At 44.5% G+C, this 144,179-nt stretch overlaps 1 protein-coding gene across 1 annotated transcript; it reads left to right on the top strand.

Moving 5' to 3' along the window:
* The first annotated feature begins 54,330 nt into the window (after positions 1-54,330).
* On the top strand, positions 54,331-134,345 carry IGSF9B (immunoglobulin superfamily member 9B). The gene is made up of 20 exons (XM_070952319.1): positions 54,331-54,436; positions 57,805-58,002; positions 62,061-62,207; positions 70,229-70,380; positions 72,096-72,213; positions 73,391-73,532; positions 74,126-74,271; positions 79,164-79,306; positions 85,902-86,042; positions 88,433-88,549; positions 93,070-93,220; positions 95,754-95,865; positions 100,427-100,602; positions 102,570-102,796; positions 107,235-107,319; positions 109,150-109,311; positions 110,560-110,605; positions 113,560-115,191; positions 133,109-133,215; positions 134,122-134,345. The coding sequence occupies exons 1-20, from the start codon at positions 54,331-54,333 to the stop codon at positions 134,343-134,345; spliced, it is 4,332 nt and encodes a 1,443-aa protein (XP_070808420.1).
* Positions 134,346-144,179: the final 9,834 nt, after the last annotated feature.

Here is a 144,179-nt window from a genome sequence, read left to right as displayed (position 1 = left end):
AGCCGCACCTGCTTTCCATCTGATTATTTTCCTGGACCGCCTCTAATGATCATATCGGTTACCAACGGTTGGGGTGAATGGAGTGTTTTCACTTGCTCGCGCAAGGAAATCTCCCCGTTGCCAGCGTGTTTCAGCAGATGCGTTTCAGCAGATGGAAAGAAAAAGAAAAAGATGAAAGTCCTGAGGTTGAAGAGTGGAAGAGCTTCCCTCTGGGTGCTTTATCACTGGAGGTTTTCAAGAAGAGCCTGGACAGTCATGGGCCTGAAATGATATAGGGCAGTGGTGTCCATCCTTGGCAACTTTAAGACTTGTGGACTTCAACTCCCAGAATTCCCCATGCTGGCTGTGGAATTCTGGGAGTTGAAGTCCACAAGTCTTAAAGTTGCCAAGGTTGGACACCCCTGATATAGGGGTCTTCTGATATGGGCAAAGGGTTGGACAAGAAGACCTCCATCGTAACTTTGGTCACTGAATGACTGTCGTTCAAAAAAAGACTCCAAGGTCTTTCCACCCATATTATTCGATGTTTCTTATTGTCCCTTTTTCTACATAGCATCCAATCTATGGAGATTCTCAGACATCCAGGTCATAGTTGTCTCAAAGGTGCTTTTTCAAGAGGCAACTGGACTTTCTTGTTTTTCTTTGAAGATGTTTTGCTTCTCATCCAAGAAGCTTCTTCAGCTCTGAGCTGTAAACATCTAAAAAAGATGTGGAGACTCTAGAAAGAATGCAGAGAAGAGCAACAAAGATGATTAGGGGACTGGAGGCTAAAACATATAAAGAACAGTTGCAGGAACTGGGTATGTCTAGCTTAATGAAAAGAAGGACAAGGGGAGACATGACAGCAGTCTTCCAATATCTCAGGGGCTGCCACAAAGAAGAGGGAGTCAAGCTATTCTCCAAAGCACCTGAGGGCAGGACAAGAAGCAACGGATGGAAACTCATCAAGGAGAGAAGCAACTAAGAACTAAGGAGAAATTTCCTGACAGTTAGAACAATTCATCAGTGGAACAACTTGCCTCCAGAAGTTGTGAATGCTTCAACACTGGAAGTTTTTAAGAAGATGTTGGATAACCATTTGTCTGAAGTGGTGTAGCAGGGGGTTGGCTTAGAAGACCTCCGAGGTCCCTTCCAACTCTGTTATTCTAAATTCTAAATCTTCAAAGAAAAACAAGAAAGTCCAATTGTCTCTTGAAAAAAGCATCTTTGGGATAGCATCCAGTCAATCTTTTAGCTTATTGTTTCACTTTCCAACAGGAGAGATCCATATGGTTTTTGCAACCTTAGAAGAAGGTCCTAAATTGACCTTCCCCCATCATCTGCTCTTAAGAAGACACTTCTTTTAGTAGGTGGCATTCAGATCCTGTGCTACTGTGGTTAAAATTTGAAATAAGACTGTCATACAGACCCATCTTATTGTGATATATTTCATGGATAAACCAGCTGTGGCATCCAAATGTTGAGGAAAACCCAACATTGTTAGGAAGCACGGGGGATCCTGGATGATGGAAGTTCAGCAACATCTGGAGGGCCCAGATGTTATTGCAAGCCGGGGTGAAATCATGGCTTAGTACAATGTGTGAACCTACCATCATTTAGTAGACTTGATAATAAGATATTCTCGGCAATCCTAGAAAGTTAGCAGATGAGAACAAAGTGGGTGTATGGATGGGTTTGGCAAATTAATGGGAAATAAATAAATGCATAGATTCCCCCAATTATGGAGAAGTATTATCAGCCACATCTGCCCTTGCTTTCAAGTGTAGGTGTAGCTATAATTCCTCCTACGCTTTTCCTGGGCATAACTCCAAATGTTTGATTGTTGCCACCTCGGGAACAAGTGCCACATCTCCACCAACTTTCACACCGAAGCCTCTCGCAAACAGCTTCCAGCTGTCTACAGAGGTAGGTGTAGAAATTGCATTCACGTCTCCTTCTGCTGGAGCTGCATGTAAGTCTCCTTAGATCAGAAAGATGCATCTTTTTTTTATTATTTTTTAAAATTTTTATTAATTTAAGAAACCACATAATACATTTATAAATGCAAGTAAAACAATTTACAACAAACATCATCTTTATAACATCTACCTATAATATCTGAATTGTTACAATATCAATATCCTATATTCTTCAATATACAATATTTCTCTCACCTTATATAATGATATTATTTTATTGATATCTCGTGTCTCTTTCTTAAATTTCATTTGATTTAAAACTTTATTTTACTCTATTGATATCTTTTCTTTTATTCAATTTTTCTTTCTTTCTTCTTCTCTTCTTTTTTCACTTCCCTCTAACCATTTATACCATTTTTGCCAGACCAGATAATATTCAGATTCTTCTTTTCCTTGGATCTCCTTGGTAAGTTTATCCATCTCAGCGCATTCCATAATTTTGGATATTAATTTCTCTTGAGTCGGGACCTCTTCCTGTTTCCAATTTTGTGCGTATATAATTCTTGCTGCAGTCAAAATGTGTGTTATTAAATATATTATTTCTTTTTCATATTTGCTTGTAGGTATTCCTAATAAATAAGTTTCTGGCTTTAATGGCACCTTTTGAGTTATTATTTGTTCCAGTTGCATTTTTATATTGTTCCAGAATTTTTTAGCTTATTTTATGCATCTTAACAAAGCTAGGAGAGGCCAGTAGGTTGGGTCTAAGGCAGTGGCGAAATCCAATTTTTTCTTTTACTACCGGTTCTGTGGGCATGGCTTGGTTTGGTGGGTGTGGCAGGGGAAGGATACTGCAAAATCTCCATTCCCACCCCACTCCAAGGGAAGGATACTGTAAAATCCTTTCCTCCCCACTCCTGAGGGAAGGATGTTGCAAAATCCCCATTCCCACCCCACTCTGGAGCTACCCAGAGGTGGTATTTGCCGGTTCTCCGAACTGCTCAAAATTTCCGCTACCGGTTCTCCAGAACCTGTCAGAACCTGCTGGATTTCACCCCTGGTCTAAGGATCTAAGCGGGAACAGTGGATCAGGCAGCCCCCACCCCGCGACTTCTCCGGTTATCGTACTCCACGGGTGAGATTTCTGTAGCTTAGTTTTCACAAGCAACAGCTCAAGTGCTAAGCTTGTCCCTGGGATGAAGTACATCTTGCTTTCTCCTAGACTCAAAGCCATTGTAAAAACAAGCACATCCTTGCACAAAGTCAATTGGATGACATGGAGGAGGATTTAAGACTAGCAAGATCATACCTCCTTGCAGAGAGAGGGCTACTTCTTGACTACGAAGTAGTAAATCAATAATTAGATCTCTGCCCCCGCCCTCCTCACAGCTTGAAGTGGTATAGTCCACAGACAGACTTCCTACTCTTTCGCTCCGGTGTGAGAATTCAGAGCAAATCATCACTCTCTAAAATGACCGATTGCGATGGGAAGTTTGAGATGGGATTTATAAAATCTTACAAGTTCAAACATTTGGGGCATTTCAATGAAACAACCCAATAATCCAATAAATTGGGGGGGGTCTAAAGGTTGAATTCTACACCAGTCAAGCAAAACCACGCAAATTTGCATTTGAATGTTTTGCTTTATTTTGCATCATTTATTCCTTTTTTTACATTCTTCTGCAAAGGGTTCAGTGGTGGCATTCAGCCGGTTCTATTTGGTTCGGGCAAACTGGTAGCGGCGCCTGCGGGTGGCTCTGCCAACCCACCCGGATGTAATCATGTCCCATTTATCCATATTTTTGACGCTCTGTGCATGCGCGGAAGGCCCTGCACATGCGCGGAGGTGGCGCATGTGCTCACATTTGCGAACCGGTAGCAAAGGTAAGTGAATACCCCCCCTGCAAGGGTTGTGCATTTTTGTTAGGTGTATAATGGAAAAGGCTAGTGACAAAGCAAATCTATATATTCCGGTGATACCAGTCAGTGCTGAAAGGTACAGTACTGGCGCTGGCATGCAGTGGCCGAACATGACTCTTTGGATGTGGGAAGACCGCGACCTATGCTTTGATTCTAAGAGGTTGACCAGTGTTCCTATGGGCTGATATCCCTGGATAGTAACTGGGAGGAGAGAGACTGGATGATGGAATTTATTTGTTTATTTTTATCCCACCTTTATTATTTTTATAAATAATTCAAGGGGATGAACATACCTAATAAACCTTCCTCTTATTTTTCCCACAAAAACTCTGAGAGAGAGAGGGAGGGAGGGAGGGAGGGAGGGAGGGAGGGAGAGAGAGAGAGAGAGAGAGAGAGAGAGAGAGAGAGAGAGAGAGAGAGAGAGAGAGACAGAGAGAGAGAGAGAGAGAGAGAGAGAGAGAGATCGGGCCAAAGTCACCCAGCCAGTGTTCATGGCTAAGGTAGGACTAGAACTCACTGTCTCCTGGTGATTGGCCCAAAGTCACTTAGATGGCTTTCATGCTTAAGGCGGGACTAGAACTCACTGTCTCCTGGTGATTGGCCCAAACTCACCTAGCTGGCTTTCATACCTAAGGCGGGACTAGAACTCACTGTCTCCTGGTGATTGGCCCAAAGTCACTTAGATGGCTTTCATGCTTAAGGCGGGACTAGAACTCACTGTCTCCTGGTGATTGGCCCAAAGCCATCCAGCTGGCTTTCATGTCTAAGGTGGGACTAGAACTCACTGTCTCCTTGTGATTGGCCCAAAGTCATTCAGTTGCTTTCATACCTAAGGTGGGACTAGAACTCACTTTCTCCTGGTGATTGGCCCAAAGTCACCCAGCTGGCTTTCATGCCTAAGGTGGAACTAGAACTCACTGTCTCCTGGTGATTGGCCCCAAATCACTCAGATGGCTTTCATGTCTAATGTGGGACTAGAACTCACCATCTTCTGCTTTCAAGCTGGATATCTTAACCACTAGAGCAAACTGGCTCTACAGTGGTTAGATCGTTCAGGTTGTCTCCTTAGCCCACTCCAGTTGCAAAACTGTGGAAGACTTTCCATCTGATATAACTACCCAGACAGAAGAAGCCAAGCTCTGTAGGATGTGCTGGAGATGGATCTATCATATGTCTTTGACATCAGCATCCAGAAAACAGGCGATGGGCAGATGAAATATTTAATTAGAGAGTATCCATGTCCTACTAATATTTTTTTAATTTTAATTTTTTTCTGCATCAAAATTGTAACAGAGCTTCCACGGAGTATGTAAGTTTTCTGTCGAGGAATTGACTAGCTTAGAGGCTTTCAACATTTTTGTGCTCACCTATTATACCTTTTTGGGATGTGGTGGCTCGGTAGCTAAGGCGTTGAGCTTGTCGATCGAAAGGTCGGCAGTTCAGCGGTTCGAATCCCTAGTGCCGCGTTACTTGTCCCAGCTTCTGCCAACCTAGCAGTTCGAAAGCACATAAAAAATGCAAGTAGAAAAATAGGAACCACTTTTGGTGGGAAGGTAACAGCGTTCCGTGCGCCTTTGGCATTTAGTCATGCCAGCCACATGACCACGGAGATGTCTTCGGACAGCACTGGCTCTTCAGGTTTGAAATGGAGATTGAGCATCGCCTCCTAGTGTCGGGAACGACTAGCACATATGTGCGAGGGGAACCTTTACCTTTATCTTCTTATACCTTTGTCCACCATTTTCTTGTTTTTTTTTTTTTAACATTGCAATCTCTGTTCTCTGTGATACAAATGCACTGGAGTACATAATAATGAGTCTGTGTGAATGTCATTCCTAAGAGTTCCTACATAAATCTTTACAGGGCATACGCTTTGAAATCCTTGTAATCAAGATGTGGAACACCGAATTATCTGGTTGCTCATATACATATTCACATTTTAATTTGCAAAGAAACTGGGTCTTTAAAAAATTGGGGCTAAGTTATTGTTTAATTTCCCAGTTGACAGATGAGAAACATCCACTGAAAAAGATTTAGATGAATGGATGCATTCAGCTCTATTTTTAAATTGTTTGGAGAGTTTTCTGATCCCTTTTTCCCCCCACTAAAGTGTCTCTGCTTCTGAGCAGATTTTGTTAATGAATGGCCCCAACGCTGAAATCTCTCTTGCCCTACATCAGATGGACCTCAAAGAACATATATGGCTCTGCAACCCAGCAAGACAGACACTGATTTCAGAGGATAATTAGAACTGCAGAAAAAACAATGGCTACCAACCTGCCTTCCATTGAGGACCTGTATACTGCACGAGTCAAAAAGAGGGCTGAGAAAATATCTACAGACCCCTCACATCCTGGACATAAATTATTTCGACTTCTACCCTCAAAAGGACGTTATAAGGCATTGCACACCAGAACAACTAGACCAGGTGTTTGCAACCTTAAACACTCAAAGAGCCATTTGGACCCGTTTCCCACAGAAAAGAAAACACCGGGAACCACAAAACCTGGGTGGGCGTGGCCAACTCGACGTCACTCACTTCCACCAGTCACATGACACCCCTTAGCCACACCTACCCAGCCGGTCATTAGGGCAGAGAACCGGTTATTAAAAAAAACTAGGAACCACAAAACCCTTTCAACATCTCTCTCTCCCTCCATCCCCACCTCTGTATCTCTCTATTTCTCTCTCTCTCCCCCTCTCTCTGTATCTCTCTGTCTCTACTCTGGCCGCTTCTCCATCCCCCGCTGTCGTCCTTACCTTCTCAGGCCAGGAGAGGAGTGACTGGGAGGGGAGGGCGAGGGATGGGAACAGCCAGTGGTGGGATCACTCGACAGGGAGCCACAGCAGAGGGCCCAAAGAGCCACATGCGGCTCTGGAGCCGCAGGTTGCTGACACCTGAACTAGACACAAGGACATTTTTTTCCCGAACGCCATCACTCTGCTAAACAAATAATTCCCTCAACACTGTCAAACTATTTACTAAGTGTGCACTACTATTAATCTTCTCATCGTTCCCACCACCCATCTCCTTCCACTTATGACTGTATGACTGTAATTTTGTTGCTCTGGTCCCTCCTCTTTTTTTTGCCTCTTTCTGAGCTACCGGACGAGACAAGCAACATGCACACAACCGCTAAAACACAGGAACGGCGGTTAACTTGTGAAGGTACCGGCGTGAATTTGTCTCCCTGAAGTCTGGGTCAATGCAATCGATTGGGGGAGGAGTGATGAATCAATGTTAATTTGCTTGATGGGCCTACTGCCACCACAAGTCCAGAGAAATTAGAAGAGCAACGGATGTTGCAAATAGAGCCCTTCTCCAAGACTCTATCTGTGCCCTGAGCTTATTTAATGAAGTCAGGAGCCAATGGTGGCGTCATTAATTTGAGGAAATAGCCTTTTCTCGCTTTCCTGGTGTGTGAAGTCAAGATGGAATGTCACAATTGTGAGGAGAACTGGATTTATGGTTTGTTTGCAATTTATCTGCTCCTCGCATTTCTGGGAGGGTGGGTTTTTTTTTTTTTTTTTTTGGCGACAATTTTATTGTATTGATTTATTGATTACATTTATATAGCCACCTACCCACCCACCCATGATTCTGTGTGGCTTACAAAGTTGGGAAAAAAAACCCCTATGCAAATAATCTTACTAACTCATTGTGTCCTGGTGATTCGGCCAAAGTTACCCAGCCGGTTTTCATGCCTAATGTGGGTCTAGAACTCACTGTCTTCTGGTTTTTAGGCTGGTGCCTTAGGCACTACACCAAACTGGCTCATATGTTACACAAGCTGGAATTGAAGGATTCAGCTAGAATTGTTTGTACATGTTTCTTATGCACAGGACACAATGTAGAGGAAGCAAAAACCTAACAGCTGATCCACACTTTCATCTCTCTCTCTCTTTCTCTCTCTCCATCCATTCATATCTGCCTGCCTGCCTGCTGGCCTGCCTATCATCCATCCATTTCTATTTCTCTTTCTCTTTCTCTCCATCATTTATCTATTGGAAAAGATCTTTCTATCATATATCTGTTTGTTTTTCTATCATTTGCCTTTATACTGAATCAATTTCCCTTTTTAAGCCTTGTCTGTCTGTCCATCCCTCTGTCTGTCTGTCTATTACCTACTTACCTACCCATCCATCATCTCTCTCTCTCTCTCTCTCTCTCTCTCTCTCTATATATATATATATATATATATATATATATATGTATGTATGTATGTATGTATGTATGTATGTATGTATGTATATATATATATATAATCTGCCTGCCTGCCTGCCTGCCTGCCTGCCTATCTGTCTGTCTATCTATCTATCTATCTATCTATCTATCTATCTATCTATCTATCTATCTATCTATCTATCTATCTATCTGTGTCTGTCCTCCATCCATCTATCCATCCCTCCATCCACTTATCTCTCTCTCTCGCTCTCTCTCTCTCTCTCTCTCTCTTTCTCTCTCTCTCTCCCTCCCTCCCTCCCTCCCTCCCTCCCTCCCTCAGTTCAACCCACCAGGTTTTTGTGGGAAAAATAAGAGGAAGGTTTATTAGGTATGTTCATCCCCTTGAATCCATCTAATCCATTAATCTATCTTTCTATTGTTTGCCTGCCTGCCCGTCTCCTTGACATTCCACTTTTCTTCTTAGAGCTCAAGATGAGATACATCTGAATCACCCCTCACGTTATTCATACAATAACGAAACCTTTGAGATCAGGCTCAGTTGAGAAATAGTGACCTGGCCAAAGGTCATTCAGTGAATTCCATAGTTGAATGGGGATTAATAGCCATCTCTCTAGAACCAGTCCTAAAATTTTACTATTGTACCTCACTGACCTTTTATATCAAGGTTTATGATATCAGCAATTGTTCTGAAGGTCAAGCCATTTGAAACAGCTCCTGTAATATTTTAAAGCAATCGTTGGGAGCAAAGAATATCTGTCTATCCATCATCTCAGAGAAAGCCCTCACATCCATTGAAGTTTCACCTAGAGTAGGTGTGCAAAATATTGGAGCTATTTTTCTAACCTATCCTTGAAATTTCTGCTAATCCTCTTTCTGGATTCAAAACTCATCACAGTTTTATAGGTGGCATTTAGATCCTAAGAAATTGTCGTGTATGTACCCTAATGTTCAACCAAAGTGTTGGAGATGTGATTGTTTAGATGCTACATATTATCATATATGGTGGACTTGCAAGAAAGTGAAGGCTTTCTGGATAAAAATTTGGTGGGTTATGCAAAATGTTCTGAAGAAAAAACTCCAATTTTCTCCTCAATTGTTTTTATTGGGCATAGTTAAGGATTTTTCAATGGGTGAGACAAAATTGATATTATATATGGTGACAGCAGCTAGGTTATTGATTGGTCAATATTGGAAAAGGAATGTTTTGCCTACTATCGAAGAATGGACTTTGAAGGTGGCCAGTTTTGCAGAAATGGCAAAGATATCAGCATACTTAAAAGACCGGACTCAAGAGACTTATGCATGGGAGTGGAAGAAATGGATAGACTATGTGCAGAAGAAATACCAAACTAGGAAGTACCAGATAGTTTTTACTTGAATGTTGTGTAGAAATGTATAGTATATAGGGGGTAGAATAGTTCAATGTTATGTAGAAATGTATAGTATATAGGGGGGAGAATAGAAGGGTGGTAAAGTATGATATAATAATATGATTTAGTTGAATTTTGTGTAGAAATGTATAGTATATAGGGGGTAGAATAGTTTAATGTCGTGTAGAAGTGTATAGTACTCAGGGGGTAGAATAGATGTGTGTAAAGTATGATGACATAATATGATTTGGATTTGGATTTCACCTTGGGGAAGTCATGGGAGGAGGGGAGGGTTAGGGAGGGAAAGGGGGGGGAAATGGGGAAAAATTTGTATTTGTAAAACTTTTTCAATAAAAAAAAAAAACTCATCACAGTGAATGTTTCAAGCAAAATGAGAAGCTCTACATTATCTCATGGCAAATGGTTGCTGCTGTGGAGATATTTTCTTTTTCCTGGTGGAAGGAGGGAACGAAGGAAAAGAGTTGGAAGAATGTAGATAAGGCCAAGAAGAAGAGAAGTGATGCAGAAGGAAAGGATAAAGTAAACAATGGGTCCCGAGAATAACAGAGGAGGACAACAAGACAAAAAAAAAAGGGGGGGGGCACTGTTCAGATATGAGATAATGGGACAAGGTAGCCAATCATTTATTTTAAACCCTCCATTCATTTGCCCTTGCTGAAAATGGCTAGTATGCGAGAATCCATTGTCACAGTGTACATCTGTCAGCATGATGGCTGTCACAACTTTGTCAGTGAAGGAAGTCTGCAATCTGGTACTTCTCCCTCTTTTTTTTTTTTTAAAAAAAGAAATTCTTGAAGATTTTTTACATAAATAAAAGGTAAACATGAAATTATAGAGCTATGATGGCGAAGCTATGGCATGCGTGCCACAGGTGCCATGCGAAGCCCTTTCTGCGGGCACGTGAGCCATTGCCCTAGATCGGCTCCACCATATTGTTGTGGCCCGCCAGAAGCCTGCGCGGATCATGGCTGATCCCGACGACGAGGAGGCTGGTGTGGTGTCGCGCCAGCAGCTTGCGCAGCCGGTGCTCGCATTTGACAGTGAAGAGGCTGAAGAGGACGTGGTGCCAGAGGCAGAGACACAGCCAGGTCCTTCAGAACCTCCAGAGGCTCCTTCAAGTGGAGAGAGCTAGGTCGGTCGAAGAGGTTGTAGAAAAAAATGCATTTAATTTAATTTAATTTAATTTAATTTAATTTAATTATTTAATTTAATTTAATTTAATTTAATTTAATTTAATTTAATTTAATTTAATTTAATTTAATTTAATTTAATTTAATTTAATTATTTAATTTAATTTAATTTAATTTAATTTAATTTAATTTAATTTAATTTAATATTTAATTAATTCAATTTATATGCCGCCCCTCTCCGAAGACTCAGGGCGGCTCACAATACATTTTAAAAAATCATTATAAAAAACATTTAAAAATTAAAAACATTAAAAACTCATTCACACCATTCATGGCCGGATCTCGCCAGATCACAAGAGCGAGATCAACAGCCCCAGGCCTGCCGGAAAAGCCAGGTCTTCACTGCTTTTCAGAAGGCCAATAGGGTGGGGATGGTCCGGACCTCAGGCGGTAACTGGTTCCAGAGAGCTGCCAACCGGCATTGTTTAACTGATGGGACCCGGAGGAGATCAACTCTGTGGGATCTTACCGGTCGCTGGGAGCTATGTGGCAGAAGGCAGTCTCGAAGATAACTTGGCCCTGAGCCATGTAGGGCAATCATCAGCTGAGCCGCGTGATCATCAGAGGATTTTTTTTTTTTACTTTTAAAAGCATTTTTTTGGCTGAACCACCCATTGCCATCACTACCGGATTGGGCGATCCGGTCCAAACCGGGAGCATTTCACCCCTGACGTGAATTCAGACCTTTAGATTCTGCACATTTCCAGAGGCAATTGAAGCCCAACCTACGATGAAGCTTTCACGTTGGAAAGGCGAATGAAAAAAAAAAAAACAACTAGCTAGAAGGAAAATCAAATGTGCACATTCTTTGGATAGCAAAGGTGACAAACAAGGAAGTACTGGAGCATATAAAATCAGACACATCACTGGAAGGCAGAATCACAACATTGCCCCTTACTTGGTTTGGCTGTGTCATGCAAGCAGACTTGCTGGAAAAAGCAGCTACGCTCAAAACGGTCAGCGGTAAAAGAAAATGAGGCCACCAAAAAAAAAAAAAGGAAGCTAGATACCATCAAAGCCAACTGGAGCATAAACCAACTGAAAGAAGCAGAGAAACAGAACAACAGAGTTGGAAGGCGTTCTGTACCCGTCCCACACATGCACCCCCACAGACGGCCCGGAGTTAATAAGCCACACGACAAAACCTTTGAAGATAAAGCTGGCAGCAACCCAGTGGCTAGCTGCCAATTCAGACTTTACTCACACAAAACAAAGATTAGACTGCAAGCATTCCGATAAAGCAGGCAAAGTTTCCGCAATACAAGGATTAGTCCAAATGCAGTCCGACAAGGCAGGCAGAAGTCCAGTAACGCAGAGATCATGGATTATTTCTAGTTTTTGCTCGTCACAAACTGAATCGGCCACCATACCCACATTTATACCCTGTGGGGTGTGGTCCAGTGACTCAGCTAATCTCTGGCACACCTTCCCCTCTGCTGCGCATACTTCTCCCTGCGCCTCTACCGAGGGTCCAGCCAGTACTTATCTCCTTCATCGCTGTCCACCTGTAGCTGCGGGGACGTGCTTGGCTCTGGGCCTATCTCTTGGCCTTCAGTGTCCTCTGGAGGCATTGCCAGAGAGGAGGGTCCTGGAGAGGGAGGCCTTGCCAACTCCTCTCCCTCACTCTCAGAGTCTGCATCTGTCGATAGCCCAGGCTCAGGCAACAGAGCCACAACAGAAGGGACTTTGGAGGTCTTCTAATCCAACTCTGTGCTCACGCAGAAGACCCTATACTATTTTAAACAAATGGTTTTCCACTCTCTTCTTAAAAACCTCCAGTGATGGAGCACCCACAACTTCTGAAGGCAACTTCTGTTCCACTGGTTAATTGTTCTCACTGTTAGGAAGTTTCCCCTTAATTCCAGGTTGCTTCTCTTCTTGATTCGTTTCCCTCCATTGTTTCTTGTCCTGCCCTCTGATGCTTTGGAAAATAAGTCCTCTTTGTGGCAGCACCTCAAATATTGGAAGACTGCTCTCATATCAGCCCTAGCTCTCCTTTTCATTAAACTGGACATACCCAATTCCTTCAACTGTTCTTCATTTGTTTTAGCCTCCGGTCCCCTAATCATCTTTGTTGCTCTTTCTCTGCACTCTTTGTAAAGTGTGCAGTGGACCGAGTGGAGTAAGTGGCCAGTTTGAAGTTTCTGGGTGTTATCCTAAAAGAGGAGCTGAGCTGGGACGCTCACATTGCAGCACTGGTCAAAAAGGGCCCAGCAGAGATTATACTACCTGAGACTTCTCTGGAAACAACAACTGAATGGAAAACTGCTGGTGACCTTCTACCGCTGCACCATAGAGAGTATTTTAACTTACTCCACCTGTGTATGGTTTGCCAATTGCATGGTGGCAGATAGGACAGCACTCCAGAGGGTTAATATCATTGCCCAGAGGATCATTGGCTGCCCTCTCCCCTCTTTGGAAGAGCTTTACAGCTCCCGCTGTCTTAAGAAAGTTCAAAACATTCTTAAAGATCCATCTCATCCTGGGCACCATTCTTTTTTTGAACTATTACCATCTGGCAGACGGTACAGGATAATAAAAACAAGGACAAACAGGCTGAAAAACAGCTTCTATCCCAGGGTAATAATCATATTGAATTCTACGGTATAGTGCAATATCGGGTTTTCAATTTCAATTATATAGAATGTAAAGGATGTATGTTTGTGTTTTTATTTTTATAGTTATAATGTACACTGAAGACGGCATTTAATTTCGTTGTCAATAACATTCGTTGTTATTGTCATATGCAATGACAATAAACTAAACTAAACTAAACTAAACTAAACTAAACTAAACTAAACTAAACTAAACTAAACTGAACTGAACTGAACTTGAACTGAACTGAACTGAACTGAACTGAACTGAACTGAACTGAACTGAACTGAACTAAACTAAACCTGAACTGAACTGGTGATAATTTTTATATATCTCGTTTTTTCTATGGTGATCATTTTTGTATATCTCATTTTTTCCACATGTTTCACTTTTCTTCTTTATAACTGCTTTCTAATAGCAAATCCTTCATAAAAGTTATTGCATTACATTCTTAATTAAATCATCTTTCCATTGATATATAATTTTATGGTACTACTCCCCAAAAAAGTGGTGTTATTAGCTAGTTTTAGAAAATACACTTTTCCCAAAAGGTTTCCACAATTTTGGCCACTACTATACATTGAATGTTTTATTTTCCATGGTTTGCATCATTTATCCCTCTGTTTACATCAGTAAAAACATTCAAATGAGAAAGAAATGCAAAAGTAGGAAAATGAACAAACAAATAAATAAATAAACTCTCTGATTTGGGAATGAGCTCCCACAATTGCCAAGAAACCAGAAGTCTCAACTTTTTTGCACTTATTTAAAAGATACCCTGGTTTCCTGCTTTTCCTGATTGTGCAAGTTTTATTTTGGGATAAGGAAGGACACACCAAGGAAAAAAAAATAGGGGGTATGTCCAGAGGATCACAGTAGAAATGGTGGTATTTGAGAACAATTAGAGGTTCGGATCTGAAGATTTCCATGAGCTGTCCATGATCCTGTTTTTCTAGCCATGGAGTTCCAGAATAAGGCCCTTGTATTTAACAAATACAAATATTTTTTTGTATTTGTATTTGATATTTGTAAAATACAAATATCTTACAAAATTTGTATTTTACAAATACTCAAATACTTTGGTGCTGGAGAAGACTCCTGCGAGTCCCTTGGACTGCAAGGCGATCAAACTGGTCAGTCCTAGAGGAGATCAACCCTGACTGCTCTTTAGAAGGCCAGATCCTGAAGAGGAAACTCAAATACTTTGGCCACCTAATGAGAAGGAAGGACTCCCTGGAGAAGAGCCCAATGCTGGGAAAGACTGAGGGCAAAAGAAGAATGGGACAACAGAGAACGAGGTGGCTGGATGGAGTCACTGAAGCAGTAGGCATGAGCTTAAATGGACTCCAGAGGATGGTAGAGGACAGGAAGGCCTGGAGGAACATTGTCCATGGGATCAGGATGGGTTGGACAAGACTTCGCAACTAACAGCAGAGGTTCAGATCTGAAGATTTCCATGAGCTGTCCATGGTCCTGTTTCTTTAGCTATGGAGCTCCAGAATAAGGACCTTGTATTTTAAAAAGATTAGCAGGTTCAGTTGTGATACAACTGTACTGGTTAATGTGCAGAGAAAAAAAAAAGGAAGAATTATATACACTGGAAGTAATGGTATCAACTGCATTTAATTAATAATGTTCAATTAATGTTCAAATCCAATTAAGTCAAATTAGTTCATGTCCTAGTGCCAGATTCCTCCTAAGTGCAGTCATTATTAGCTGGTGATGATGATGATAACGAAAACCATGCCTGGTTCTTTTCTACAGAAATCAACTTTTTATCTCATTACGAAGCCTTCAGAAAATGAATTTCTTCCCCACAGCCCCAGTAGTCAAGGCAAGTCTATAGGAACCAGTGTTACTGTTGTGGCCCGCCAGCGGCCTGCACAGATTGTGACTGATCCTGATGACGAGGAGGCTGGTGTGGTGTCACACCAGCAGCCTGTGCAGCCGGCACTCAAGTCGGACAGCAAGGAGGCTGGAGAAGATGTGGTGCCAGAGGCGGGGATTCAGCCAGGGCCTTCAGATCCTCCAGAGCCTCCTTCAAGTGAAGAGAGTGAAGAGGAGGAGCCTCTTCTCAATGCACGAGCACGCAGAGCTGCCAAAAGGCAGGAGTGGTTCCTCAGGAGGAGGTCTCCTCGAGAGTAAGGCTTGGGGCTAATTGGCCACTCCCTTAGCCTATTTAAGTTTGCACACAGCAGGCAAACGTTGCAGGAAACAACGTTTGTTCGTCCGGTCGTTCGTTGAGCATTTGAGAGTGAATTTTCCTTGCAAACCTGATTTCTGGGCTAATTGCCAACTCTTGTAAGCCTTTATCTAATCTTTGGAATTTCTGGCAGGCTGTTGAGGACATTTTTAGTAATAGCCTGGATTTGAAAAAGACTGTGCTTGTAGTAAACGGAGTTGTTCGGAGTTTTGTGTGTGCTACATTTCTTGGGTTCCATAGCTGGGGCAGAACAGTTACATTAAGAAAAAGGATTAGTGGGGAGTTGTTAGAAACATGGTCTACAGCATCAAGTCAAGCCCCTTCCTCCCCTTAGAATGTTGTCAGGTGCACAGAATCAGCACACCACACATTAAGTTCCAGCCAAGATGATTTATTGCTCGTGCTTCTACATACAGTAGGGGCCAAAATTGTGGAAACCTTTTGGGAAAAGTGTATTTTTGAGGTTTGATGGCTAATAACACCATTTTTTCTTTTGGAGTTTCAAGATAATTCTATTCCACTGCTGGAATGGCCTGGGAATAGCCCAGACCTTCACCCAATTGAAAATCTATGGAGCCAAGTAAAAAAACTTGTTAGTCAGAAGCAACCCAGCAATAAAACCCAGTTAATAGAAGCCATCATTCCATCTTGGTTTCACATGATAACAGCTGCAGAACTCAAAGATTTGGTTCACTCCATGGGAAGACATTGTAAGGCCATCATTTATGCTAAAGGTTACCCAACTAAGTATTAACTGACGTGGTGATAATTTTTGTGCATCTCGTTTTTTTCTACGTGTTTCACTTTTCTTCTTTCTAATGTAACTGCTATTCTAATAGCAAATCCTTCCTAAAAGTTATTGCATTACATTCTTGATTAAATTATCTTTCCATTGATATATAATTTTATGGTACTACTCCAAAAAAAAGTGGTGTTATTAGCTAGTTTTAGAAAATTCACTTTTCCCAAAAGGTTTCCACAATTTTGGCCAGTACTGTAAGAATCTAATGTTGCGCACTAAATTGGCCCTAGATAAAAGTAAACAAAATTCAAGAGAGGATGGACTTAAACCACTTGTGAGTATGTAATGATTCTAAACTGATAACTCTCTTGACTCTGCCCCCCCCCAAGCTTTTCCTGTCCTTCTCTGATCCTCCTGGATGGTATTCTACCCTCCTGATTCCATTCTACTGAAGACAGCCTCAAGGAGATCGGGACAGATAGAGGTGCAATTGTGTGGACAGGTGTGATTTCAAGTGAAAGTTTGGTTGGGAAGATAAGATTGCATTACTCGAGTTGATTTTATACGGGAGGTTAATAGGAGATGACAGACAATTGCTGCTGTCTAAATCCAGGAGTTGTCGTGCAAGTGAGTCTATTAGTGGCTTGATGACTAACGCAATATGTTGGAAGATGTACGAACAGGCGGAAGAGGTGCTGATGGGATTCAACTGACCCATTCTACTGGAGGTACCAGGTTGCGCCTTGTTTTAAAGCTGTCTCCTCTTCACCTTCACAGGTGCATCATCCTGACTCTGAAGCCAGAGGTGAAATCCAGCAGGTTCTGACAGGTTCTGGAGAACCGGTAGTGGAAATTTTGAGCAGTTTGGAGAACTTGTAGTGGAAATTTTAAGTAGTTCAGACAACCGGCAAATACCACTTCTGGCTGGCCCTCGAGTATTTATTTATTTATTATTTATTTATTGGTTCGATTTATATGCCGCCCTTCTCCAGAGACTCAGGGCGGCTTACAATGCGTTAAGCAATAGCCTTCATACTTTTGTATATACCTGCTTAGTAGGGCTTTTACGGCCCCCTCTAAGTGGTGTTCTATTTTATACAAAGTCAGCTTATTGCCGCCACAAATTGGGTCCTCATTTTACCTACCTTGAAAGGATGGAAGGCTGAGTCAACCTTGAGCCTGGTGAGATTTGAACTTGCAGTAATTGCAGGCAGCTGGTGTTACTTAACTGCACTTTAGTCTGCTGCGCCACCAAGGCTCTTGTTGGAGAGTGGGGGTGGGAATGGGGATTTTGCAGTATCCTTCCCCCTGGAGTGGGGTGGGAATGGAGATTTTGCAGTAGCCTTCCCCTGCCATGCCCACCAAGCCACGTCCACCAAGCCGCATCACGCCCACCAAGCCACGCCCACAGAATCGGTAATAAAAAAAAATGGATTTCCCCACTGTCTGAAGCTCAAACATAAGTTCCACTCTCAAGAAGGCAGCTGTGGAACTTAATCAGCAATCAACCATATTGGCATATCTAGATAAGGAAGAAATGGGAAATGGCAAGAGACTAAAATAACTATTTGTTTGTTTGTTTGTTTGTCTGTTTATTTATTTTATTTGTTTGTGAAACATGTACAAGATAACAAGTATAGGTATGAACATAAACATGAACAAAGGAAATAAATACAGATAAATGGGGACAGTAGGAGAGGGACGATAGGCACACACGATAGGTGCGCTTATGCTGCCCCCTTTACGGACCTCTTAGGAATGGGGTGAGGTCCACAGTAGACAGTTTTAACCTGGTTTTAACCAGGAAGTAAATGTGTTTTTTACCCTCTGTGCATGTGCATGGGGTCTGCGCACGCATGTGACATGTAAGCGTGCACGAGTGAAGCAAGTGTGTACACGCAGTGCGTGCACTTCCGAACCGGTAAGGAAGGTATGAAGATTTCACCCCTGGATTGATTTCTTAATTTCAGTCTGTTCTCTTCTATTTCTCTGTCTGGTCCAATTTTTCTTTCTGGTTTGGAAGAAGTTCTCAACCTGTTACCTGAGACATCTAATGTTAGGAACTGACCTTGCAGTTCAGATATTTTGACTGAACATACAGCTTTGCAGGAAAGTGTTTTTATTTTTATTTTTATTTTTATTTTTACAGTGAGCTAAGGCTACTCATCCTCGGTCTGTGTTACCATGACAAATTCAGGCTGGGTCTCCCAAACACATATTACTCTTAGCCATAATGTATTTTGCTTTTAGCGTTGCATGGTCTATGAAGTTTTGTGGCTTGTAATCCATTATGGTATCTTATTTTTATTTAGTTTACCAGCCATTATTGTTTATCAATCATGTTTCATGGCTGATACAATCCCAGCCACTTCCTGTATCTTTGATAAAAGGCTGAAAAAGGCTCTTAGCTTAGCAAAATGTGTGACCTCAGTAACTGATGCTGTTTTAAGAATACCAGCCCGGTTTTTTTAAAGTGTGCAAATATTTGCATGCAAGAAATCCCACAAAATCCCTCTCAAGATTGTGATAATAGCATAGCATAGCACCTATCTATCTATCTATCTATCTATCTATCTATCTATCTATCATCTATCTATCTATCTATCTATCTATCTATCTATCTATCTATCTATCCATCCATCCATCTATCTTCTATCCATCCACCCACCCACCCACCTCCCTACCTACTTCTATCTATCTATCATCTCAGGAGTGGGATCCTACTGGTTTAACAACCGCTTCGCTGAGCACGCTTCAGCCAAACCGGTACGAACCGGTAGAATACCACCACTGTATCATCTATCTATCTATCTATCTATCTATCTATCTATCTATCTATCTATCCGCCCATCCATATTCTAGCCATCCATCTACTCTTTCTCTCTCTCTCTCTCTCTCTCTCTCTCTCCCTCCCTAACTACCTACCTATTACCTACCCACCTATCTACCATCTATCAATCTACTTTCTATCTATCATCTATCTATCTATCTATCTATCTATCTATCTATCTATCTATCTATCCATCCATCCATCTATCCATATTCTATCCATCCATCTACAATCTCTTTTTTTCTCTTTCCCTAACTACCTATCTTTACCTACCTACCTACCTACCTACCTATCATCTATCTATCTATCTATCTATCTATCTATCTATCTATCTATCTATCTATCATCTATCATCTATATCTATCATCTATCCATCTACTTTCTCCTATCTATCTATCTATCTATCTATCTATCTATCTATCTATCTATCTACCTACCTACCTACCTACCTACCTACCTATCATCTATCCATCTACTTTCTATCTATCTATCTATCTATCTATCTATCTATCTATCTATCTATTATCTATCTATCTATCTATCTATCTATCTATCATCTATCATCTATATCTATCATCTATCCATCTACTTTCTCTCATCTATCTATCTATCTATCTATCTATCTATCTATCTATTTATCTATCTATCTATCTATCTATCTATCTATCTATCTATCTATCTATCATCTATCTATCTATCTATCTATCTATCTATCTATCTATCTATCTATCTACCTACCTACCTACCTACCTACCTACCTATCATCTATCCATCTACTATCTATCTATCTATCTATCTATCTATCTATCTATCTATCTATTATCTATCTATCTATCTATCTATCTATCTATCTATCTATCTATCTATCATCTTGCCTTTATTATTTTTATAAATAATTCAAGGTAGCAAACAAGTTTTATACTCATTCCTTCTCCTCTTTTCCCCACAACACCCATGTGAGGTGAGCTGGGTTGAGAGAGACCGGCCCAAAGTCACCCAGCGGGCTTTCCACTGGTGGGTTGCTCCCGGTTCTGCCCGGTTCTATAGAACCGGTAGTAAAACTGTCAGGAAGCTCCACCCACCCGCCACATCATCATCGGTGATCTGCGCATGCGCAGAAGTGCGCGCGCACGCTCCCACTGCAAACCGGTAGTAAAGGTAAGTGGAACCCACTCCTGGGGCTTTCATGCCTAAGGCAGGACTCCTGACTTCTAGCCTTGTGCCTTGATCAGTAGACGATACTGGATATTCCATGGCATTGCCCTACTTTAGCTGAAATTATTAATTGCAGGTATTACTTTGTCGTATTGTTTTATAATGCTCCAAATCAAGGAAGCCTCTCAATTCTGTATGAATTTGCCCCAATGAAAAAGGGAAAAAGCTTGAGTGTGTGTAAATCTGTGCATTTAGAAATACGGCACAGTTGTCTGAATTTTGCAATAACTCATGGCTATCTATAAACTTTGGCTGGAAAGGAATGCCATCATCCCTTTAGAGAGGTATTAATTTCTTCTCAAGTTTCCATTGACTGGGAAACTCTAGGAGTGGAGTGTGTGTGTGTGTGAGAGAGAGAGAGAGAGAGAGAGAGAGGGAGGGAGGGAGGGAGGGAGGGAGGGAGAGAGAGAGAGAGAGAGAGAGAGAGAGAGAGAGAGAGAGAGAGAGAGAGAGAGAGAGAGAATGTGGCATCATTTGCAGGTCAGATCAGAAATGGTTAACTTGTTCCCCAGATGGTGCAGCCCTAATCCATGTAGCAAAGGATGCTGGGACTTTTACTTCACTCTTTAGAAAATCCAAAGTTCTCTGGGATGTAATATGGTGTCTTTGATCTGAAAGGGTTACCTCCCTGACTTCCTTCTAGCAAACTTTTGGTGATACAGAAACCACATTCTTTCTTCAATGTGGTCAACTTTTGTAGTAAACTAGGATGATGATGATGATGATGATGATGATGATGATGATGATGATGGAGGAGGAGAAGGAGAAGGAAAAGAAGAAGGAAGGAGAAGAAGGAGAAAGAGAAGGAAAAAGGAGAAGGAGAAGGAGAAGGAAAAGAAGAAGGAAGGAGAAGAAGGAGAAGGAGAAGGGAGAAGGAGAAGGAAGGAGAAGGAGAAGAAGAAGGGAGAAGGAGAAGAAGGAGAAGAAGAAGGGAGAAAGGAGAAGGAGGAGAAGGAGAAGAGAGAAGGAGGAGAAGGAGAAGGAGAAGGAAGGAGAAGGAGAAGGAGAAGAAGAAGAAGGAGAAGAAGGGAGAAGGAGAAGGAAGGAGGAGAAGGAAGAAGAAGGAGAAGAAGGGAGAAGGAGAAGGAGAAGGAGGAGAAGGAGGAGAAGGAAAAGGAAAAGGAAGGAGAAGGAGAAGAAGAAGGGAGAAGGAGAAGAAGAAGAAGAAGGGAGAAAGGAGAAGGAGGAGAAGGAGAAGAGAGAAGGAGGAGGAGAAGGAGAAGGAAGGAGGAGAAGGAAGAAGAAGGAGAAGAAGGAAGAAGGAGAAGGAGGAGAAGGAAAAGGAAAAGGAAGGAGAAGAAGAAGAAGAAGGGAGAAAGGAGAAGGAGAAGGAAGAAGAAGGAGAAAAGGAAGGGAGAAGGAGGAGGAGGTTTTCCCCAGGTTTCCTTCCTATCTCCTGCAATGCCTTTCTCTCTAGAACCTAACCAAGTGAACAGAAGGGGGTTATAGAAGTGGAAGAGCAGGGGAGATCTTTGAAAACACACCTGCGGTTGGGTTGGCCCAACCTCAGGGGATGGCTAACCCAACCCAACCCAGCCCATTCACCTTTTACCCAGTCTAAGCAGATTGCGTGAAACCAACCAGCTGGAGCAGGCCAAGGTAGACTACTTCACCTGGCTATCAAAGCCCTGGCTCAAGGTTGGGCTTCCTAAACCCAAGGTCGATGAGGAAGGGGGGTTTGCACCTTGTGGGAACCCAAGCCATGATCTGACTTTTCTCAAGCATCCTCTTCGGAGCACAAGAGCTGCTGTTTTTTTGGGGGGGTCTTTTGGGTACCCAAGTCTAAAGAACTTGCTGGCCATTCTTGGGCAGCCTGGCCTGGCCAGCGGTCCTTCTCCTCCTGAGAAGGTGGGGACTCCCTAAGAACCAGGGCAGAGCCAACAGTGCCCCCTCGCCCTTTCCTCAACCCCCCCCCCCTTCGTCCCTCTCTTGTCATCCCCACCAGGCGGGCCCTTATGCGCAGCCCAGCGCATCGCCGCAGCCCCTCCCGCGAAAATCCCGCCGACGTGCCTCTTCCAGCGGCTCCCCGACCGTCGGAGGGAGCCTGCCTCTGTTTCCCCTTGGGAGAAAAAAAAAAACAAAAAAAACGGGACAGCCAAGCTTGCTCCGAACCGCCTGCTTCTGCGGGACGTGGCTGGCCCGGGATAGGAGGCTGTTAATAGAGGATGGCGGGGTGTGTGGGGGGGGGAGGGGGAGGGAGAGGGGGAGGGGAAGAAAAAAAAGGGGGGGGGAGCCCGTCCCGAAAGCTGCGCTGTAGGAGCCGAAGGAGGGCCGGGGGGGGCGGTCAGGCCAAGCAGAGACACCCCCCCCATTCCCCAAAAAAGGAGATCCAAAGAATGGGAAGGCGGCAAATCAAGAGAAAAGGGCTCCCCTGCTTTGGAAAATTGGGGGGGGGGGGAGAAGAGAGAAAAGAGTAGGGGTGGGTAGGTGGGGGTGATTCCCTCCCTGCCCCTCCCCTCCCCTCCCCTCCCCTCCCTCCTTCCTCCTCCGCACCAGCTGCAGCGGGAAGCTCTGCGGAGATCTCCCGTGATGAATGCGCTGCAACGGGCCAGCCCCCTCTTCCCTCCCTCCCTCCTTTCCTCCCTCCCTCCCTCCCTCCTGGTCCCGGAGCATCCTCCCGTTGGAGAAGTGGCCATGCAGTGTAAGCGGTGGGGAGGGAGGGAGGGAGTGAAGGGGGGGGCAGAGAGAGAGAGAGAGAGAGAGAAGCGCTGCCGGCCTGGGCTCCAGCATTGCGCATGATTCTGCGGCTCTGTTGCCTTGCACGCTCCAACCCACCTTGGCACGGGAAGGGGGGGGAGGAAAGGAGGAGAGAGCCCCCCCTCTCTCTCCCCCCCCCTCTTCTCGGGCCCAACCTGTCAGAGCCGTCCGCCAATCGGGACCCGCCCCCCCGCACCGGCTACCCAATCACCAGCCGGCGGGGGCGTCACCCTAGTGAAGGTGGGGGGGGTGGGGAGGGAAAAAAAAAGAAAAAGAGAAAAAGCAAAAAAAAAAAGAGAGAAGAAGAAGAAGAAGCAGCAGCAGCAGAGAAGCTGGCATGGCCCGGGCTCGGCTGAGCGGCGGGAGAAGAAGAAGAAGAAGCAGCCTGCGAGGCTGAGCGGCGGCGGCGGCGGCGGCGCAGGTGGCTGGCTGGCTGGCTGGCTGGGCGAGGCGAGGCGAGCCAGCCTTGGAGCCGGCGGAGAGGATGGCCGGAGCGGCGGAGGCAAGGGAGCAGGCCAGGTTCGCGCCGGGCAGGCTGGCATGAGCTCGGCGGCTGCCCTCAGCCCGGGCGCAGAGAAGGGCGCTTGGCCGAGGAGGATGACGCCCCTGCTCGCCGGTCGGTAGTACTATGATTTGGTATGTGGCCGCTTTGATAGCAAGTCTGATCGGCAGCACCCGGGGACTCGCCGCCGCCGCCGCCGCCGCCGCTCAAGGTGAGTCGAAGTGCACGGCGGGGGGCTCCGGGCCGCCCGCAGCTGGTCGGAGCTGAGCCCCGCTCTCTGCCCGGGGGCTTGGGCTGGGTGGAAGAGGGGATCGGGGGGGGGGGGTTCCGATCATGGGCTCTCCCTCCCGGGATGGAAAGAGGGGGGTTCGGTCGCCTTTTCAAGCGGGAGGTTTCCCTGCTGGGAAGGAAGGAAGGAAGGAAGGAAGGAAGGAAGGAAGGAAGGAAGGAAGGAAGGAAGGAAGGAAGGACTAGAGTATGAGGAAGGAAGGAATAGAGCATAAAGAAAGAAGGAAGGAAGGAAGGAATAGAGCATAAGGAAAGAAGGAAGGAAGGACTAGAGTATGTGGAAGGAAGGAAGGAAGGACTAGAGTATGAGGAAGGAAGGAAGGAATAGAGCATAAAGAAAGAAGGAAGGAAGGACTAGAGTATGAGGAAGGAAGGAAGGAGAGAGAAAGGGAAGGGAGAGAAGGAAGGAAGGAATAGAGCATAAGGAAAGAAGGAAGGAAGGAATAGAGTATGTGGAAGGAAGGAAGGAAGGAAGGAAGGAAGGAGAGAGAAAGGGAAGGGAGAGAATGAAGGAAGGAATAGAGCATAAGGAAAGAAGGAAGGAAGGACTAGAGTATGTGGAAGGAAGGAAGGAAGGAAGGAAGGAAGGACTAGAGTATGAGGAAGGAAGGAAGGAAGGAAGGAATAGAGCATAAGGAAGGAAGGAATAGAGTATGAAGAAGGAAGGAAGGAAGGAATAGAGCATAAGGAAAGAAGGAAGGAAGGAATAGAGTATGAGGAAGGAAGGAAGGAAGGAAGGACGGACTAGAGTATGAGGGAGGAAGGAAGGAAGGAAGGAAAGAAGGAGAGAGAGAAAGGGAAGGGAGAGAAGGAAGGAATAGAGCATAAGGAAAGAAGGAAGGACTGGAATATGAGGAAGGAAGGAAGGAAGGAAGGAAGGAAGGAAGGAAGGAAGGAAGGAAGGAAGGAAGGAAGGGATACCCCCTTGCAGAAAGTTGCCGAGCGGGCGAAGGAAGCCAGCTTTTCCTCCTGCTTCCGAGATTCGGGGGGGGGGGGCGGAGAGGGGTTGATTTTAGGAAAAGATCGCCGGTCTCGGGTCAGTTTGTCAAATTAATAGAGAGAGATAGAGAGAGCGAGAGAGAGCGAGAGAGAGAGAGAGAGAGAGCGAAAAGAATGCAGAGATGGAATCCCTCTCCCCCCCCCCCGCCGCCTTTTTCCCCCTCTCCTTTTTCTAATTGCAGACTTTTCTGAATGGTTAAAAAAAGCAGCCGGCAGCCGGTGTTTCCCTTGTTTTCTCGCCTTCTTTTGGTTTGATTTTTTTCCCCCTCCCCTCCCCTCCTTTCTTTTTTAATTTCCCGGCCCACACGCTTTTTTTCAGAGACAGGATTATTAGCAGAAACTCTGGAGGAGATACCCAGGCGAAATGACGTGGGATGGTGACGATCGGGTGGAACAGCAGAAGCAAATAAAACGGGGTTATCGGGCAAGATTTCCCTCTACGTGTGGCTCGTGTGGGAGATTAATCTTACCCGACAACCCAAGGATCCCAAGGATTTCGGGTTCAGACGTGCTTCGCATGGGTGGCACGCGTGTCGTACTTGGGAAAACTTTTTTTTTTTTTTTTAAATTTGATTTATATGCCGCCCTTCTCCGGAGACTCAGGGCGGCTTACAGTGCGTTAAGCAATAGCCTTCATCCTTTTGTATATTTTATACAAAGTCAGCTTATTGCCCCCACAAACTGGGTCCTCAATTTACCTACCTTAGAAAGGATGGAAGGCTGAGTCAACCTTGAGCCTGGTGAGATTCGAACCTCTTTTCCCGGAGAAGAGTTCAGATCCGGGAAAGTAACATAATAGGCTTGCCCTTGGGGTTTTCTCTTGGGGAGGGGAAAAAAAAACCCTAGAAAAATAACGACCGTTGATCAGTGAAATCTTCCACTAGATAAGTGTTTCTCAACCTTGGTAGCTTGAAGATGGGTGGACTTCAACTCCCAGGATCCCCCAGCCAGCAGCGCTGGCTGGGGGATCCTGGGAGTTGAAGTCCACCCATCTTCAAGCTTCCAAGGTTGAGAAACACTGCCTCCTCCGAGAAGCACAGAGGTGATTTGGGATATCAAGATATTAGGAACCCTGTGCAGCTTCTTAATAACCCAAGTAGGGCAAGTGAGAAGATCAGATGGATAAGAGGCTGAATGGAAATTGGGAGACTCCAAAGGATCCTTCCTTATGGAATTCTGGCTGGATGAATTTTTTTAAGGGATGATCTGATAGGGCATCCCTTCCTTCCTGGGGCTGACGGAAAGGAGGCTGAATCCCTTTCCTTTAAAGCTCCGGGGGAGGCATAAAGATATGCAGTGCGTTTGCTCTGTTTGTAGGGGGGGCGGCGTGTCAGGGTTAAAAAAATCCTGCTGGAGTTCCCCACATCTTGGCTCTTTGGGGAAAAAAAAAAGGACATTTCTTGTATACGGGATGTAGAGGGAAAGCAAGTAGCTGCGAGAATCTCTCTTGACCTCTGGTGAAAAGGCAGATCCTGTGTGTGTGTGTGTGTGTGTGTGAAATGAATGACCTCTCCTGGCTGAAGGAGTTTTAATATATGCATCAAGAAGCTTGCAAGGAGACAGTTGTGCATTGCTGCTACCGATGCTCTCAAGCGCTGCGAGAGGATGGGTCCTTTTAAGAGATGAACTCCGGAGAGGGAGTGGCCAAGCTGGGATGGAGAGGTTCTTGAGTGGTCTAGAGGCGGTGGTGGGAGGGGAAAAGATGCCATATCTCTGGAAGATGCCATATCTGCGGGATGGAGGTTGAGATCTTCTCCAGACTGCTTTGATGTATGCAATTCTTGCTTCTCTCGTTTGTTGCCGTTTTAATTAATTAAATTAATCCTGAATCCTTGAAATATGATTTTGGGGGACTAGCTGCAATTGTTCCCCGGTGTGCGATGCAAATTTGGACTGTGGTCTTCCAGAAGGGAGTGAGATCCTTCACATAATTTTAGGAAAGCACCGTTCGGCATGTGCAAGTGGTCTCCCAGCTTCTAGTTTTGGCAAATAGGCTCTCCGAACAGATTCCTCCCCCCCCAACAGCGTTCACATGCCATCAATTTAATTTCATTTCTTCACTGTCGCTGATGTCCTGGTTGCTAAGCATTCTCTTACATTTTGCGTTTACGAGCTATGCATCTTCTTGACATGGGCTGCAACACAGGTCCGGGTAACATGTGTGCGACCAAATGACGTGACAACGTACATGGGGGAGGTCAGAGGAACTGACAGTATAATTCAGACTGCAGGGGGTGGTGAGGGAATCCAGTTTGGGAAGCTTTCTGATGGAGGAGGAGAACACAGTTGCGCAACAGAGGATGAGCTGGCTTTCTCCCCAGTGCGCTGTTGGTTCGTGCAGGGAATCCTTACTATGGGATCTAAAAATATCTAGATCTCTTTGGATATTTAAAGGCCCCAGATTGTACTGTATCGTCGTTTCTTTTTGCGTGTGCGTGTGTGATCTTCTCTCTCTTTGTGGATAGAGCTTGACTTTAAATCCTGAAGGAGGTAACCTTTGACTGCTGAATTCTACCAGATCTTGGTCCCAATTAATGAAGTGAATCCAGTACCGTGTTTCCCTGAAAATAAGACCCTGTCTTATATTTTCTTTGAACCCTGAAATAAGCACTTGGCCTTATTGCCATGCACTCAAAAGCCCGATTGGACTCATTATCAGGGGATAATGTCTTATTTTGGGGAAAATAGGGTAGTTGGAATGATGAATTGTGGTCCAGCTCCATCACTTGGGCTGCTGGTGGCCCACCTGTGTTGGGGAGAAGTCGAACGTATTTAATTATGATACAATCCCGAGGTTCTGATCCTTGAGGAACGTCAAGATTCAGGTGGACCTTTCAGAGCTGGTCACCTGCAGTGATGGCGGGGGAGGGGGGTCACTGCAGCTCTGATGAAAAGAGTTTGGCTTGGTCCCAGCCACTAATGAAGAGATGTTTGGGAAACAGGAATAGAATTCAGCATTTTTAGAGGAAACACCCCCCCCCCCCCACACACACATTTTTCTTCTCTGCTCTGAACAAAGCTGAACAACGTACCTTCAGGTTAACGATTCTCTGGGTTGTGTAGGAAAGTATGCCGAGCCAGATCTGCAAAAGGCTCCTTGCAATGCAATCGGTCTGGACAAGAAGGTCTATTTTGACCCCCTGGGATCTTCTCAGCTCCTTTTCAGCATTGCACCACAAGCGAGATCAACCTCAACCAGCTTTTCCCTCTGGTTTAAAGAATCCATACCTTGAGTCTCCCTCTCTCCTGCCCCTCAGATGAAGGGGCTGTTGTCCCAGAAACATTGGGGTTGGAGGGCTAGTGACACATTTTGTAGAGTGGGTGAATTCTTCTCGGGAAGCCCAGTGCTGCATAACCCACTGGCATGCTGGCCCATCCCATAATTGAATCTCCCCCTCCCCTTGATTGGCCAATGCTACCGAGTAGAATATTCTGTCTGCAGCTATGAATCATGTCATGCAGACCCGGGTGGCTCAACAGCCTTCAGATGCCTCAAACTACATTTCCCATCAGCATCAAGGAGTAGGGCTGCTGGAGACAGTTGGAGCCTGCTCAGTTGACCAAGCTTTGTTTAATGGGGATCCCATAGGTGGAGGCAACCTCTGTATTCCAGATGCTGAAATTGAAGGAGGCAAGATGCCATTATTTGGGGGGAGGGGGTTGCCATTATTTGGGGTGGTCCATGTTTATGATGAACTTCGGGGATCTGGGTTTGGTTGGGTCATGCATTTTAGTTCTTCTTTTCTTAAGATGGAAGAGTTTGGAAGTTGCCAAACCAGGCGACTGTGAGTTCTAGACCCATTCTCTCTTATCCTACCTCACAGAGTTGTCGTTGCAGGGGAAAATAGGAGAATAAAGAGCAATACGTACCTTCTCTGCTACTTGGGCTACTTAAAAAGTAACAAAAACAGGATAAAAATCTAATCGCTAAAGCAAACGACTCAATAAAAATCAGGATTGAGAGTAAGAAAGTGGGTTGTTTCCTAGATGTGACTTTCAACACAAAATGCGTCCATCTCAGATGAAACCCGACTTTGATTTCCATTATTTTTGTCCATGCTTGGCTATATTAGCATCTTGTGGGCCTGCAGGGTTGTTGGAAAAACAGGAGCTGAAGTAGAGCATGCAAGAATATTTGCTGGGATTTTTCTTCTGCTAGATTCTGTGCATCAAGGGCTACTTGTATTGTAGTTGAAATCGGTGGGCACCTGAACCCTTCTTGGTGTGCTTCTCAAAAAAACAACAGATTATAAACAGATTAACAAGAGTCAGAAGGGACGTTGTAGGTCATTTAGTCCAACCCCCCCACCCAAGCAGGAGACCCCAACACCATTTCTGACAGTCTCTTCTTGAAAGCTTCCAGTGATGAAGCTCCCACAACTTCTGAAGGCAACTTCTGTTTCATTGGTTGAGTGTTCTCACTGTCAGAAAATTCCTCCTTATTTCCAGGTTGAATCTCTCCTTGTTCAGTTTTCATCCATTATTCCTTCTCTGACCTTCAGGTGCCTTGGAAAACAGGTTGACCCCCTCCTCTCTGTGGCAGCCCTTCAAATACTGGAAGACTGCTCTCATGTCTCCCCTGGTCCTTCTCTTCACTAGACTAGCCAGGCCCAGCAACCGTTCATCGTATGTTTTAGCTTCCAGTCTCCTAATCATCTTGGTTGCTCTTCTCTGCACTCTTTCTAGAGTCTCAACATCTTTTTTATAGTGTGGTGACAAAAACTGAATGCAGTACTCTAGGTGTGGTCTTACTAAGGCTTTATAGAGTGGTATTAGTACTTCACTTGACCTTGATTGAATCCTGCAGGAAGTCCAACCATGGCTGATTGGAGGATGAAGCACATTCAGTGGAGGTCTGTTCCCTCAGGGCTGCAGACAGAGAGGGGGGGAGGGGGGAGAGAGAGAGACAGAGAGAGAGAGAGAGGGACAGAGAGAGAGAGACAGAGAGGGACTGAGAGAGAGAGACAGAGAGGGACAGAGAGAGAGACAGAGAGGGACAGAGAGAGAGACAGAGACAGAGACAGAGACAGACAGAGACACAGAGAGAGATACAGAGAGGGACAGAGAGAGAGACAGAGAGGGACAGAGAGAGAGAGAGACAGACAGAGACAGAGAGACAGACAGAGACAGAGAGAGAGACAGAGCGGGACAGAGAGAGAGACAGAGAGAGACAGAGAGATAGAGATAGAGAGGGACAGAGAGAGAGAAACAGAGAGGGACAGAGAGAGAGACACAGAGAGGGACAGAGAGAGAGACACAGAGAGAGAGACAGAGAGGGATAGAGAGAGAGAGACAGACAGACAGAGAGAGAGAGACAGAGAGGGACAGAGAGAGAGAGACAGAGAGGGACAGAAAGAAAGACAGACAGAGACAGAGACAGAGAGGGACAGAGAGAGAGAGACATACAGAGACAGACAGAGACAGAGAGACAGAGACAGAGACAGAGAGGGACAGAGAGAGAGAGACAGACAGAGTGAGAAAAAAAGAAAAAAAAAAGAAAGAAAAACAAACAAACAAACAAACAAACTGGTCGAGTTCAAATAATGGCCCAAGTCATACCAGGTTTTAGCAGGAAGTTGGTTTAGATGTCCTCTATGGACTTTTCCAACTCTACGATTCTGTGTGCTGTGAAAGAGGCTGAAGGTGAAGGTGGAGTAGACCTGAAAATGGCTTGGGGCCAGGTTATTTGAAGGACCACCTCTTCCCTATTACAACCTCCACCTCCAGCCCACCGGGATGGGAAGGCAGGGCATGCTATGAGATTGCCACCAATTAGGGATTATCATCTAGTGGGACCACAAAAAAAGGGCCTTCTTGGTGGTGGCCCCTTCTTTATAGAACATCGTTCCGTCTGAGACGCGATTGGCCTCAATCCTTCTGCTTTTTCCAGATGGCCCTAAAAACAGATTTAGACAGAAGTGGCAGATGTGATTATGCTGATGCTGTTGCTGCCATGAAAAGTGTAGGGTGATGGGGTGTTTTTTAATGGAGTTTTATTATCAGGTAGATTTTTTGAATTGTTGCCATTGCAATTTAGCCCAAAATGCATGTTGCTAAGTGAGGAATTGGTTAAGCGGGTTTTGCCCCGTTTTACGACTTTTCTTGCTGCCGTTGATCAGTGTGAATCGCTGCGGTTGTTAAATTAGTCGCACCGTCGTTAAGTGAACCTGGCTTCCCCCTGGACTTGGCTTGTCAGAAGGTCGCAAAAGGGGATCACGTGACCCCGGGATGCTGCACCGGCCATAAGTATGAAGCAGTTTGCCAAGCATCTGAATTTTGATCGCGTGATCCTGGGGAAGGCTGCAAAGGTTGTAACTGTGAGAAACGGCCCTAAGACCTCTTTTTTTCCAGGGCCGTGGTAACTTCGAACGGTCACTAAATGGAACGGTTGTTAAGTCGAGGTCTAGCTGTACTTGTCTCAAGGCCATGTCTCCGTAGGCCGTACCCAGGGGTGAAATCCAGCAGGTTCTGACAGGTTCTGGAGAACCGGTAGCGGAAATTTTGAGTGGTTCGGAGAACCGGCAAATGCCACCTCTGGCTGGTCCCAGAGTGGGGTGGGAATGGAGATTTTGCAGTATCCTTCCCCTGGAGTGGGTGGGAATGGAGATTTTGCAGTATCCTTCCCCTGGAGTGGGTGGGAATGGAGATTTTGCAGTATCCTTCCCCTGGAGTGGGGTGGGAATGGAGATTTTGCAGTGTCCTTCCCCTGCCACGCCCACCAAGCCACACCATGCCCACCAAGCCACACCCACAGAACCCATAGTAAAAAAAAATTGGATTTCACCACTGGCCCTACCTGACATCTTCGGAAGCATCTGCCTCGCCCTGATGCTTTGTAGCTGCTTTTTCTCCTTTCTAAAAGCAAAACACCTTCTTTTCCCATCTGTCCCTTGATCCCAAACCTGATGATGTCACAGTGCCATGTAGCTAATCAGGCTGGGATCTGGGATGATGTCAGAGGGGAAATCCCTCTCCTTCTGACTCACTCCAAAGGAAGGAAGGAAGGAATCCGAGGGGAGAAGACACATTTTTTTTTCTTCTTCGATTTCTTTGACGCGAAAGCCACGCGTCTTGTGGAGCTAGCTGGTTTTTAAGGCAGGAGGAGAAGACTTTTGCTGGGGTTTAGCTACAGAAGGGGTGCAGAAGGTGGGAAGGCTGGCACACCTGAACCTGAAGTTTGGGTATAATGTTGTGTGTGTGTGTATGTGTCCCATCTCACAATAGTTGTGTGTGTGTGGCAGAAGGAGAAAACTTCTGCTAGGTAAGGCAGGAGGAGAAAACTTCTGCTGAGGTTTAGTTACAGAAGGGGTGCAGAAGGTGGGAAGGTGAGCATACCTGAATCTGAGGTTTGGGTATAACTATCAACACAATAGTTGTGTGTTCTTGTCCCATCTCACAATAGTTGTGTGTGTGTGTGTGTGGCAGAAGGAGAAAACTTCTGCTAGGTAAAGCAGGAGGAGAAGACTTCTGCTGAGGTTTAGCTACAGAAGGGGTGTAGAAGGTGGGAAGGCAGGTATACCTGAACCTGAAGTTTGGGTATAACTATCAACAAAATAGTTGTGTGTACGTGTCCCATCTCACAATAGTTGTGTGTTTGTGGCAGAAGGAGAAAACTTCTGCTAGGTAAGGCAGGAGGAGAAGACTTCTGCTGGGATTTAGCTACAGAAGGGGTGCAGAAGGTAGGAAGGCAGGCATATGTGAACCTGAAGTTTGGGCATATACTTCTCTCTCTCTCTCTCTCTCTCTCTCTCTCTCTCTCTCTCTCTCTCTCTCTCTCTCTCTCTCTCTCTCTCTCTCTCTCTGTGTGTGTGTGTGTGTGTGTCATTTCACAATAGGGAGTGTGTGTGTGGCAGGAAGAGAAGACTTCTGCTGGGATTTAGCTACAGAAGGGGTGCAGAAGGTGGGAAGGCAGGCATATCTGAATCTAAGGTTTGGCTATAACTATCAACACAATAGTTGTGTGTATGTGTCCCATCTCACAATAGTTGTGTGTTTGTGGCAGAAGGAGAAAACTTCTGCTGGGTAAGGCAGGAGGAGAAGATTTCTGTCGGGATTTAGCTACAGAAGGGTTAGGGTTAAGGTGGGAAGGCGGGCTTACCTGAATCTGAGGTTTGGCTATAACTAACAACACAAGGTATCCGTGTGTGTGTCCCATCTCACTTTTTAACCCTGCCTTTTTGCTTGCATCGTGGCCAAGAAGCCTGGCTCTAGGCCAGCATTTCTCAACTTTGGCAGCTGGAAGATGGTGGACTGGATTGCATCCAGTTTTGGTCACCACACTATAAAAAAAGATGTTGAGACTCTAGAAAGAGTGCAGAGAAGAGCAACCAGGATGATTAGGGGACTGGAGGCGAAAACATACGAGGAACGGTTGCAGGAACTGGGCCTGGCTAGTCTAGGGAAGAGAAGGACCAGGGGAGACAGGATAACCGTCTTCCAATATTTGAGAGGCTGCCACAGAGAGGAGGGGGTCAAGCTATTTTCCAAAGCATCTGAAGGCCAGTTAAGGAACAATGGATGGAAACTGAACAAGGGGAGATTCAACCTGGAAATAAAGAGAAATTTTCTGACAGTGAGAACAATCAACTGATGGAACAAAAGTTGCCTTCAGAAGTTGTGGGAGCTCCATCACTGGAGGCTTTCAAGAAGAGACTGGACTGCCATCTGTCAGAAATGGTGTAGTGTCTCCTGCTAGGTTGGGTAGGACTAGATGATCTATAAGGTCCCTTCCAACTCTGTTAATCTGTTAGACTTCAACTTCCAGGATTCTGGGAGTTGAAGCCCACACATCTTCCAGATGCCATGGTTGAGAAACACTGCTCTAAATGCATCTGTAGTATCGTAGGCCAAAAGATGGGGCCTCCACCCCCAAATGTGGCTGTGTTTCATTTAGGAAGTGAAAACATTTGTGAAATTTGCCCTCTCCAATGTATCAACTTGCAAAATGGTATTTGTCTGTTCATCTTGGGGTGGGGGTGGGGGGAGAGGGGTTGATGTTTAGTTGACATAAAGGTAAAGGTAAAGGTTCCCCTCGCACATATGTGCTAGTCGTTCCCGACTCTAGGGGGCGGTGCTCATCTCCATTTCAAAGCCAAAGAGCCAGCACTGTCCGAAGACATCTCCGTGGTCATATGGCCGGCATGACTCAACGCCAAAGGTGCACGGAACGCTGTTCCTTCCCCACCAAAGGTGGTGCCTATTTTTCTACTTGTATTTTATACATGCTTTCAAATTGCTAGGTTGGCAGAAGCTGGGACAAGTCACGGGAGCTCACCCCGTTATGCGGCACTAGGGATTTGAACCGCTGAACTCCCGACCTTTCGATCGACAAGCTCAGCATCTTAGCCACTGAGCCACCGTGTCTGTGTTGTAGTTAACATAGGTAACCCATTCATGTGTTTTTTGAATAAGCAGTCTGGCTTTTCATATGCCTTGTCCTGGAGTGTCAGAGAAAAAAAAAAAAGACAGATTTATGGAGATGGATTTAATACTGCTGGAGTAGAATTGGAAACGAGCATCTGTTGCAGTGGCTCACATCACAGTGGCTCACGTCCGTGGACTTGACTAGACCTGTTCGAGGTTGTGTGCTTTGCGTCAGAGAGGTGCATTGCACCACAGAGCAGCCTGGGTCTTCTGGTCCAGATGTTTCTCCTGTGTTCTAGTAGCCAGTTGAGGAGCTCTGGAAGCAGCAGTCTCAAATATCTTGAGGATGTCGTCTTTAATTTTCTTTAAACTTTTAAGTTTCTGGTTTATGGGTGCTCCCTATGGAGATAGAAGAATGGAGACGGCAAGGGGTCATAAAGTGATTACAGCAGCTACAATAATAATATGCTTGCAATTTCTTTCCAGGAAGAGATGTGTGTGTGTGTGTGTGGGGGGGGAGAGATAATGATAATAATAGATGATAAATAGATGGATAGATAGATAGATGTTAGGTGGATGATAGATGATGCATGGATGATAGAGATAGATAGATAGATAGATAGATAGATAGATAGATAGATAGATAGATAGATAGACAGACAGACAGACAGACAGACAGACAGACAGACAAACAGATTAGGTAGAGATAGATGATAGATAGATAGATAGATAGATAGATAGATAGATAGATAGATAGATGATAGATAGATAGACAGATGATGGATAGTAGATGGATGATAGATGATATAGACGGATGGATGGACTGATGGACGGACACATAGATGGATGGATAGATGGATAGATAGATAGATAGACAGACAGACAGATGGATGATAGATGGATGGTAGATGGACGGTAGATGGATGATAGATGGATGATAGATGGATGATAGATGGATGATAGATGATATAGACGGATGGATGGACGGATAGACTGATGGACGGACACATGGATGGATGGATAGATAAATAGATAGATAGATAGATAGATAGATAGATAGATAGATAGATAGATAGATAGATGGTTGGATGGTTGGATAGCTGGATGGATGGATAATAAGTAGATGTTAGATGATGCATGGATAATAGATAGATAGATAGATAGATAGATAGATAGATAGATAGATAGATAGATAGATAGACAGACAGACAGACAGACAGACAGACAGATGATGGATGGTAGATGGATGGTAGATGGATGATAGATAGATGATATAGATGGATGGATTGACGGATGGACACATGGATGGATGGATAGATGGATGGTTGGCTCGATGGTTAGGGGGATAGGTAGATAATAGACAGACAGACAGACAGACAGATATGGCTTAAAAAGGGAAATTGACTCAGTATAAAGGCAGATGAGGCAATGGTTACCATATCGTTATAATGAAAATGTCTTGAGTTTGTTATTATTTTATTTATTTTATTAAATGAATTTATGTAGCTGCTCAACTCACAATCTGGGCAGCGTACAACCACAAGAAGCAAAGGCCTAGAGAAGGAGCAATGCGTTCTGTTCAGAGCATCGGTGTGGACTGAGGATATGCAGGAAAGATGCTAATCTGATGTGCTGAGAGAGATGGCACCTCGCACACTAAAATGCACCCAAGACTGTGGTGCCACTGTCGACACCCTCGCGATGCCAGATGCCACAAACGGGCCTGTTGTTCATCCCAGGAGGTGTTTATAGGTGAGGCTGACTGTGCTTAGGAAATGAGCTCAGAGAAGCAGAGCGTGCATCTCTCGACAATTTCTATAGTGACTTTGGGATGGCTTAGACCAGGGGGTGTCGAACTCAAGGCCCGGAGGCCAGATACAACGAGCAGGGTGCTTAGATGTGGCCTGCGGGGCAGCCTTGAAAACAGTGAAGGACCAGCCCGCAGTGCCTCTGCTAGCCAAAACGGAACTTGCGAGGGCTCTGTTTCACTGGCAGAGGGTTACAAGAAGCTGTTGCAGCTGCAAACAGCTTGAGAAGACCATGGATGGCCCTCCTGAGCTCTGTTTTGGCTGGAAGAGGGTTGCAGGGAGCCCATTTTCACTGGCAGAGCGCTCAGGCCACCACAGGTGCCCCCGAAATGAGTGATGTTGAGCTGGCCATGCCTACCACTGGCCATGCCCACCCCGGCCCCCTGAGGTCAAACACAACCCTGATGTGGCCCTCAGTAAAATCGAGTTTGACACCGCTGGGTTAAACAAGCTCAGTGTGCTGTAAATAGAAGGTTGATGGTGGATCACATCTTTGGAAAGGGCATTTTTTTCAACCCCTTTTTTCGGATTTCTGCCCACGTGGTTAGACCAAAAGCTAAAATGTGTAGAAATTGCCACTGAATTGTAGAAATGTACTCCAGGGTCTGTAGAAGTCAAGAGAGGATGGTCTAGACTGAACACTGAAAGAGCCATTTGGACCCGTTTCCCACAGAAAAGAAAACACCGGGAGCCACAAACCCTTCCCGTGCCTGACTGTTTCTTGAGTGGCCACAAAATTAGCGTATGTAGTTTAGTTTTTAGTTTAGTTTTATTAAATTTGTATACTGCCCTACTCCCGAAGGACTCAGGGCAGTGAACAGGCACAAAATAAAACATATAAATACAAAAGTTAAAACATAATTAAAACCCAACTAAATAATTTTTGCCTGAGACAATTTATAACTCCCAATAATTTAAAATGAATTAAAATTCCAATTTAAAAAATTTAAAAGAAGGGGAGAAAATTAGGCCAGGCTGGCCTGCTGGAATAGGAGTGTCTTCAAAGCACAGCGGAAAGTGCGCAGATCCGGGATCTTCCGTATCTCCGGGGGGAGCTCGTTCCAGATGGTAGGTGCCCCCACAGAGAAGGCTCTCCCCCTGGGGGCCGCCAGTCGACATTGTTTGGCTGACGGCACCTGGAGGAGCCCCTCTCTATGAGAGCAAACTGGCTGGTGGGAGGCTGTTTGTGGTAGTAGGCGGTCCCGTAAGTAGCCAGGTCCTAAGCCATGGAGCGCTCTAAATGTGGTAACCAAAACCTTGAAGCGCACCCAGAAGACCACCGGGACCCAGTGCAGCTCGCGCAGGAGAGGTGTCACACGGGAGCGCCATGTTGCTCCCATAACCACCCACGCGGCCGCACTCTGCGCCAGTTCGAGCCTCCGGGTGCTCCTCAAGGGGAGCCCCATGTAGAAAGCGTTACAATAGTCCAGGCGGGAGGTAACGAGGGCATGAGTGACTGTGTGTAGGGAGTCCCGATCCAGAAAGGGACGCAACTGGCGAATCAGGCGAACCTGATGAAAGATCCTCCCGGTCACAGCCGTCAAGTGCTCTTCTAAAGACAGCTGTGAGTCCAGGAGGACACCCAAGTTGCAAGCCCTCTCCGTGGGGGCCAGCGATTCGCCCTCAATAGTCAGCGATGGCGTCAACTGATTATATCGGGACGTCGGAAACCACAGCCACTCGGTCTTGGATGGGTTGAGCCTGAGCCTGTTCCTCCCCATCCAGATCCGCACGGCCTCCAGACACCGAGACATCACTTCAAGGGCATCGTTGGGGTGGTCCGGGGTGGAGATGTACAGCTGGGTTAAATGTACAGTTGAATTAAATATTCTGTTTTCTTCTGAAACTTTTCTTTTCTTGGATTTATCCACGGTTGGCCTACTGGGGTTGAAAAGCTCAATAAATCGCATGCGGGTGGGTGTCGCACATTGGCAGTTGTGATGCATATTTTGAGTGACAGGGAGCCTCAGCAGAGGGGTGAAAGAGCCACATGCAGCTTCAGAGCCGCAGGTTGCTGACCCCTGTTCTAGAGCCAGGGGTGGTATTAACCTTCGCTACCGGTTCGCAAATGTGAGCGCACATGCGCGCGTGCGCTCCACTCACACATGCCACCTCCGTGCATACATAGGGCCTTCCCTACATTCTTGCGCATATTGTCAAAAACATCAATAAATGGAATGTGATGACGTCTGGGTGGTTGGGTGGAGCCTCCTGCAGCCGCCGCTACCAGTTTGCCCGAACCGGATAGAACTGGCTGAATACCACCTCTGGTTTTAGCCAACCCTGGTATAACCCGGCATGTGTCTGGCACAAAGAATCAGGAGGACCATACACTACATTCCAGTCCCCTCCCCGCCCCCCCAAATTTAATACTTAATGCTTGCTTGTTTGGACTTTTATCGCTGAAAGCGCTGCCTTCTGCAAAAGCTCTCTTCTTGTTGAATACAGAATGGATCCTTCGGGTGACATCCGATCAATACGTGTCAGGACTCCTGATTTGCTGATTCGAAGACTCGCATGCAGCATTTCGCCCAAATGGATGCAAAAGCAGATTTCAGGGAGCCGCTTTTGCGATCCTCAGCAATTCCTGTGCTCGAGGCAGTTGGGGGTGGGTGGGAAAGAAGCAACATTTATTTTCAGTCTTCCTCGAAATCAGGCTGAGCATCTGCGGAGGAGGCACACTGTCCATGCTCCTGCACCGGAAGGCATTAGCGCTCGGAGAGATTAACCTCATTTCATTCTAGCTGTGCAAATTTATTTTCCCCCCTGAAACACTTCGCCATCATCAAAACTGATTTTATTTAGGTGGCCCAGGAAAAGTCTTCCCTGACACGACATCCCCCAGATTTAGTTCCTTAGGCAGGCCATTTATTTGTGCGATGTGCATGGTTGCCCCACTTCGGAATTGTGTCTCTAAGCATCTTCTGTTTGTTAACAACGTAAAGCAATAGTCCTAGGACAGGGGTGTCAAACACATGCCCCCGGGGGACGGATCTGGTCTGCAGGGTGCTTAGATCTGACCCACGGGGCTGTCCTGGAAAACAGCGAAGGACTGTCCCACGGTACCTCTGCCAGTGAAAACAGAGCTCAGGAGGGCTGCGTGTGGCCCTCCCGAGCTCCGTTTTCACTGGCGGAGGGTTGCAGGAGAACATCCCAGCCGAAAACGGAGTTCGGGAGCCCGTTTTCACTGCCAGAGCACTCAGGCCACCACAGGCGCCCCCAACATGATTGACATGGAGCTGGCCATGCCCCCTGGCCACACCCCATTGCCCCCCCCCCCACAAGGCCAAACACAACCCTGATGCGGCCCTCAATGAAATTTATTTATTTATTTATTGGTTCGATTTATATGCCGCCCTTTTCCAGAGACACAGGGCGGCTTACAATGCGTTAAGCAATAGCCTTCATACTTTTATATATACCTGCCCCCAAGCGGTGTTCTTTTTTATACAAAGTCAGCTTATTGCCCCCACAAACCGGGTCCTCATTTTACCTCCCTCGAAAGGATGGAAGGCTGAGTCAACCTTGAGCCTGGTGAGATTTGAACTTGCAATAATTGCAGGCAGCTGGTGTTATCTTAACAGTGCTTAGTTATTGTGAGCACTAGCAATAGGAAGGAAGGAGGGAGGGAAGGAGGGAGGGAGGGAGGGAGGGAGGAAGGAAGGAAGGAAAAAAATAGCGCTAGCACTTATATACTGCCCCATAGTGCTTTTTACTGTACTCTCTGGATGGTTTACAGAGTCACCATCTTGCCCCCAACCACCTGAGTCCTCAATTACCGACCTTGGAAGGCTGAGTCAACCTTGAGCCGGTCAGGATCGAATTCCAGACTATGGGCAGAGTTAGCCTGCAATACTGCATTCTAGCCACTGTGTCACCAGACCTCTTGGATGATGGGCCTTGTGTTTCCAACAACATCTGGGTGGGGTTTCAAAGATGGGAAACACTGCTCCAGAAAATACGTGGCCATTCCAGAGAGCCAAAGCCATTGGACTTCATCGTTTGGGCTTACCGAACAAAATGGAAGGCGCTTTCATCCTGTTTACCATTGTGCCTTTGTGAAGGGAGGATACAACCTCTTCCCGCCGGGCGTTAAACTGATCTGCAGAGGATGCTGGTGGGATCACACTTTTCCTTCTCTTAGCAGCATTTTCCATGCTGCGGCTGCCTTTTCTGTAGCTCGGATGGTATGACCTTGAGCCTTGCCCTCTGCACATTCTCCATCAGTCATTCCTTGAGGCTTTAAAAGCAAGATTGCAGCACATCAAAGAGCTGCTTCAACCATCCCCATCCTCTCCCCTCCCCTCCCCTCCCCTTCCCGGAGGCTGCTTTGCAAAGCCCAAGAAGCAAAAAGCAGAGTCAAAAAGGTCATTGCTCTTGGATTTGCAGAGATGTTGGCCTCTGTTGAGGGAGGTTACCAGAAGAAGACCTAAAAAGACACAAGCAGCTCTTACAAGTCATGAAGGCAACCTCCTCTGGGCAATTGGGAGAGGTCTGTGTTTGGTGACACAAGGTGTGAAATCTCCAATATTGAAGTTGGCTTCCTTTTGCGCATGATTGCTTCGCTAAGTGTACTTTTCTAACTGGCTGTAGGGTAGAGGCTGGCCAGCGATGTGAGATTGGACTACATTGTGGGATGTGTCACCCTCAGAATCCATCTATCATCCATCCGTCTGTCTGTCTGTCTATCTATCATCTATATCTATCTATCTATCTATCTATCTATCTATCTATCTATCTATCTATCTATCTATCTATCTATCTCTATCATCCATGCATCATCTATCATCCATCTATCATCCATCTATCTGTCTGTCTGTCTATCTATCCATCTATCCATCTATCCATCCATCCATCTATCCATCCATCTATGTGTCCGTTCATCAGTCCATCCATCCGTCTATATCATCTATCATCCATCTACCATCCATCATCTGTCTGTCTGTCTGTCTGTCTGTCTGTCTGTCTGTCTATCTATCTATCTATCTATCTATCTATCTATCTATCTATCTATCATCTATCTCTACCTAACCTGTCTGTCTGTCTGTCTATCTATCTATCTATCTATCTATCTATCTATCTATCTATCTATCTATCCATCCATCCATCCATCCATCCATCCATCCATCCATCTATCTATCTATCTATCTATCTATCTATCTATCTATCATCTATCTCTACCTAACCTGTCTGTCTATCTACCTATCTATCTATCTACCTATCTATCTATCTATGTATCCATCCATCCATCCATCCATCCATCCATCCATCCATCCATCCATCTATCTATCTATCTATCTATCTATCTATCTATCTATCTATCTCTATCATCCATGCATTATCTATCATCTACCTATCATCCATCCATCCAACCATCCAACCATCCAACCATCCATGTGTCCGTCCATCAGTCCATCCGTCCATCCATCCATCAGTCCATCCGTCCATCCATCCGTCTATATCATCAATCATCCAGCTTCTCTTTGTCTGACGTTTCCACAAGACAAACTATTTTGCAAAAGCATGGACTTCACTCTTGACCATTAGTCCTTGCTGGTAGCTACTACCTTAGCTGGCCTTTTAAGCATTGCTGAACTTTCAGCTTGTCCTGGGAACATCTTCTGACTTGCACAATGTGGCCATTTTCGGCAGCAGTAGATCAGCTTCTGCACCATGCCCACCAACTTACGAAATTTGGCAGGTCACGGTCAACTAGTCCAGGGGTCATCAACCTTTCGGACCTCACGGACCTCTAAATTCATAATTTTAAATCCTGTGGACCATTAATATGATCTGCTTAATGACTGGCTGAGTGGGCATGGCTAGGTGGTCATGTGACTGGGTGGGCATGGCCAACTTGGTGTCACTCACGTCGAGGGGCCCCTTGCCGGCCTCTACTTGCACCTCCCCTCCCAGCCACTCCTCGCCTCCCCACCAGGGCTCCTTAGGGCCCCAACAGGAAGCAGTTGTTGGAGCTAAGCAGCCACCATGAGAAAGAGTTGGCAAAACAGCTGGCTCGTTCAAATTGGATCTGACCAAGAAGGAAGCTCAGCAGAAACACCTCACTGAGGACTAGGAGCATAGGCTTTCCAAGCAGAGGGAAGACTTGCGGGAATGCAAAGCCAGGTACCGATGCCTGGAGGCTCAGTGGGTGCATGGAGCAAGATGGGGCTCCTCTTGCCGTCTTACCTGATTTCCAGCTCTGCATTTAAATATTTTTGGGAAGGGCTTATTTTTGGGGGGAGGCTTATTTTAGCACATGCTCTCCAAAGTCCGATTGTTCTTATTATCAGGGGATGTCTTATTTTCGGGGAAACAGGGTAGATGGCACCATCCAACCCTTCCCTACAGGGAATTCCACCTGGCAGTATACGGTGGCAGAAGTCCAGCATGTCTTGTTGCCTATTGGAGCAGAAGGCTCTGTGTGCCATTAGTTGGTTGTTGAGTTTGTCTTGTAGCCTTGAGTGAAATTCCAGTCAGATGCATAATTTGTTTTGCGTGCAAGACACTTCCAAGAGCCCTATTTCCGGTGGTTCCAGAGTGACGGAAAAAAATGCCTTTGGAGATGATGCTTATTCAGGTGTAGTTCTTCTACAAGAAATAGGAAGGGAAGAGCAGAAGAAAACAACTACAACAACAAAAGCTTCCCTTTTAATCTCTTTGCATTGAAAAATTATCTTGGCAGACTTTTTTGGAACACGCTTAACACTTCGAGCCTTCTGCAAATCCATTTAGGGTGCCGAGTTCAGCCAAACCGGTAAAAATAGATCTCTCTTATTCTTTTTTGGAAATCTGGGTTGAATTTAAAAATAAATCAATTAACTGTATCCTTCTAAAATCGTTTAAAATGAAACGGGAACAAAGAGAATTCTGGATTCGCTTCTCTTCTTCAATATAAATTAGTGATCTTCTTATCCAGTACTCTGAATTGAAGTCGGTTTTTTCCAAACAAAATAAGGAAATTATGGGAGGCGTAGTCGATTCCTGAATTAAGGATTATCAGTGATGCAATAGGTCATGTATTGTATTTGTTGTTGTAGGAAATTATGAATATTTATGATTCTTTTGACTAAGCAGCATGGGTACTTTTCCATCTCGTGGAAAAAAAAAAACCCCAGAATTTTGCCTATAATTACCATTTGTGGAACTGAAAACTGCTGGGCAATTTCGTTCACAGGGCAGTCGGGCTTACTTATTATTGGACTGTGGCTCATTCATTATTATCATTAACAAGAATAGCAACTATTTTTCAACGTAGGTGCTATGTACAATGAGTGCAATTTAAAGCATTCACAAATATGAAATCAAACGTTCAAAAATTAATGAGTAGTAAAACATTCATCTTGATGCTTACGTGCCCGATGTGATAAATATACTTAAAACTGTTTTTCTGAGGAATTATGAGATTGTAGTCCAACAGATTTGGAAGATAGCAAGAAGGAGAAGGTTGGGCTAATAATAGATGACAGGTGAGAATGTCTGTTGATAGATAGTTGATGTCTCTTTGCATCTGTTGAAGTTTCTGAAGATTCAAGGACATTGTCAGATACAATATACTGAAAGCACCTAACTTCCTTCTCAGTTTCGTTACTTCAATTTGTTTTTTTGGGAATATTAGTAGATACAAATGACTGTAGTGAGTACATGATTTTTGATTTGATTTTTTTTTTGACATGTCTACAGAAATCCATGTATTAAGAAATGGTCTTCGTTAGTCATAATGGAGAAGGGACAAGATATGCGACTTGCATCTCCAAATTGTCATCCTTGAGTCAGTCCTTTCTGTAGAAGAGGAGGCTCTTATGAACCTTCTTCTCTAGGAGGTTACCTCTGAATAAATTGGGTTGCAGGTAATAGTTACCTGAGAACTCAAAAGGGGCATTTTTACCCCTTCTCTCTTTTAAGATAAAAGGTAACCAGAATGGAAATCAAGTTGGGAATGGGAAAGACAGAAGAGAAAGAGAGAGTGAGAGAGAGACACAGAGAGAATGAAGTAAAGAAAGAAACAAGGAAGGAAGGAAGGAGGGAAAGAGAAAGAAAGAAAGAGAAAGAAAGAAAGAAAAAGAAAGAAGAAAAGAAGGAAGGAAGGAGGGAAAGAGAAAGAAAGAGAAAGAAAGAAAGAAAAAGAAAGAAGGAAAGAAAGAAAGAAAAGAAAAGAAAGAAGGAAGGAAGGAGGGAGGAAAAGAAAGAAAGAAAGAGAAAGTAAGAGAGAGAGAGAGAAAGAAAGAGAAGGGAGGGAAGGAGGAAGGAAGGAAGGAAGGAAGGAAGGAAGGAAGGAAGGAAGGAAGGAGGGAAAGAGAAAGAAAGAAAAAGAAAGAGAAAGAAAGAAGGAAAGAAAGAAGGAAGGAAGGAGGAAGGGAAAGAAAAGGAAAGAAAGAAAGAAAGAAAGAAAGAAAGAAAGAAAGAAAGAAAGAAAGAAAAAGTAAGAGAGAGAAAGAAAGAAAGAGAAGGGAGGAAGGGAGGGAGGAAGGAAGGAATTAAAGGCGACCTCATCCTTTTGCAGAGGGAAGGACAAAAGGTTGACCTTTAATAATGTGGTTATGATCCTTTGGATCTCCTTGGATACACCTCCTTGTGTGTGTGTATGTGTGTGTGTGTGACACACACACACACACACACATCAGTTCTCCAATCTGTTGGAAGAAATATTCCTGAAGCTAGGCTGAGTGAGTTAAGATTTGGGGGGACTGCTTGTAACTCTGGACTTTCCTCAAAAGTGCTCCTGAAACGATCCCTGTTCCGATGGGATGGAAGGAGGTGCGATTGTGTGAAAGGTACCAAATTCATCGAAGGGCATTTTGAATGAAGCTTAGAAAGCCGTGTGAAAGGAACCACACGGATGATCTATCCTTCGTCTTCCTCCTCCTGGGAGACAGGGTTTGGCGGGGTTACCATTCCAATGCCAAAGGTATCCTCTGGGTCCTGAACCTTCCATGCAAAAACAAAATGAAAGTTGCGTCTTTCTTGCATTCTTGATCACTCCCATTTGGTGGAAGTAGATCTCTTTCTAATCAGATTGGCTGATGGTGTTAACAGTTAGGATCTGTCCGTCCTCTTTTTACAGAGTGGGGGTTCTGGCGCTCCACGGAGAGGTCCCAGGGGCCTCTTTTGGTGGTTGTGGGTACAGTGCAGGGGTAGGTTCTACTTACCATTACTACCGGTTTGCAACGGGAGCTTCTGCACATGTGCAGATCATCCATTATGACGTCTGGGTGGGTGGACGGAGCCTCCCGCTGCTTTTATTACCGGTTCGCCAGAACCGGACAAAACCCGGAGCAACCACCCACTGGTACAGTGGACATTTTGGTTACCAGGAATTTAGGGCTGGCTTGAAGCCGTGCCATGTGCCCCAGAAACTCATTAATTCTGTAACGCCGGCTTGTGCCCATTTGGCATTTGAAGGAGGATGCCGTGTTCATTATCTCACATCTTCCAAATCTTGTCCGTCTGGTTAAAAATAGCACCTCTTGAACGAGTTAAGCCCACCGCTGCTTCTTGTTCGGTCCCCGTTCTTTCCTTTTAATGAAATCCTGAGTAGCTCGTGCGGTTAGCTCACATGAAGGGGAAACGACTGCCTCGCTTTGCAAATGCACTGCTAGGGGAAGCATCTTGGCATCGCTCAGAAGGATTATAATTTGCTGTTAGGAGAGTGATGTCATCTCTCTGGTGACAGATACAGCTTTCTCGTTTTAGAGGAAAACCTATGAAGAGCTGGTGATAGCAATAGCACTTAGACTTATATACCCCTTTACAGTGCTCTACAGTTCTCCCTAAGCGGTATACAGAGTCAGCCTCTTGCCCCCAACAATCTGGGTCCTCATTTTACTCACCTCCGGAAGAATGGAAGGCTGAGTCAACGTTGAGCTGGTCAGGATAGAACTCCTGGCTGTGGGCAGAGTTAGCCTGCAATACTGCATTCTAACCACTGTGAAGGGAGGGAGGGAGGAAGGGAGGAAGAAGGAAGGAAAGGAAGGAAGGAAGGAAGGAAGGAAGGAAGGAAGGAAGGAAGGAAGGAAGGAAGGAATAGCACTTAGACTTATATACCGCTTTACAGTGCTCTACAGTTCTCCCTAAGCGGTTTACAGAGTCAGCCTCTTGCCCCCAACAATCTGGGTCCTCATTTTACTCACCTTGGAAGGATGGAAGGCTAAGTCAACGTTGAGCGGGTCAGGATAGAACTCCTGGCTGTGGGCAGAGTTAGCCTGCAATACTGCATTCTAACCACTGTGAAGGGAGGGAGGGAGGAAGGGAGGAAGAAGGAAGGAAAGGAAGGAAGGAAGGAAGGAAGGAAGGAAGGAAGGAAGGAAGGAAGGAAGGAAGCAATAGCACTTAGACTTAAATACTGGTTTATAGTGTTTTACAGAGTCAGCATCTTGCCCCCAATAATTTGGGTCCTCATTTCACCCACCTCGGAAGGATGGAAGGATGAGTCAACCTTGAGCCTGGTGAGATTCGAACTGCCAAATTGCAGTTCTATTCTGATCGAAGACGTTCCTCGACCAATTCCTATTCCAAAGTACAATCACTTAAGACTACAGGTAGTCCTTGATCTATGACCTGTTCAAAGTTATGATCGACCTCCCTGGTGGTTCTTAGAGGTGCTGAGATCTGGTCCCAAAGTTCTTCTGTAGGGGATCCTGCAACAGAAGCTAGAATGCCGGCCCTTCTCAGGAACATCTTCTGGACCCGGGGTCTCCAACTTTGGCAACGTTAAGACTTGTGGACTTCAACTTCCAGAGTTGAAGTCCACAAATCTTAATGTTGCCAAGGTTGGAGACCCCTGTTCTGGATTATCATGAGGTGGAGAGTTTCTTGTTTTATGCTGATCCATGTTCCTTCTTTCCGATAACACTTAACTTTTGCATTCATTCCCAGAAAGCAATAGTTCCACTTCTTGTCAAAACAGTTGCAGACATCAGTATCCACTCCGGCAGGAAATGGAATCAAAAGCACTTAAGGTCACTAGAATGGATTTTTACCTGAGCCTTACAAGATTGCCAGCCATATTCCCGGAGGAACAAGTGAGTCTAGTTGTCCACGGCCTTGTCGATTTTAGGCAGACAAGGGTCTCATGTGGCGAGGCGTTTGCGTGCTTGTGCGCTGAGAAATCATTAAACGGTTGCTGAATTACCGGCATCTTCCTGTCAGCTGAGCCCACAAGGAAGGGCCTCGAAATACAATCTAGTTAAGAGCCCTTTTTTTACACTTGGTAGTTGCTTGAGAGATGGAGCTCCTGGTGAAAGGTTGGAAATGATCAGCAAGGCCTCTAGATTAGAGTTTCTCCACTTCAGTCATTTTAAGTGGCATTGACGTCAACTCCCAGAATTCCTCAGCCAAGATGAGTGGCTGGGGAATTATGGGAATTGAAGCCCACCCATCTTCAAGACGCCAAATTTGAGAAACACTGATCTAGGCCATGGCTACATGTGGGTTAATTCCAGGGGTGAAATCTAAAATGTGTTGCTACCGGTTCTATGGGCGTGGGGTGGGGTGGGGGTAATGTGACTGGGTGGGCGTGGCCAACTTTTTTTTTTTAACTTTTCAAAGCATTTTTTTCTAATGCTTTGAAAAGCCTCTGCTGATCAGGCAACTCAGCTGGGATCGTCAGAGGCTTTTCAAAGCATTTTTTTACCACCTCTTCAGCCAAGAGGTTGCAGAAAAAAATGCTTTGAAAAGCCTCTGACGATCCCAGCTGAGCCGCACGATCATCAGAGGCTTTTTTTTCTTTTTCTTTTAAAAGCATTTTTTCGTTGGAAGAGGTTGTGGAAAAAATGCTTTTAAAAGTAAAAAAAAAAAAGCCTCTGATGATCCTGCGGCTCAGCTGGGCATGGGAGGTGGGGGAGGGGGGCACAGGGATTTTTGCTACCAGTTCTCCGAACCACCCGCTGCCATCGCTACCGGATCGGGCGATCCGGTCCAAACCGGGAGCATTTCACCCCTGGTTAATTCCATAAAACACAGGTTATGCAGGCTGAAAAATTCTGGGTGTTGGTTTCCATATCTAGAGTTCTCTGCAGTTGGGACTTAACTATGGCTTAACTATGGTTAAGCCATCTATGAACAAATGTACTGTTTAATTGCAACCATTTGCTTTGGACATACTTTGTTCTGCAAATCACAAAAATAATGGGGGTTTTGTAGCCCAGATGTGGTAGCCATACAATGGTTCGTTTCATCAAGTGTGAGGATACCTTAGTGTAGATGGGTTAGATCCGTGATGGTGAAGCTATGGCACACCAGCTGCTCTTCTGGTTTCCAGTGTGCACATGCATGCCAGCTAGCTGGTTTTCGCGGGTGCCGGAGTGCCGGAAAACGACCTGAAAACAGTCCCAAAAAATAGTCTGAAAACGGCCCGAAAAATGGCCAAAACTGGCCAAAAAACAGGCATGTGTGTACCAGCCAGCTGGTTTTTGGGTTTCCAGCACTCCCACACATGCACATGCACACACTTGCATGCGTGTTCTGGTTTGGGCACATGGTGACGAAAATGTCCACTATCACTGGGTTAGATCCTTACTTCTTAAGTAGAACTCCATATCCTTCACTTGACTTCTTCATTCTGTGTCGTCTTCTTCTTGCTGTCTGCTGGGTTGGTCTGTCTATCTGTCTGTCTTGCAACTAGAAAGATGTCAAAGGAGAAAGAGTGATCTTGATGCTCATCAAGAGATACGAGAACTGGAGATTTTGCCAGTGCATCAAGTCTTTGGCTTGCTAGAGCTAGCCATGGAAGACCACCAGTTCCACCTTGGAGAGATGCTGCAATGACTTTGGATCAGTGATGGCTTCGATCAGTACCAGTCTTCCATGGTGAAGACTTCTAGCTAGGAAACATGAAACTAGCTAACACACGTGGTCAGTTTGCCTGGGCTATTGCCATTCTTCCCAGCATTGATCCAACATTTCACCAAGTTTCTAAAAGTTAATCACAAACCCTGCATAAAGAGTAGCTAAAGTCTCCCCATCTGGGAGGTTTGATGGGTCATATTTAATGATTTATAATTATATAATAATAACCATCATATTATTTATCTTATCTTTTCTTATATGTACTCCGAGAGCCTATGCACCAAGACAAATTCCTTCTGTATCCAATCACACTTGGCCAATAAAGAATTCTATTCTATTCTATTCTATTCTATTCTATTCTATTCTATTCTATTCTATTCTATTCTATTCTAGTCTATTCTATTCCATTCCATTCCATTCCATTCCATTCCATTCCATTCCATTCCATTATTAGCAGTGTTGCAATATCTAAGGAGCTGCCCCCCCAAAAGGAGGTCAGCCTATTTTGTAAAGCACCTTACGATAGGACAAGAAGCAATGGGTGGAAACTAATCAAGGAGAGAACTGACCTAGAACTAAAGAGAAATTTCCTGACAATTAGAACATTTAATCAGTGCAACAACTTGCCTCCAGAAATTGTGGGTGCTCCATCACTAGAAGTCTTGAAGAAGACATTGGACCATCATTTGTTCTGACGTAGGGTCTCCTGTTGAGTGGGGGGTTGGATTAGAAGACCTCCAATGTCCCTTCCAACTCTGTTATTCTGTTTAAACAAGTCAGACAAAAAATATTGCTAAAATTGCTGAAACGAAGTGTTGATTTTTGGATTTCTGAAATGGACCAGGCAGGATAGTCCGATTGTTATTTTTGACTTGTGGGAGGACTGTGGCCCCTGTGAGATGGATTCGCCCTGGATTGGAAATTAGCTCCACGGAGGACCAATTGTGCTGCCTCTCTATTCCTTAAGAAGGGAATCTTCACTTTTTTCTTTCCCTGGCCTCCATGAGGGTGGAAGGGGTGGAAAGGTGATCTCTGGAATCTACATCTTTCTATGGTTGATCAATGGAAGAGAAGGGGATTAACAGATTAACAGAGTTGGAAGGGACCTTATAGGTCATCTCGTGCAACCCCCTGCTCAAGAGGGAGACCTTACACCATTTCTGACAAATGGCAGTCCAATCTTTTCTTGAAAGTCTCAAGGGATGAAGCTCCCACAACTGCCGAAGGCAACTTCTGTTCCATCGGTTGATTGTTCTCACTGTCAGAAAATTTCTCCTTGGTTGAATCTCTCCTTGGTCAGTTTCTATCCATTATTCCTTGTCTGGCCTTCGGGTGCTTTGGAAAATAGCTTGACCCCCTCCTCTCTGTGGCAGCCCCTCAAATATTGGAAGACTGCTCTCATGTCTCCCCTGGTCCTTCTCTTCGCTAGACTAGCCATGCCCAGTTCCTGCAACCGTTCTTCATATGTTTTAGTTTCCAGTCCCCTCATCATCCTGGTTGCTCTTCTCTGCACTTTTTCTAGAGTCTCAACATCTTTTTTATAGTGTGGTGACCAAAACTGGATGCAGGATTCTAGGTGTGGTCTTACTAGGGCTTTATAGAGTGGTATTAGTTCCTCCCTTGATTTTGATTGTATCCCTCTGTTAATGCAATTTAGGATTGCATTGGCTTTTTTGGCTGCCTCTGCCAACACCCAATGTCATTTCCTCTGCCGGAGGCCTGTCATCTACACTGCAAATACAGTGATAAAGAGACACATCCTGGGGATGGGGGGGGGGGTTTAGACAAAAGAGTGAGCGGTGCCATAGGGTAGATGGTTTTGTTGAAGAGGGATGTTGAGAGGTGGCATCCCCTTCTGAATGGGCACCTAGTTGGGCTTGGTATTCTTTCCAGCTCTTTCCCTTGATGCTTTCTCCAACAGTCCAAGCAGAAACAGACCATTGGCAGTTCAATCCCCTCCCTCCTTTCCTTTCCTCTCCTCTCTGCTTTTTCTTCCCACCGGCATTTAAGCCCCTTTCTCAGTGTAGCTTCATCATCTCTCTTGCAAACTAGCATCAGGGAGTGTGCGTGTATGGGGAGAAGCAGGGAGGGGTGGGGGAAAAGAGGCGAGCAGGAATACGGTTTCTCTGGGCATTCCCACCTGTCCTTTCTCCATCCCATCCCGGAGGGATTTCTCGCACCGTAAGCTCGCGTGGCCCCATCGGAGCCAGTTGCTGGTTAATGCCTTGTCTCGTGGGTGCCAAAAATAGACTCGCTGGCGGACCAGACTCCTGTTGTGGAAAAAACGGTGATGTCATCTCGGGCCAATCAGCAACAGCCCAGCAGGGAAGTGATGATGGTGATGCTGGGTGGGGAGGGGATGGAGGAAAGAGATGAGCGAAGAGCAGTTCATTATCTTTCTTTCTTTTTCTTTTTCTTTTTTGAGGAAGCTATTTTATGGCTTGTCTGGAGAAAGTCAGGAGCAAAAACCTTCTAGCTGCAGATTGCTGTTAGAAACGGGAGATGGCTAATGGCTAATTGAGGAAAAAGGTCATTTGGAAATCCAGCTGCAGGACCCTGGAATCTGTCGAGAGAAATGCGAGTGCTTTGCATCCGTCCAATTTTTTGCCCGTGGTAGTAACTAGTTCGGGGAAGTGGCTGTCAATCACTTATATTTTATGGTGGGGGGGGGCGAGGGGAGGGGAAATGTGATCGAGAGAGAGAGAGAGAGAAAAAAAAATGTATCCTCTTCCCAGATGTTTGATCGTTTGGACACACACCAATGCAGTGGCTGCATTTTTATTTTATTTATTTATTGGTTCGATTTATATGCCACCCTTCTCCGGAGACTCAGGGCGGCTTACAATGCGTTAAGCAATAGCCTTCATACTTTTGTATATACCTGCTTAGTAGGGCTTTTGGCCCCCCCAAGCGGTGTTCTTTTTTATACAAAGTCAGCTTATTGCCCCCACAAACCGGGTCCTCCTTTTACCTACCTCGAAAGGATGGAAGGCTGAGTCAACCTTGAGCCTGGTGAGATTTGAACTTGCAGTAATTGCAGGCAGCTGGCAGCTAAGTGCTATTTTAACAGCACTTTAGTCCGCTGCACCACCAAGGCTCACAAGGCATTCCAAAAGTCACATGAATTACCCGGCTATGCTTCTTCTCAGTTTAGGCTTTATTAGCTCAAATGTCATTGACTAGGTTACCTGCAGGCTCCTGCAACATGCACAAGAGTGGTGGGTTTCAAATTTTTTTACAACCGGTTCTGTGGGTGTGGCTTGGTGGGCGTGGCATGGCTTGGTGGGCGTGGCAGGGGAAGGATACTATAAAATCACCATTCCCTCCCCAATCCAAAGAGCTTTGGTGGCGCAGCAGACTAATGCACTGTTATAGTAGCACCAGCTGCCTGCAATTACTGTGAGTTCAAATCTCACCAGGCTCAAGGTTGACTCAGCCTTCCATCCTTCTGAGGTAAGTAAAATAAGGACCCGGATTGTTGGAAGCAATAAGCTGACTTTGACACCTCTGCCCTATATGATCCCACCAACAGTTTAACTAAGCCTCTCACTCTGCATACCGGGGCAGGTAACACTGTAATTGGAAACAAAAACAAGGAGCTCAGTTTTGAGAGTGGACGTCTTTATGGCACCCAGGTGTGCCCTGATGTTTATTGAAATAAGAAACAAAAATCCAACTGTAGGGCAGCATTCAGATCTAAGTAGGCATGGAAGTTGGCTCCTTGATGGTGGGAAGGGATGGTGGAAGTGGCCGTTGAAATAAGGTCACCTGGAAAGAGCATGGATCTGATCAGGAACAGTCCAGGAGGCCATTCCTGGTTTCAGGATCTATTACTTCTACTTGGTCCTGGATGGAGCTGATTATCTAGGCCAGGAGTCAGCAACCTGCTGCTCTGGAGCCACATGTGGCTCTTTCACCCCTCTGCTGCGGCTCCCTGTCAGCCAAAATATGCATCACAACCGCCAATGTGTGACACCTGCTTGCACACGATTTATTAAGCTTTTCAACCTCCGGTAGGCCAACCATGGATAAATCCAAGAAAATAAAAGTTTCAGAAGAAAACAAAATGTAGTTTCATTCAACTACGTATGCTAGTTTTGTGGCTGCTCAAGAAATAGTCAGGCATGGGAAGGGTTTTGTGGCTCCTGGTGTTTTCTTTTCTGTGGGTCCAAATGGCTCTTTGAGTGTTTAAGGTTGCAGACCTCTGATCTAGGCCTACTTCGGCCTGGTTCCTGGCCAGCTTGGGATGGAGGGAGCTTTCCTGTTTGATCTGTAAGAAGAAATATGGAGACTGTATATCTCTGTTAGTTCTTCTGAACTTCTTGCAACATTGAATGGTGTGACGTTTGTTCTTTCTCAATGCATTTTGTTTTGTTTGTAGATCCTTTTGTGGTGATTTTAGGCCTATTTGGCTAAGCATACTTGAAGGTAGTGCTGAAGGTGTAATGTACCATTTCTTTGCTCCTGGCCCAAGGACTCTGCTTGATGTCCATATTTTTAAGACATTTGTAGTCCATGATTTCTAAGAGCTTCATGCATCCATTGGGGAGACCTCCAAGTCTCTTCTCTACTCTAAAGATACATTGAGTTCCATTTTTCTTTTCATTGATTGTCAAAGATTCTGTGGGGGATCCTGTACTCTTTCCTGTACAGAGTGAAGGACTGCCCATGGCTGAATAATGTGAAGCTCAGGAAAGGATTTTAGTTTGTGGCTAAAGGTGAAAGGGAAGACCATGAAAAGAAGAACAGAAGAAGAGTTGATAAAAAAAATCTTAAAGTGTGCCGAGGTGGATAAATTAACAAAAGAGCTTAAAGAAAAAGAGGATACGGAATATTATATAATCTGGCACAAATGGTATAAGTGGCTGGAGAATAGGAATAACGGAGAAGTAAAATAGGGGTGAAATATAAAAAATGAAAGAATGTGTAGAAAATATAAAGTTAATATGGGTTTTAATAAATACACTGTAATTAAAAGAGAGGGGACAAGAAGAAACTGGAATAATATAAAGGGAAAAGGGGAAAAATGTAAACGTTAGAAGAAGATCATCACGAAATAGCTGTTAAGAGAGTATATATATAAATGTTGTATGTCTTGGAATGCCATTTTATGTTATAATAATAAAAAATAAAAATGTATAAGAAAAAAAGGACTAGGGGAGACATGATACCAGTGTTCTAATATCTCAGGGGCTGCCCCAAAGAAGAGGGAGTCAAGCTATTCTCCAAAGCACCTGAAAGCAGGACAAGAAGCAACGGGTGGAAACTAATCAAGGAGAGAAACAACTTAGAAATAAGGAGGAATTTCCTGATAATTAATCAGTGGAACGACTTGCCTCCAGAAGTTGTGAATGCTCCAACACTGGAAGTTTTTAAGAAGTGTTTCCTGGCTTGAGCAGGAGGTTGGATTAGAAGACCTCCAAAGTCCCTTCCAACTCTGTTATTCTGATATCCTATTAACCCAATCCAGCCCAACCCAACTCAAGATCCCCCAAGCGAAACACAAATGGAAATACTTGATTGGCCGGCTGAGCTTTGTTCCTCAGATGTTGAACTGAAACTTTTGGAGTCTCTAACCAATGGGCATACTGCCTGGGGCTGTTTAGAGTCGGCAGTTCGAATCCCTAGTACAGGCCTCCTGCGTGAGCAGGGGGTTGGACTAAATGACCTCCAAAGTCCCTTCCAACTCTGTTACTGTTACTCCACGGTAGCTCGACATGATTGTAAGCTTCTGTGCCTTCATGCTTTGGAAGCACGAACGGAGATCTGATTTCTGCATCTCAACAAAGGGAGATCCAATTTTGGATCTTCAGACGTACAGAGGTAGGATTGCAGATTCTGGAGGGAATCCTGGGAGGGAGAGGCTGAAATGGATATGTTGGCTTTGGGATCAGGGCTGCCAAGGCATTGACTGCAACCCTAGTGGTGTCAGTGACTTCCCCATCAAAAACCCTTCCATGAATTTATTTATTTTTTTGGCGTGCGTTGCCAGGCTCTGAAGGCGGATCAATTTATGAATGGATGCCACCAAGAAGAAAATCACTCTCGGTAGATATTATTAGGCCAGGCAAAGAAAGAGTTCAAGGAAGAATAGTAAAGGAGAAGCCACAGGGCTGTTGCAGAGTCCCTCCTCCCCCTTTCCTCTCCCCACCCCTCCCTGAAGTGAGAAGGAGAGAGAAAAGGGGGCGGAGGTAGGGAGAACATGCCGGAAAGTCACCTTGGAGCGATGCTGAAAGCCTCCATTCAAATGTTGCCTTGATAAGCTCAGGCGGAGACAATCTTCCTCCAGGGTGGGGTGGGGTCTTTGGAGATGTCTGGATATCCCCCATCTTGCCTTCTTTATAAATCACTTTTTTTTTTAATGCACTAACCAGCGTGCACGTTCCTATAAATGCAGGAGAATTTCTCCTCTCTGCCTCGGCGCTCCCTTTCTTCCTGAAAAGCCGGAGTCACCTTGAAGCCTAACCTGCTGCTTGTAAGGGGGCGCGGATGGGCTCTTCCAGGGGAGAATAATGAAAGAGCTGCACGAAAGCATTTGTGACTCTTCCCGGTTAGGAAAAGAAGGTTCAAGAGCTTTCCGAAGATGACCTTGATAGAGTTGTTAAGCAGAGACAATGTGGCTTGGTTGCTCGCCCTCTAAGCAAAATGAAGATTTACTGAAAAATAGGTGTGTGACCCACACACGTTTGCATTAACAGAGGGATACAATCAAGATCAAGGGAGGTATTAAATACCACTCTATAAAGCCTTAGTAAGACCACAGCTAGAGTACTGCATCCAGTTTTGGTCACCACATGATAAAAAAAGATGTTGAGACTCTAGAAAGAGTGCAGAGAAGAGCAACCAGGATGATGAGGGGACTGGAGGCTAAAACATACGATGGGCAGTTGCAGGAATTGGGCAGGGATAGTCTAGTGAAGAGAAGGACCGGGGAAGACATGATAGCAGTCTTCCAATATTTGAGGGGCTGCCACAGAGAGGAAGGGGTCAAGCTATTCTCCAAAGCACCTGAAGGCTTTGAATACAAAGAATAATGGATGGAAAGTGATGCAGGAGAGATTCAACCTAGAAATAAGGAGAAATTTCCTGACAGGGAGAACAATCAACCAGTGAAAGAGAAGTTTCCTTCCGAAGTTGTGGGAGCTTCATCACTGGACTGGACTGGACTGTTTTGAAGAAAAGACTGGACTGCCGTCTGTCAGAAATGGTGTAGGGTCTCCTGCTTGGGCGGGAGGTTGGACTAGATGACCTACAAGGTCCCTTCCAACTCTGTTATTCCATATTCTGTACGGTATTCTAATAGTTTAGTAGATTTGTATGGCTAGTCTAGTGAAGAGAAGGATCAGGGGAGATATGATAGCCGTCTTCCAATATTTGAGGGGCTGCCACAGAGAGGAGGAAGGGGGTCAAGCTATTCTCCAAAGCACCTGAAGGCCAGACAAGGAATAATGGATGGAAACTGAATAAGGAGAGATTCAACCTGGAAATAAGGAGAAATTTCCTGGCAGGGAGAACAATCAACCAGTGAAAGAGAAGTTGCCTTCGGAAGTTGTGGGAGCTTCATCACTTGAGCCTTTCAAGAAGAGATTGGACTGCCATCTGTCAGAAATGGTGTAGGGTCTCCTGCTTGGGTGGAGGGTTGGACTAGATGACCTACAAGGTCCCTTCCATCTCTGTTAATCTGTATCTCTATTCTGTTTCCTGACATATTTATCTGTGGTCTTTTTTTGGGGCAGAATACAGGTAATCCTCAACATACGAGCCCAACATTTATGTTGCTTAAGTGAGAAATTTGTTAAGTGAGTTTTGCCCACACTTTACCGTTTTTCTTGCTGCGTCTGTTGAGCGAATCACTGCACTTGATTAATCATAGTCACATGGTTGTTAAGTGAACCTGGCTTCCCTACTGACTTTGTCGTCCCCTTTTGCAACGACGTGACTCTGGGACACTGCAACTGTCATAAATCTGAGTCGGTTGTCAGGCATCCGAATGTATATGACATGATCATACGGATGCTGCAACGGTGTGAAAAAGTGTGAAAAATGGTCAGAAGCCACTTTTTTGCAATGCTGTTGTAACTTTGAACAGTCACTAAACTGTCGTAAGTCGAGGACTACCTGTAACAGAGTTGGAAGGGACCTTGGAGGTCTTCTAGTCCAACCCCCTGCTTAGGCAGGAAACCCTACACCACTTCAGACAAATGGTTAGCCAACATCTTCTTAAAAACTTCCAGTGTTGGAGCATTCACAACTTCTGAAGGCAATTTGTTCCACTGATGAATTGTTCTGACTGTCAGGAAATTTCTCCTTAGTTCCAGGTTGCTTCTCTCCTTGATTAGTTTCCACCCATTGCTTCTTGTCCTGCCTTCAGGTGCTTTGGAGAATAGGTCAACTCGCATTTCCTGGATTCTTGGACTGGCCAGTTCTTTCCCAAATCTCCCAACTATGATCAATTTAGCCATTTTAAAAACCTCTTCAGTCTTAGATTAAAGGTAAAGGTTCTCCTCGCACATATGTGCTAGTTGTTCCCGACTCTAGGGGGCGGTGCTCACCTCCGTTTCAAAGCCGAAGAGCCAGCGCTGTCTGAAGACATCTCCGTGGTCATGTGGCCGGCATGACTAAATCCCAAAGGTGCACGGAACGCTGTTACCTTCCCACCAAAGGTGGTCCCTATTTTTCTACTTGCATTTTTTTACGTGCTTTCGAACTGCTAGGTTGGCAGGAGCTGGGACAAGTAACGGGAGCTCACCCCGTTACGCGGCACTAGGGATTCGAACCGCTGAACTGCCGACCTTTCTATCGACAAGCTCAGCATCTTAGCCACTGAGCCACCACATCCCTAACTCTTAGATAGGTCAAGTCAAAGTGCTATGTGGATCTCAGTCACTGAGATTCCAGCTTATCCTGGTTACTGGTCTAATCTATCTTTTGGGATTGCACCGTACATTAAGCGATAAACTAACAAAATTGACTAAGTTGGTACATTTGAAGTCACCCAACATTTGAACAAGGTTGACATTCACCACGCCAAGCCAGTTTTACGATTGTAACTGCTGAAGTTGTAAGTGATGTGGGATGCAAACACAATTGTTGGATGTAGCCATAAATATGATTTTCTTCCTGGCTTAGGGGAAATTATTGAATTTTCCCCTCTTTTTTTTCCCTTTCTCCCCCTTCCCTTTTTTTCCCAGGTGCCCACGGTTTAAGAGAGGAACCCGAGTTTGTGACAGCTCGTGCTCACGAAAGTGTCATCCTCGGATGTGATGTAATCCATCCACTGACTGGCCAACCCCCTCCTTATGTGGTTGAGTGGTTCAAATTTGGGGTGCCCATTCCCATCTTCATCAAGTTTGGGTTCTACCCTCCTCATGTGGATCCAGAATATGCTGGTAAGTTTAAAAAAAAATACGGAGCCCAAACAATTTTGGAATCAATGTATATGTCACCCATCTTGGCTACTTTAGGTGGCTTACAATCACTCTGTCAGGTTTCGATGTCGTCTCAAATAAAATAAATTGCATTTCCAAACAAATAGTCTTTAAAGAAATCTCTCATTTTATTAAGCACGATAACCTGTCCCCGATCGTGGCGTAGCCAACAATGACTTCCTGACCCTAAAACCTTCCCTTTCCGCTCCCCAATTCTCTGTGTCTCATTGGCCCTCTTCCCAAATCACTCTCCCCATATCTACTACTTCAGCTCCCAGGAATGTCCCCCCCTCCCATCTCATCTCCTAGGGGATATTATCTTCAGGGAAAATAAGTAGGTGAGAAGTCAAGCGTCCTCTTGCCAGCTGCCCCCTCTTCTCCTTCTTATGTCAGCACTAGAGTAAAGGCAGGTTGAAGTGCTGACACACTCTTTAAAAAAAAAACCCACACCCATATAAAACATCAAAAGTTTAAAACAATACAGACATTACATTTAAATATACATACAAGTTTTGGTGTATTTGGGTCTTTTCCCATGTAAGATTGAGAGTATCTCATCTGCCATCATCAGGCTTTTGCAAAAGACTCCTCACATAAGCCTGATGATGGCAGATGAGATTCTGTCGAAACGTCGCTTCTACCCTATATATATATATCTACGAAAACAAATATATATAAACACCAAATTTATATTTCGCTGCTAAAGAAATAAAGGGAGACTAGTATAGATCTATTTCAAGCTATTTAGCTCTCATCAGCTAGCCATAACTTTACTCTCCCCTCCCCTCCCTTCCCCTCCCCTAGGTAAGGGTATGTAGGGTAGTAAGGGTATGGCTAGCTGATGAGAGCTAAATAGCTTGAAATAGATCTATACTAGTCTCCCTTTATTTCTTTAGCAGCGAAATACCCAGTTGGTGGTCTGAACTACTGGTTTGCCTGAACCAGTCCGAACTGTCAGCAGCCCACCTCTGCATAGCTTCCCTTGAAGGATATGACTTTTAGGAATGTGTCCGTTAGCCTGCCTCTGCTTTTGTCACCCGCCTCTGAATCTGTTCTGCCCCAGCTACGGACCCCAAAGAACGCAGCACACAAAAAGTCCATACAAACCTTAGTTTACTAATTAAGGACTACTAATGAGCTTTCTTAGTAGTTGTTGGAACACAAGTACAGTTTAAATCAGTCTTTTCTGAACAAGGGCTGTTAATTTAACTTCATTAACAGCTGACAAGAATCCAAAGAATAATAACTCAATTCTGAGGCACAGTATTTCAGATATCTGTAATCTTACTGTGGTTGGCAGAATGCCCAGAAGCAATTTGCAGGAAAACTGACAAGAGATAAACAAGAGCCGAATCAAACGTTTCTGGAATCAAGACGCGAAGGAATATGAACAAAGTTGTTTCCTGCAAATTGCATCAGTTGTCGTCCTTCCTTAAATAGGCTAGGGGAATGGCCAATTAGCCCCAAGCCTTACTCTCAAGGAGACCTCCTCCTGAGGAGCCACTCCTGCCTTTTAACAGCTCTGCACACTCGTGCATCGAGAAGAGGCTCCTCGTTTTCTTCCTCTTCACTTATGGGAGCTTCTGGAAGTTCTGAAGGCCCTGGCTGAATCCCTGCCTCTGGCACCACATCTTCTCCAGCCTCCTCATTGTCTGACTCAAGCACCAGCTGCACAGGCTACTGGTGCAGCACCACACCAGCCTCCTCACTGTCAGAATCAGTTACTAACTGCACAGGCCATTGACGGGCCACAACAGAATCAGGGGTGAAATCTACTTACCTTCCCAACCGGTTCGGAAGTGCATGTGCTGTGCGCGCTCCCTCTCTTCGCTCACACGCGTGTCATATGCGCGCGCGGACCCTCTGCAGAGAGTAAAAAACGGGTTACTTCCTGGTTAAAACCAGGAAGTAATGATAACTGGATGGGTGGGCAGAGCCTTGCGTCGCCATCGTTACTGGTTCTCTGAACCACCGGCCGCCATTGCTACCGGTTTGGCCAAACCGGTCCGAACCGGGAGCATTTCACCCCTGCTCTGAATCTTCTTCTGTCTTTCTCATTTGGAGACTGGATCTATATTGAACTCTGCCTTTCAACAAGTCCTCCTGGCAAAAGGTGATTATAAGCACCGTCTTGCCTGCTGCTATCTCTGGAGCTGGAGGCTGTTCTCTAACCACCTTCTGGCTTTGCATCTGCTAAGACCATGTGCTTGACTGTCTTTCTGCTAAGGCCCCAAGCTGTCAAGAGCATCCCTGACTCCAATCCAGGAATACTAATTAGCTGATTAGATCAGATTGTGGAGAAAAAAACCCCAAAAACCTGCAGCTCCTTCCATCCCTCAGATGCTTGAACGGCAGGACAACAAGCAGATGATTTTTCAAGACTACCTCAATCCAGCAGATTTTAGTGATGGAGGATGGCTGGATATTTTTCTTCTTCTCCCGGATCTCAGAAGTGACTTGCTCCTTGATAAAGTATGAGCAAGGGGAGGCTCTTTGTATATCTGGGATTTCCCCAGAATTCCTTGCCACCGGCCATCAGGACAAAGACTGCTGGGGAACTGAATTCTAAAACTTTCGGAAGGCAACGCAGTTCTTCAGAACTAACATCTTTGACTCTTTCAGCTCTCTCCCAATAGGACTTGACTTTGCTGCTTTTCTTCCTTACTTGAGGAAACATGGGATAAGTGAAAGAAAAGACCATAATAACATGTAGGCTTGTTGTTCTTAGTTGCGAAGTCATGTCCGACCCATCGCAACCCCAAGGACAATGTTCCTCCAGGCCTTCCTATCCTCTACCATCCCCCGGAGTCCATTTAAGCTCACACCGACTGCTTCAGTGACTCCATCCAGCCACCTCGTTCCCTGTCGTCCCCTTCTTCTTTTGCCCTCAATCGTTCCCAGCATTAGGCTCTTCTCCAGGGAGTCCTTCCTTCTCATTAGGTGGCCAAAGTATTTGAGTTTCCTCTTCAGGATCTGGATGTCAGTGCTTCAGCGCTGGCATGGAGAGCAGATGAGAGAGAGATAAGCTCTGAACTTTTGCCTGCTAAATCCCTTTGAAGTCGGGTTGTCGTGGAAATGAAGAGGGGGGACATTCCTGGGAAATGACGAGACAAGAAGCCTGAAGAATGACTTGGAAGATAGCCAATGAGAAGCAGAGATTTGGGGATCGGAAAGGGAGGGATTGGGGGGCAAAAGGTCAGTCTTGTCCACATCGAGTCATGATCCGGTGGCTGTGCTCAATTAAAGAAAAGATTTCCTTAAAGATTGGCAGTTCGGAAATTCATTTATTTTGAGGTAGCATCGAAGTCTGACACTGGCCTTCTAAAGAGCAGTCAAGGTTGATCTCCTCTAGGACTGACTGGTTTGATGATCTTGCATTCCAAGGGACTCGCAGGAGTCTTCTCCAGCACCTGAGTTCAAAGGCCTCCATTCTTTGGCGCTTAGCCTTCCTTATGGTATTTTTATGTAGGCTAGGGAGCACATAAAAACTTTAAACTTCTCCCATTTTCAGAGAAAGCTTAGAGGAGACTGCTTGAGTTCCAGGCATCATTTTTCCTCAAAAATCCCACAAGTTCTCACCTCTGGCAGACTCTGGGATAAGGTTTACTCCAGTGGTGAAATCTGAACTGGATTGCTACTGGTTTTCTGGCTGCACATGCATGGTACGTGCCAAATGTGCACTGTGCGCGCACATGCTTGGGAAGGTAAGTAGAACAGCGAGAGGGGATCAGCTGTGCCACGCAATTTAGCTTTGCTAGAAAGCAGGATTTCCTGCTTTCTAGCAAAGCTAAACCGCACGGCACAGTTGATCGTCGGAAATACCGGTTCGAGTGAACTGGTAGCTTTTTTTTTATCACTACCGGTTCTCCTGAACCAGAGAGAACTGGTAGCATTTCACACCTGGTTTATTCTGAATGTCTCGTGCAGAATCTGTGATCTTAATAATATTATCTCAGCAGAATAACAAGACATTTTCTTTCTATCTCCACTGACTTCTCTTTTTGACGGCTGTCTTCCAGGCCGTGCTAGCCTACATGACAAGGCCTCTCTACGCATCGAACAGATTCGCTCTGAAGACCAAGGCTGGTATGAATGCAAAGTACTCATGTTGGATCAGCAGTATGATACTTTCCATAATGGCAGCTGGGTGCATCTCACCGTCAATGGTGAGTAAGGGATCTTCCTTGTTCCTAGAATTTTCTTTTCCGGATTTTGGTTTCCTGCAAAATGTTTAGTGTGAACTTGGCAAATGTCTATGGAGGTTCTCAGTCCTCCAGGTCATGGTTGTCCCAAAGGTGCTTTTTCACGAGGCAACTGGACTTTCTGGTTTTTCTTTGAAGATGTTTCGCTTCTCATCCGAGAAGCTTCTTCAGTTCTGACTGGATGGTGGGGAATGGAACGATTTATACTCCTTGCAAACAGCTGGTCATTTGCATCCTTTTAGCAAGATAGGTAAACCTCCAGGTGGTCTCAATGACCCTCTACAAGGATGCAAAGGACCAGCTGTCTACAAGGAGTATAAATCCTTCCATTCTCTACCATCCAGTCAGAGCCGAAGAAGCTTCTTGGATAAGAAGTGAAATGTCTTCAAAGAAATACCAGAAAGTCCAGTTGCCTCGTGAAAAAGCACTTTTGGATGATCTTGGCAAGCGTCCACCATAGGATTTTTTCCTGTTCTTCCAAACATCTCACCATTGTTGGCTTTCTAAAAACAAGCCCACCTAACCATGAGTTTGGATTAATAATTGTTGTCCCTCTTCTTAATGCTGGTTTCTTGTGAGATTGCCTTTAGATAGAAAGATGGCACCAACACACTCTCTCCATGGCATACAACTGTTAACACAGGCATTTGAAGCTTCTAGATGTTGCTGAGATAGCTTTCCAAGACTCATCCACCGTTGACTGGGATGCTAGAAGTGCTAGCGCAGCAAATATGTGGAAGATGACACCTTCCCAACTTTCTAGTATCTTGTACATTTTTTCCCCCTTCCCCAGGCATTAACAATGCGCAATCTGCAAAGGACACAACCCCTCTTCCCTTCTTGCTTAGAACTGTCCTAGTTCAAAAGAATGTGACGATATTCTACATGACCATTAAAAGCCCTCTGATTTTGTACCCAGATTAGCAAGCGAGACAAGTAAGATTCTACATTTAGGCAAGAAAAACAAAAGGCACGGGTACAGTATAAGTGGTACCCTGCTCGATAGTAGTAACTGTGAGAGGGATCTTGGAGTCCTAGTGGACAACATTGAAATAGGAGCCAGCCGTGTGCAGCAGCTGCCAAAAAAGCCAACACAGTTCTAGGCTGCATAAACAGAGGGATAGAATCAAGATCACGTGAAGTGTTAACACCACTTTATAATGCCTTGGTAAGGCCACACATGGAAGACTGCATCCAGTTTTGGTTGCCATGATGTAAACAAGATGTTGAGACTTTAGAAAGAGTGCAGAGAAGAGCAACAAAGATGATTAGGGGACTGGAGGCTAAAACATATGAGGAACGGTTGCAGGAACTGGGTACGTCTAGTTTAATGAAAATAAGGACTAAGGGAGACATGATAGCAATGTTCCAATATCTCAGGGGCTGCCACAAAGAAGAGGGAGTCAAGCTATTCTCCAAAGCACCTGAGGGTAGAACAAGAAGCAATGGGTGGGAACTAATCAAGGAGAAAAGCAACTTAGAACTAAGGAAAAATTTCCTGACAGTTAGAACAATTCATCAGTGGAACAACTTGCCTCCAGAAGTTGTGAATGCTCCAACACTGGAAGTTTTTAAGAAGAAGTTGGACAACCATTTGTCTGAAGTAGTGTAGGATTTCCTGCCTAAGCAGGGGGTTGGACAAGAAGACCTCCAAGGTCCCTTCCAACTCTGTTATTCTATTCTATTCTATTCTATTCTATTCTATTCTATTCTATTCTATTCTATTCTATTCTATTCTATTCTATTCTATTCTATTCTATTCTATTCTACTCTACTCTACTCTACTCTACTCTATTCCAAAAAGCGAAGAATGATAGGATGTTGCTACAAGAAAGGGTGAGTTGAGTTGAATGTGTTGCCTGTTTGTTGGTACTTCTCTGGCAACGACGGAAGGAGAAAAACAATAAACATGAGTTATGAGTGATGAATTACACACAGATCTCCCGGCTTGATATATATATATATATATGTCCTGCCTCCCAGTGATATGTTTCTGCAATAACCCTGAATGGCTACTTAAACTCTGAATCAAATGTACATTTTATAGAGTAACTCAGAGGAGGTTGTAATTTCCCCGTGACCCAGCTACTAAATCCCTTTCCTGATGCTCCAGTGATAAGGAGTGCATTTATGGGAATGATATGTGAATGTCCTTCTGGAGAGCAACGAATCTTCCATAAATATGTCTTGCCCACTGCCTCTTGTCCCCTTTACTTTCACTGGCTTCTCCCTTTTTAAGAAGACAAATCTGGATGGAGTTCAGAGGTGGGTTTCAGCAGGTTCTGACCAGTTCTGGAGAACCGGTAGCGGACATTTTGAGTAGTTTGGAGAACTGTTAATACCACCTCTGGCTGGCCCCAGAGTGGGGTGGGAATGGAGATTTTGCAATAGCCTTCCCCCAGGAGTAGGGAGGGAATGGGGATTTTGCAATAGCCTTCCCCCAGGAGTGGGGAGGGAATGGGGATTTTGCAGTATCCTTCCCCTGCCACGCCCACCAAGCCACACCACGCCTACCAAGCCACACCCACAGAACCGGTAGTAAAAGAATTTGAATTTCACCACTGGCCCTGCCCCCATCTATTCTCTGCCTCCCAGTGCCTGCAAAAATACATGAGTAGATCAGTGCCTGCAAAAATACATGAGTAGATCAGTGCCTGCAAAAATACATGAGTAGATCAGTGCCTGCAAAAAATAAATGGGTAGACCGGTACAGCTCTGCAAGCAGTTAAAAGCCTGGTAGACCAGTACCTCTGCTAAATCCTAAATAATTGTCACAGGACCATCAAGCCACGCCCACAAAATAAGCCACATCCACAGAACCGGTAGTAAAAAAATTTAGAACCCACGCCTGATGAGAAGTGAAACATCTTCAAAAGAAAAGAAAAAAAAAACCCGAAGAAAGTCCAGTTATCTCCTGAAAAAGCACTTTTGGGAGTAGCACTGATGATGCTACCTAGTTTGGGTAATGAAACACCTGCCAGAAAACAAGCGAAGCTCAGAATATGAGCCAGTCGTGCCTAACTTAAACCCTTCTCTGGGAACAGGAAAAAAACAACAACAACAGCGCTTCCATAACAGCAAAGGACGATCAACCTGGGCTTGTTAACTTTTAATAGGAGCTTCACACGCCACCAAGTAGCCCTTAATTATATGTATTTTTTTGAAGTATTGGCATGCTCACTGGAGCAGAGCCTTGTTCTTCGTTGCAGTTTTAACCTTCCCGCAGTGGCAAAGCCCTGGACCGCTCTCTAGATGATGCCGAGGCCAGGGGTTTGCTTTAAAGACCCCCCCCACTCCCAGGGACATGTAAGGCTTGGTTTTTAGGCGTCTGCAATCTTAAACACTCAAAAGCCATTTGGATGCATTCCCCATAGAAAAGAAAACACAGGGAGCCACAAAATCTGCGTCGGCGTGGCCAACTTGACATCACTCACTCCCACTCCTATTCTATTCTATTCTATTCTATTCTATTCTATTCTATTCTATTCTATTCTATTCTATTCTATTCTATTCTATTCTATTCTATTCTATTCTATTCTATTCTATTAATTCATCTTCATCATCTTTCAGCTGGTCCAAGCTCAGTACCCCTGCTTCCTTTCAGTATTTCCATATCACAATTTTTCTCCCAATTTTAATGTTGAATTTCCCCATAACAACAATTTGGCATTAGAAAACACTTCAAATATTCTCCTCCTCCTCCTCTTTTTCTTCTCCTCCTTCCCCTCCCCTCCCCCCCTCCCTTCTCTCCTCCTCCTCCTCCTCCTCCTCCTCCTCCTCCTCCTCCTCCTCCTCCTCCTCCTCCTCCTCCTCCTCCTCCTCCTCCTCCTCCTCCTCCTCTTCTTCTTCTTCTTCTTCTTCTTCTTCTTCTTCTTCTTCTTCTTCTTCTTCTTCTTCTTCTTCTTCTTCTTCTTCTTCTTCTTCTTCTTCTTCTTCTCCTTCCTCCTCTTCCTTCTCCTCCTCCTCCTCCTCCCTATAACTTTCTTATTGATATAACACGAGTCCCAATATGTTCAGAGGGACGTACAGCCAGGGAAATGGGTGTTGCCAACACAACACAAGTCACTCACAGCTTTCCAGAAGTTGCTGATGGGGCATTTGTAGTCACGTTGGCTGTGGTTACGGAAAGCGGTCGATGGATAATCTCTGGAGTGCATTTCTCGACATGTAGACCTGCCCTTGGTTCTTTCTGTGTGCATCCGTTGTGATGCCGTTACCATCCTATGTTAAGTAGGTCAGTGCTTACCAAGATGAGGACTTGATGGTAGATTCAGGATCAGAGGGTTGTTTCATATGGGGAAGTGATTAGATATGCAAATCCGTGTGTAAGTGCAGAAAACCTTCAAGTAGCAAATGAAATGACACCCCATCCAGCTTCTCAGAAACTAATCCTGTACATAGATGTGCAAATGGTTCCGAATAGAGACTCCGAAATGCTCAAATCACATTCAGCGCAACTGGAAATATATTTTGTTTAACCTTTTCCTGGCTAGGTAGCTGTTAGCCGAGAGTGTGCCACGCTGTGGATTTGAGATGGAAGTGAAATGCATCAGTCTGGTGGCATTGTGCAAATATAATAAATCGCAAGGAATGAAAGCAGTCCTCTGAATTTCTCCGCGAGGGATAGGATGCTAGAGTGAAATTCTGTCATTTTATACCATAATTAAAATCCAAGAAAGTTTCTAAGGGTTGCCAGTGATTGAAATGGAAGACTTTTCCCCCTTCTCTTCTGATTAATGTAGGAAATCCCTCCATTCGTTTAGAGACTGTTCCAAGTTACACCAATACAGAAAAACGTAAACTACCACCAATCCTCACACTTATGACTATCGCAGCATCGTCGCCATCCCGTGATCAAAATTCGGGAGCTTGGCAGTGTTTACAACAGTTGCAGGTCGTATGATCGTCATTTGCAACCTTCCCAGCCAGTTTCTGACAAGCAGAGTCAATTGGGGAAGCTGGATTCACTTAATAATCGTGCCATTTGCTTAACTGTGGCGTAAAAGTCACAAAAATCGGCCACGACTCTTAAATGAGTTTTAAATGTTTAAATACAATTGCCTTGCTTAGCAATGGTAAATTCCAGCTCCAATTGTGGTCCCAAGTCTCCCTGTACAAATTGGCATGCTGGCTGGGGAATTCTGGGAGTTGAAGTCCACATTTCTTGAAGTCGCCAAAGGTTGAGAAAGGCTTCTTGTAGGTGCCAGGGGTACAATATGAATGCAGATATTCCTAAATTATTTCCCCATAAGCAATGCAGGCTTTTTTCCCCCCACTTCCTGGAACGAATTACACTGACTTTAAGAAAACGGAACGGTTTTGCTACCAGGAATCCATCCTTTTATTATTATTTTTTTTCAGGTGATATTGCAGAAATGCCTTCCTCGAAAATTGGATTTAACAGCTATTTACAATTAGGCTGGTATCATAATTGGGAAGAGCTCGTTTCATCAAAGGAGAGAGTAGTATCTGCATGGGCGTGCCTCTGCAGATTTTGATACTCTACCTCAGTGGTGAAATCCAAATTTTTTTACTATTGGTTCTGGGGGTGTGGCTTGGTGGGCGTGGCAGGGGAAGGATACTGCAAAATCTCCATTCCCACCCCACTCCAAGGGAAGGATATTGCAAAATCTCCATTCCCACCCACTCCGGAGCCAGCCAGAGATGGTATTTGCCAGTTCTCCGAACTACTCAAAATTTTCACTACCGGTTCTCTGAACTGCTCAAAATTTCCGCTACCGGTTCTCCAGAACCTGTCAGAACCTGCTGGATTTCACCCCTGGTCTACCTCTAAGAGTAAGGTGTGTGGGTAGAGCCTCAAATCCTCCACCTTCTTATATTAACAAAGTCCCGTTGACTCAGTAGTCAAATTGTCCATAATCAGGGTGGAGAAAGACAACATCGAGTGAGGATTTTGTATCCAGAGGTCTCACCAACAGCAACAATGTCATTCATCCACGAGTGCAGCTCACTCATGGAATTGCTGAACCATAATTTAATTATTGGATGGTGGGGGTTGAGTTTCCAATCTAGATTAAGGTCCTTCTTTTTATTCCAGTTGTTTGGGTTTTAGATCCAGATGAATTTGGCTTATTTTAGGGCACATCAGTGGTAGGTTGCTACCAGTTTGCCCCAGATTGGGTGAACTGGTAGCGGCAGCGGTGGGAGGCTCCGCCCACTGTCTGGATGTTTCTGCGCATGTGCTAAGTTCTAGCTTAGCCGGTTTGGTGTAGTGATTTACCAACAGGAAGACTGTGAGTTTTAGTCTAGCCGGTTTGGTGTAGTGATTTACCAACAGGGAGACTGTGAGTTTTAGTCTAGCCAGTTTGGTGTAGTGATTTACCAACAGGGAGACTCACAGTCTAGTGAACCAGTTTAGCTGGTTTGTTGTAGTGATTTACCAACAGGGAGACTGTGAGTTCTCATCTAGCCGGTTTGTTGTAGTGATTTACCAACAGGGAGACTGTGAGTTCTAGTTTAGTCGGTTTGTTGTAGTGATTTACCAACAGGGAGACTGTGAGTTCTCGTCTAGCCGGTTTGGTGTAGTGATTTACCAACAGGGAGACTGTGAGTTCTAGTTTAGCCGGTTTGTTGTAGTGATTTACCAACAGGGAGACTGTGAGTTCTCGTCTAGCCGGTTTGGTGTAGTGATTTACCAACAGGGAGACTGTGAGTTTTAGTCTAGCCGGTTTGGTGTAGTGATTTCCCAACAGGGAGACTCACAGTCTAGTGAACCAGTTTAGCTGGTTTGTTGTAGTGATTTACCAACAGGGAGATTGTGAGTTCTCGTCTAGCCGGTTTGTTGTAGTGATTTACCAACAGGGAGACTGTGAGTTCTCGTCTAGCCGGTTTGGTGTAGTGATTTACCAACAGGGAGACTGTGAGTTCTAGTTTAGTTGGTTTGTTGTAGTGATTTACCAACAGGGAGACTGTGAGTTCTCGTCTAGCCGGTTTGGTGTAGTGATTTACCAACAGGGAGACTGTGAGTTCTAGTTTAGCCGGTTTGTTGTAGTGATTTACCAACAGGGAGACTGTGAGTTCTCGTCTAGCCGGTTTGTTGTAGTGATTTACCAACAGGGAGACTGTGAGTTCTAGTTTAGCCGGTTTGTTGTAGTGATTTACCAACAGGGAGACTGTGAGTTCTAGTTTAGCTGGTTTGGTGTAGTGATCTACCAACAGGGAGACTGTGAGTTCTAGTACAAAGTCAGCTGGGGGATGTAGGGCCAGTCCCTCTTTCTCAGCCCCAGGGAGAGAAAAAAAGCAAAATTAAGCCAGTTTTGAAAATCTTATTTTTTTTAAAAAAAACAAAAAACTAGAACAGGCAATCACCAGGAATCAACACCTACAAAATGGTGCAGAGCCTCAGGTTGTCTGCACCTGTTCCAGGAAGTAGGTCAAAGCAGCTAAACAAATCGGATGTTAATTTTAATCATCTGGGATTTTAATTTTAATCATCTGAGGCTCTGGGAGGGTGAAAAACAGGCTTACCAGAAGTACTGGAAGGCCAGAAATGGGCCCATTTCTGGTTTACGGCGGCCCTCAGGAGCCTGGGGGCGGCCATTTTCGCCCTCCTTGGAGGCTCAAGAAAGGCCTCTGGAGGCTGGGGAGGGCAAAATCACCATCCCACCACTCCACCACAGTGCAAGAAGCCAACTAGGACACGCCCCTATGGCCAGCCCACCCAGCAACTGGGTAGAGAACCAGTTGCTAAAATTTTTCAGTCCCACCCCTGGATATGTTTGCTGCTTTAAGTAATTTGTTAAAAATATTAAATATTAAAAATAGATATGGCTGAGTAAAAAATGAAAAAATCAGAATGGACCCCTTGGATGTGTTCCGAGTACAAAGAGCATTTATCCCAGTTTTTTTCTGTCCTGGAGTAGCAGATCCAAAGTAAATTTGCATTGGTGTCCTCGAACCATGCAGCCTAAGAACAAATGGTGTCACCTCTGTCTCTTTTCCTTACTCCTCCATCGTCTTGGCAGCTCCTCCCACCTTCACAGAGACTCCCCCCCAATACGTAGAGGCAAAGGAAGGGGGCAGCATTATTCTAACTTGCATGGCTTTCGGAAACCCTAAGCCGACCGTCACCTGGCTGAGAGAAGGAGAACTTTTGGGTGACAGCAACAAATACCGGGTAAGTTTGTGTCTTGGAAAGATGATGGACAGTCTTTGCATATACCGTGGCACTGTAGTCTGGATTCCCGGGAGGGAGGGAGCTGCATCCCAGAGGAACAAAAGACAGTGAAGCTTAGATCATTTGGTTGGGAGAACCTAGTAATTCTCAGAGAATCTCTTTCATGATGCAAGGACCGTATTTTTTGGAGTATAAGACACACTTCCCCCTACCCCCAAAGAGGGTGAAAATTTGGGTGCGTCTTATACACCGAATGTAGCCAAAAATATGAGGCACGGAGGAGGCGATGGTCTATGGCAATCCCTGCAGCCTGGAACAGCTGATTGGGGATATTCCAGGCAATCCACCCACCAATCAGCTGCTCATGCTGAATCAGGCTGTGATAATGTGCTGAAGCTGACCTGGCTGTTCGCTATTTGCTGCAAGGACTGTCAGAGTTTGCAGCAGCAAGCAAAACTCAAGCAGAGGAGAGGAGTTTCAGTTTTAGTTTCAAAGATCAGCACAGCATGCTGCTTTAGAACAATTGACCTAAGCCACACCCAGGCTCCTTGCTGTCTCCTTCCTTGTTGCTCACACAGCAAATACTGTTTCAGTTTCCAAACAGTCTCACACACTGACAGGACGCTAGCCAGATGTATACCGATGTATACTGGTAGGCAGAGGCAGAATTCCCCCCCCCCTTATTTTCCTCCCCCAAAACTAAGGTGTGTCTTATACTCTGAAAAATATCTTGCTTTAATTCAGCAAGATTCTGTCTATGGATGAGGAACAATTAAGGAAACTGCTTAGAAGTAACTCTATGTGTCTTTCTTGATTTTTTGGAGCTTGATAGTTCAGGAGCAAACAATCAGGACCACCATACCTAAGGTTGCAGCAGAGAAGAATAATTCAAGCCTATACCCAAGAATCTGGTCAGCTAGAGTTCAACAATTTATTTTATTTATTATTATTTATTTATTAATTTTATTTCTATACCGCCCTTCTCCCGAAGGACTCAGGGCGGTGTACAGCCTGATTAAAAGCACAAAGACAGACAAAATTTAAAAAATAATTAAAATTATTAAATGAGAGGCTCAATTTAAGACCCCAAATTTAAAATCCCATTTTAAAAAACCCGATTAAAATCTTTACCTTGATAGCCCAGCCTGGCGGAACAACAAGGTTTTGAGGGCACAGCGAAATACACGGAGATCAGAGATTTTACGAATTTCTGGGGGCAGCTCATTCCAAAGGGCAACAATGAATTGGTGACAGATAAAGATCAATGAAATTGAGGAGGGGTTTGGACTTGGACTGTTTGTGGGAATGTATGGATTCTAGGCTGATGATTCATTTAACTCCACCACCATCACCAGTTCTACCTGCTCTTTTCCTATAGACCAGTGTTTCTCAACCTTGGTAGCTTGAAGATGGGTGGACTTCAACTCCCAGAATCCCCCAGCCAGCAGTGCTGGCTGGGGGATTCTGGGAGTTGAAGTCCACCCATCTTCAAGCTTCCAAGGTTGAGAAACACTGCTATAGACAGACCGCCTGTCCACCACTTCTAGTTCAGTCTACCACTTTTCTAAAATGTCTGATTCTAGGACAGCAAAGAACAGTCTCAGCCCGAAATCTTGAACAATGCCTGTGGCTTAAAAAAAAAAATAGTAATAGAATCCTGGGGTAAATGGGTGTTTGATCCAACCCTGTGATGGTTTGACCTTCGGCTTTTTCAGGTTGCTGATGGGAGTCTGACAGTGACGTCCATCAGTCGCAATGACAGGGGTGCTTACACCTGCCGGGCCTATAGCATCCAGGGAGAGGCTGTGCACACGACCCGCTTGCTTGTCCAAGGTAATTGTGGAGTAGAGAAATTGGTGAGTGTGTGTGTGTGTATTTGTTGGGGGCATTCTGTATACGTGACATCTTGCCGTTGGATCAGAGACTAAGGAACTAGGCAGAGAGTACGGTAATCATCAGGGGTGTCTCCATGCTTTTGCAGGCTTAAATATTAAGGTCCAGATGGGTAACAGGACAACTTCCTAACATTCGTTGGGAGTTAATGCTCAGATGTAAAAGGAAGTGGAAGTGAAAAGAAACTTGTTGGGCGGTGACCATGGCAAACCAGATTGCTACGAAATGACCTACATATCAGTGAGGTCACCAAGATACCATATCTTAGATCAATCAAGACATTGTCTGTCTGTCTCTGTGTGTCTTTCTGTCTCTCTGCCTATCTATCTGTCTATTGATCTGTTTATCTATCTGTTTATCTGTTTATCTATCTATCATCTATCTATCTATCTATCTATCTATCTATCTATCTATCTATCTATCATCCATCCACCTATCATCTGTCTGTCCGTCTGTCCGTCTATCTATCTATCTATCTATCTATCTATCTATCTATCTATCTATCATCGTCTGTCTGTCTGTTGGCCTGTTGGTCTATCATCCATCCATCCATCCATCCATCCATCCATCCATCCATATCTATCTATCTATCTATCTATCTATCTATCTATCTATCTATCCATCCATCCATCCATCTATCGTTTATTTATCTATCATTTAAAGTAGCTCAACTCTTATTGGTGATCCATATTTCTGCAGCCTAAGCAAAACTGGGTGCCACCCTTGAGTGATTAATTGGGAATGATGACGCCATCTGTTCCATCATGTCCGACTCTCGGCGATTTTATTTTCTCCACATTTTCCGATCTTGCATTACTTCTTCAAGTTGTTCTGTCCTCTGGCAGTTGTCAGCTTTGATGGTGGAGTGATTAATTAACTCAGCCACATTCTGCCCCTTACCTCCTTCTTCAACTAATACCCCCCAGAGGTGTTAAGGCTACGGCCACTGGTATTGCTAGTAGTTTATCTGATGAGCTGATTGTATAGGGACCTGTTGGGTGCTTAGATCCCCACAGTGCTGGGACTGAACTTTGCATGAACTCTGCAGCTCCTGCTTATGAACTCATCTTCCTTTTTCATCTGCTGAGGTAACTGTTTGTCTCTTGGTTTCCCACAGGACCCCCTTTTATTGTTTCTCCCCCAGAGAACATCACTGTTAACATCTCCCAAGATGCAATGTTCACCTGCCAGGCGGAAGCATATCCAGGCAACCTGACCTACACTTGGCACTGGGAAGAAGACAATGTGTACTTTAAGAAGTGAGTCCAGATCTGAATCTCAGAGGTTACAACTCACAGGGTACCAACCAATCCCACCTAGCGATATCCTTGAAAATTGAGGGGGGAAATGGAGATTTGAGCGATGTTCTCCTTCTCTCTTTGCCCAGTCTTTAAAGAAATCAAGAGTGTGTGTTTAATTTAGGAAAAAGCATTGCAGTTATTATTCCCAAGTGGTGCAGTGGCCTAGAGGTGGAACCTCACAATCAGGAGGCTGTGAGTTCAATCCTAGGTGGAGGCAGATATTTCTCTTTTTGGGCATGATGAGAATAGATCTGCTGAATATAACTCCGGATTGGTGACAGGAAGGGCATCTGGCCAGTAACACTCTGCTAGCTCCATTCAGTTGCCCAGACTCCACCCTGTGAGGGATTAAAAGGATATTATTGCAGTTATTATTCCCAGCCTGTTGTGATATGAGGCCCATCAGATTGGCATCGGTTGGAGTAGAGAAGGATGAAGACATCCCCATTTCTTCATGGAAAGTGACTTCATCCAGAAGAAACTGAATATGAAACTATGTCTAGTTTGATACTGTGTGCCCACTTCTCTCCTTGTTCTCATTTCACTTGCAGTGATCTAAAACTAAGAGTACGGATTCTGATTGATGGGACACTGATTATCTTTCGAGTCAAACCGGAAGACGCTGGCAAATACACATGTATTCCGAGCAACAGCCTTGGCCGATCCCCTTCGGCCTCTGCCTATCTGACTGTGCAATGTGAGTGTGTTTGCCCAAGGGGAACATATTTATGGGGTTGTGCACAGGGGTGGGATCAGTGGTGGGATTCAGCCAGTTCGCACCACTTCAGGAGAACCGGTTGTTAACTTTCTGAGCAGTTTGGCAAACGGGTTGTTGGAAAAAATCATTAGGGCAGAGAATCGGTTGTTAAATTCCTTGAATCCCACCACTGGGAGCGATTCTATCAGTTCAGACCGGTTCGGGCGAATCGGTAGCTCTGACGATCAGCTGGGAGCAAACCGGTTCACTCCGATGATCAGCTGGGCTTGCCCATCCGCTCCTGTGCTTTTCTTACCTTTATCTTCACAGCTGATTAGCGCGGCAGAACGGATTGCCGCGGCTCAGCTGTTTTAATTCCCTAGCACTAACGCGGAAGGTAATTTTTTGTTCAACTGTGCATGCGTGCGAAGCGTGCATCTGGTGTGGGCCTGCGTCTGGTGTGAGCACGTGTGCAAAGTGCGTGATCACCGAACCAGTTGTTAAACCGGAAGGATCCCACCACTCATTGTGCAGGAGAAGTACCTAGTTGTTTTTGGCACCACGATATAAAAAAGACGTTGAGACTCTAAAAAGAGTTGCAGAGAAGATCAACAAAGAGATCCAGATAGATACAACAGCCTCAGTAGGTTTTTCAACCAATGTTCTTGGAAACTATGACCATCCAGAGGTCATGAGACCTTGATAATGCTGGGTAGACAAGCATTTCTGATTGGATGGTAGACATACCACAGAGCAAAGTGACATCTTCAGTATAATAGAATAACAGAACAACAGAGTTGGAAGGAACCTTGGAGGTCTTCTAATCCCAACCCCCTGATCAAGAAGATTAACAGATTAACAGAGTTGGAAGGGACCTTGTAGGTCAGCTAGTCTCCTTGAAAGCTTCCAATGATGAAACTCCCACAACTTTTGAAGGCAACTTCTGTTCCATGGGTTGATTGCTCTCACTGTCAGAAAATTCCTCCTTATTTCTCAGTTCAATCTCTCCTTAATCAGTTTCCATCCATTATTCCTTGTCTCACCTTCAGGTGCTTTGGAAAATAGCTTGATCCCCTCCTCTCTGTGGCAGCCCCTCAAATATTGGAAGACTGCTATCCTGTCTCCCCTGGTCCTTCTCTTCACTAGACCAGCCATGTCCAGTTCCTGCAACCGTACATCGTATGTTTTAGCCTCCAGTCCCCTCATCATCCTGGTTGCTCTTCTTGGCACTGAGGAGGAAGAATGTCTATGGGGATTCTCAGTCATCCAGGTCATGGTTGTCCCAAAAGTGCTTTTTCAAGAGGCAACTGGACTTTCTGGTTTTTCTTTGAAGATATTTTTCTTCTCACCCAAGAAGCTTCTTCAGCTCTGACTGGATGGTGGGGAAGCGAAGGCTTTATAGTTCTTTATACTCCTTTATACTCAAGGAGTATAAATCTATCCATTCCTTCCATTCCCCACCATCCAGTCAGAAGCTTCATGGATGAGAAGGGAAATGTCTTCAAAGAAAAACAAAGAATGTCCAGTTGCCTCTTGAAAAAGCTCCTTTGGGATATGAAGAATGGTTGCAGGAACTGGCTATGTGTAGTTTAATGAAATGAAGGACTAGGGTGGTACAATAGCAGTGTCTGAATATTTAAAAGGCTGCCACAAAGAAGAGCATGGCTGGCTGAAGAATTCTGGGAGTTGAAGTCCACAAGTCTTAAAGTTGCCAATTTTGGAGATCCCTGGAGGCTGCAAGCAAAGTTACTAGCTATGTTCTCTCTCTTTGCCTTTGACCAAATGAATGGTTAAATAGCAGAAATGGCTAGCTGATGGTAGTAAGGTGTGAGCAAACCCCCTCCCCATCTATTCCAATGTAGGAACAATGATACGAATCTACTAGGAGGATGGGAATATCCTGGATTTGAATGTACAACTTCCTATGCATTTTTTCCTATGCATTTTTTTCCTATGTATTTTTTGAAAGGGACGCACTGGCTCAGTGGCTAAGACGCTGATCTTGTTGATTGAAAGGTTGGCAGTTCAGCAGTTCGAACCCCTAGTGCCGCGTAACGGGGTGAGCTCCCGTGACTCGTCCCAGCTTCTGCCAACCTAGCAGTTCGAAAGCACGTAAAAAATGCAAGTAGAAAAAATAGGGACCCCCTTTGGTGAGAAGGTAACAGCGTTCCATGCACCTTTGGCATTTAGTCATGCTGGCCACATGACCATGGAGATGTCTTCGGACAGCGCTGGCTCTTTGGCTTTGAAACGGAGATGAGCACTGCCCCCTAGAGTCAGGAACGACTAGCACATATGTGCGAGGGGAACATTTAATTTTACCTTATGCATTTTGAGACTCCTAGGGAATGCCAAAGATGAAAATGGATTGACCTTTAAAGCTATCTTAGGTATTTCTCCTAAGAAGGACTTGTCCAATTTTAGGTTGAATTTTCATATGTTTATGGGAAACAGTTGTAATAGCTCAAACGGACTACATCCCAAGTCACCAATTTGATTCCACTCGCTTTTTTAAAAATAACTTTTATTTTTTAAAAGAACAAGACATAACAAACACTAACATAAAACATATACTCCTTCTTTACAACAGTTTTGTAACGGTAATCCTCTATTATTTACATTTTTCCCTCTACTTTTCTTTGATTATACTTATCTTTTTGTCCCATTATCCCTTATTTCTATGTATATTCCATCATACCTATCATTATAACAATACATTTTCTTTCATGCACTAATTTTATGTGACATTTCCCCCTTTTTTTCTTATTTACCATTTCTAATTTCTATCCAATTATACCATTTTTTTAAAAAAAATTGATTTATATGCCACCCTTCTCCGGAGACTCAGGGCGGCTTACAATGCGTTAAGCAATAGCCTTCATACTTTTATATATTTTTACAAAGTCAGCTTATTGCCCCCACAAACTGGGTCCTCAATTTACCTACCTTAGAAAGGATGGAAGGCTGAGTCAACATTGAGCCTGGCAAGATTCGAACTTACTAATTGCAGACAGCTGGAGTTAAATTACAATGCATTAATCTGCTGAGCTATCCAGGCTCCATTTATTCCATACTACCCTGTTTCCCCCAAAATAATACATCCCCTGATAATAAGCTCAATCGGGCTTTTGAGCACATGGCAATAAGGCCAAGCACTTATTTCAGGGTTCAAAAAAATAAAATAAAATAAAATAAGACAGGGTCTTATTTTCGGGGAAACACGGTACATAGTATTCTGTATCTTCCTTTTCTTTTATCTCCTTTGTTAATTTATCCATCTCAGCTTTTTTTAAAATCTTTCTTTGCCTTTGTAATTTTGCCAATCTTCAAGTTGTCTTTAAAAGTCACTCTAAGCCCATCCTTGAGTGACTGTGCCAAAATGGGCATCTGTTTGTCCTATACCCATCATTAATTGTAAATAGTTTTTTTCTTACCTCTCCAGTTTTCACAGAAGGCTTTTGCACCTGCTAAATTTGCGTAGGAAGCATTTTTGTGAAAACATTTTTAAAGCCAGGCTAAATATTTTAGTGTTGATCGTGGAGGTGAGCAAGAACGTAGGCATTTCTATTTTCCAGCCCCCAAGTATATTTCTTACAGCTAAGTGCGGATTTGGGGAAATTCAGTTTCCAAGCCTTCGTGCAGATGCTAAGTGATATGCTAATGGCTTTAGAAAAGATAATGAGTCTGAATATAATAGTCTTTGGTGGCAGTAATGAACATTGCTAAATTAGCATATGGGCTTGGGAGGCCATTAAAAAAGAAATGTTACTATTGTTTTCCCGTTCCTTGTTTTAGGGAGGCTGCAGTAGAAATATGTGCATTTCAACCAGTTTGGAGTTGAGCAAAGAAAAGTCCAGATGTTTCATAAAGAAATGGTTACACCAGGGGTGAAATGCTCCTGGTTTGGACCGGATCGCCTGATCCGGTAGCGATGGAGGCAGGTGGTTCGGAGAACCGGTAGCAAAAATCCCTGCCCCCCACATGCCCAGCTGAGCTGCGCGATCATCAGAGGCTTTTTTTCTTTTAAATGCCTCTGACGATCCAAGATGAGTTGCCTGATTGGCAGAGGCTTAAAAGCCTCTGCCAATCAGGCAACTCATCTTGGATCGTCAGAGGCATTTAAAAGAAAAAAAGCCTCTGTCGATCAGGCAACTCATCTTGGATCATCAGAGGCATTTAAAAGAAAAAAAGCCTCTGATGATCAGGCAACTCAGCTTGGATCTAAATGCACCATAAATGCCTCTGACGATCCAAGCTGAGTTGCCTGATCGGCAGAGGCATTTAAAAGAAAAAAAGCCTCTGCCGATCAGGCAACTCATCTTGGATCGTCAGAGGCATTTAAAAGAAAAAAAGCCTCTGTCGATCAGGCAACTCATCTTGGATCATCAGAGGCATTTAAAAGAAAAAAAGCCTCTGCCGATCAGGCAACTCATCTTGGATCATCAGAGGCATTTAAAAGAAAAAAAGTCTCTGCCGATCAGGCAACTCATCTTGGATCATCAGAGGCATTTAAAAGAAAAAAAAGCCTCTGTCGATCAGGCAACTCATCTTGGATCGTCAGAGGCATTTAAAAGAAAAAAAGCCTCTGTCGATCAGGCAACTCATCTTGGATCATCAGAGGCATTTAAAAGAAAAAAAGTCTCTGCCGATCAGGCAACTCAGCTGGGATCGTCAGAGCCTTTTGAAAGCATTTTTTTTACAACCTCTTCGCCGAAGAGGTTGTAGAAAAAATGGTTTTAAAAGTTGTTTTAAAAAAATTGGTCACGCCCACACAGTCACATTACCCACCACCACCACCACCAAGCCACGCCCACAGAACCGGTAGTAACAAATTTTAGATTTCACCACTGGGTTACACACTTCTTCATAACTTCTGATTGCTTCCAATTCAGATCCTGCCAGGGTGGTGAACATGCCACCCATCATATACGTTCCAGTGGGGATTCACGGATACATCCGTTGCCCGGTTGAAGCTCAGCCACCCGTTTCCTTGGTCAAATGGAACAAAGACGGACGCCCTTTGCACATTGAAAAGGTAGGCGTGGTATACTTACTTTTTTTAAAAAAAAAACTTGCAAATGTCATTTGTGTTTTTCTCCCCTCCTTCCTCCAGAAAGCCCAAGGTTTCATGCAAAAGAGTCCATTCCAGGGGTGCTATTCAGTAGGTTCTGACAGGTTCTGGAGAACCGGTAGCGGAAATTTTGAGTAGTTCGGAGAACCGGCAAATACCACCTCTGGCTGGCCCCAGAGTGGGGTGGGAATGGAGATTTTGCTTCCCCTGGAGTGGGGAGATGATGGGGATTTTGCAGTATCCTTCCACTGGAGTGGGGAGGGAATGGGGATTGCAGTATCCTTCTCCAGGAGTGGGGAGGGAATGGGAATTTTGCACTATCCTTCCCCCTGGAGTGGGGAGGGAATGGGGATTTTGCAGTATCCTTCCCCTGGAGTGGGGAGGGAATGGGGATTTTGCAGTATCCTTCCCCCAGGAGTGGGGAGGGAATGGGAATTTTGCAGTATCCTTCTCCCAGGAGTGGGGAGGGAATGGGGATTTTGCAGTACCCTTCCCCTGGAATGGGGAGGGAATGGAGATTTCGCAGTATCCTTCCCCCAGGAGTGGGGTGGGAATGGAGATTTTGCATTATCCTTCCTCCAGGAGTGGGGAGGGAATGGGGATTTTGCAGTATCCTTCCCCTGGAGTGGGGAGGGAATGGGAATTTTGCAGTATCCTTCCCCTGGAGTGGGGTGGGAATGGAGATTTTGCAGTATCCTTCCCCTGCCATGCCCACCAAGCCACCCCCACCAAGCCACATTCACAGAACCGGTAATAAAAAAAAAATTGAATTCCACTACTGGTCCCATTCCCTCTTTCGTCTATACAGCTACCTTGCGAGGTAGTTGGTATGAAAGCGAGGGCGTGGGACAAGATTGCAAGAACGGGTCATGGCTATTTTAATGAAAAGAAAGACTAGGGGTGACATGATAGGCCACTTCCAATATCGGAGGGGCTGCCACAAAGAAGACAGGGTCAACCCTAATCTCCTATCCTCAATACCGCAACCAATGTTGGTCACCATACTGCAAAAAAACGATGTTGAGACATTGGAAAAAGTTCAAAGAGCAACTAAGATGATCAAAGGCCTGGAGGCTAAAACATATGAAGAATGGCTGCAGGATTTGGGTTTGGCTAGTCTAAAGAAGAGAACAATTAGTTGGGGGGACATGATAGCAATATTCCAGTATTTGAGGGGCTGCCACAAAGAAGAGGGGTGGGAAGTCAAGCTATTCTCCAAAGCACCAGAAGGCAGAACAAGAAACAATGGATGGAAACTAGTTAAGGAGAGAAGCAACCTAGAACTAAGGAGATATTTTCTGACAGTCAGAACAATCAATCAGTAGAACAACATGCCTCCAGAAGTTGTGGGTGCTCCATCGCTGGAACATTTAAAGAAGAGACTGGACAGCCACTTCTCTAAGGAGGTTGGACTAGAAGACATCCAAGGTCCTTCCCAGCTCTGTTATTCTGTTATTCTAATATTTGAGGGGCTTCCACAAGGAAGAGGGAGCCAACCTGTTCTCCAAAGCACCTGAGGGCAGGACAAGAAGCAACAGGTGGAAAATAATTACGTAGAGAACCAACCTAGAACTAAGAAGAAATTTCCTGACAATGAGAACGATAAACCAGTGGAACAATGTGCCTCCAGAAGTTGTTGTTGGTCCATCAGTGAAAGTTTTTAAGAAGAGATTGGACAAACAGTCTGCTTGAGAAGGGAGTTGGCCTAGAAGACTTCCAAGATTCCTGCCAACTTCTGCCATCACCCTATTGTATATCTCTTTCATTAGTGAATTTGAATCGTGCCATCTTTAACCACAGCTGAACTGAGAATCGTGATTTCTAGAATAGAATAAAATAGAATAGAATTTTTATTGGCCAAGTGTGATTGGACACACACAAGGAATTTGTCTTTGGTGCATATGCATATTTTAGCTCAGGGAGACGAAACATGAGCTGTAATCTAAATTCAACTTGTTCGGAATAAACCGTTGATTGCGTTAAGGATATTCTTGGCTAAATTTTAAATTTTTTAAATTTTAAATTTGATTTATATGCCGCCCTACTCCGGAGACTCAGGGCGGCTTACAATGTGTTAAGCAATAGCCTTCATACTTTTGTATATTTTATACAAAGTCAGCTTATTGCCTCCACAACTGGGTCCTCAATTTACCTACCTTAGAAAGGATGGAAGGCTGAGTCAACCTTGAGCCTGGTGAGATTCGATCTTACAGTAATTGCAGACAGCTGGATGTTAATTACAATGCATTAGTCTGCTGAGCTATCCAGGCTCTTAACAACCGATGTTGTGGGTTATTGAGCAGAGTACCCTTTGAGTTTACGCACGAAAGCGACTGAGAATGATTGTGGATAATAACAGTTCACATATAAACAAACTGGGTTTTGATAATATTTTACTTTTAGGGAAAAAGCAAAAACATTCTAAGTCGTACTCATATAAAGTGAGATAAAGATCAGTCCAAGGATGTTTTCCAATATAAAGTCTTCTTACCAGTTGTAGAAAAATACAATAAAACAGATCTTCTTTAGTTTCATTCAGGAACACAGTTCAATATAAAAACAGTCAATAAATATTAGAAAAACAATAAATAGCCATGAACAAGCAATGACCATGCAAAAAGATCCAATCTAGAGTTACAGCATATCAACAGGTAAAATGGTGTAGTGTCCACACAAACCATAATTCAGCTCTCCTTAAATACATTGGCTACAGAGTTTAGCCAATGAGGATGCAGGAGGATGCAACACAGTTTTTAAAGCTACATAATACTTTTAGCTACGAACACACAATGTTGGTTTATATATTTCCTGACCAACCAGTTGGGCAATAACAATTTCCTAACACATTGTTTGTTTCTTTATTTGGAAGGCAACATTATGTGATGGATCAGATTCATAGGTGAGCATCTTACCTGATGTACAAAGGTGGCCCCAGTTTATGGGCCCTCAAATTACAGGTAGTCCTCGACTTACAACAGCTCCTTTAGAGACTGTTCAAAGTTACGCCGTCACTGAAAAAACTGACATGACCATTTTTCACGTAACCGTTGCAGCATCCCCGTGGCCACATGGTCACAATCCAGACAGCTGGCAACTGATTCATATTTATGACGGTTGCAATGTCCCGGGAATATGTGATCCCCTTTGGTGATCTCCTGACAAGCACAAACCAGATTCACTTCACAACTATGGCAAGAAAGGTTGTAAAACAGGACAAAAACCCGCTGAACCAATGTCTCGCTTAGCAACCTAAATTTAAGGGCTCAATTGCAGCTGTAAATCGAGGACTACCCGAATTTATTAGCAGTTAAAAGAACCTCTTTAATGAGATTTCACTCTGCTGTAATCTTGGTTTAAAATTCCTATTGAGGACTTCATGAAGTCTAAATATTTCAGCAGAACGTTCAATATTTAGAATTCTTTTTTTTTAAAAAAAAATTAATGGCTTAAAGACGATACCTTGTTTTAAACACAGGGTCATTCATCTCTATGCCTTTCATCTTCAGCACAGCTGGTCTAGCTTAAAAGAGACAAAGTCAAAACCAAAGCTCTAAAGCTCATTAATTTCTACCCAAGAGATTTCTTCACATGCTTTATTCACCCATTGAAACCAATGATTATTTTCAAAGCCTAATATTTGATCAGATTTCATTCCCTTCTTTTCCCTTCCCCTCCCTAAAGGAACAGCATCCTTTTCTGCACTGATAAATCTAATTGGATTGCCAAGCTTGCTTTTCACTTTTCTGTACTATAAGGTAAAGGTTCCCCTTGCACATATGTGCTAGTCGTTCCCGACTCTAGGGGGCGGTGCTCATCTCCGTTTCAAAGCCGAAGAGCCAGTGCTGTCCAAAGATGTCTCCGTGGTCATGTGGCCGGCATGACTCAACGCCGAAGGTGCACGGAACGCTGTTATATTCCCACCAAAGGTGGTCTCTATTTTTCTACTTGCATTTTTTACGTGCTTTCGAACTGCTAGGTTGGCAGAAGCTGGGACAAGAAATGGGAGCTCACCCTGTTATGCGGCACCAGGGATTCGAACCACTGAACTGCTGACCTTTCAATCAATAATATGGTATCTGTCAAATTGCTTCATATGGAACTATAAACAAAGTAGTGGAGAGTTTTCCCACAACTCTCTAATTTAAGTAACCTTGGGGTTCACCTCAACCATATCTCCAGCACTTCGCCTTCTAAGCTCTTACTGCTATGGTTCCTGACCTGTGTATGTAAACCTGAAGTTTTGGGTTGAAGAGCATCAGCGCTTGGTCACCACACTATAAAAAAGACTTTGAGACTCTAGAAAGAGTTCAGAGAAGAGCAACCAAGATGATTAGCGGACTGGAGGCTAAAACATACGATGAATGGTTGCAGGAACCGGGCCTGGCTAGTCTAGTGAAGAGAAGGACCAGGGGAGATAGGATAGCAGTCCTCCAATATCTGAAGGGCTGCCACAGAGAGGAGGGGGGTCAAGCTACTTTCCAAGGCACCTGAAGGCCAGACAAGGAACAATGGATGGAAACTGATCAAGGAGAGATTCAATCTGGAAATAAGGAGAACTTTTCTGACAGTGCGAACAATCAACCCATGGAACAGAAGTTGCCTTTGGAAGTTGTGGGAGCTTCATCATTGGAAGCTTTCAAGAAGAGATTGGACTGCCACCTGTCAGAAATGGTGTAGGGTCTCCTGCTTGGGCAGGGGGTTGGAGTACTTGACCTACAAGGTCCCTTCCAACTCCGTTAATTTGTATCTGTATCAGCTGTTAGATGTCAAGGTCCTCTTTGAACACAATGGACGAACATCATCAGCTAGGCTTCAGGATTAGTCCAGAACGGTCCATCCATTGATATTGGAAGAAACAGTCCTTGTTCACTACTGTGTACATGGCCCCGGCCTTGTTATGTGTTCTTCACCTAAACATTCATCCAATGAATGAATAGGTACTTGCTGGACTATTCCTTGCTTTATAGAAACCAACCAATTAAAATGGATCCCACAAAAGGGCCTTCAAGGACTTCTGAAGGAATCTCCATAACCTGGGGACATCTCTGAAAAGGCCTAACTTTTACATCTGCCATCCAAATTAATCTTACAGGAGAGTATGTTAGCAGAATCTTTAATGTTTAAGCTTCTCTGGCAAGGGAACTCTGGGAGTTGAAGTCAATGCCTCTTCAAGTTGCAAGGTTGACAAACACTGCTTCAAACTACTCATCCTGTATGGTCTTCCTCCCGAAATTATAACTATTGTTACTGAATTGTGTTAAAGAAAAAACTGACAGTGATGATGACAATAGGGGAAGAAGATGAAGACTATATAAGTTGATGTTGTGTTGCAAATATTAGAGGGACGCCTATGAATAAATCAATAAATCAATAAATCAAAAGCCGGTACGCTCTCATAGAGAGGGGCTCCTCCGGGTGCCGTCGGCCAAACAATGTCGACTGGCGGCCCCTAGGGGGAGAGCCTTCTCTGTGGGGGCACCTACTATCTGGAACGAGCTCCCCCCGGAGATACGGAGGATCCCGGATCTGCACACCTTCCGCCGCGCTCTTAAGACCTTTTTATTCCACCAGGCGGGCCTGGCCTAATCTTTCCCCTCTTTTTAATTATGCAAATTTTAATCGGTTTTTTAAATGATTGGGGTGTTTTAATTTGTCTGGGCCAAATTGTTTAATTCGATTTTATTTTGTTTTTAAATTTTGTATCTATGTATTCTTACTGTTTGGCTATTCACCGCCCTGAGTCCTTCGGGAGTAGGGCGGTATATAAATCAAATAAATAAAATAAAAATAAATAAAATAAAAGCATTGTATCAAAACAAAGGTGAGTGGAATGTCCAGAGAATCTGAACTACTAACGGTCAAAGCTAATAGGCGGTAGATAAGAATTCAACAGAATTCAAAGTGGAGGGAGGGATCAAGAAGGACCTGAGTTTAGAATCATTGCATTACAGTATTAATTGCATTACAGTAAGAGGCATAGGCCGGAACTGCCCCAGAATCCTTGAAGGCTTATCTTGCCATTCCCAAGGAAAGGCAGACAATCTGGCGAGATTCTTGTAACATGGGTGACTAGTAATAAAGCTTCTGTTTGAATATTTGCAAATGGTTCTTGATGCTTTTGCCTGACGGGGGCAGAGGTTGAATTATTCTGGTCCAAGCAAAAGCTCTGATGAATTAAACATGATGTCGAGTGCAGGAAATCAGGAGTCCAGGCAGTTCAAATGAAATTATAGATTTATTGCAAACTTAAGCTCTCTACAAGAATCTGAACTACTAACAGTCAAAGCTAATGGGCGGTAGATAAGAATTTCCACAGAATTCAAAGTAGACTGGATTTAGATATCTTGTGGGTGTGAAGGGATTTGAGACTGATGGCACATTTGACCCCTCCCTTGGGCTCAGCCTGGTCATCTCCTGCACAGGGATGTTTTCTGGACCAAAATATTTCAGATTCCCCAAAAGCTTGGCTATCAGGTTTTGCTCCCCTGTCTTATTCAGACTTCTTTATCCTGTGAAACTCACGTCTGCCAAAATCTAATTTCTTCCATTGCTTTGTCAGTATTCAGGCTGGAGTCTTCTGGAAGATGGTTCCATTCGAATAGAAGAAGCAACAGAAGACGCTCTTGGCACATACACCTGCGTGCCTTATAATGCCCTGGGGACTATGGGCCAATCACCCCCTGCCCGATTGGTACTGAAGGTATTTCATTGGTTGATGTATTCCTTTCGGGGGTGTGAATGTGTGCATGCATGCATGTCTACTACTAGCAAAGGACCTGAGTTTACCCTGTGTAGAACTGAGATATAACTTGCTATGATAGTACTGGAATGTTCCAATGCTCTCATACATCAAGGGGAAGACATTTACACAGCAAAAACTGTAGAAAGAGAGGTAGAATCTGGGGGCAGAGTTAAAAGAGGGATCAACCTAGAATCCCTACGTGTTCTGTCCCAGCTACGGATCCCAAAGAACACAGCACACACAAACTCTGAACCAAACTTAGTTTACTTAAAAACGCAGTTAGCAAATGCCGAGCATTCTTAACAGCCTGCCAGAATTCCATAGATAAGATATTCAGAGTCTTACTGGAGTTGGCAGAAAGCCCAGAAACAAGGTTTGCAGAGACATCCTAACGCGATGATTAGTGAACTAAAGTTGTTTCCTGCAGCTTGTTACAAGCTGCTTTCTTTCTTAAATAGGCTAAGGGAGTGGCCAATTAGCCCCAAGCTTTACTCTCGAGGAGACCTCCTCCTGAAGAACCACTCCTGCCTTTTGGCAGCTCTGCGTGCCTGTGCATTCAGAAGAGGCTCCTCCTCTTCATCCTCTTCACTTAAAGGAGCCTCTGGAGGTTCTGAAGGCCCTGACTGAATCCCCGCCTCTGGCACTACCTCTTCTTCAGCCTCCTCGCTGTCCGACTCGAGTGCCAGGCTGCTGGCACAGCACTACACCAGCTTCCTCGTCATTGGGATCATCAACAATCTGCACAGGCTGCTGGCAGGCCACAACACTACATAACCACAATCAAACTAAGGCGAACCTCCCTTGAATTGTATCGGCCCTTATCTAACTCCAAGCAGGCACTACCCATGACTTAAGAAGATTCCTGTGCATACGCTTTTAGTAATAAAACAGTTTAATTGGAGCTTCATGCGTGGATCCGATCTTTCACGCCTGACGAAAGCCGAGATTTCTTAAATTGCAGTAAACATCAATGCCTGATTCTTCAAAGCAAAATCATGTTTGTGGTTAACCAGAAGTTCTTCTGCTTCTTTTTTGGATGGGGGGGAGAATGATCTCTGTTACTGATGGCACAAGGAATATGCGTCAATGTTCAGGGGTGCACTGAAAAACTCAGTGCATCAAACGGACGATTGATGGCATTGATCGCTGTTTGGGGGAGGGGTTTTGAGACATTTTGTGGATTTTTTTTGTTGATCAACTGTTATATTAGTGCAGTCTCTACACACGTGTGTGTATGTGAGTAGTATGAGCGAAGAGCATGCTCATGTAAGGGATGAAGTTTGAGTAGGGAATTGTGAATGGTTGAAAGAAAGGATGCACACACACACATCAAGCATTGTGCTTCCCCTTATCCGTGCATTTAGATTACGACGGGTCTGCAACCTTAAACACTCAAAGAGCCATTTGGATCCACTTCCCACAGAAAAGAAAACACCGGGAGCCACAAAACCCTTCCCGTGCCTGACTATTTCTTGATTGGATACAAAACTAGTGTCAGCGTTCCAAATTATGATCTCCTTCAGCGCTGACATGAATGAATGAAAGAGGGAGCTTTAATGCTGAGATGAACTTCTACCTAGTTCCCTGCTCTTCAGTAGACAGCGTTACCTGGGTGACAGAGGGAGGGGGAAAATTCCTGTGAAAAGAAAGTGCTTGGGACGAAGAGATGGATCTGCACGATGGCCAATGAGACATTGGGGTTGAAGAACGGAAAGGGAGGGGTTTGGAAAGAGGTGCCAGTCTTGGCTACACACAGAGTTCAGGGATGTCATTCTCCTATTCTTAAATAAAAAAAAAGATTCATTAGAGACCTTGCGTTTGAGAATGAAGTTTATTTAAGATAGCAACGAAACCTGACAACTAGCATATGTAGTTGAATTAAATGTTCTGCTTTCTTCTGAAACTTTTATTTTCTTGGATTTATCCATGGTTGGCCTACCGGAGATCGAAAAGCTCAATAAATCGCATGCCAGTGGGTGTCGCACATTGGCGGTTATGACGCATATTTTGAGCGACAGGGAGCCACAGCAGAGGGTTGAAAGAGCCACATGCGGCTCCAGAGCCGCAGGTTGCTGCTCCCTGGATTAGGGTTACCCAACCTTGGCCACTTTAAGATCCGTGGATTTCAACGCTCAGAATTTTGGGAGTTGGAGACCACAGGTCTTAAAGTGGCCAAGTTGGGAAACCCTGACTGAAGATGGATCAGGGCTTGGCAGCCAACCCTTTGTTCACCTTTGGACAAACTCTGTAAGCGGCTGAAAATCCCGCAGTTGGCTGGCAGCTCCAGGATTTCAGCGAGAGGCATCGGATGGTAATTGTTCTTTGTTTTTCCCTTTCTGGCTTCACAGGACCCACCCTATTTCACGGTGCTACCAGGCTGGGAGTACAGACAAGAGGCAGGGAGGGAACTCCTGATTCCCTGTGCTGCAGCAGGAGATCCCTTTCCTGTCATCACTTGGAGAAAGGTACCCGGCCTGTCAGAAAATTCTGCAGGGCCTCTTTGGCTTTTGATGAGTAGCCACCCTTTGTTCCGGTAAGAGCAAACGGGGGGCTGCTCTACCGCTCTCGCCCTGTCCTACAAAGTGGGTGGGGGTAAAACCCAGCTCCTTGTCAGGAAGCATGTAGGACAGTGTGTCTCAACGAAGAGCTGTGACTTCCAACTCCCAGAATTCTCCAGCCAGCTTGCTTTAAGACGTGGGGAAATGCGGAAGTTGGACTCCACCACGCTTAAAATTGCTAAGGTTGAGAAACACTGGTGCAGGAACTGTAGCTGGGACCTTGAAGGAGCTCAAAGTAACCTTAGTCCCCACTTTACTTTCAGAATCTTTCTCTGAGTAGCAATAACAATAGACTTCTATACCATTTTACAGTGCTTTACAACACTCTCTAAGTGGTTGACATAGTCAGCATCTTGCCCCCAACAATCTGGGTCCTCATTTTACCCACCTCAGAAGGATGGAAAGCTGAGTCAACCTTGAGCCTGGTGAGATTTGAACTGCCGAATTGCAGGCAGCTGGCAGCCAGCAGAAGTAGCCTGCAGTACTGCACTCTAACCACTGCGCCACTGTGGCTCATAGTAGTCCAGAGTTAGGCCATTCTCCCACAGTATGAATTTGGTTTGAGATTCATTGCAGCACATGAGGACTTCATCCAGGACCTGAAGAGGGAAGGAGATCTTGGCATCCAGAGATGTTGAGTTCCACTTCTTACACCTCCCTGTAAGGTCTATCTCAGTTTGTGTTGGGTCTTCAACTCCTAGTGTTGGGAATGACGTGGGGAGCTGAAGTCGGGCATAAGTTAGATGGGCCAAACATGGTGGAGTTAACCAATATTGATGTGAAGGGAGCCAACTTGGGGGAGAGACTAACGTGAGACACAATAAGAGGTTCAAACGTCAGCGTTTTGACCTTGATTTTGTGGCCTTTCTCTTCTCTCTTCTGATATTCAGACTTTTTAAAAAACTTTCCCCTTACTCTTGTAGTTCCATAATGGACCCCATTGAGGTTCTCATGCTCTTCATGTTTTGGGTCCCTTTGCTTCACGTGGTCTCCATCCATTTCTTTCCACCAATATGGGCCTTTTTGTTAGTACTAAACCGCAGCCAGAATACTCCTGGTTCTCACTTCATCCTAAATTTAAAAGGCTGGACTTGGGCAGTAACCACACACTAACTGACTCTACTTTAGCCGAGCTTAGCATCTTCTCTGAATCAAGCCAGTGTGTTTGTTTAATTTTTTTAAAAAAGTTTTTTATTAATCATTCCAAATTAAAAACATCGGACATAGATATGACATCACTGGTTCAGAATATCTTCCAACACTTTAAACTAATACAAATTATATTAATGTTAATATTATAATATAATTCTTTAACCTTATATGTTATTTATACATAACATCATATTAACAATCTATATGGTATTTCTATACAATTATACATACTTGTCTATTAATCTATACCTGTATCTATCTATGCAATTTACATACATATTTATCCGTCATAACGTATATATTTCTCATCTAACACTACACCTTTGTCTCGGCTATGTTTGTTTAATTTAAGGCCCATTGTGACAGGTAAACTTGACCATGACAGAGTACTAAAATCTGAATTGAAATACTTCAGCAGTGAGTGAACCCGGTACAGAATCATCAGTGAAAGCAGAAGGACAACTCTTTCCATGTATCTTTCCTTGAGCCGCAGTGGCGCAGTGGTTAGAATGCAGTACTGCAGGTTATTTCTGCTGACTGCTGGTTGCCTGCAATTTGGCAGTTCAAATCTCACCAGGCTCAAGGTTGACTCAGCCTTCTGTCCTTCCGAGGTGGGTAAAATGAGGACCCAGATTGTTGAGGGCAAGATGCCGACTCTGTAAACCGCTTAGAGAGGGCTGTAAAAGCACTGTAAAGTGGTATATAAGTCTAAGTGCTATTGCTAAAGAAGGAAGGGAGAAAGAGGAAAGAAGGAAGGAAGGAAGGAAGGAAGGAAGGAAGGAAGGAAGGAAGGAAGGAAGGACTGTGGTGGCGCAGTGATGAGAGTGCAGTACTGAAGACTATTTCTGCTGACTGCTGGCTGCCTGCAATTTGGCAGTTCAAATCTCATCAGGCTCAAGGTTGACTCAGCCTTCCGTTCTTCTGAGGTGGGCAAATTGTTGGGGGAAAGAGGCTGACTCTGTAAACTGCTTAGAGAGGGCTGTAAAGCACTGTAAAGCGGTATATAAGTCTAAGTGCTATTGCTAGCAATGTCCCAGGAAAAGTGCACACCTAATTAATATCCTTTAGCAGTCCTCCAACAGGAAAGAAGCTGCCTTTTAACCGAGTTGTGACTTCATCAGTAAACTAGTAATTTATTAAAGGGAAGGAAAATCAGTAGATCTTTAGCTCCCTCTTCTGTTCTAGAGCAGTGAAACAGAGAACTAGGCTGGAATATTTACTGGAACTGCACGCTTCAAGAATAATTTCAGAAAGACCCAAAGAGGCTGCTTTCACGAATAGCCGAGAAATTCTACGATTTCTCAAGTTCCAAAGGATTTTGTATGGAATCAATTTGGAAGCTTGCACAGCTTGATTGATCAGGTATCTAAGCATCTTGGCTTCCTAGCATGACCACCAATTCAAAAAAAAAAAAAAAAAAAAAAGGTGGATAAGAGGATTTCTGTAAGAGAAGCCAACAAAGATCTCCTTTCTGAGGTTAAAATTTTGAGCATTCCTGGAGTCGGAAGCCCTTAGACATTTCATGGAACATGATCCAATTTTGCTTGATGGTGTGGCCAATTCCACGGAACTTGATCCAATTTAAGTTTATGGTATAGCTAGGGGTGGGCTTCAAAAATTTTAGCAAGGGGTCCTCTGGGTGGGCGTGGCCATGGTGGGTGTGGCCTAGTTGGCCTCCTGCACCACAGTGTGTGGGGGTCTTTTGCCCTCCCCGGGCTCTGGAGACTTTTTTTGAGCCTCCGGGAGGGCAAAAATGGCCTCCCCAGGCTCCGGAGGCCCTCTGGAGGCCAGAAATGGGCCTGTTTCTGGACTTCCCGAACTTCCAGTAGGCCCATTTTTTGCCCTCCCCAAGCCTCCATGTGCGCCTTGCACTTACCTGCATCCAAAACGGGCCACGTGGGAGGGATGAGACTGGGATGGGCGGGGCCAGCCAGGAGTGGAATTTGGGGATTCTCTGAACTGCACAGAATCTTAGCTAGAGGTTCTCCCGAACCCCTGCAAACCCCCAGCAGCCCACCCCTGGGTATAGCTGAGTCAGTTATAAAATGAACATCCCTCCCTCCCCCTTTACCTCTGGAAAAGGTAGACCTATGTGGCTCTACCTCGGGGCTGCAGGGGACATGAGAGATGTGCTTATGTTCCATCATTGCCAAGATTTTTTAAAAAATGGTCATCAGCCTCTGCAAGACTCAAGAGACTTCTTTTCTTCTTTGACCTTCCCTCACTCTTTCCAGAGCAAAAATGACCTGAAATTTGGAATCCAGCAACTCTGGAAGGTTGAGGGGACAGAAAAAGCAGGGAATGGGTGCGCTGGGGAACCACAGGTTGTCCACCCTGATCAGGGCAATAGATTCCTTGCTCAACATCAGTCCATTCCCTTCTTTGCAAGCCATCTGCAGAGGTTCCTGCTTGATGCCACTCTTGCCATCCCTGTCTTCCTTATCCACTTGGAGGGAGCCCATCTTCCACTGCCTCTTTGGCCCATGATCTCACCCCGTTCCATGGCTTTGGAATGTTGTGGCCCGTCGGGCTAGCTGCTGAATCAGACAAGGAGGAAGAGGTGGGGGGAGAGCCTGGACCACCTTTGGAGCCTTTAGAAAGGCTCTGAGAAGGAAACAGCATCAGAGACAGAGGCAGAGCCGGGGCCTTCTGTCTGCCCCTAGGTGGAGAGGCAGCTGTCTTTCGGGTCTGAGCTGAGTGAGGGGGAGGAACAGATGGGGCCCATCCCAGATACACGTATGCAAGGAGAGGAGAAGAGAGGAGAGGTGGAGGGAGGGAGGAGAGGAGAGGAGAGGAGAGGAGAGGAGAGGAGAGGAGAGCAATGGAGTGCAATAAGTCGGCTCTCAGGGAAAAGAAGTCGTAGACACTAGCCTGCCCCTCCTTGGCTGGGAAATAAATAGTAGGGGTTTGGGAGTGGCTGGTTGTCTCAGACAACTGTTTACTTTTAGGATACAGCAAGCAATTCGGATTTCTTGTCCAGGTTTGTCGGGACTAATTATGTTTGCTTTTTGTTTATCCACGTGAATAAAAGACTGTTCCTACCCTGTTTGAAAAGGGATTTCTTTGTACTCATGAGTAAGTGGCTTATCATTACTTTCTAAGGCTGGGTCAGAACGTGGCGTTTCTCTGTCCGAGATCCCCTCCCACTCCCTAGCAGATAGTAGCACCCTATTTCCAGATACTTGCAACATACCTCTGAGTTGTCTCTCTGTGTGTGTTCCTCCCCGTCCCTCTCTCTCCTTCCTTCCCTGGGCCTTCTCTCTTATTTGACCAAGGTAGGGAAGCCTAGTAGAAGTAGGCATACCACCCTTCCCAGTGGAAGCCTCCAGTTCCGATCTCTCAGTAAGGATGACCACGGAGAATGGGAATGCATTGCCACCAACATCGTCACAAGCATCACGGCAAGCACACATCTGACCGTCATTGGTAGGTATGAGGTTGGGAAGCATTGTTGATATGACCAACTGGTTGATCGTTGGGGAGGACTATGGACACTGGTGACATTTCTGCTCTAGGTTTTTTTAAAAAAAATTTAAAGTTTTATATAGCTGCTCAACAGTGGTGGGTTCTTCCCGGTTTGGCCCGGTTTGGCCGAGCTGGTAGTGGTGATGATATGACATCACCGAACTGGTTCTCTTTGTTCGGGAGCTGGGCCCTCCCCCCCGTTATCCTTACCTTTTATTTGGCCCCGCCCCCAATCTATTCGCTGCCTCCCGAGTCCCAGCTGATCAGCTAAAAGGAAAAAACTGTTTAAACTCTTGCCGTGGGGCTTCAAAGGGCCGCCCTACAGCTGATCAGTGTTAAAAGGCAGTGTGGTGGTAGATCAGTGCACTCAAAAAACAAATGAGTAGACCGGTGCCTCCAAAAACAAATGAGTAGACCGGAACGCTCCAAGAACAAATGGGTAGACTGGTACAGCTCTGCAAGCAATTAAAAGCCTGGTAGACCAGTACCTCTGCTAAATCCTAAAGAATTGTCACATGACCATCAAGCCATGCCCACAAAATAAGCCACGCCCACAGAACCGGTAGTAAAAAATTTTAGAACCCACCCCTGCTGCTCAATACACAAAAAATATGATTCGGTATGGCAAACAACCCCAATAACAGGTGGTGGTTTCCCCAGTACCACAACTAAAGTGAATAACAAGAACGAATCATACAAATTAGAGCCTGACAAAGCTGGCTGGCTGACTTGGGGCCAATCACCAGGCAACTTTGATTTCTAGTCCCACCTTAGACATGAAAACTGGCTAGCTGACGATTGGGCCAATTTCCAGGAGATCGTGAGTTCTAGTTCTACCTTAGGCATGAAAACTGGCTGGCTTACTTTGGGCGAATCAGCAGGGGATGGTGAGTTCTAGTCCTGCCTTAGACACGAAAGCCAACTGGGTGACTTTGGGCCAGTCACTCTCTCTTAGCCCAATGTACCTCCCAGGTTTGTTATAGTGGGCAAAACAGGAGGAGGAAGGAGTATTAGAAATATGTTTGCCAACTTGAGTTCTTTAGAGAAATAATACCGTGTTTTCCCGAAAATAAGACCCTGTCTTATATATTTTTTGAACCCCAAAATAAGTGTTTGGCCTTATTTTCGGGGAGGTCTTATTTTTGGGGGGCGCGTGGAACAAGACGGGAATCCTCTTGCCCTCTTACCTGATTTCAAGCTCTGTCTCCCTAAGTCTAACCAGAGGAAATGTCAGGGACCAGCTGTGCATGGGTTTAAATATTTTCGAGGAGGGGAGGGCTTATTTTCGGGGGAGGGTTTATTTTAGGAGGAGGGCTTATTTTGGGGGGAGGTCTTATTTTTGGGGAAACACAGTAATAAAGTAGGATATAAATCATACAAATAAGGCATTCTGCCTCACAGGACATGATCTCTTCAATTCTGATCCAAAGCCTGAGGTTTTGAAATCCTTCTCGAAGGCTAACAGGATTGGGGCCAGTCAAATCTCTGTGGGGAGGTGGTTCTGCACAGCAGGTGCATTAATTAATTGGAGGAAAAAAGCTAGAGAGTACAGAGAAGCATTTTGTGAGCAATAGCATTTTCCAGGGTCTTTTTTCTCACTTTCAATTAAATCTTCCCAGTTCTGTCTTGCTTATGATTCTGTTCTCCCACCCCCACCCCCCACCCCTTGCCAAGCCCTGATCATTCTGCAATTAGGAGAAGCTTCCTGGAGAACTTCCATTTAAATATAGTGATATTATATTTGATTTTGTTTGTTATCGAATTGTTTTCCTCTTTTAAGTGAAAGCTGACTGAGTGACATCCTGAATTGCTTTCTGCATGGGGTCTATATCCTTTTGCGTAGGTTTCTTGATGTGTTTTAGTTTATCGGATAACTAGCTGGATACCCGTGCTTCGTTATGAAACTATGTGATCGGGCATGATAAATTGACACTAAAAGCTTAAAACTTAATGTAGAATGTGTAACTCCGTAGCATCAGAGCGTGTTAATATAAGGCAACTGGCAGTTGGAACAGAGGGGGAGGGGGAGTAGAGTGTTCCAGCCTGCAGGCCGGATGAGTCATGCACTGGCCAGGCCCACACCCGGTTTAGCAAAGGGGTAGAATCAGAGAGTGTTAATATAAGGCAACTGGCAGTTGGAACAGAGTTCTTTTCAGGTGGGGAGGGGGAGTAGAATGTCTAACTCCTCAGCATCAGAGTGTGTGAATATAATACTGTATACAAAATACTAATGATCTGATGGTCATTTCGAAAAATCCTTTCTTAGTGAGCACCTACATGCCAAATTTCAAGTTTGTAGGCTTTACAGTTCTGAGATTTCATGATGAGTGAGTGGTATTTGGCTTTTATATAGAGAGATAATACAGGAATGTTAGGGTTCTCCAATGATCTGTATTTGAAAGGAAAATCTATTGGTTGCCTCCTTTCTTTCATCCTAGTTTAAACTCTGTTGCATTAATCTTGATGGTCCTAATTTCCCTCTCCTTGTTTTCAGGTACAAGTCCCCATGCCCCAAGTAATGTGCGTGTTGCTGTTTCCATGACCTCAGCCAACGTTTCCTGGGAACCTGGCTATGATGGCGGATACGAACAGACATTCTCAGTTTGGTACGGCCCTCTGTGAGTCATCCCAGCATGCTTTGCTCTCTGCTTCTTTTCTTTCCCAGTTGGCCAATGTGAACAGTAGACTTGAGTCCTTGTCCTTCTTAAACTGAGTTCTCTTGAATGTTGATTGTGTAGCAACAATACGCAGGTACCCCGTTTGAGTAATGAGAGTTTTGCAAACCCTGATCTTGATTAGTTGGCATAGGGAATAGGGCTTTGTCTATCCCTTTTTAAGGTGACTTTCCCATTGTGAAGAGATGATCAGTGACATTTAAATCTTGCTTTTCTTCCATGATGGAACCCGAATTACTCTTCATGGAATTTGCATAGACCATTCTATCACGTCAAATGCTTTCTTGGACCTCGTACGTTTGATTTTCAGTTAAACAGAATCCATCAGTAATCTCCAAGTCAGGATTTGAATCATGGAAAAACAATAGATTTAGATTGGCTCCTGTGGTTATCCTAATCTGTACAATGAAGCAGTAGCTTGCATTCCTGAGGAAACAGCAGCTGCAAAGGGACTGGTGGGAAGGTAAAGTCTTAAATATTATCTTTCACCCACCCAACTCCTTTATGATATAGATCTAGTATTGATCCATTCTTCCTCCAAAAGCAAGAAACAAAGCAAAACACAACACAACAAAACAAAAACAAATGTCTTCCATAATTCACTAAACTAAAGGCATCCAAACAGCAACATATCTGTGGTCCATCTTCAGACACCTGGTCTCAAGCAAACAAGACATAATAAACCTTCAAACATAATAGTTGAGTTTACCCAACATGCTGATTTCTAAATCTGACATAATAGTGCTTTATTCATGTGATTTGTTGGGCCCAAATAAACTATACAATGGCATCCTTTGATGGTCTGTTTCACACAACAGCTAAGAACACAGTTGGATTTCCACCCCGTGCTTAACCAAACGTCTAATTTAGCTGAATCTAGTGTTGTGTAATCCTCCATTGGTTAGTATGCTATACATCCTATGTATTACGTAATCTATCCTTCTTCAAGAAAACGCACCCTCAACATATCTAAAAAGCATCAGCTGGAAAAAGCTGGTGTATCAAATATTATGTGGTGATAAAGCTATTCACATCTGCCTTCTTGTAAATTGGATGAAATTGTTATTTAGAAGTTGTCTTCCGAGGCTTTTAGCAAATATTAATATTTGCTAAAAGTCACTGGAATTTAATGGTCCTATATTCATGAGTGTGCACCATGCATTATACCTCTAAAATATGACATACCAGAATTGGACTTCAGACAATTTACATTCTTCCATACATCTACTGTAGGTTTAACTCAATCCGGATGGCTCTAGGTGCCAATATCCATTTTGTATTGAAAACTTTCCCTTCCTAATCATCTACTTTGTCCAGGTTCTTCCTTTGTAGGGGGTTTAATTTTAGAAATCACATGTCAGTAGAAAGTTGATGGTTAGCTCACACTTCATTTCCCACCTGCAGCATCGAAGAGTGACATGGAAGTGTGAAAAAGCTGTCATACCAGAAAGGTATCTGGACTGCTTATGCAATATTTTTCAATATTCCAAAATAGCTGTTTAGATTTTACCGAAGAAAATATAGGGCATGCCAGTAAGCTTCAAAATTCCTCTCCCCAATAAAGCTATGCCTGCATCTGGAGTCCCATTGAAATAACTACCGTATTTTTCAGAGTATAAGATGCACTTTTTTCCCTCCTAAAAGAGGCTGAAAATTTGGGTGCGTCTTATACTCCGAATGTAACGGTGCCCAAAATGGCTACCCAGAACAGCTGCTGCCTTCTGTTACCCCTTCCGCGCTTCGCCTGCTTTAATCACTGGAGCTCCCTTTTGAAGCTGTTTTTCAGCCCCAATGTGAGCGAAGCAACCTTCTGTGCTTTGCCTGCTTTTCTAATTGCTGCTCCCTCCGACAATCAGCTGTGCTTTAGAAGCTGTTTTTTAGCCCCAATCTCAAAACAAGCAAGCGAACTAATGTGCTGAAGCTGATCAGGCTAAGGACTAGCCAGATGAATACTCGGTAGGCAGATTTTTTTTTTCCTATTTTCCTCCCCAGAAACTCAGGTGCATCTTATACTCCGCTGTGTCTTACACTCCAAAAAATACGGTATTCAGTTGTAGGTCTGAAGGCATTTAGTTGAGGTTCTTCTGAAAAGGGGGGAAAAAAATAAAAATTAGATAGGTTATTTCATACATAGGTTATTTCCCGGGGTGGGAAGTCCATCCACCTTTCTTTAAATTTCACTTCTTGAGTCAGTTCACAAGTCCTTTTGGTGTTGATTAATCAAATGAGGTATGTGAAAAGATCTCTAAGGTCAGATTCCATAGGTTTCTCTAGATTTGGGGGGGGGGCATATTACTAGTATTTAAGTAGTAGCAGATGAAACCAAAGAATTCACCAGCAGGAGAACTTAGAACATTGCTGGAATTAGCTTTGAGATCAGTGGACGAGTTAGATAAGACATTGGACTTTCATTGCTATTGCAAATCCTTATCACTGCAACAAACCTCCTTTCCTTTAAGCTGATTGGCATTATCTCAGTTGGCTGAATAAGGATATCGCCGTTGCCTTCTGTATTAGGTTGCCTATTTTCTTCCTATCCTTCTTTCTTCTTTCTGCCTCTGTCCTCTCGTCATCCCATTTGACCAGGGAAATCTACTGATAACTTAAATATTAGATGCACAAGTCCAATAATAAAGAACTGTTCTGATTTTTTGGAAAGAGGGAAGGAAATTCGGATAGGGTGGATGGATTCAAGAGCAGTGACAATGAGTGCACCATTGGGAGACTTGAAGGAACCGGTTAGGGATGATTTTTCTCATCTTGGAGAAAAATCAACGTAGCCAAAGAAAGTCTCCAAATAAATTGGCAATCCAGGTTTGGTTGTTTCAGTGTTTTATCTTCAGTGGCTTTGGCTTGGATTGGGGTCAGAAGGGATGAAATTGTAGCTTGGACTTCACCGTTGCTGAAATGGTGTCACAGGTGAATAAGGTTGAAAGCAACGTGCAGCTCAGAGGGTCATATGGCTGTCGAGCTGAGGACATCTGAGTTAGCTTAGTCTCCACGTATGTGTCTGCCATTTGAGTTGGTCTTAGACTGTGAAGAGAGCCACCCTTAATGAATGTTTACATCTGCCTGCTGAAATAATCAGACGTTTATGGTGAGATGCCAACGGGCAGCAGGATGGCTGATGCGCAGACATAACATTTCTCATCGTTAGTGCACTGCTTGTGGCTTTCATGAGTTCAATCAGTCATGCCGTTTGAAAAGCAAGACGTGTGTTCAGGTATCAGAGAACAAGCAGAAACTGGGTTGATTATCCTACCCGTTTGCGGCAGTTGTCATAAACGTAGGATGTAAACCTTGAGATACCCAAGTGCAGAGTTTTTATAGAGGGGGAAATAGAAGAGCCTCATGCTAGTCCTTTGAACCCACTCAAGATGCCTTTTTATTTAAAAAATAATAATAATAACCAAGTTATCTAATTCAGATTAAAAAAGAAAACACTTGACGGAATGTGAGTAGCATCAGTGGTGGTATTCAGTTGGTTTGATCCGGTTCGGGCGAATTGGTAGTGGCGACGGCAGGAGGCTCTGCCACCCACCCGGATGTCATCACATCCCGGTTTTGATGATCTGCGCATGTGCGCACGCTCACATTTCCGAACCGATAGCGAAGGTAAGTGAATACCACCTCTGGCTAGCATATGTTTAAATGGCAGCCAAAAGAGATGTGTGTCAACTTGCAAAGCTTTCAAGTTGCCATGAGCAGGAAGGAGGGAGAACTGAAGTGAATTCCATACATTTTTTCTGACTGCAATCAGAAGGAGGGTGTTAGGTTTCACAGCCAGCCAAAGTGGTTAATTGGAGAATGTGATTTATGACATGGCCAGAGAGGAGGGGAGAGACAGGGTCATAGGGGAACGTAAATCTACGTAGGATCAGTCCTAACCAAACCACATCTGAGTATTGCCGGAATGGTGCTCCTAATAAATGAATATATTTCCTTTGAAGTTTGGATCATGGCTCATGAATTAATTAGGCCATCTTTCGGAAACTTGACAATGGTGATGTTGAAGGATGGAGATTGCCTTCCTTTGTTCTTTTCCGCTCGTTCCTTATAATCAAGTGACACAGACTGAAGTCAACATGCAAACAGGATGTATTATTTGCATGATGGCTGGCTGGGGAATTCTGGGAGTTGAAGTCCGCATGTCTTAATGTTGCCAAGTTTGACAAACCCTTGATTTAGGTCACCAAATTCAGTTTTTTTTCTCTCCATATGGAATTTAGATGACTGGTGCAATTTCTTAAAGTGTGTGTGTTGTGTCTCTCTCTGTTTGCGTATGCGTATGAGAGAGATTAAATAGGATCCTGGCATCAGAACCAATCCCCAAACAAGCCCGTTGTTCAGGAAGAAATTATCTCTGCTTTTCCTTTATGGTCCCTTCTCCATCTCTTTCTCCTGCTTTCTCCTTCTTTCTTTTTTTTTCTCTGCGATTCTTCCTTTCTGAAGAACCTGCTCTTTGGATGGTCTTTTCTATCTCTCTCTCTAGGATGAAGAGGGCACAGTTCGGACCTCATGATTGGCTCTCCCTTCCAGTACCGGCTGGTCCCAGTTGGTTGCTTGTGGATAACCTAGAACCAGAGACTGCCTACCAGTTCAGTGTCTTGGCCCAAAATAAGCTGGGCACAAGCTCCTTCAGTGAGGTGGTCACCGTAAATACTTTAGGTGAGTCCTGGAGATGGATGCTTTCCACTATCCTTCTTTTCTCGTACCCATTCAGCAAAGTTCTAGGTAGACTTATGTGCAAAGTCTACTGTTCCATTTCATTTCCAATTCTGGGCATCAGGAAAGCCAGGAGTTTTCCAGAAAGTAATATTCCAAAACTGGAGGCTTCACATGGTATTCCGGACATTGTGTTCTTTTGGAATGAACAATTAATTTCTGGAAAACATTTGGACCACTCCTGGTAGGGCTGGATAGGTATGATTCAGAACAGGGGTGAAATGCTTCCGGTTCAGACCGGTTTAGCCGAACCGGTAGTGATGGTGACCGGTGGTTTGGAGAACTGGTAGCGATGGCAGCGCGAGGCTCTGCCCACCCGCCCGGTCGTCGTTACTTCCTGGTTTTAATCAGGAAATAACCTGAACCGGTAGTAAAAAAAAATTGGATTTCACCACTGTATTGCACTATACAGTAGAGTTCAATATAGTTACTGCCCTGGGATAGAATCTGTTTTTCCGCCTATTTGTCCTTGTTTTTATTGTCCTGTACCGTCTACCAGATGGTAATAGTTCAAAAAAAAAAAAAAAAAGGGTGCCCAGGATGAGATGGACTTTTAAGAACGTTTTGAACTTTCTTAAGGCAGCGGGAGCTATAAAGCTTTTCCAAAGAGGGGAAAGGGCAACCCATGATCCTCTGGGCAATGACGTTGACCCTCTGGAGCACTGTCCTATCTGCCTATATGAGAAGAAAAATGTCTTCAAGGAAAAACGAAGGAAGTCCAGTTGCCTCTTGAAAAAGCACCTTTGGGACAACCATGACTTGGATGACGGAAAATCTCCATAGACATTTTGGCTCAGAAATTGTTCAATTTTACAGGAAACCAAAGAGAAAGATCTATTTAGATAATAATAATAATAATAGAATTTTTTATTGGCCAAGTGTGATTGGACACACAAGGAATTTGTCTTTGGTGCCTATGCTCTCAGTGTACATAAAAAGACAAGATACATTCGTCAAGAATCATAAGGTACATAAGGTACAATGATAGTCATAGGGTACAAATAAGCAATCGAATCATACTACGAAACAATCAATATAAATCGTAAGGATACAGCAACAAATTACAGTCATATGTAACATACAGGAGCCTGGATAGCTCAACAGACTAAGCACTGTAATTTAACACCAGCTGTCTGCAATTAAAGTAAGATCGAATCTCACCAGGCTCAAGGTTGACTCAGCCTTCCATCCTTTCTAAGGTAGGTAAATTGAGGACCCAGTTTGTGGGGGCAATAAGCTGACTTTGTATAAAAATATACAAAAGTATGAAGGCTATTGCTTAACGCATTGTAAGCCGCCCTGAGTCTCCGGAGAAGGGCGGCATATAAATCAAATTAAATATATATATATATATATATAGTCATAAGTGGGAGGAGATGGGTGATAGGAACGATGAGAAGATTTAAATAATAGTGGCCAATTACATTGGCAAATCACAACTTCAGCCACAACAATACACGAGCACACAATAGATACAAACTTAAAGTGAACCGCTCCAAACTCGACTGCAGAAAATATGACTTCAGTAACAGAGTGGTTAATGCCTGGGATGCACTACCAGACTCTGTGGTCTCATCCCCAAAACCCCAAAACCTTAACCTAAAACTGTCTACTGTTGACCTCACCCCATTCCTAAGAGGTCTGTAAGGGGCGTGCATAAGAGCACCAGCACGCCTTCCATCCCTGTCCTAATGTTCCCTTTAATTGTACTCATTTTATGTATTCATTTCATGTTTATACTTATATATTATTATCTAATATGTACTCGACAAAATAAATAAATAAAAAATAAATGTCCTCTAGAACTAGACGTTCGTGCAAATTAATGCAGTCTTTTCCTATCCTGGTTATTTACTTTTTTCCTCTTCTCTTTTTCCTTTTGTTTTTTAATTAAAAACCAATATCTTTAGCATTCCCTGTCACAACACCAGAACCTCTGGTGCTGGTTACTCCACCAAGGTGCCTAACAGCTAACCGGACTCAGCAAGGTGTTCTCCTCTCATGGCTCCCTCCAGCCAATCACAGTTTCCCGATTGACCGGTATATCATGGAATTTCGGGTTGGAGAAAGATGGGAGATTTTGGATGATGCCATCTTAGGGAGCGACACTGACTTTTTTGCCAAGGATTTGACTCAGGTAGGTGGAAACTCTGGAAAAATGGTGAGTGACTTTTTTCTCCATCCTTTGGACACTAGTCTTATTGTCAAAGCAATGTTGTATGACTTGATGGAACAGGACAAACATAATTGCTTGATGTGATATCTGTGGCGTCACAGTGTTCTGCCCCAGCTATGGATCTCAAAGAACACAGCACACGCAAACTCTGAACAAAATGGAAACCCTATGGAACAATCTACCCCCAGAGATACGAGTGATCTCCGACCTTCGGATTTTTCGTCGGGCCCTAAAAACTCATTTTTTCCAGTTAGCCGGTCTGTCTTGATTTTAGGGTTAGTTTTTAAAATTTTAATATTGATTTTAATTGACAAGTTTTAAATTATGGGCCAAATTATAAATTATTTTAACTTTATTTTTAAACTGTGATGTTTTGTATAGATGTTTTTATCTTGGCTGTTCACCGCCCTGAGTCCGAAAGGAGAAGGGCGGTATAGAAATTTGAATAAATAAAATAAATAAATAAATAAAACTTAGTGTACTCAAATAACACAGTTTTAGCAAATGCCGGCTATTAATAAGCGTTCTTAACAGCCTGCCAGAATTCCACAGATAAGATAGTCAGAGTCTTACTGGAGTTGGCAGAAAGCCCAGAATCAAGGTTGCAGAGAAAATCCCAACGCGATGATTAGTGAACTAAAGTTGTTTCCTGCAGCTTGTTACAAGCTGCATTGTTTCTTAAATAGGCTAAGGGCGTGGCCAATTAGCCCCAAGCCTTACTCTCGAGGAGACCTCCTCCTGAGGAACCACTCCTGCCTTTTGGCAGCTCTGTGTGCCCGTGCATTGAGAAGAGGCTCCTCCTCTTCATCCTCTTCACTTGAAGGAGCCTCTGGAGGTTCTGAAGGCCCTGACTGAATCCCCGCCTCTGGCACCACATCTTCTTCAGCCTCCTCGCTGTCCGACTCAAGCGCCGGCTACACAGGCTGCTGGCGCAGTACCACACCAGCCTCCTTATCGTCAGGATCAGCAACAATCCGCGCAGGCCACTGGCGGGCCACAACACACGGTGGCGCTGTGGTTAGAATGCAGTATTGCGGGAAAACTCTGCCTGTAGCCTGGAGTTCGAACCTGACTGGCTCATGGTTGACTCAGCCTTTCATCCTTCCAAATTCAGTAAAATGAGGATCCAGATTGTTGGGGGCAATAGGCTGGATTGTAAACTGTTTAGAGAGATCTGTAAAGCACTGTGAAGTGGTATATAAGTCTAAGTCTACTATTGTAATGCTCTCTACATGGGGCTCCCCTTGAGGTGCACCCGGAGGCTCCAACTGGCGCAGAGTGCGGCCGCGCGGGTGGTTATGGGAGCAACATGGAGCTCCCATGTAACACCTCTCCTGCGCGAGCTGCACTGGCTCCCGGTGGTCTTCCGGGTGCGCTTCAAGGTTCTGGTTACCACCTTTAAAGCGCTCCATGGCTTGGGACCTGGTTACTTATGGGACCGCCTACTACCATCATCAGCCTCCCACCGACCAGTACGCTCCCACAGAGAGGGGCTCCTCCAGGTGCCGTCGGCCAAACAATGTCGGCTGTCGGCCCCTAGGGGGAGAGCCTTCTCTGTGGGGGCACCGACGATCTGGAATGAGCTCCCCCCAGAGATATGGAGGATTCCGGATCTGCGCACCTTCCGCCGCGAGTTGAAGACGCTTTTATTTCATCAAGCTGGCCTCGCCTAAATCTTCTCCCTTTTAAGTGTAAATTCTAAATTTTAATGGATTTTAAAATATGGGTATTTTTAAATTATGGGTATTAATTCAGCCAAATTTATTTAATCTATTTTATTTGATTTTAAATTTTGTATATTTATGTGTTTTATTTCATGGCTGTGCACCGCCCTGAGTCCTTCGGGAGTAGGGCGGTATAGAAATTCAATAATAAATAAATAAATAAATAAATAAATAAATAAATAAATAAATAAATAAATAAATAAATAAATAAGGGCTATGTCTATACCTCACATTCCAAGTTGATGGCATTAAAAGTTCCAAAACAGTTAAACTATTTGGCTTAAATAATATATCCCCCCCCACAAATGTTTTACATTTTGATCAGTTCAGCAAAAATAGAACAGAAAAAAGTGGAAAGGGATAGAATATATACATATAATTAGTTACATTGCACTATAACCCCCAAATTTTGTTGTTGTTAGTTGCGAAGTTGTGTCTGACCCATTGCAACCCCATGGACAACGTTCCTCCAGGCCTTCCTGTCCTCTACCATCCTCTGGAGTCCATTTAAGATCACGCCGACTGCTTCAGTGACTCCATCCAGCCACCTCGTTCTCTGTTGTCCCATTCTTCTTTTGCCCTCAATCGTTCCCAGCATTAGGCTCTTCTCCAGTGAGTCCTTCCTTCTCATTAGGTGGCCAAAGTATTTGAGTTAACCCCCAAATTAATTCACGTTAATTAATTTTTTTTAAAAAAAGAAAAATAATTGTATTGCTGGTGTTGCATAAGATTCACACTGAAGTAAGGTTTGAAGTGAGAATTCAAAAGGTGAGATTTAATACAACGACTAGGAAAAAGTAAAAAGTAAAAGCAAAGAAAAAGAAAAACCTGAAATAAAATAGACGTTATCTGTAAGGAAATGTTATCTCATTTCTCTTTTGATGTTCCTGCTTCCCTGTTTTAAATTTTATTTAATCTTGTGAGGCCCTTGGTATTAAGTCCTCTTGATTCTACCTGGATTTGACTTGTGCTTTTGTTGAATTTATCTGGGCTGCTGTTATCTTTTATGATTATGTCGGGGATGGTCCATCATCTCTATTTCATGGTAGAAGCTACCCTACGGGATTCTTTTCAAGGCAGAAGGTCAGGGTGTAAATCCCATTATAAAATAAATCAGGATGTGGATTCATAAATAATCAACTCGCATGAATGCTTGTTTGAATGGATCTATAGGGAAAAAACCTTTATTGCAACACTGTTCAAAAGCAAATCTATTAAGTTAGTAGGACTTGTTTTCATATAGGAACATAGAGGAGTGCAGCTGAGCTGTAGGAAGCTTCATGCTAGGCTTGCCAGATTGTCAGAGGTCCTAGCTTTGGAAAATGGGTTGTCTGGTTTTGCTACAAAGTTAATAGCCCATGGATGCTGCATTTGCTCCTTGGACCCAGAATTGTGGGGTCCTTGGTGGTCTCTAAGCTTGGTGGTTTTCTTGCAGATGATTCATTACCAAACCAAGTGATATATTCAGTGTTGTTATCAAACAAGGTGACAAAATAATAATAACCAAGTTTATCTAATTCAGATTAAAAAAGAAAACACTTGACGGAATGTGAGTAGCATCAGTGGTGGTATTCAGTTGGTTCGATCTGGTTCGGGCGAATTGGTAGCGGCGACGTTACCTGATGGTGTCACCTCAATTGGTAATGAAATGTTTTCAAGAAAACAACCAAGCTCAGAGAGCACCAATTGTAATTGTAAAGTTTATTGTCATTGTATGTTTATATACAGTATACCCATAGAACAAAATTCACATAACACGCAGAGACCAAGCCCAACACACATGACAATCCTCAGTCACACCCCCACCCACCAAAATTTCCCCACCCCTAAACCACCTAAGCATCCACACAGCAGACCAAGTAATGCTGTCCAACAGCTCACTGATGGTGGCCTTTTAGTTCATTGTTGAGTGCAATTATAACTCTGGGATATAAACTATTCAGAAGACGTGTGGTCCGAGTTTTAATTGTTCTGTATTTTCTGCCAGAAGGCAACAGTCCAAAAAGATTGTAAGCAGGATGGGAAGAGTCTCTGAGAATGTTATGCAACTTCTTCAAACAGCGAGATTCGAAGATGTCGTCCAGGGCTGGTAGCTGGAGCCCGATGATATTCTGGGCAGTTTTAATAATTCTCTGTAGAGCTTTTATGTCCACTCAGAGCTGCTCCCATACCATGCAAGAATGCCGTATGTCAGGACATTCTCAATGGTGCTGCGATAGTAGGACAGAAGTAGATGCTGAGATAGATTTATCTTCCTGAGCAGTCTCAGGAAGTACAGCCTCTTCTGTGCCTTCTTCGCAAGCATGTCAGCATTCATAGTCCATGAGAGGTCCTCCGAGATATAAATGCCCAGAAAGGATCCCACATTTCAATCCTGACCTGCAAATGCTATCTTCTATCCATCTTGGAATTCTCCAAAGGATTGTCTTGCGTCCTACTGTTGGGGAACTTTTAGCTTTCCAGTGCCAACACATTCAAAGGGTGGCCAGTGGAATAAGAATTAGTTCTACTTAATACAAGTAGCTGAACTCAAGTCTGGTTCTAAGGAATATTTTTGCCATCTCCCTCTCCCACCCCTTCCCCGGTAGGGAATCACTTGTTACCTTGAATAATGATGATATTGGTTTCCATCAACGTGATTGAGACTAATGACACCTGTGTGTTTCATGTTGTAGGACACGTGGTATGAGTTCCGAATTTTGGCTGTCATGCAAGGTCTAATTAGCGAACCCAGCAATATTGCTGGAGTCTCCAGCACAGGTAAGCAATGCTATGCTTGTCTTGGCAGGCAAGCGTTTAGCCTCTGAATCTAACCCAGTTCTGAGATCTTCTCAATCAGCTCTAGGACCAGGGAATCCTGTTGTGAGGATTCCCCCAAAGATTAAAAATATTATTCAGTTTAGAGCAGTGTTTCTCAAACTTGATCACTTTAAGAGAGGTGGACTTCAACTCCCATTATGCCCAGAAATTCATGAAAAACTTATATAGTAGTAGCCAAAATTGTGGAAAACCTTTTGAGAAAAGTGCATTTTCTAAAACTAGCTAATAACACCACTTTCTTTTGGAGTAGTACCATAAAATGGTATGGAGGAATGGAAGAAAGAGGGAAAGCTCTCGGAGGAGTTACAGCACCACCTGAAAAATATCTCAACAAACATCAGGACATGAGAATAAGGCTGTAGAAATCATTCAGAGAGGAGCTCCAAGCAAAGAGTTTATCAAGGTTATATATGACTTTAGGGCACTCTTTCCCAATCTCGTCAACTTTAAGATGGATGGACTTCAACACCCACAAATTCCACAGCCAACCAACTAGGGAAATAGTACTTTAGGACGATTCAAAGCACTGAGACAATAATGTTTTTTCTTTCTACAGTAGTGGCCAAAATTGTGGAAACCTTTGGGGAAAAGTGAATTTTCTAAAACTAGCTAATAACACCACATTTTTTGGGGAGGGGCTTCAAAGGGCCGCCCTACAGCTGATCAGTGTTAAAAGAAAACAAATGAGTAGACCAGTGCCTGCAAAAATACATGAGTAGATCAGTGCCTGCAAAAATAAATGGGTAGACCAGTGCCTGCAAAAATACATGAGTAGATCAGTGCCTGCAAAAATACATGAGATGATCAGTGCCTGCAAAAATACATGAGTAGATCAGTGCCTGCAAAAATAAATGGGTAGATTGGTACAGCTCTCCAAGCAGTTAAAAGCCTGGTAGACCAGTACCTCTGCTAAATCCTAAATAACTGTCACATGACCATCAAGCCACGCCCACAAAATAAGCCACGCCCACAGAACCGGTAGTAAAAAAAATTAGAACCCACCCCTGTTTCAAATGTATCAATATATAAATATTCTGTGACTCATTCTTGATAAGCTTGTTTATCATGAAGAAAAGAACCGTCATAATAATTTTTTAAATGAAAATAATAACATCCTTTTTTATGTCTGGAGAAGAGAGATAACATTTGGAAGAGGCTCAGATAGACATCCGCTGATTCATTGGAGTATAAGTCGGGTGGGGTGGGAAGTAGGACAGCACAATCAAATTTGTAAGATTCTGTTATTATAAACCAATCTTAAAAAACGTCATTTTAACCGTCCTGTAGAGTTTGATTTCCCAAACTGCCTCATATAGAAGAGCTGTTACGTATTCCAATAATATGGTAAAAGGTAAAGGTTTCCCCTTGCACATATGTGCTAGTCATTCCCGACTCTAGGGGGCAGTGCTCATCTCCATTTCAAAGCCGAAGAGCCAGCGCTGTCCGAAGACGTCTCCATGGTCATGTGGCCGGCATGACTAAATGCCAAAGACACACAGAATGCTGTTATCTTCCCACCAAAGGTGGTCCCTATTTTTCTACTTGCATTTTTTACGTGCTTTCGAACTGCTAGGTTGGCAGAAGCTGGGACAAGTAACGGGAGCTCACCCCATTACGCGGCACTAGGGATTCGAACCTCTGAACTGCCGACCTTTCGATCGACAAGCTCAGCATCTTAGCCACTGAGCTAACGCGTCCCTCTACAGGTATTCCTGTACGCATCTCCAAACCTTAATTCTACCCACGTCTCCTATCTTCTTTTCTACCCAGACATATTTCCGCAGCCAGAGCTGACTGACGAAGGATTGGCGCGTCCGGTGTTGGCGGGCATTGTTGCTACGATTTGTTTCCTCGCTGCCGCCATTCTTTTCAGCACGTTGGCGGCCTGCTTTGTCAACAAGCAACGCAAACGGAAGCTCAAACGCAAAAAAGGTGAGGACTTTCCTGCTGATCCTTTTTGGCGATCAGGTGAAGGTAGGCAGGCTTGGAAAAGGGGAGAGGAAGGAAGGCATCCAAGAATATTCCAGGCATTTGTCTTTCAGGGAAGAGAATGTAAGTTCAAATCCAGATGTTCAGATTCCTGGTCTCTGATGCATCTCTTTTTCCAAAGTCCATCGGATCCTAATGTTAAGCAATGAATCACTGACTTTTAAGGAGCTGTGTCAGGGGTGGGCAATTAGAAACTGGGACTGTTGTGGAAGGCCGAACCTGTAGGCCTGTGAAAGGTCTCTGGAAGCCATCTTTTACATCTAGGCCTTCAGGCCTGCCACATTTACTGCTGTGGGAAACTGGAAGGGAGGATTGTATGGAGCATGGGTGATAGGTAGTCATAATAACATTCCTTTCTCAGGGAGTCAAGGCTGTCTTGCCCTGCACCTGGGAGGATGGAACTAGGAGGCCTGTCCAGTTTGGACCATGCTGTAATTGGACCATGTGATGGACTTGTGGGTGTTGGGCAAGGACTTGGATTTTCCTTTGGTGTGGGGAAACCCTGGAAGCTTTCAGATTTGGGTTTCCCCAGATGTGCCAATATGACATCTCTAAATAAATGTGACGGGGAGAGGGAAGGGGAAAGGAAAAGTGCAGAAAAGTAGGGCAAAAGAAAGAAAACGAGTTGACTTCCAACTTCCGTTGGTGCAGTAGAATAACATCAAACCTCAACTTTTTACTTTTACATAATAGTGTAAATTAGCCATTTCTAGAACAACAAATCTATCTAACTCAGGGGTGAAATCCAGAAGGTTCTGACAGGTTTGGAGAACCGGTAGCGGAAATTTTAAGTAGTTCGGAGAACCGGCAAATACCACCTCTGGCTGGCCCCGAGTGGGGTGGGAATGGGGAATTTGCAGTATCGTTCCCCAGGAGTGGGGTGGGAGTGGAGATTTTGCAGTATCCTTCCCCTGGATTAGGTGGGAATGGAGATTTTGCAGTATCCTTCCCCTGCCACACCCACCAAGCCACACCCACCACACCACGCCCACAAAGTCATGCCCACAGAACTGGTAATAACAAAATTTGGATTCATCACTGATCTAACTGGTAAAGCCCAAAACTAAAGTTTCATTTTTTCCCCCTACCTTAAGCACAAAGTTCAGAGTTGACTATTTAAGGAACCTAGTTTCTCATTCATGGATCTATAATGGTCTGTTTCCCACTTTCTCCTTTTCTATTGCTTTGTAGACCCTCCTCTCTCTATTACCCACTGCAGGAAGAGTCTAGAGTCTCCGTAAGTATTTTGCATTGTGAGCACAGAAGCTATAATTCGATGGACGGTTAGCCAAAAGGGGCACTGCTGATGTCAATCTTCTCCAGCTTGATTTTCTCCTAACACCTTAAGGTCCCACATAAAGATCTTCTAGACAATCATACAGGATCTGTAACCCTGGGGAGGCAAAAGAAACAGGAGATGATTGGCTTTAGTTGAGCGTTTCAGAGCTCCAATTGTAGCGAAGTCAGGGATTGTTTCTCATGTCTGGAAATAGGAATAGCAATAGCACTTACATTTATATACCGCTTTCCAGTGCTTTCCAGCCCTCTCTAAGTGGTTTGCAGAGTCAGCATATCGCCCCCAACGATCTGGGTCCTCATTCTACCAACCTCCGAAGGATGGAAGGCTGAGTCAACCTTGAGCCAGTCAGGATCAAACCGCTGGCAGTCAGCAGAGTTAGTTTACAATACTGCATTCTAACCACTGGGAAGGAGGGAGGGAGGGAGGGAGGGAAGGAAGGAAGGAAGGAAGGAAGGAAGGAAGGAAGGAAGGAAGGAAAGAAGGAAGGAAGGAAGGAAGGAAGGAAGGAAGGAAGGAAGGAAGGAAGGAAGGAAGGAAGGAAGGAAAGAAAGACTTAGACTTATATAGTGCTTCACAGTGCTTTCCAGCCCTCTCTAAGCGGTTTGCAGAGTCAACATATTGCCCCCAACAATTTGGATCCTCATTTTACCCACCTCGGAAGGATGGAAGGCTGAGTCAACCTTGGGCCTGGTGAGATTTGATCTGCCAAACTGCTGGCAGCCGGTGATGAGCAGAAATGGCCTGCAGTATTGCACTCTAACCACTGCGCCACCGCTGCTCTTAGGGGTGCAGGACATTTCAGTGCTTCATCTCAAGCAACTCATTGTACATAGCAATAGCAATAGCACTTAGACTTATACACTGCTTCACAGTGCTTTACAGCCCTCTCTAAGCAGTTTTACAGAGTCAGCCTCTTGTCCCCAACAATCTGGGTCCTCATTTTACCCACCTCAGAAGGATGGAAGGCTGAGTCAACCTTGAGCTGGTCAGGATCGAACTCCTGGCAATTGGCAGAATTAGCCTGCAATGCTGCATTCTAACCACTGGGAAGGAAGGAAGGAAGGAAGGAAGGAAGGAAGGAAGGAAGGAAGGAAGGAAAATAGCAATAGCACTTAGATTTATATACCGCTTCACAGTGCTTTTCAGCCCTCTCTAAGTGGTTTACAGAGTCAGCATATGGCCCCCAACAATTTGGGTCCTCATTTTACCGACCTCAGAAGGATGGAAGACTGAGTCAACCTTGAACCAGTCAGGATTGAACTGCTGACAGTGGGCAGAATTAGCCTGCAATGCTGCATTCTGACCACTGGGAAGGAAGGAAGGAAGGAAGGAAGGAAGGAAGGAAGGAAGGAAGGAAGGAAGGAAGGAAGGAAGGAAAATAGCAATAGCACTTAGATTTATATATCACTTCACAGTGCTTTTCAGCCCTCTCTAAGTGGTTTACAGAGTCAGCATATGGCTCCCAACAATCTGGGTCCTCATTTTACCAACCTCAGAAGGATGGAAGACTGAGTCAACCTTGAGCCTGGTGAGATTTGAATTGCCAATTTAGAGGCAGCCGGCAGTCAGCAGAAGTAGCCTGCAGTACTGCACTCTAACCACTACGCCACCATGGCTCACAGAAAACAGTTGCACAGAGGAGCTGGTCCTATAGTCCTAAGGCCTTCAAGAGAAAATAGATCTTAGTTAGATCTTGTTATTGTGCTTATTGTTGAAGTCCGTGGTGCTTTAATGAGTTTGCCTTCAAAGTCTGACATTCAGGTTATAATTTGGAAAAACATCTTCACAGCCCAGTTGTTCCTTGGCTTTGTAATCCTCTCAGAAGTATATTTTAAGAAGTCCATTACTGCTTGGAGAAAAAATAACTTGTGGTTTTGTTGACTCCCATAACAAAGCTGAGGAAAATTGTTAGCCTTGGTTCTCCTCAGAAAAGTGTATATGTGTGCATTGTTGTGTACAGAGTATATACAAATGACCTGAGAAAGCTCACCTCAAAATGCCAAGTCAAACATTACAGTAGTGGCTAAAATTATGGAAACCTTTTGGGAAAAGTATATTTTTGAGGTTTGATGGCTAATAACACCACTGCTGGAATGGCCTGGGAATAGCCCAGACTTTAACCCAATTGGAAAATCTATGGAGCCGACTAAAGAAACTTGTTAGTCAGAAGCGACCCAGCAATAAAACCCAGTTAATAGAAGCCATCATTCAATCTTGGTTTCACATGATAACAGCTGCAGAACTCAAAGACTTAGTTCACTCCATGGGAAGACATTGTAAGGCTATAATTCATGCTAAAGGTTACCCAACTAAGTATTAACTGACATGGTGATCATTTTTGTATATCTCATTTTTGCTATGGTGATCATTTTTTTATATCTCGTTTTCTCTACGTAATTTCACTTTTCTTCTTTATACTGCAACTGCTATTCTCATAGCAAATCCTTCCTAAAAATTATTGCATTACATTCTTGATTAAATTATCTTTCCATTGATATATAATTTTATGGTACTACTCAAAAAAAAAAATGGTGTTATTAGTTATTTTTAGAAAATACACTTTTCCCAAAAAGTTTCCACAATTTTGGCCACTACTGTAGAAAGAAAAAACATTATTGTCTCAGTGCTTTGAATTGTCCTAAAGTACTATTTCCCTAGTTGGTTGGCTGTGGAATTTGTGGGCGTTGAAGTCCATCCATCTTAAAGTTGACGAGATTGGGAAAGAGTGCCCTAAAGTCATATATAACCTTGATAAACTCTTTGCTTGGAGCTCCTCTCTGAATGATTTCTACAGCCTTATTCTCATGTCCTGAAGTTTGTTGAGATATTTTTCAGGTGGTGCTGTAACTCCTCCGAGAGCTTTCCCTCTTTCTTCCATTCCTCCTTCCTAGGCTGTCTTCTGGCAAGGTGAGTCCTGAGAGCATCCGTACTCTACGGCCCCCTTCCGAGTCCTCCGATGACCAAGGTCCATCTGGCAAGCGCATGCTCAGCCCTAGCAAGGAGAAAGAGCTGTCTCTTTACAAGAGGACCAAACGGGCTATCAGCAGCAAGAAATACAGTGTTTCCAAAGCTGAAGCTGAAGCTGAGGCCACCACTCCCATTGAGCTCATCAGCCGTGGGCCAGATGGCCGCTTTGTCATGGACCCTTCAGAGATGGAGCCCTCGCTCAAGTCCCGTCGGATCGAAGGCTTTCCTTTTGTCGAGGAAACAGACATGTACCCCGAGTTCCGCCAATCGGATGAAGAAAATGATGACCTTGTGATGCCTCCTTCCGTTGTGGCCCTCAAGTCTCAGTTGACGCCTCTTTCTTCCAGCCAGGAGTCTTATCTGCAGCCACCAGCATACAGTCCCAGATTCCATCGGGGTCTGGAGGGAACAGGGGCCCTTCAAGCCACTGGTCAGGCCCGGCCCCCGGGCCCCCGGCCATTCCACCATGGCCTATATTATGGTTACCTCAGCAGCAGCAGCCCTGGAGAAATGGACCCTCCACCATTCTACATGCCAGAGGTGAGCCCTCTCAGCTCCGTCATGTCCTCCCCTCCCCTGCATCCAGAAGGACCTTTTGGGCACCCTACCATCCCTGAAGAGAACGGAGAAAATGCTTCTAACAGCACACTGCCCCTGACTCAGACTCCAACGGGAGGCCGGTCCCCTGAACCATGGGGCAGGGCTGAGTTCCCTTTCAGCGGCCTGGAGTCCTCGCCCATCCTCTTTCCTCACCAGCTCCATCCGTGCGAAATGTCCGAGAGCATGCAGCCCCAGGCCAGTCTTCCGAGGGGACCTCCGCCTTCCTCCCTTCAGGTTCCTGCATCCTACCCTGGCATTCTGGCTCTGGAGGCACCCAAGAGTTGGGCTGGCAAGTCACCCAGCAGGAGCCAACCTTCCATGATGCCCACCACATCCACCACCCCCAAATGGCAGGACAAACCTATGCAACCAATGGTGAGCCAAGGGCAGCTAAGACATACCAGTCAAGGCATGGGAATACCGGTGTTGCCTTACCACGGGCCGTCCGAGCCAGTTAGCCACAGCAGCACAAGCACATTTGGCCTAGACACAAGGTGGTACGACCCACAACCGAGACCTCGGCCAAGCCCTCGGCAAGCCAGGAGGGTGGAGCCCAGTTTACATCAGGTGGTGTTGCAACCGTCAAGGCTTTCACCCCTGACTCAAAGCCCCCTCAGTTCCCGCACCAGCTCCCCAGAGCTGACGGCCCGTGCCAGACCACGACCCGGCTTCATCCAGCAGGCAGAGATATCGGAGATCACCCTGCAGCCCCCAGCCGCAGTCAGCTTCTCACGCAAGTCGACGCCCTCCACCGGTTCTCCCGCCCAGAGCAGTCGCGGAGGGAGTCCCAGCTTCCGACCAACGATGGCCTTCACTTCTTTGGCCACCGGCTTTCCTCCTTCTCATTGCCCCTCCATGCCCATGGAATCCATGGACGTCTTTGGACAGATCTCCTCGCCAAGGAGGACTGGGGAGGAAACCCATAGGCCAGAGCTGACACCAACAACCAGTTCAGGGTAAGGGTGTGCACGCACAAGTGGAATTTGCTTGCCTTCCTTTTTTTACCAAGCCCTTCTTTCCCTCCCACCTCCCCCACTCCCACCCCTCCCCCAAAATCCTTCCCCAAACACCATCAATGGAGTCCTTAGAGTTGATCTAGACACCCTTTATTTATTTATTTATTTATTTTGGAGATGACTAGTTCCCCAAGTTCACTTTGCACTGGTTGGGGCAATACCGGTGCCTGTTGTTGCTCAGACTCAACAGGTTAGCTCAACGGAATGCTGTACCTTTGAGTTAGTTGTGGTTTTGCATTGTTTTGTTACCTGAAACTCCCACTTCTTTCCACCCTCCATCGTTCCATTGGAAATCTCATTCAGAGCTTGCTTCTGGCTTGGGGACTGACACCTCAGATGAACAAAGTTAACAACATTTCAGATTCAGGAGTCTTTGGAGAGAGGGCGGGTTGGGGTTTTGTGGGGACCTGGGTGAATATATTCTAGGAATTACTGATATTTTGCTTTTCTCATTCCTGGCTGTTGACTTTCCTGGAACACGAAACCCTAGTTTTTGCCTTTCTCGCATCCTTTTTTCCCCCCTCCCAATAGGATTGATCTTCCTCCATGATTCCAACTAAGCTACCCAAGCCACTTTTACCTTCCTCATCTCCAAAAGGGGTGCTGCAAGCTTTGCCCCCAGGTTTGTCCAGGGCTTTAGCCCCTGAACAAATTGCCAGGAGAAGGGGAAACCCTAAAACCCAACATCAACTTAGAACCCCAACCCAACCCAATCCAACGGTGAAGTCAACATTCTTGGATCCTGACCATGAAAGGTGACTGGAGCTGGTCTTCTCTCCAGCAGCTGGTTTCTCAGGGACCAGCGTTGCACCAGGCAAACTGTTCTTTCTTTCTGTCTCTTCCTCCTCTCCTCTGCTCCTTTGTCTGATGGTACTGTTTTCCATCTTGGTTGTTCTTTGTTGATGCAGCTTTTTTTTTGTTGTTGTTTTGATTCTTGATGTAGTGGAGTTGTATTCCCCTGCTCTTCCCTTTTGATCCCGGGGACCTTCTGTAAATGAGTGGGGCATTGTGCCATCTGGATGGGGAGGGGGAAAGAGAAAGGGGGAAGTAAAGGATGGGAGGTGTGGTCTGCTTGTGATGGGAACAAGCAGGGATTGCCGCTGTTAAGTTGGCAGGAGCATAAGCTACAATGCTACGAGTGTAGCATTGGCTTTCATTCTCCTTGCAACTCTTTCCCGTTCTGCCATTTCATTTGTACTATCTGGTTCCCGGAAGCTCCTAATTCATTAACACAATTATGGGGATGCTGCTTTCAGGAGATCCAGACTATTAGGAGAAGAGAAATGTGCGTACACAAAAAGGACAGAGCAATCTCTTGGTGTTTGAAAGCAACTAGAGAAAAAGCAGTGAAAGCCACCTCTCTGATTGGGAAAGATGGACCTCATGGACCTTCTCATGGATCCAAGGTCACACCAAAGTCCACTACCAGGAAAAATGTCATCTTCTGATGATGCTGCCTACCTCCAGATTGATGAATTTTAGGATTCTCAGCAAAGCCACCTTAGCTGAGGAGGTTCTGGAGGCTGAAGTCCACAGATCAGCACCCAAGTCATGGGAGTTTTCCCTAATGCAAGGGTGGGAACTTTCTAGGTCTTTTTGGTTTTTGGCCTCCTGTTAGTTCCAGGGAAATATTGTCCAATGATATCTGAAGGACATAGAGTTTCCTTGGCCCTTGTCCGCACCATGAACATTATACTTGCTTTCAGGTCCCTTTAATGATCATGGCTCCTCCCAGGGAATCATGGGAATTGTAGTTAAATTTTTAGAAGCCCTGAGGTAGACATGGACTACACACTGGTGGCTTCCCAAATAAATTTTTCAATGGGCTTTCCTTAGAGGACGGAGGGCAATTCACCATCTTCAATGATGGCCTCAGATCCTCTTTCATGATGTCAGCCATTTTTCTCCCGATGGAACTACAGTTCCCAGGATCCTTTGGGAAGAAGAGTTGGAAGTGACCTGAGGGAACTTGGCAGTGAGTGACCCAGTCCATAGCATTGAGAAGACCTTCGTACTAGATTCCCCCCGTTGCATTGATGATGAAGCTCTCTACACTTTTAGCTCTCCTTTCTTCCTCCCCCTTACTTTCTCCAGAAATGTTTGTTCGTTTGTCTCTTGGTTTCCTTCCTCCCTCGCTTTTCCTTTGGTTTTTTTTTTCCCCCTTCCCCTTTTGACTTGCTGATGTCTTGTGGAGTTTGGCTCCGTGCGGATGTTGATAACTGCTTTGTTTTTGATTAATCTCAGCTATCTGGGCAGTGTTGTCGAGACAAGCCACTCCTCAGCTCAATAGGTAAGGGTGATCAATGTCTGGAAGGATGGTGATGGGTTTTGGGGATTCGGTTGGGGTGAGGGGTCCGGGAGGGGATGTGAGAGGGGCTTTCCCCCCCAATAACATTTATTTATTGATTGATTTGGTTATTATTATTATTTTTAAATCCTTTTCTTTTCCTTTAAAGGGGAATAAGGCATTGCAAAAACTAGGACAAACTATCACACACGCAAAACTTTGTGGCTTTGGGGTTTCTCCCCTTCTGCAGGTTAACAATAGCAATAGCTTAGACTTATATACTGCTTCACAGTGCTTTACAGCCCACTCTAAGCAGTTTAAAGAGTCAGCCTATTGCCCCCAACAATCTGGGTCCTCATTTTACCCACCTCGGAAGGATGGAAGGCTGAGTCAACTTGAGTTGGTCAGGATCAAACTGCTGGCAGTTGGCAGAGTTAGCCTGCAATACTGCATTCTAACCACTGTGCCACCACAGTCCTTCCTTCCTCCCTCCCTCCCTCCCTCCCTCCTCCGTCCTTCCTTCCTTCTTTCCTTCCTTCCTTCCTTCCTTCCTTCCTTCCTTCCTTCCTTCCTTCCTTCCTTCCTTCCTTCGCAATAGCATTTAAACTTATATACCACTTCACAGTGCTTTACAGCCCACTCTAAGCAGTTTACAGAGTCATCCTCTTGCCCCCAACAATCTGGGTCCTCATTTTACCCACCTCGGAAGGATGGAAGCCTGAGTCAACCTTGAGCCTGGTGAGATTCGAACTGCCAAATTGCAGGCAGCCGGGAGTCAGCAGAAGTAGCCTGCAGTACTGCACTCTAACCACTGAGCCACCACGGCTCACCTCCCTCCCTCCCTCCCTCCCTTCCTCCCTCCCCCTCTCTCTTTGTTTCAAGCCAATTGGCAAAGCAGGGATGACCACTTATGAACTTTGAAGTAAATAGAAAGTTCTAAGGTAGGTAAATTGAGGACCCAGTTTGTGGGGGCAATAAGCTGACTTTGTATAAAAAAAGAACACCACTTAGGGGGGGTGTCGAAAGCTCTACTAAGCAGGTATATACAAAAGTATGAAGGCTATTGCTTAACGCATTGTAAGCCCCCCCTGAGTCTCCGGAGAAGGGTGGCATATAAATCAAATTTTAAAAAAAAGAAAAATTGAATCTGTGAGGACTATGCAGAGGCTATTACAGTCAATGCTTCTTGCTTTGGCTTTCAAAGGAATGAAATGGGTCTACCTCAGTCTGAACTGAAGCTTCTTGGATGAGAAGCAAAATGTTTTTCAAGAAAAAAACCACGAAAGTCCTGTTATCTTTTTTTGGAAAAGCATCTTTGGGAAGACTCTACTTTTTTTTTTTCTGTTTAGAGTCCCAAAATGGCCACTTGAAAACCATCCATTCGTGAAGCACTAAAAATGTATTAGTGGGCCTTGAATGAAATCCTAGACTATCAGCCTTTCATGGTAGAACATGGAGGCTAAAACACGATGAACGGTTGCAGGAACTGGGCCTGGCTAGTCTAGTGAAGAGAAGGACCAGGGGAGACAGGATAGCAGTCTTCCAATACTTGAGGGGCTGCCCCAGAGAGGAAGGAGTCAAGCTATTTTCCAAAGCACCTGAAGGCCAGATAAGGAATAATGGATGGAAACTGATCAAGAAGAGATTCAACCTGGAAATAAGAAGGAATTTTCCAACAGTGAGAACAATCAACCCAGGGAACAAAAGTTGCCTTCGGAAGTTGTGGGAGCTTCATCACTGGAAGCTTTCCAGAAGAGACTGGACTGCCATCTGTCAGAAATGGTGTAGGGTCTCCTGATTGGGCGGGGGTTTGGACTAGATGACCATAAGGTCCCTTCCAACTCTGTTAATCTGTTAACATAGAATAATAGGGTTGGAAGGGACATTGAAGGTCTAGTCCAAACCCGCTGCCTATGGTGGGAGATCCTATACCAGTGATGGCTAACCTTTTTGCCGTTGCGTGCCAAAAGCGGGGGCAGTGCGGGGAGGGAGGTTGCGTGCGCGTGTGCCCATGCTCATAATTCAATGCGCCCTGGCCCCCGTATGCGCCTGTGACACCCCCATGCTCACCCCACTTTTGTCACGTGATGGCACAGTGGGCCAGATAGGCCCGTTTTTTACCCTCCCCAGGCTCCAGGGCTTTCTATGAGCCTGGATAGGGCGAAAATGGTCTTCCCCACCCACCCACCCCCAGAGGTCCTCCGGAGGCCAGAAATGGCCCGTTTCCCAACTTCCGGTGGACTCGGAAGGCCCGAAAATAAGCTGGGGAGCTGAGCTAGGGCAACGCTTGCGTGCCCACAGATATGGCTCCACGTGCCACCTGTGGCATGCATGCCATAGGTTTGCCATCACGGTCCTATACCATTCCAGTCTCTTCTTGAAAACCTCCAGTGATGTCCTGACCGCTGATGTTCCCCTGCCCAAGACTGAAATATTGCAAGCGGTAAAGCACGGAGTACTATATAACATTGATCAGTGCTTCTAAACAAGAGACGGAAAGTAGATTGCGTTTCGTGCTTTATCCATTATCCATTTAAGAGGTCCCATTAAACCACACATCCACCCCTCAGACTAAATTGTTCTTTTATGAGTGGGCTCTGTAAAGTTGTCAGAGGCTGAAGGCATTGTGGATGGTTTATAACCAGGCTAGTAAAAAAATATCTTCGTGGTCTTCCTTTCCGTAGCTCTTGTTTTATGCGACCATAAAACAGATAGTGCAAGAGAGCTTATACAATTTATGTCAATGCTTCAGTTCCTCTGCCAGAGAGGGACACAAACAAATCCATTTTTTTCTCTCTCTCTTTTTGGCCATATGGGATATAAAGCAATTTGGGCAGTCTTTGGAAAGATTGCCTGGAAGATTTCTGGATCTCTCTCTCTCTCTTTTTTTTAAGGATTTTTTTTTTTTTTTAAAAAGCCCTTTTCTCCAGAAATTTTGATCACGTGATTATGGGGATGCTACGAAGATCATAAATGTGAAAAAAAAATAAAGTTATAAGTCACTTTTTCAGGACCGTTGTAACTTTGAAAGGTCACTAAATGGACTATTGTTAAGTCGAGGACTACCTGTCCTTGCCTGCCTCTCAGTCTGACAGGAAGCTCAGCTGAAACTGCCCAGGCACTTTCAAAAACCAATATTTTAGCAAGCATCCCTAAGGCCAGAAAATTGTCATTTCTGAAAGCAGGGATGTCAAACTCAAGGCCCGTGGGCCGGATCTGGTCTGCAGGATGCTTAGATCTGACCTGTGGGAACTCTCTGGAAATAGTGAAGGACCGGCCCACGGTGCCTCTGCCAGCAAAAACAGAGCTCGGGAGGGCCACACATGACCCTCCTGAGCCCTGTTTTCACTGGCAGGGGATTGCAGGAGGCTGTCCCAGCTGAAAACGGACCTTGGGAGGGCTCCATTTTCACTGGCAGAGGGTTGCAGGAAGCCGTCCCAGCCGAAAACGGACCTTGGGAGGGCTCTGTTTTCACTGGTAGAGGGTTGCAGGAGGCCATCCCAGCCGAAAACGGACCTTGGGAGGGCTCTGTTTTCACTGGCAGAGGGTTGCAGGAGGCCATCCCAGCCAAAAACGGACCTTGGGAGGGCTCTGTTTTCACTGGCAGAGGGTTGCAGGAGGCCATCCCAGCCGAAAACGGACCTTGGGAGGGCTCTGTTTTCACTGGCAGAGGGTTGTAGGAGGCCATCCCAGCTGAAAACGGACCTTGGGAGGCTCCGTTTTCACTGGCAGAGGGTTGCAGGAGGCTGTCCCAGCCGAAAACAGATCTTGGGAGGGCTCCGTTTTCACTAGCAGAGGGTTGCAGGAGGCCGTCCCAGCCAAAAACAGATCTTGGGAGGGCTCCGTTTTCACTGGCAGAGGGTTGCAGGAGGCCTTCCCAGCCAAAAACGGACCTTGGGAGGGCTCTGTTTTCACTGGCAGAGGGTTGCAGGAGGCCGTCCCAGCTGAAAACAGACCTTGGGAGGGCTCTGTTTTCACTGGCAGAGGGTTACAGGAGGCCATCCCAGCTGAAAACGGAGCTTGTGAGCCGGTTTTCACTGGCAGAGCACTCGAGCCACCACAGGCACCCCCCGACATGAATGACGTCAAGCTGGCCATGCCAACACTAGCCACACCCACCCTGCACACGCGCCCCCGATGAAACACAACCCTAATGCAGCCCTCAATGAAATTGAGTTTGCCACCCGTCGTAAAAGTTTAGCTGCACTTCTCAGAAAGCAGAATTTGGGGGGAGGGGGTCAGTTCCATTTTTTTCAACTTTCCACAAAAGTCAACCCTCCTTGCTGCCAGCATGCATTGAACCAAAAGCTGAGCTTCTCTGCTGCCCATGGATCAAAACCCCAAAGCCACAAAGGAAGTTGGTGGATATCCCTGGATTTCACCCTCTGCTGTCTCTCTCTTCCTGCGTATCGGTCTCTGAACCGGGATGGCCCTTCAGCTCCTAGCCTTTAAAGCATCCAAAGTTGGGCTGGCAAGACCTTGTATGTGCCCTGAAACCCTTGTCACTCCGGTGTTTATCTTTGGAGTATGAAGATCCTTGTCTGTCTGTCTCTCTCTCTTTTTTTGGAAGTAACCAGTTTTCCCCTTTAAAGGCTGTCTTTGTTATCAGGCCTCTGCATGCCTTTCACCCTTGCTCTGGCTTGGAGAAATTGTCAGTTCTCTCGTCTGAGTGCTTCGTTAACTCCTCTCTTTTTTATATATATATATTTTATTTGTGATTCCTCTTCCTTGATTACGTTTTGCCCTCGTTCTGTTTCTCCCTCCTCTCTTTCTCTCTCTCTCTCTCTCTCTCTTTTTCTCACGCCACGGTGAGCCTTTCTCCCTCCTCTCCCCTCCTCTCTTCTTCTTCTTCCACCTCTCCTTCATCTCTCTCTTTTGCCAGCATGGTGAAAAAAATCCATTGTGTAGGCCAAGTTGTGCTGATCCCGCAAAGCTGGGGAAGGGGAACGTGCTCTGCTCTTCCCTCAGCTTGTCCTTCTCTCATTGCCTTGCTGGGTGCTGGTTGTGGTGGAGCTGGCACGGCGGTAGCAAAACACTTCATGGTATATGTGTGTGTGTGTGTGTCTCTGTCCGGGGTGGGGCAGGTGGTCCCCTTGCTCTTTCCTTTAGCAACTGTCATTAGTCCAGCTTGCCCATTGCTATGCAACCGTCCTTCTCCAATTGTAGCTGCTTCCTGGCGATTGAGGTGGCTGGCAGATCTTTCTAAGGGTGGTGGTGGTATCCTCTGCACATTTTCCAAGGGGTTTGCCTATTTGAGGCAGTAACATTGGAAAAGTTGTCCTTTCCGAAGTTACTTCCTGGCTGGTTTCCTTCTGCAACCGAAACTCTCTTCGGAGGTCAAAGAGTGTGCAACTTCTCGCCATTCCTTCCAGCTTCTTCTGGCTTGAAAAGAAAATACATGGCTGGTTCCTACAAGAGGTTTAACCAAGTAATGGAGGGTTTATTTTTTGGGGGTGGTGGTGGAGGGATTGGGACAAAAATCATGCACAATAGACTAATGGAATAGTGGGATTTCCAAACAAGGCTGCATCTCTGAAGATCTAACCAGTGGTGGGTTCCTCCCGGTTCGGCCCGGTTTGGCCGAGCTGGTAGCAGTGACGATATGACGTCACTGAACCGGTTCTCTTTGTTCAGGAGCTGTGCCCCCCCCACCCCCTGCCCCCCCCGCGTTATTCTTACCTTTTATTTGGCCCACCCCCAATCTATTGCTGCCTCCCGAGTCCCAGCTGATTGGCTAGAAGGAAAAAAACTGTTTAAACTCTTGCCGTGGGGCTTCAAAGGACCACCCTACAGCTGATCAGTGTTAAAAGGCAGTGTGGTGGTAGACCGGTGCCTCCAAAAACAAATGAGTAGACCGGTGCCTCCAAAAACAAATGAGTAGACTGGTACAGCTCTGCAAGCAGTTAAAAGCCTGGTAGACCAGTACCTCTGCTAAATCCTAAAGAATTGTCACATGACCATCAAGCCACGCCCACAAAATAAGCCACGCCCACAGAACCGGTAGTAAAAAAATTTAGAACCCACCCCTGGATCTAACCAAGCTTAGTCTGATTGGGAATGCAGTTGCTAGATTTGGTTCAGTGTTTGGGTTGATATAGTAGTTACCTCCTTTGCAAATGAGCCGAATTTTTTATTTCAGCATGGTTCAAGGCCGTTGTGCCAGAAAGAAGAAGAAGAAGAAGTTAGTCATGCTTTCTTTTCTGGCTGTTTTTTTTTTTTTTTTGTCCCAAGCTGTGCCCAAGCTTTGCTGGCGAAGAGGCACAGAAACGGGGTGACGGATACACAGCAGAAAATAGCTTGAATGGAATAACAGTTGGAAGGGACCTTGGAGGTCTTCTAGCCCAACCCCCCTGCATAAACAGGAGACCCTATACCTGTGATGGTGAACCTATGGTGATCTGTCCCCGTCCACACACACACACAAACACAGCCAGCCGAGGGTTAAGGAAACACTTTGGCACACACCCAGGTCTTATCTCCAACTTGGCAGCGATTTACACACCGTCTGCCAAGTGCGTTTATTTCCACAAAACAGAAAGATAAGATACTTAGCGTACAAAAAGTCCAAACAGAATAATATTTCTCTCAGCAGTTCCGGACGAGGCTTTAGTGACTATCCAAGGTTTACTTTTGTTCATCACAAGGATCACTGACCACTACCCTCTATTATATAGTCTCTGGGGTGTGGTCCAGTGATTCAGTTCTAATCCCTAGCACGCCTCCTGAGCTGCTGCAATCGTTTATCACGCCTTCGGAGGCGTGCATCCAGGAATGATGTTTCTCCTTCACTCTAATCCGAGCCACCTGTCTCCCTGCTAATCTCCTCTCCCTCGGCCGGCACCTGAGACAATGCCAGAGGGGAGGGGCCTGGAGAGGGAGGCCTGGCTGACTCCTCTTCCTCATGCTCGGAGCTTTCTTCCTCCGATGGGACAGGCTCAGAGGGCGGGGCCACAACATATGGCATGTATGCCAGAGGTGGCACGCAGAGCCCTCTCTGTCGGCATGCGTGCCAGCCAGCTGGTCTTCACAGGCACTGGAGCACCAAAAAATGGCCTGAAAAACAGCCAAAAAACAGGCTGTTTTTCAGGCCAAAAATGGCCCTGAAAACGGCCTAAAACTGGCCCCAAAACTGGCTCCCAAAACGCCCCAAAAAACAGGCATGTGTGCACTGGCTAGCTGGTTTTCAGGTTTCCAGTGCGTGCACATGCACACATGTTCTGGTTTGGGCACTCAGTGCCGAAAAGGTTTGCCATCGCTGCCCTATACCAGATGTTTCCAAATATAATCTCTAAAAGCCCAGCCAGTTTAGCCAAGGGTGCAAAACCATGAATGTAATCCCAACTCTGGATGATTCTGGATTGTAGTAAAAATTTTTTTTGAAATCCTCCACTGCTAGGGACCCACAGACATTACTGTCACCTCCAAGTTCTCTTGGGATTTTTCAATAGCATTTGCTAGAAGATGTTGGAAACAGAAATTCTGTTCTACAAAGTGTTTAATTTTTTTAATTTCCCCCAGAAAGACATTTCTTACATGACCAGCCTTACGTTTAATTGCATTGTGGTAATGCAGCTTCCCCTTTTTTCTCTCCTTCTCTTGAAAACTTGTTTAATTTCAGTGGATTTTTGAGAGCGTTTAAACATTGTGACTCCTTTGTTTCCTCCCAGGAAAACTTGAGGTTCAAAGACAGAACGAGTGAGGTTAGAACACACCAAGACCTGGGTGTAATTGAAGTGTTGTGATACTAACAAGGGAGAAGACAAATATTCGCGATGCAAATGCAAATGCGTTTTACGATTGGCCTACTTTCCTTTGTCGTTCCTTATTATCGGGAGAAACAGTATTGTCTTCAGATGTGTCACTCAAGCATAGTGAAAGGGTTCTAAACAAGAACTTAGTAGGAACCATCTAGGACAGGGGTGTCAAACTAGATTTCATTGAGGGCCGCATCAGGACTGTGGTTGACCTTGGGGGTGGCCATGGCCGACTGGGTGGGCATGGCCAGCTTGACGCTGCTCACTGGGCGTGGCTGACTCGGGACGGTCCATCCCTCGAGCACCGGGATCCCATAGCCCAGCCCAGCTCCACTTCCCCGAGGGGGCGTCCGCTTACCTCCTCCTCAAGGCTGCTGCCAGTGCCACCGCGGGGTGAGGCCAAGTGAAGAGGCCAGGCGAAGAGACTGACTGCTATGCTTCAGTCTGCCTGACAACAGCTGCAGCTTGTTGGCCTCGCCCCACCCAGCCTCTTCACCTCTTCGCCTGGCCTCTCGCCTCTATGCCCCGCCTTTCCTGCCACCTCCTGTGTACATCCATGCACGCACGCAGGGATGGAGTGGGCTGGGATGAAGTCCGTTGGCCTTGAGTTTGACACCCCTGATCTAGGAAATAAGGAAAGATTTTAACATTACATCAGTAGCAGAAGAAGAGAAGCAATACCAAAGAAATTCACAACGTAGCCACCGGAAACCCGCAACTATTGCAAAAGGAAGAGAATGGCAAACAATTATTGAATATTTATGTTGGCTATGTATTTCCAACAATGTTTTTATTTGTGTTGCTTTTACTGTTTTGATATGATGCAGCACTGTCCTTTTATATTTTCATTGTTCAGGAAATTTTCTTGGAGATATATAGTATATGTCTTAGGTATGTCTTTCAGATGGCAACTATAAACAAAATTTATAGTCGCTATAACACGAGAGCCAACCTATTGTGAATCGGGTAAGAAAATCTTGCCCTTTGTAAAAAAATGATTTATCTGTTTGGAAGTCAGTGTCCTGCAAAAAGTAATTTACTTATCTGCGGGATAAATATCCTGATATACAGTTTCTTTTCTTTTTTTTCCAGAGAAGCAATGGTGCTAAATTGAAATGATGGAAAAAGCTTTGCATTCCCTTGTCCAAGGCATAGATTAATCAATTAACTGTATTAATGAGGGGAACAGTTGTTTTAAACCCAAGTCTCTTTTTCCTCCAAATAGGATTTTACTCATGTGATTTATATGCTGTATGTATGCATAATATGGCAGTTCATTCATTGCATATGAAGTCCACTCACAGAGAGATCTGTTAAATGGAAGATTCACTGTTTTTATTCTGAGATTTTTTAAATTATATAGTTAACAGAATAACAGAATTGGAAGGGCAGGAAACCCTACACCACTTCAGACAAATGGTTATCCAATCTCTTCTTAAAAACTTCCAGTATTGGAGCATCCATAACTTCTGGAGGCAAGTCGTTTCAGTGATTAATTGTTCTAATTGTCAAGAAATTTCTCTTTAGTGCTAGGTTGGTTCTTTCCTTGATTAGTTTCCATTCATCGATTCTAGTCCTGCTTTCAGATGATTTGGAGAATAGGTTGACTCCCTCTTCTTTGTGGCAGCCCCGTAGAGTTTGGAAGACTGTTATCATGTCACCCCTGGTCCTTCTTTTCATTAAACTAGACATACCTAATTCCTGCAACCATTTTTCGTATATTTCACCCTCCAGTCCCCTAATCATCTTTGTTGCTCTTCTCTTCACTCTTTCTAGAGTCTCAACATCTTTTTTTATATATATCACGGTGACCAAAACTGGATGCAAATTCTGTCCCATCATTTTATTTTGTTTGGGAACTATAGAGCAATAGACCGAACATATTGCAAACCTCAAAAGGATGTGGTAGCTGAGTGGCTAAGACGCTGAGCTTGTTGATCGAAAGCTCGGCAGTTCAGCGGTTCGAATCCCTAGCGCCGCGTAATGGGGTGAGCTCCTGTTACTTGCCCCAGCTTGTGCCAACCTAGCAGTTCGAAAGCAGGTAAAAAATGCAAGTAGAAAAATAGGGACCACCTTTGGTGGGAAGGGAACAGCGTTCCGTGCGCCTTTGGTGTTTAGTCATGCTGGCCACATGACCACGGAGATGTCTTCGGACAGCGCTGGCTCTTCGGCTTTGAAACGGAGATGAGCACCGTCCCCTAGAGTCGGGAACGACTAGCACATATGTGTGAGGGGAACCTTTACCTTTACCTGTATTGCAAAACTGAGTATTTGATAATTCCACTGGAAGATACCCTTTACGTTGTTAGGTTTTGCTGTGATTCTGTTTGATTGGACATGGTGCCCTGTGCAAAAGCGATATCTGATAGGCACTCTTATTTAATTGCCTCTATTTCGAGTACTTGTTCTTTCCTCTACAATATGAGGCATTCATATATGAAAAAAATAGTACCTTTTTGAAACCTTCTTAGGAAACCATTTTCAATTAGTGGCTTGGATGACTTTTATTATCTAATGTTAAGAGAGGGCAGGTAATACATGAGCTTTCGGTTCCTTTTATCATCCTCTGGCCAAAGGCCATTTTCTTGATTATTTGATTGATTGTTTCACAATGAACAGGGAGACATCTTTGAATTTTTGAGGCATCTTTGCAGAATCAGAAGGGCTACAAAATTGAATTAAATCTCTCTCTTCTGCTCTCATCTCGCTCTTGATAGCTGGCTATCTAAACCATCTCTTAGAAAATGTCAGTTATTAATCTGTCTCTCTTGTTGATCTTGATGTAGTATTACGTTTAATTAGCTCAGGGTTCCCCCCCCCACCCTAAATGCAGAATTTTTCTTGTCTTCTATCCTCTTCATTTCACTCTGCTGCTCAAGCCTATCTGGATCTTTTCAAATTGCCTTATTTTCATCCAGAGGCACATTGTCTCACTTGCCGATTTCTTAAGAATTTCCTAACTTCTTAAAATCTTCCTAACTTCCCTTCTTTGTTCTAGTCGTTGATAAAAATTTTGGACAACACTGGGGTCAGGGCAGTGCTGGGATTCAAATAATTTAACAACTGGTTCTCTGCCCTGATGACCGTCTGGGTGGGCGTGTCCATGGTAGGTGTGGCCAAGGGACGTGACAGGCAGCACTCGGCCTCCTGAACCCCCCCGGGAGCAAAAACACACCACTCCCCATACCCCATTTTGGGCCTAGTAGGCTTCTCTGCAGCCTCCTGGGAGTGAAAACGGGCCGTGTGTGTGTGTGGGGAGCCACACCCCACACCCCATTTTGGGCCTAGGAGGCCTCCCTGCAGTTACCTGGGAGCCAAAATGGGGCATGTGGGGACTCCTGAAAGGGGCGGAGAGGGGCGGGGCAGAGCCAGCCATCAATTTAACTATCGGTTCACCCAAACCGGCCCGAACTGGCTGAATCCCACTACTGGCCCAGGGCAGAATCTTCTGGCATTTCAGTTGATATTTGTCTGTAAGGCAAGGGTGTTCAATCTTGGCCATTTTAAGACCTATGGACTTCAACTCCCGAAATTCCCCAGCCAGCCATGCTGGGAAAATTAAAGCCCACAAGCCTTAAAGTTGCCAAGGTTTCAGAACTCTGCTGATCTGTAGCCACAACTGAGCAGTTTTTGAAGGTTCTGTGAAGGTTCAGCCAACTATGAGTCCATCTAATAGTAGTATTATTTAGCGTATATTTTATCATTTTTTTAAAAAAAAAAATCATGAGGCATTCTGTTAACACCCAGTTATAGTGTATCAATGGCGTTCCCCTGATCTACTAAATTAGTAAGTGGCATAAGAGGAAAGAAAATTGAGCAGTGGCCTAGAGGCGGAGCTCTTGCCTCACAATCAGGAGGCTGTGAGTTGAATCCTAGATACCAGCAGTTATTTCTGTCATAGCAGTATATATCTGCTATGTACTCTGCATTGGTGACAGGAAGGGCATCCGGCCAGTAAAGACTCAGCTCCATTCAATTGCCCCAACTCCACCCCAATGTAAGGGATTACAGGATAATTAAAAGACCAAAAAAAAAAAAAAAAAAATAGGAGGAAAGAAAATTAATTTGGACAATTAAAAGGTTTGTTTGGACAATTAATGAACAAATATCCTGTTAATTGCAGCGTGCCTATTCAAGCACAGTAGAGTGCTACGTTGGCATACAACTGCTATGAAAATTATTGAATTTGGTACTCAGTGCATTGGGACTCATCGTTTGTTTGGTACTCAACACAGAAGCTACAACTTGCCAGTATTGGCTGCCTTGCAACTTACTACATTATTCCTTGTGGGGAAAAAAATTGTTTGGTACTCATAGTTTTTGGTACTCATCACACCTCCTGGAATCAATTAAGAATGAGTAGTGAGGTACCACTCCACTTATTGCTTATAATCTGATCAAGGACTTTGCCCAATATAGACATTAAAATAACAGGTCTGAAATCTCCTATCTTCTCATTCTAAGAGGTTTACAGAGTCAGCCTCTTGCCCCCCAACAATCTGGGTCCTCATTTTACCCACCTCAGAAAGATGGAAGGCTGAGTCAACCTTAAACTGGTCAGGATCAAACTCCTGGCTGTGGGCAGAGTTAGCCTGCAATACTGCCTTCTAACCACTGGGAAGGGAAGGGAAGGGACGGAGGAAGGAAGGAAGGAAGGAAGGAAGGAAGGAAGGAAGGAAGGAAGGAAGGAAGGAAGGAAGGAAGGAATATCACTTAGACTTATATATTGCTTCACAGTGCTTTACAGCGTTCTCTAAGTGGTTTACAGAGTCAGCCTCTTGCCCCCAACAATCTGGGTCCTCATTTTAGTGTCCTCGGAAGAATGGAAGGCTGAGTCAGCCTTGAGCCAGTGAAACTCAAACTGCCAAAATGCTGGCAGTCTGCAGTCAGCAGAATTGGCTGCAGTACTGCATTCTAACCACTGTGTCACCACGACTCTGGAAAATCATATGTTCTCCTCTGATATTTTGGGACATCAACTATCCTCCAGGAAATCTCAGAGATTTAAATTCTAAGAATCCTGGCTATACTACCTCCACACTTTTATACATAAGATCTACTCTCTTTTCCTAAACCCGGGCAAGGATATTGGGGAAGATTCATTGGATCAATTTCTTCTTTGGCTAACTGTGGTTCTATTGTAATTGGAAGAACATTTATTCCATCTTTGTGATGGAATGAAGTGAGGAGGTGGATCCCCAAGAGGAAGAGGGTGTATTTCAAAGAAGTAAGAGGCAACTCAGTCCAGATATTAGTGTGAGAGAAAGAAGGTGAAGACAGCCTCCTCCTAATAGTTCCCAGAGTATATTGTAGATACAAATAATAGAGTCCTCAGTCCGGCAAGATTTTGTCTGTGGGTGTGAAACAATAAAGAATTCATCTTGGAAGAATTACCACAAACCACAATTGTTCGTGTCATTCTTGGTTTTGAACGGGGTGGTGCAGTGGCCTAGAGGTGGAGCTCTTGCCTGTCGAAGCGTGAATCAGCCTTGTTCCCCCCCTGGGGAAACTGTAATTAATTAGAGGTGAATGGATCTTGTTTTCCATGGTGTATACTCTCAAAGAAAGAAAACCCAAATGTATTCTAAGAAACATTTTATTATAAAAGTAAAACAAACTAGCTAACTACATCTTACCGGCAGTCTTATCACACAAACGGACAAAGGAAGTTAGAAAAAAAAAAGAATGTAGACATGTGCAGTAGTCCAATGTCTCACAAGACCAGTCTTATCTCTACAACAGATAAGTTCCCTGACAAACTACCGTACTGCTCAGAATGGAAGCTCAGCTGGCAAACATTTAACATAGTGACATTGCCAATCAGGAGGCTGTGAGTTCGATCCTAGGTAGAAGCTGATATTTCTCTTTCTGGACACACTGAGAATATATCTGCTGAACGAAACTCCGCACTGGTGACAGGAAGGGCATCTGGCCATTAAAACACTCTGCTAGCTCCATTCAGTTGCCCAGACTCCACCCCGCAAGGGATTATGGGGTCTTTAAATGGAGATGATGATTCTTGGTTTTGGACCAATCTTCTCCACTATTTTTCAACTCATCAAACTCTGGCCCAAAGGGCTGGGTAAATAGGAGCCATATTGTGGCAGAAGAACAAGGACTTACAGCCTGAGTGTCAATAATAGATTGTGCATAGGGTGTGTTGAGAAACCAAATAAACAAACAAATAAATAAATCTTGTTTGTAATGCAGAAGATAACTGGCGGCAGATGGACTGGGCTGGTGCTGCAGTTTCTAGATAACTTGTGCTATAGTGACATTGATCCAGTGGTATGTTGCCTACGGCAAACCCATCAACTGGGCCTTAAGTTGTGATTGCCCATAAATGGGGTTGAAGTGTGAAAATGCAGTTGTTTGTAGGCACACTTTACTGCATAAACTATACTTGTCTGGAGGATCTGATGTGTGCAGCCTAATCTTTGAAGTTAACTTGGTTAGAGCTTTCTTTGAACCATGTATGGTGATGTATGACATGAGTATGGCTAACCACTGCATATATATATATATATATATTCTGAGGTTGTCACGGGTGTTTGTATGTAGGTCTTTGGTTATTCGGGTTTTCTCCCGCGTAAAATTGAAGGTTTCTTGGCAACGTTTCGACGAAGTCTCATTCGTCATCTTCAGGCTGGTGTTCTCGGCTTCGTGCTTCTAGGAGCAATGTGTGTGATCGCAGCTGTTTCTTCCTTTTAACTGCCAGTGGGGGTGTGAACTGATTGGGTGGGAGCTTGGCTGTGTTCTGATTGGGCGGAGGTGTGTTCTGATTGGTTGGGGGTTTGGCTGTGCTCTGATTGGATGGGGGGTTGGCTGTGCTCTGATTGGATGGGTGTGTGTTCTGTTTAGGTGGGGGCTTGGTTGTGCTCGGGTTAGTCAAAGTAGCAGGGGGATTTGAGCTGGTGAGCTGTGTTGCTGTTGTTTGGCTTCGTGTTCGTGGCCGTGCTAAGAAACGTTGCCAAGACACCTCCAATTTTACGCGGGAGAAAACCCGAATAACCAAAGACCTACATACAAACACCCGCAAAAACCTCAGAATATATATATATATATATATTGGCAATCTTAAGGGTCTCCTCTCAACAGAACCTTCCCCCTCTCCTCCCTTTTAAAGGTTGTGTTATTGTGAATGCATCTGTTCTTGGTAGACTTCTAAAAATCTCTTGCAACCCCCACGTGGATTTTTCTGAAAGATTTTCACTCTTGCAACTAGCAAAAACAAAAACAAAAAAAAAGTGCCTTAAACCAGCCTAGAAACTGCCACTTTAACCCTTCTTCCTTTTCTTCTTCTTCTTCTTCTTCTTCCTCTGTTTAACACTGCAGATGGTTCAGGCCCAGACCCTCAGCCTTAATTGGGCTTTGTTTTCATTCTTTTTGTGTTTTATAACCACAATTCAGCCATTTTGGAGAGGTTGACTCCCACGTTCCCACGAACTGGATAGGCCCAGTGCCCTTTCTGTAACCTTTGCCTGGTTCGATCGTTCTGATGATAAGAACAGGACAATGAAGATTGCCAGCTAAAGGAAAGGGCCACAATGGATGGGGTTGCCTTGGAATGCAGGGCTGGTGGTATGGAGGAAACAATAATAATAACCAAGGAGGTAAGATGCTACGTTCACCTCCAGTTGAGAACATGATAGGGTGGATTTGGTATCCACCCTGCTATGCTTGTCACCATCTTTTCCTTCCCTGTGGCAGACCAGGTGGAGGTTGAAATGCCCTCTTTGCCATCAGAGAGACCCTCCCTCGAGAGAGAGAATAGGGCAGGGGGCCACTGATGGCGCTTTCTGCTTTGTCTTTCTAGAAGACGTCCATCACCAACCCGGAACGCGGCCGCACCTGAGAGGCTCGAAGCTCTGAAATACCAACGGATTAAGAAGCCAAAAAAGTCGAAATCCAAAAAACAAAGCAGTGAGTGCGAGGAACACCAGATTCGCTCCCCTGCCTCTCCCGCTGCCCCCTTCCCCACCTGGCACAATGCTCATTGAAGTCAATGACTTGTAATGGGAATTGCTTCTGTCTCTCTATGAGGCCTGAACGTGGCTACGTGGTTTTGGGCACAACCCAGAGTAGAGATTGTTGGGTGACCCTCTAGCTTGGTTCTTCAGAACTGAAACATCTCCTTGAGTTTTGCCTCATTCCTTTGGCTACCCTTCTGCATCCTGGGTGCCTTGTAGATGTGTAGATCTCAGGTCCCAGATTTCTTAGCAAAATGGCCATGCTGGCTGTAGCATTTGATGTCCAGCGATTGTCCAGCGATTGTTGGCTGGAGAAAACTGCCTTAGACCAAAATTAGCTTCTAGTTCTCCTAACCTCAGTCCCTACAGCCAGGGGGGCTGTATCCCAGGGGGGTTGTATCTTTAAAACCACCCTCTCATGCACACTTCTCATAGTCCATCCTCCCTTTGACCCCTGCTCCTCAATAACTTTTCCTGGTTCCTCCTCTTTTAAATTATTGGTTTTTTTGTTACTTGATTATGTCTTTAAGGCTTATCCATCTTGCTGCAATTGCTAGAGCTGCTTTTTTTCCCACCATGTTGGTATGAGTGTGAAAATCATCTTCATCTTCACCGAGATCACTTCCATGCCTTCCTGGTTGACGTTCCTACAGCTCAAGCTTCTCATACCTGCACCTTGATGATACCTTAGGTTGTGTGTGTGTGTGTGTGTGTGTGTGTGTGTGTGTGTGCGTTGAGTTACGGTGATGCCGGCCTGCTTTTTGTTGGCTTAAAGAGAGAACTTCAAAGACTTAAATGTCCTCTCGTAATACTAGTACCGGAGATTGACCCACTCCTTCCTCTTTGCTTTCTTCTCCAGATGGTTCTGCCTCCCAGGTTCAACAACATCCTAACTCTCAGGTACTGTGGCCTGACGAAGCTGTCTGTCTACGGAAGAAGAAGAGACACTCTCGCCAGGATCCCTTTGCCCGCCTCTCCGCCCTGAAGGATGACCTCTGTCACCGTCAGATTCCTGAAGACCAGACAGCCATTCTAAACAACGTAGACCATGATGATTCTAGTGGGCATGCGACTTTACTTTAGATTAGCACCTGCCAGGGGGAAGAAAGAGGGAAATAAGGAGAAGAACAGATTAGATCTCTCTGTGGTCAAATGCATGGAAGGAGAAATTGAAGCACAGGTTGGTGTGGCTTAGACCTTCAGGATCCAGGCTCCGATCGGTGACACGGGATGTGATGATCACACGTTACGTGTGACTCTGGCGTGATCTGTGAGAAGATCAAATCCAGGGTGAAGTCTTTGACTTTTGTGAGGAGCGAATTACATCTCCTACATAGTCTTCTACTGTAATGTAATCCACAAGGAGAGGAGATATCCTAGTAAACTGGTGGGAAGGCAAAAAGCAAATATCTCAATTTAACCCTCTTCATCCTCTTTTCAAGCTTTCTCTGGATCTCTTGCAGAGATGGGCAATGAAGAGCTAGGAGCTCTTTTTGGTCAGAACTGGGCAACCCACCTGCTCTCTGCTGTAGCTTCAAGCTTGTATACTTTCTGGAAGGGGAATACGACTGATCGAATTGTACAAACCTGCTTCTCCCAATATTATTTATTCATATATATGAGATATTTCTGTATTCGTATATATGAAAAAGAAACAATAGAAGCAAGGGACGGTGTGCGTTTGCGTAGCGTTTATTTAGAATTCACTAGAGAAAGAAAATGCGGTATTAGTTGAGCGAGTCGGTTGGCATATTATTGGATGCAGCAAAACTACTGAGATTTTGAGCTGAGATTTATGAGCGTTACGACTTCTTAGTTTTTATTTACTCGTGTGTTATTAGAAATTATCCAAACACACAAAGGGGGCAAAAAACAAACAAACAAAAAAAAATATTCTGCTCGTTTCAACTGTCAGACCTCTTTGATGTCTGAATATTCTGAATGAAAATACAACGTAGAGTTGACTTTCTTATCTCTTGGGTGAAGATCAAGGATTACAGTATGCCTTGTACATTTGCATAGTTCAATCTTAATTTATACTGGGGTGGGGGAAACAAAACCCGTAGGACATTTTATATCAGACTAAATAAGAAAATGGCAGTTTGTTTGTTTGTTTGTTTGTCTCAATGGCCAGGGAAATTGACAGCCCAAATTGTACTTTCTGGCAAATTTTAGGTTTAGATGGGCTTCTTTTAAGATGCTAATTTTGCTATGCTTGTATCTGTACTGTAGTACACCTTTTTTAATTTTTTGTTTTTAAAGGCTAGTCTTTTCACTATAAAGCATCACTGCATTAGCTTTGCTGAAAATAAGGAGGTTTTAAAACTCTTTCGTCTATGTTTAAGCAAGGATTTCTCCCATTTCAGTTCAGTTTTTGGGTTTTTTTTTTTCCTGACTGCATAATAATAATAACAAACACAGTGTGTTCATTTACAAGAATGAGGAGGCTGAGCCCAAGCTAGCATATAAGATTAGAGGACAATATATGGAAATCTTTCTCGACGAAGTAAATTGTCTGTGCAGAACGAGCTCAGTGGAGAGGGAAGTTAGAGCTACTTTTAAAAACTTGCAAAGGATTTCTGCTTAAAAAAAAAAAGAATGAAAGGATTCCCATTTGCAGTCTAAAAGAAATGCAATTCATTCTGTAGCCTTCAGATGCTGCCGGATGACTTGCTGTGAGTTCAGATTTGAGCCAAATGGAAAACAAAAAAAAAAGAGTAGCAAAAACGCAGCAGAAAAAGAAAGTTTGGAAAATAATCTAATCTTTAATTTAATTTAATTTAATTAATCATATTTCTATGCTGCCCAACTCCCAAGGGACTCTGGGCATCTTACAACAGAAATAATACAAAATCTTCCCAGGATGGATACAGAAATTCTTTCAAGTAGCAGCTAGTGAAACCAAATTCCCTATATCTTTCTACCACTATGCCTCTTCCTTCTGATTTTGATTTTTGGTTTTGTTCCTCTCCTCTTCCTCATCACGGTCTTAAGGCAGGTCCTTATCATGCTTCCTTTTTATTAATCTTATTCTAGGTTTGTAGAAGTAAACATTTAGAGACAACGACGGCAGGGGTGGGTTCTACCTGCCTTTACTACCGGTTCACAATGGGGCCGCGCGCCGCTCTTCTGTGCATGCGCAGAAGCATTTTGATAACGTCGGGGTTGAGGGGCGGAGCCTCCCGTCAGTTTTACTACCGGTTCTATAGAACTGGTGCGAACCGGGGGCAACCCACCACTGGACGACGGTGAAAAATTGAATTTTGCAAACATCTTTGAGTGTTTCTCTACAATCAACACCAAACTAGCTCAGTTGGGTTTAATCAGATAGGATTATTCAGAGAATCAAGTGACAGGAGGTGATGAGGATTAGGGATACTACTGTCAATTTCTACATAGTGAACCCCAGAAATAAGTCCCCGTATCGCTTCTTAACTATGATAAACCCAAAACACGGGGCAAAGAGACTGTGCTAGGTTTTGTAGATTACATATTGTTGCTTGGACCCATCTAACAAGATATAAGGTATAACAGTGCATAGATTGCTTCTATAGCTTTGAAAATACCTAACCAGATCTTCTAGCTTTTTAAATTAAATTTATTTTGAAGTGTTCCTTGTATGTAGTATTTAGGTTTGCTTCTTGGGCAGCTTGGAGTAAATAATGACGTTTCCTTCAAGAAGAGGTCAAGTTCTAAGCTAGGTATGTCCATCTAGTTTTCTTGACAAAAATACAGAAAGGATTTTGTGTTGCTTTCTGGATATTTTTTTTTTTAAATTCCCACTCTAGCCCCCTCCCTGGGATGTCCTATTATCAAGTTAGTATGTCTCCTGCTTAGCTTTTCGAGATCAATGACTAAAGAGGACTAAACAGTCTGCAGAGCTCCAGAAACAGAGTCATTTCTGAGTGCAGATTTAATGACAGATTTCATGCTTATTTATGATAGCCTCTGATACGATCTTCTACAGAAGATGGCTTCTCTTAAGAAGATCTCTACCCTCGGCCAATTGCAATAGTGCCTACTGACCCGAAGGGCTACAATATCGGTTGACTTCAACCAGTTGCAAAAGGAGGATTATGACAATGGAACTGGCGTGAAATCCATATCAGTTTAGAAGGCTGATATACCTTTGCTCTTTCGTGGAGGTCATTGGCAGAAGCCTTCTTCCTTTCTAATGCAGTCTTACTGAGGGGAATGGATAGTGATTTGAACAGATAGATTGGCATTGCCAGGAGACGAGACAGAAACCACGGGGGGGCTTTTTTAAAGCTATCCAAAGCAATACATTGTGGACTGACTTGAAGCAAGCATCTTGATCTCCTTATTGGAGCGTGTTCTTCAACTTTATGCCATCAGGTTTGCCACCTGCACAAGCTTCCATTAAAAAAAAAAAAAGGGTAGGCTAGTGTAGATTTGAATGTGATGATGTAAGGCGGTTGAAACGAATGGAAATCTCTTTCTTGGTATTACTTAATACATTACCAGGCCTACTTAACACTTACCCAGCCTATATCTCAGCATTTCCATCCACTGGTGGGATTCAGCCGGTTCGCACCACTTCGGGAGAGCCAGTTGTTAACTTTCTGAGCAGTTTGGCAAACTGGTTGTTGGAAGAACTCATTAGGGCAGAGAACCGGTTGTTAAATTACTTGAATCCCACCACTGTTTCCATCCATAATGAAAGCATTTTTTTTAAAAATTGACAATTTGGATTATTAATGGCTATAATTAGATAATTGTTAACCATTGACTTAAGTCAATCCACTGCAGGATGAAGGGCTCTTCAAGGTTGTGGACTGTGATCTGCCATGTTGGCCAAGTGTGGTTGATAAATAGAGCTGCTTTTTTTTTTTAAACTTCCTAGTCTAGGAAAGAAAGAGAGGAGGAGACTGGCCAAAAGTCATATGGAATACTGCATCCAGTTTTGTTTGCCATGATATAAAAAAAGATGTTGAGACTCTAGAAAGAATACATAGAAGAGCAACGAAGATGATTAGGGGACTGGTTGCAGAAATTGGAGTTTCATTTAGTTTAATGAAAAGATGGACTATGGTTGACATGATTGCAGCATTCCAATATCTAAGGGGCTACCACAAAGATGAGGGGGTCAACCTATTCTCCAAATCAACTGAAGGCAGGAGAGAAGCAATGGATGGAAACTAATCAAGGAGAGAACCAACCTAGAATGAAGGAGACATTTCCTGACAGTTAGAACAATTAATCAATGGAACGACTTGCCTCCAGAAGTTGTGAATGCTCCAAAACTGGAAGTTTTTAAGAAGAGATTGGACAACCATTTGTCTGAAATGGTATAGAGGTTTCCTGCTTGAGCAGGGAGTCAGACTAGAAGACCTTCAAAGTCTCTTCCAACTCTGTGATTCTGTTAAGTCATCCAGCTGTCTTCCATCCCTAGAGGAGGATTAGAATCTGGCTGTACCCACTCCTACTCCAGATTTTGATTATGGTACCACACTGATTTTCATGTATGTGTTCATCCGATGGGATATTTGCTGTTGAGTGCTTTGTGAGTTTTGCTCACAAAATTCTTGACTACTTTGGTGGACTTATCTTCCAGTGAGTTAAGTTTTGGATTCTTGGACCCAGAGTTCAATTAGCCAAGCTTTGTTTATTCAGCTAGGACTTTGCTTTATAATAATACGACTTCATGCATATGTTTACCCAGAACCTCCAATTGGCTGCCCCCCAATTGGCTGCCTGCCCAGTGTCTTTGTCAGCTGTTCATGTTCTGCTTGTGTGAATCTTCTGTGGTGATGTGGAAGGAGAAGCGGAAGAGAATGAGTCCTGGAACCCAGCTGGTGATGGTTTATTCAATAAACCATGGTTGAGGGAACAATGCCTTAGCAGCATATGTGACCCCAGTTATTTGCCACTTGCCAAGCTGCAGCATGGACCTCCTAGGAGGGACTCGGTCTTGTTCAACCCCTTTGGAGCACCTTGGAGGCTATTCCACTAATCATTCTAATGGTAAATCAGCTATGACAAATATCAGGATTTCAATATTATTTTGGGTAACTTTAGCATGTGTGTTGAGCTTTTCAAGCAAGAATGTCCAACCTTGGCAACTTTAAATCTTGTCTTTTCCTCAGTCTTTGGCTGAGGAATTTTGGGAGTTGAAGTTCACAGGTCATAAAGAGGCCAGAGTTGTCCATCCCTGTTGTAATTATTTGATCACCAATGCTTTAGATTTTTGGTTTTGGAATTAAGTGGTCAGTTTAGATCAAAGAGGGAGTTCAGAATTGGTGGCCTCTGAAACCATTCCACTGAATTTTCTGAATTGAATGGATTTTAGAAATCCCAATCTCCTCAGAAATAATTCAGATTGGGTTTGCCCCAAATCTTTTTTCCCCCCATAATCCTTCTGTGGAATCTGTGGGGGGGGGTGAGGTGTCATTATTATTTTTCTAGCTTTCCAAGCGATGTTGAATATTTCTTTGTTTTCCACTTTTGTTTTCCCCGTAATGAGGCTAGAGATAGTTTATATTGTTGTTTTTATTTATTTATTCTGGAGAGAGAGAGGTTTGGATGGGCCCATTTTGTGTAGTCCAAAGGAGGATCAACAGTAGCATATCTTTTTTTTAAAACCTTTTAGAAAAGTTTTAAAGGCTAAAACAAAACAACAACAAAAATGCCAGCACAGTGCAACGATAATGAAGTTGGACCTAGAAACGAGACATTGTGGGTTCAAGTCCAGCCATGGTTATGGAAGCTCACTGAGTGACATTTTAGCCCAACCTACCTCACAGGGTTGTGGTAGTGAATGAAAAATTGGAAGAGGGGATGCCAGGATTAAACTCCTGGGATAGAAAGCCCAACAAGGAAAATAAAATGAAAAAAGAAAGAAAGAAAAGAAATACAAATCACCGGCAGCGAGAATGTGTTTAACTCTAGTCTCTAAGCGAGACTTCTTCTCTCATTAGTTGAGAATGGAAAGGGCGATGTAATTGTATTATTATTCCATGCCCCAAATTTCAATGGCTTATCAATATTTGTCAAGCCAAGTATAATCCACTGACCACGTACCATGGCCTCCCAAATCCTCATGTTTTTCTTTTTCCCCTGTTGACGAGGAGTGCAAAAATGCAATAAAGTGTGCTGAGCATCTTTCAAACGTCCAATAGAAGAGGATATTTATCGCTCAGGGTTGAAACTGGAGTTCTTGGTCGTCTCTGAGCTTGGTAATTTGTCTGCAGTTATTTCATTACCCAACAAGGGAACATCATCATTGATAGGAGGGTGTGGGATTTGATCCCTGTTCATAAGTAGTAACTTGCCCTGCCTGTTTTGGTGGGGGTATGTTTTTCTCCTTGGAGGAAGACCTCTTTGGACCAACCATACCCTCATCAGAATGGGCAGGGCGAGCTCCTGCATGCCAACAGGAAGCAAACCCCACCCTCCCTCACACTGAGGATATTACCTAGTTGGGTAATGAAATGTCTGAAAGCAAATCACCAGATTCGGAGAGCACCAAGAATCCCATCTTTTCATCTCTTATGATGCACTGAAGAAGTTGAGTTAGTTAAGTTACAAACTGTGCAGGCTTAGAAAAAGGCACTCCAGCCACGCAAAGAGTTATCAAAATGATGATAATAAGTCTTTCCAGAGATGGGCTGATACTCTGTGGAAAGCCACGATGTGGTCTAGGAGTAGAATGTCGTGTAATGCTGGCCGATATAGTTCGTAAACCATAGTTTATTCCTCAGTGTCATGTATTAACTAGGTCTTTATGGCATATTGTAGTCAGCTGTATGTGGTTAAAATGAATCCTATCTTAGCATAGTGTGCTTAGAGCACCGCTAGACATTGATAATTATTGTTTTCTAATACAGATATAGTAAGACGATCAAAGTGGAGTCAATCTTTTGAGGCAAGTAGTTATAACGACATGCCTCTGTGTTTTACTGCAGATATACACTGGGTGTGTTTCTACAGAATTAAAACCACTAAGGTTTGTTGTTGTTTTTTTTAAAGTGAATTGCTAATTTAAAATTCAAAAGCAATCTGTAAATGGAAAAGAAAGGTAGGTCAGAAAAAGGAGCTTTCAAACATTTTGAACTTTGGTGATATTCACATGGAGTTCTGCAGGTGATGAGGTATATAGTCGGAGTAACTTTGGCCCTGCTGACTGAGGAGTTGTAGAGGCGAACTCCATCACATCTGAAGGGCACCAGAATGGAGAAGAAAAACCTGTTCCAAGGGATGCACATGGATTCTATGGGATCACGTCATGGCCTATGTGTAGAATCAAGTCAGTTTTGTACTTCTCCTCCTCTGTTCTCACTTTTATCAGCTAGTGCTTCTCACCATTGGCTGAAAAACCCTGGACTCTTTTGAGAATATTTGCAGTCGACGGGTGAAGAGCAGAGGACAGTTGAGACAAGCCCGTTGAGGTTCCTCACCATCCTGTCCCTCAAGAACATGCTGTGTTCTTGAAAGGGAGTTGAAGGCAACTTTGGGAGAATCTTAACCTGATGTTATTGAGGGGCCTCCGGACTTCTGACCGATCTCAGAATCACTAAGTTAGGCTTGTGAGGCTGAATGTTTGCATGTGCTATCCTGGTACACGTTCTTGGATGTGTGATGACTTTTGCTTGGATGTGCATGTGGTCACAGTATATGGAAAGCTCTTTGCGATTGTAACTGATGAAATAGCTTTGCAGAATGCTAAAATCCCAAAGTGAAGACTTTTGCCTAGCTGTTAGTAGCGTCGCTGGCTTAATGATTTGGCCAGCTTTTATCCCCATTTTAATTTTTAATATATTTTTTTTTTACTGCCCAATCTCAAAACTGCAGAGGCCATCATCACGGGACACATTTGCGTTCATTTCAAATTTGCATTAGAGAGCTACAGCTTCCCTTTTAAAGCCCAGGAGGATTTTGAGTTTTTAAGGTGCTAAGTCAGGGGTGAAATGCTCCCGGTTCCGGCCGGATCCAGCGATCCGGTAGCGATTGTGGCCGGTGGTTTGGAGAACCGGTAGCGATGGCAGTGCGAGGCTCCGCCCACCCGTCTGAGTGTCATTACTTCCTGGTTTTAACCAGGAAGTAATGTGTTTTTTACCCTCTGCGCATGTGGTTTTGCGGATACGCAGAGGATCTGTATGCCCATGTGATGCGTGTGGCACATGCACTTCCAAACTGGTAAGGAAGGCAAGTAGCTTTTACCCCTGTGCTAAGTTTCTTATCTTCATAGTCTTCCAAGATTTGGGGGTTCAGCTGCATATTAACGAATGTCACAGAAAGCTGACAGCCCCTTTTCTTCCTTTGAAGTGCACTGGACACATTGCAATTTCACTAAAATGAAGGGGAATTTTGCTCATGTGCTAATTTTGCTGTTGGAACCGAATTGCATTTGGCTTCAGCGTCCCTTGAATTAAATGAAGAGATGTAAGGGAAGAAAGTGGGATATTTCAGTTCTTTGGTTTTGATTTTCTGCTTTGGTGCCATTTCAGTGCTGGGTTAATTCAATTTTTTTTCATCCACCTGCAGAAACAATACGGATTTTTTCCTAAGTGAATCACACCCACCTCCAAGGGAAATACTTTTATTCACTAATCAGCCAAATGTGTACATTTTCAGAAGTGCTGCACAGCTAAACCAGGGGCATCTTTTTGCCCGTATGCTAAAGATCCTGAGGTTTTTGCATCCTCTTGGATCGAAGCTGGCAATTCCAAATCAAGCTAGGGTGAATGCTTTTATTTGCTACACTTCAGCCTTGAGCATGGCAGTTCTGTTTTTTTTTTTTAAAAAATATGTAAGTCTGTACGGATGTACGTGCGAATGAGCGTGTGATATTTCAAAAAGGGGTTATTTTTATTTAAGAAAAGGAATGCGTATAGGAACTACATAGCTATATACAAAGAAAAAGACAAGAGAAGAAGTTAGATGGATTTGCAGAAAACATTGACGTGCAAGGGATCAGGAGAATGGAATTCATCTTTTTTTGAAAAACGCACACAGCCCCCTCAGAGGTGGGAACAGGACCTTCTGGGTTAGTCTGTCCTTGAAGATCATTGTGATTTACCGCTACGATCTGCAGAAGATTATTTTAGACCAATGGGCTGGTTCGGCGAAGTTTTAAACCCATTGAGCTGTGAACATCAGACAGGCAAAATGGAGTTGTCAGTGAAGGAGATAAGAAAAATAGCGGCAGTGTCGGCCCAAATCCAATTTTCCTACTTCCAAATTTCTGGAAGACTCCAAGTAGCTTTCAGATCTGAGTGCATGGAGTAGGGAAATGACGACTGTGTTCACCTTACGGAATCCATAACTTCATTATGCCACGGAGTGTGATGACGTCCTAGGTTCTGTTTAGATTGTTTTGAGGAAAGGGGTTCTCCATGATAGCTTTACTTCTCGTTTTACTTGAGGGTAGCTCTGCTTCAGATGTGAAATACAATTAAAGCACGGGTGGGCTTCAAAAGTTTTAGCAAGGTGTTCTCTTTGCTAAAGTGAATAGTGCTGGGTGGGTGTGGCCACGGTGGGCGTGGGTAGGTTGCTGGGTGGGTGTGGCCATGGTGGGTGTGGCCTAGTTGGCCTCCTGCACCATGGCAGGGGGGGCTTTTTTGCCCTCCCCAGGCTCCGGAGGCTTTCCTTGAGCCTCTGGGAGGACGAAAATGGCCTCCCCAGGCTTTGGAGGCTCTCTGGAGGCTGGAAATGGTCTTCGCGAACTTCCAGTAAGCCCGTTTTTTGCCCTCCCCAAGCCTCTGCGCGTGCCCTGCACTTATCTGCATCCGAAACGGGCTGCGTGGGGACTCCTGGGAGGGTGGGGTGGGGTGGGCGGGGCCAGCCAGGAGTGGGATTTGGAGGTTCTCCAAACTGCACAGAATCTTAACTAGAGGTTCTCCTGAACCCCTGCGAACCCCCAGCAGCCCACCCCTGAATTAAAGTTGTGTCCAGGAA

Source organism: Pituophis catenifer, unplaced genomic scaffold (genome assembly GCF_029215685.1).
Source record: "Pituophis catenifer annectens isolate HBS135680 unplaced genomic scaffold, rPitCat1.0.hap2 SCAF_12, whole genome shotgun sequence".
In the NCBI taxonomy this organism is placed as follows: Eukaryota; Metazoa; Chordata; class Lepidosauria; order Squamata; family Colubridae; genus Pituophis; species Pituophis catenifer.
Note: the sequence above shows the minus strand (reverse complement) of the source record. Positions and strands in the feature narration are given on the sequence as shown.

Excerpts from the sequence above, each read along its gene's own strand:
- IGSF9B (XM_070952319.1), top strand. The coding sequence starts at position 54,331 with ATGATTGTAAGCTTCTGTGCCTTCATGCTTTGGAAGCACGAACGGAGA. Across the intron at positions 58,003-62,060 it reads TGTGGATCCAGAATATGCTG|GCCGTGCTAGCCTACATGAC; the intron begins GTAAGTTTAAAA and ends GCTGTCTTCCAG. Across the intron at positions 102,797-107,234 it reads TTGCCAAGGATTTGACTCAG|GACACGTGGTATGAGTTCCG; the intron begins GTAGGTGGAAAC and ends TTCATGTTGTAG.